The sequence below is a fragment of the Macaca fascicularis genome, chromosome 16, assembly GCF_037993035.2.
Source record: "Macaca fascicularis isolate 582-1 chromosome 16, T2T-MFA8v1.1".
Taxonomy (NCBI): domain Eukaryota; kingdom Metazoa; phylum Chordata; class Mammalia; order Primates; family Cercopithecidae; genus Macaca; species Macaca fascicularis.
In genome coordinates this window covers 60,506,581-60,638,348 of record NC_088390.1, presented here as the reverse complement: position 1 = coordinate 60,638,348, position 131,768 = coordinate 60,506,581, and the positions used below count along the sequence as shown (strand labels likewise).

The 131,768-nt window shown below is 45.9% G+C and overlaps 1 protein-coding gene and 2 non-coding genes across 9 annotated transcripts; 2 read left to right on the top strand and 1 right to left on the bottom strand.

Moving 5' to 3' along the window:
- The first annotated feature begins 36,976 nt into the window (after window positions 1-36,976).
- LOC123569694 (U6 spliceosomal RNA) lies at window positions 36,977-37,086 on the top strand. Its single transcript, XR_006693494.1, has one exon. It is a non-coding gene; the product is annotated as a U6 spliceosomal RNA (small nuclear RNA).
- Window positions 37,087-37,324: 238 nt separating this feature from the next.
- Window positions 37,325-126,992, bottom strand: CDK12 (cyclin dependent kinase 12). Of its 7 annotated transcripts, XR_012425781.1 has the most exons (16): window positions 125,361-126,992; window positions 115,401-116,285; window positions 95,308-95,484; window positions 92,974-93,113; window positions 90,880-91,050; window positions 84,746-84,935; window positions 75,956-76,012; window positions 73,510-73,611; window positions 68,066-68,143; window positions 66,313-66,429; window positions 63,471-63,602; window positions 58,015-58,226; window positions 56,598-57,050; window positions 51,870-52,287; window positions 38,577-38,688; window positions 37,325-37,448 (listed from the first exon to the last, which is right to left on the bottom strand). XR_012425781.1 is itself a non-coding variant. In XM_005584019.5 (14 exons), exons 1-14 carry the CDS (start codon window positions 126,404-126,406, stop codon window positions 51,575-51,577), a joined length of 4,473 nt encoding a protein of 1,490 aa, XP_005584076.1. In that variant the 5' UTR covers window positions 126,407-126,992; the 3' UTR covers window positions 48,359-51,574. The 7 variants fall into 7 exon arrangements, 5 of the variants coding, with proteins under 5 accessions (XP_005584076.1, XP_065387565.1, XP_045231936.1 ...); XR_012425782.1 differs by lacking the exon at window positions 51,870-52,287 and having other exon boundaries at window positions 37,332-37,448; XM_005584019.5 differs by lacking the exons at window positions 37,325-37,448; window positions 38,577-38,688 and having other exon boundaries at window positions 48,359-52,287.
- Window positions 104,125-104,229, top strand: LOC123569573 (U6 spliceosomal RNA). The gene has a single exon (XR_006693395.1). It is a non-coding gene; the product is annotated as a U6 spliceosomal RNA (small nuclear RNA).
- Window positions 126,993-131,768: the final 4,776 nt, after the last annotated feature.

The following is a 131,768-nucleotide window of genomic DNA, read 5'->3' as shown; positions in this document are numbered from 1 at the left end:
TGCCTATTATTATGACAACGTGATTTAAATCATAGTTCTTGAGCACAGCATGCAAAGCTGTCTGTAGGAGTCAGACAATAGGAAGAACTTCCCAACTTGCTGAGAAGGATTGTCAGAATGAAGCATCAGGCCTGCCTATCCAACCTTGTTTCCTGCCATCCTCCGCACAAACCCCACGTTTTGGTGAAGAAGCACGTTACTCACTGCCTCCCATGCTGAGTCTCCTTTCGGTGCTTTTGCACATGCTGTTCTTGCCGCCTAGAATGCTCTTTCTCTCCTTGCCCACCTGGCAAACTCCAACTCATCAGTCAAGACCTAGTTCAGGGCCGGGCGCCGTGGCTCACGCCTGTAATCCCAGCATTTTGGGAGGCCGAAGCAGGTGGATCACCTGAGGTCAGGAGTTTGAGACCAGCCCGGGCAACACAGCAAAACCTGGTCTCTACTAAAAATACAAAAATGAACTGGGAGTGGCAGCTTGCACCTGTAATCCCAGCTACTCAGGAGGCTGAGGCAGGAGAATTGCTTGAACCCAGGAGGCGGAAGTTGCAGTGAGCCGAAATCACACCACTGCACTCCAGCCTGAGCAACAGAGCAAGACTCTGTCTTAAACAAACAAACAAACAAACAAACTAGTTCAAGCCTTCTATCGTCTGAGAAGCATTCCTAGACCCCAAGCAGGGTCTATCACGTCCTCATGCTTCACCATCCATTGGAGTTAAGAGCCACTGGCCTTAGAATCAGGCTACCTGAATTGGAATCCTAGCTCTGTCACTTGGTAGCTGGGTGACCTTGGGCAAGTTACTTCACTTCTCTGGGCCTCAGTTCCCTGATCTGGAAAATGGGGGTGATGATAATAATATCTATCTGATAAGGTGGTTGTGAGGAGTAAACAGGTTACTATATACAAAGGATTTGCTCCCACATTTGGCATAGTATAAATGCCTGGTAAGGGTAAGCCGCCATAATTCTTTTTCCAGCCTCTTTTGTCTTCCAGGGCAGGGGTCAGTCTGCGTGTCTGTCTCCCTCACCAGGCTGTGAATTTGAAGGGCTGAGGCTAGAGCTGATTCAGCCCATGTTCCAGGTCTCAATTCCAGCACAAGGCTGGCGTAGGGCGGACACGAGGCACCTCTGCCTGGGTGGGCAGTCATGGAAGCTCTCCTAATGTGCTAGGCTCTGTGCTAAAGCAGTGATGTGTACCATCTCATTTGCTCCTTAGGATAATCCTATGGGTACTACTGTTCTTCCCATTTCTTTTTTTTTTTTTTTTTTTTTTTGAGACGGAGTCTCGCTCTGTCGCCCAGATTGGAGTGCAGTGGCCGGATCTCAGCTCACTGCAAGCTCCGCCTCCCAGGTTTACGCCATTCTCCTGCCTCAGCCTCCCGAGTAGCTGGGACTACAGGCGCCCGCCACCTCCCCTGGCTAGTTTTTTGTATTTTTTTTTTTTTTTTTTGAGACGGAGTCTCGCTCTGTCGCCCAGGCTGGAGTGCAGTGGCGCGATCTCCGCTCACTGCAAGCTCCGCCTCCCGGGTTCCCGCCATTCTCCTGCCTCAGCCTCCCGAGTAGCTGGGACTACAGGCGCCCACAACCGCGCCCGGCTAATTTTTTTGTATTTTTAGTAGAGACGGGGTTTCACCGTGGTCTCGATCTCCTGACCTTGTGATCCGCCCGCCTCGGCCTCCCAAAGTGCTGGGATTACAGGCGTGAGCCACCGCGCCCGGCCGTTTTTTGTATTTTTTAGTAGAGACGGGGTTTCACGGTGTTAGCCAGGATGGTCTCGATCTCCTGACCTCGTGATCCGCCCGTCTCGGCCTCCCAAAGTGCTGGGATTACAGGTTTGAGCCACCGCACCCGGCCTGTTCTTCCCATTTCACAGATGAGGAAATTGAGGCCCAGACGTAAGTGCCTTCGGGCCCTAGTAAGAAAGCAAACAGCAGAGCCAAGGTTCAACCCTCTGAGCCTCAGTTTCCTCATGTATGCAATGGCATGACAGCTATTCTTCCTATCCCTCAGGTTAACTGTGTGAATTAATATATGTAAATATGGCCGGGCGCGGTGGCTCAAGCCTGTAATCCCAGCACTTTGGGAGGCCGAGGCGGGCGGATCACAAGGTCAGGAGATCGAGACCACAGTGAAACCCCGTCTCTACTAAAAATACAAAAAATTAGCCGGGCGCGGTGGCGGGCGCCTGTAGTCCCAGCTACTCAGGAGGCTGAGGCAGGAGAATGGCGGGAACCCGGGAGGCGGAGCTTGCAGTGAGCCGAGATCGCGCCACTGCACTCCAGCCTGGGCAACAGCGTGAGACTCCATCTCAAAAAAAAAAAAAAAAAAAAAAAAAATATATATATATATATATATATATATATAAGAGACAACAAGAATCGGGCTCATGTTCTCCCTATGAACTGGGTAATGCTTTGTCTAGGACAAAAACAACTTTTCTGGAGGTGAAACTGAGGAGTAGCCGAGACTCTAACTGCCCAAGGCCCCAATTTACCCCTCTCCCTAGGGTTTGTCTGCAGCCTAGGGCCAATTCAGCAACCTCTCCCCTCTCCTGGGCCCACTGCCAGCCCCTCCATCCATTTCCCCCACCCACTGCCACTGAAAGACAATGGTGGGCAGGCCCAGCCTTTGTGAGAGGGGTCAGGCCAGTTAATCTTGGGCTGGCTTGGGGAGGGTCATGTAGGGGGACCAGAGGAAGGGAGTGGGGGCTGCATGTTGGTAGGGGGGAAGAGACAACAGTGGGTTGGTAAGAGGACGTTAGAGGCAGGGGGCCTGAGAAGTAAAAGCTTGAAACAGGCTTTGGGGAGCATTTCCTCCGAATGTAGATTTGAGCTCCTATTAAACTTGCCAAAAATTTGTGTTAGCTAATGGATTCTTAATTCTGTCTAAAATGAGAGAGGGAAAATTATGCCATTCATCTTGTATTGGTTTGAAATTACATCTGACACCTAATCGATCATACTGTGGAACATTAACTCTTTGGAAGAGACCCAACTTTTTCTCTCTCCCTCGATTTCCAGGGCTCTGGAGCCACCCCCCCACCCCTGATTCCTTCTTTTGTATTTCATTAACTAAGCAAAGCTCTGGCTGTCTCTTGGGGTGAGGGGGTGGGAGTTGGGGAAAGGGTTCATTTGAACCAAGGAAGATAACCAGGCCCCCGAATCCTCTACCTACAGTCAGAGTCCACATTTCCAACCTTCAATTGACCTCCTCTCTCCTTCTGTTTTTCCCAAGCATTCGGAGATGTGGAAATGCAGAATGGAGGCATTGGGGTGTGGGGTGACCTCAGAGCCACCTTGGGGGCACCAGGGAGAGGCGGGAGCCAGGCAAAGCGGAGCTGGCACCTGGGGCTGGGGCAGGGGCCATGGTGGGGGGCTCACCTGCGACTTGCCTGGCAGATGGGTGAGGAGGAGGAAGGCAGATGACAAAAGCTTTGCCTCTGGGGATCCTGATGAGCTCTGACTGAAAACCCGAACCCCAGACCTGCTTTTCCAGGAGGAGGACTTTTTGGCAGCAGGGAGAACCCACTGGAGGCCGACAGACCTGGGCTGGGATTCTGGCTTCACTCCTGACAAGCTGTGTGACCTTGGGCAAGTTATATAAGGCCTGAGTCTCAGTTTCCTTCTCTGTCAGAGCAGAATAATAATGCCACAGCACAGCACTGGGCTGAGGGCTAAATGACATAATCTATCTAAAACCAGGACACAGCCTGGCACACAGTAGATGCCCAGTAAAGGTGACAAGTCAGAATCCATATCTCCACGACATCTCCCTGCTTCTGAGCCTTCCCCATTCCCCCTCATTCCCCTTCCTCTCTCTGGCTTTTCACTGCCTGACCCTTCCTTGAACGTAGATCAAGGGCTGAGAAGCCACAAGGTCAGGCCAGGCCATGGGGGCCAGCCAGTGCTTCCTGCTAAGATGGGAAGGAAGGAGGCCTGGGCCCCTGGGTCTCTGCAGGGACCATGGCCTCTTCCTCTCTAGAGCTATTCTATCTCCTCCAAGTTGTGGAGGTTGTCTCCTGCATGAAGGGCCCTCTCAGCCATCCCCAACCTGCCTAGAAGGTGGAGTCTCTTGAGGGAGGGAAGATCTAGGAGGTGAGACCAGGAGGGGGGCCCCAGCTGGGAGAGAGACACTTGCTTTTACTAGGGCACCTCTGGCCTCTGCCTGTGGTTCCAAAGGGCTCCTGTCTCTAATTTGGACACCCCATAACCTTAAAGGAGGGAGATGGATTGGGCTGGGAGTGGGGCTTGACTATCAACAGCAAGGGAGAGCAAAGGGAAATAGGTGGGAGGGGGAGGGGGCAGGGACATCACCCCCACCTCTATTTCCCAGGAGACACTATGGCTTCTCCCTTAGGTTGGCTTTGGACACTAGGGGAAGAGAAGGTTCCTAGTCCCTCCAGCTCCTCATGATGGGGGTCATGATGGAAGGAATGTGGCATGCAGCTGACCTCTGGTACCGGACAGCAAGAGGAAGCTGAGATGCCTCTTTCATAAAAATTTGGGCAGCTGCTCAGTGCAGGGGCTCATGCCTATAATACCAACACTTCCTGGGAGGCCAAGGTGGGTGAACTGCTGAGCTCAGGAGTTCGAGACCAACCTTGGCAACATGGTGAAACCCCCTCTCTACTAAAATACAAAAATTTAGCCGGGTGCGGTGGCTCATGCCTGTAATCCCAACTCTTTGGGAGACCAAGGCGGGGGGATCACCTGAGGTCAGGAGTTCGAGACCAGCCTGGCCAGTATGATGAAACCCCGTCTCTACTAAAAATACAAAAATTAGCTGGGCATGGTGGCGTGCACCTGTAATCCCAGCTACCCAGGAGGCTGAGGCAGCAGAATCACTGGAACCTGGGAGGCAGAGGCTGCAGTGAGCTGAGATTGTGCCACTGCACTCCATCCTGGGCAATAGAGCAAGACTCCGTCTCTAAATAAATAAGTAAGTAAGTAAGTAAATAAATAAATAAATAAATAAATAAATAAATAAAGCCAGGCGCAGTAGCTCATGCCTGTAATCCCAGCACTTTGGGAGGCCGAGGCAGGCAGATCACAAGGTCAAGGTAGAGACCATCCTGCCCAACATGGTGAAACCCTGTCTCTACTAAAAATACAAAAATTAGCTGGGCATGGTGGTGGGTGCCTGCAGTTTCTTTGAGACTCCATGTCAAAGAAACAAATAAAAATAAAATAAAATACAAAAAGTTAGCTGGGTCTGGCAGCTTGTGCCTGTAGTCTCAGCTATTTGGGAGGCTAAGGCAGAAGAATTGCTAGAACCCGGGAGGCAGAGGTTGCAGTGAGCCAAGATCACGCCACTACACTCCAGCCTGAGCAACAGAGCGAGACTCCATCTCTACAAAAAAAAAAAAAAAAAAAAAAATGGGGCAGCCTTAGATCCTCTCAGCACAGACTTCACTCTCAAAAGGCACCTACAAATGCCTGAATGAATGCATAGACAGGTGAAGGGCCCCAGCTCGTTCAAGGTCAATGTAGAATTCCTAGAGTCAAGGTCACTCTAGGAATCATGAGCTTCTGTTGGATATCTGTCCTGGTATAGGAAAGAATGGCCTAGAATGCCCCAACTGTATTCCTGGACTTTGTGGAGGAGGCCCAATGTAGAGACTAGGAATGATGAGAAAATTTCATTTTACAGAGGAGGAACTTAGGACTCAGAAAGGGAGGTATAACATGCCAGAGCCACGGGGTAAGGCAGGAAGCTCAGAACTGGGGCCTCTGACTCTCAGCCCAGTGCTCTTCTTCACCTGCATCATGAATCTGAAGGGACATTTTCAGTCACTTGTCCAGTCCCAGAAGAGCCTATAAGAGGCTGGAGTTTTGGGAGGCAGTGGGAGAGTTGCTCCAAGAGGCTTTTCCTGAGGAGAAAGGAACAGAGGGGCTGGGGAGGCTTCTTACCTCCCTCTCCTGCCCCAACATACACATTGACACACAACGGCAGAAATTTTACTTCCAAATATCACTTCTCTGGGGAGCTCGCTGTTTCCCAGGAGACGCCGGGTAGAGATGCCCCTTCCTGCCAGCCTCCCTGGCAGCCACTAGGCGGCTGTGGCTTCATCTTTTGCCTGGAGACGCCACAGTGAGGGTCCCACGTGGTTTGTATTAATAGGAAGTGGAGCTGAGGGCTATAGGCGCTGAGGATAGGGCAGGCCAGCCAGGGGTGGGTGGGCAGCCAGGCCAGTGGGTAGACTGAGGCAGCCATACACAGGGCCACACTGAACAAAGGTCCTGGGCAGCTTTGCAAGCCTAGATACACGAGCTAACCTGATTCTAGCTACCAAAGGGGAAAAAAATGCTCCTTGGCACCTTTTTTTCCCAAACTGGAAGTATTTTTATTGTGTTTTCCCTTTTAATATAAAGGTAATGAATGACTGGTGTAAAAATAGGGAATTCCAACAAAAGAGAATGAACAAAAGCCCCAGACTCAAATTTTAGGATGTCTTTCCCCAGAGGAAATTAGCCTATGGACACTGTGGAATGCTCTAGAATCTGGGAGATGTCCCTGCACTGGCCCCTAGTATTGGAGAGCCTGTTGTGTGCATTGGTCTGTTGTCCCCAGATCAGTAGTTTCACAGTGGGTTTTTTTTTTTTTTTGAAATGGAGTCTCGCTCTGTAACCCAGGTTGCAGTGTGCAGTGGCACGATCTCAGCTCACTGCAACCTCTGCCTCCCGGGTTCAAGTGATTCTTGTGCCTCAGCCTCCTGAGTAGCTGGGATTTACAGGTGAGCACCACCATACCTGGCTACTTTTTGTATTTTTAGTAGAGACGAGGTTTCACCATGTTGGCCAGGCTGGTCTTCAACTCCTGACCTCAGGTGATCCGCCCACCTCAGCCTCCCAAAGTCCTGGGATTACAGGCGTGAGCCACTGCGCCTAGCTTCAGTGTTCTTTCCATCCTGTGTTTTTTCCATACTCGCAACCTGCTGGGTGCACCATGCTGCCCCGCTGTGGTCACCCAGTAAATGTGGGTTGCAACAATAATGAATTTACAGAAGAGGAAACAGGCCTTGAGATAGACACTGAAGTTGCCAGAGAGGCCCAGATCACATTCACAAGCATGACAGGTATACATTAAACAGCCTCAAATTCTCCACCAGTTTCCTCTTTCCCAGGGCTGAGAGGGACCAAAGGTTTGAGTCTATGGAAGAAATTTCCCAGGTCTGGCCCTTGGACAGGCCAGGGGCGAGGCACTAGAGGGAGACTCTCAGGGATTGTGCGAAGAGAGGCCCCAAGGCAAGAAGGACAGTAGTGGAGAGCCTGGTGTAAACCTAGATATTGAATCCATGCAATGCCAATGAGGTAGAGAGCAGTTTTGCCCCTCTACTGTGACAAGGGGGCAGCTTTGACTGGAAGGTTTGAGGTAAGTTAAGCAGGTTAAGCAGGGAATTTTTTTTTTTTTTTTTTGAGATGGAGTCTCGCTCTGTCCGCCAGGCTGGAGTGCAGTGGCACGATCTGGGCTTACTGCAAGCTCCGCCTCCTGGGTTCACACCATTCTCCTGCCTCAGCCTCCCGAGCGGCTGGGACTACAGGTGCCCGCCAGCACACCCGGCTAATTTTTTGCATTTTTAGTAGAGACAGGGTTTCACTGTGTTAGCCAGGATGGTCTCGATCTCCTGACCTCATGATCCACCCAGATCGGCCTCCCGAAGTGCTGGGATTACAGGCGTGAGCCACCGCGCCCGACCTAAGCAGGGATTTAAGCATATGGAGAAGACTCACCTCCCTCAAGGGATCCACCCAAAACAGCAGCAGGGATAGAGTTCAGCCCCTTATCTCCCTTTCTTCTTATTGCCAGAGGACTTAAGGTCCTGCCATCTACACATTACATATTATCCCATTTAGTCATTGGCAACTGGCTTATCCCTATTGTACAGATGGATAAGCCATGGCTAAGAAAGGTAAAGGGACTTGCCCAGGCCACAAACCAAGTGGCAGAACTAAGAAGATGCTCCAAACTCAGCAAACTCAGTTCTGGCCCCCAGGTGCTCTTTTTTTTTTTTTTTTTTTTTTTTTTTTTTTTTTTTGAGACGGAGTTTTGCTCTTGTTGCCCAGGCTGGAGTGCAATGGTGCAATCTTGGCTCATAGCAACCTCTGCCTCCCGGGTTCAAACGACTCTCCTGCCTCAGCCTCCAAAGTAGCTGGGATTACAGGCGCCCACCACCACGCCCAGCGAATTTTTTTTGTATTTTTAGTAGAGGCGGGGGGTGTTTCACTATGTTGGCCAGGATGGTCTCGAACTCCTGACCTCGTGATCCGCCCGCCTCGGCCACCCAAAGTGTTGGGATTACAGGCATGAGCCACTGCGCCCGGCCCAGATGCTCTTTCTACTAAGGTGTCAGTACTTGGTTTGGGTGTGGGGTGGCCACACCCTGCCGGATTCTGGAGAACAGGTCCTCTCCCTCACACAGACTCCTGGCCCTCCTTTGAGCTCAGATTCTTGCGGGGTGTCCTGTGTTGGTTGGGTCCAGACCCTGCCCCTGCCTCTACTGAGAACTGTAGGGGGAAGATGCCCAGGGAGGCACACAAGACACGCGTCACCAGGCCTTGACACACGTGACCAACACTCCTCAGAGATGTCACCTTTTCCGTTTTGCCAGGGCTTGTTCTCCTGAAGTTCTCAGTCCTCCACTGTGTTCTTTCCCCACCCCAACCTTTCCATATCCTCCCGGAGAAGGCGCAAAATCTTTGCTGAGGGCGGGCCGAGGCAGGGTGTACGCGGCCCGGAGCGGGCACCTTGGGAAAAGCACCGACCGGACACTGCTCCCCTCCCCCTTGGGGCCCTCCCCTCCCCGCCCACCAAGAGAGCAGAGGCCAGGCCGGTCCTCCATCCCCGCCCTGCCTGGCCAGCCACAGCAGGGTGGCCTGAGGAGCGGCTGGGGGCGAGGGCCAGGGGAGGGGCCTGCAGATGCCGCCTCCGCCCCCCTTCCTTGTCCGGGGCCCCCATGGTGTCGGGGAGCAGGAGGAATCAATCAGGATAATGAAGCCGCAGCCTGCCACGCACTGCGGGGGCACTGAGGAGCGGGGGCCGGTGCCAAGTCCGCCAGACGGTTCGGAGGAGCCGAGCCCGGCGCGGCCCAGCGGCGGCGGCGGCGATGGCGGAAACCCGAAGCCTGCGCGCGAAAGCCGGACGCAGCTCCGCGCAGGCCGCTGGCAACCGCGCCTTGGCAACCGGGACGCCCGAGAGAAATCTTAAAGCCGCAGCGCCTCTTTCCCCGCCATTGCGGTCGCCGCCAGGAACCCAGGGGAAAGGGTCGTGCGGGGAAAACTTGCTGGGGGGAGTCAAGCTTTGAGCCTCTCGGGACTTGGGGGGCCGATTCATACCCTTGCTCACTTATTTATTGTATTTTATTTTATTTTGAGACGGAGTCTCACTCTGTTGCGCAAGCTGGAATGCAGTGGCGCGACCTCGGCTGGCTGCCACCTCCGCCGCCCGGGTTCAAGCGATTCTCCTGCCTCAGCCTCCCGAGTAGCTCGTATTACAGGCGCCCGCCACCACGCCCGGCTAATTTTTTTTCTATTTTTACTAGAGACGGGGTTTCACTACTTTGGCCAGGCTGGTTTTGAACTCCTGACCTCAAGTGATCTGCCTGCCTCGGCCTCCCAAAATGCTAGTATTACAGGCGTGAGCCACCGCGGCCGACCTCATTTATTAAATGTGTGTTGAACTTATGTACCCGAGCACAGGCTAGACACTAGGGAGGGGAACGGGCGGTGATTAGAAATGAACAAGATCCTGCCAAGAGGAATTCACAGTCTAGCGCGCGAGGCAGACCAGAATGGCTGAGGTGAGCAGAGCCCTGTGTTACCCAGGATAAAGGGGCTTGGTTGGAGGGCTGGCGGGGTGGGGAGGGGGGGTGTGTTATAAAATAATCCTGCAGCACCTGCCTTGCTCCGGGCTGTGGGTTGGACGCTTCTTTCCTGGGCTGTGTTATTATCCCAAAGGCCCTGTGATGTGGGTATTGTTACTACCCCTATTATCGATCCCATTTTAAAGATGAAGAATTAGAGGCCCAGAGAGGTGAAGAGACTTAGCCAAAAATCTCATTTTCTTTTTTGGAGAATCTAGGACTGGGTCAGTCCTATGACCACAGGACTCCCGATTCTGGCCAGTTCTCATTATGCATGATGTCTGCAAACCTGAGTGAGGACTTCCAATATAAATTGTATAAGAAGTGAGAAAGGAGAAAGGGCAGCTGAAGGAAGAGATGGGCACTTCATCCTGCTGCTGCCCACTACCCCGACCCTGTCTGCCCCTGTCCTCATGACAGGGCTGGGTGTGAACAGAGGACTAGATGAGGTGACCTCCAGACACCCTCTGGTTCTGTGATTTGATAGATCCTGCCTGAAGTCCAGGCACTGTGCCACCCTTCTGGGCAGCAGTAGTTGGCAGGGGGCTGCAAGCTGGGGGGGATTCCAGGCTTCTGAAACAAGGGGTCAGGGTTGGTGGGGGAGAATAAGAGGGGTGGTAAGGGGGCTTTGGCAAAAGAAAGCTAGAGTCAATATCACTAAAAATGCTGGGCCTCATCATTCGTTCTCTTGTCCACCTATCTTTCTTTTTCTGCACATCCATTCAGGCAAGAAACCTGTGCCAGGGCCCGGGGTAGGCTCAGAGGCTGTTGGTAAGGCAAAAAGCATGTTGGCTTTGGAGCCAAGCTCAATCTGGTTTCAAATCCCAGTTCTGTCATTTACCAGCTACGTGACTTTGGGAGCATGACTCAATCTCCCTGAGCCTCAGTTTCCTCATCCATAGAATAGAGGCATTAATACCTACATTTCAGGGTTATTGTAAAACTTAATTGAGGTGAGAAAAATGTATGTAGGTGTCTGGCACATGGTACTTAATAAATGGTACATTTTAAAATGTCTTTGCTTATTTTGGTGGTCTGACAGCTTCTAAAGATATGTCCATGTCCTAATCCCCAGAACCTGTGAATGTTACCTTAACTGGAAAATGGGTTCATCTTTGAGGATGTGATTAAGAATCTTGAGATGGGGGCCGGGCGCGGTGGCTCAAGCCTGTAATCCCAGCACTTTGGGAGGCTGAGACGGGTGGATCACAAGGTCAGGAGATCGAGACCATCCTGGCTAACCCGGTGAAACCCCGTCTCTACTAAAAAATACAAAAAACTAGCCGGGCGAAGTGGCGGGCGCCTGTAATCCCAGCTACTGGGAGGCTGAGGCAGGAGAATGGCATAAACCCGGGAGGCGGAGCTTGCAGTGAGCTGAGATCCGGCCCACTGCACTCCAGCCTGGGCGACAGAGTGAGAGAGAGAGATTATACATACATCAAAGAGTAGAAGGCGATATGAAGACAGAGGTGGAAATTGCAGTGATGGGGCCACAAGCAAAGGAATGCTAGTAGCCACTAGAAGCTGAAAGAGACAAGGAACAGATTCTCCTCTAGAGCCTCCAGAAAGAGCATAGCCCTGCCAACACTTTGATTTTGGTATAGTAAAACGGATGTTGAACCTTTGGTCTCCAGAAGCGTGAGAGAATAAACTTCAGTTGTTTTAAGACACCAGAGTTGTGGTTAATTTGTTACAGCAGCCTTGGGAAACTAATACACTTATACTGGAGATTTAGTCTTGAACAAAAACCAGGAGTTCATGGTCTAGTGGGACAAGAGATAACTAAACAGACAGTGCATAGAGGCACCCAGAAGGGAGGCACCTTGTCAGAACTGGGGAGTGGAGGAGTAAGGTAGGCAAGAATGTTGGAGGACTTAGTCAAGTGAGGGGCTGAAACAGGAAGGGCATACCAGGCAGAGAAAACAGTGTCGGTAAAGGCATGGATGGGAGAAAACACTGCCTTCAGGAAACTGGCCATCCGTGAGGTGCTGTGGGGGCAGCATGACAGAACTAACTGCTGAGGTGGGCAGCAGGGGCAAGAGAGCCAAGTATCTTGGCTTCCACCCCAGAATGGAATCAAATCCTCCACTCTGCTCTGGCACTGGGCCCAGGTCATACAATCCCAGACTGTTGGTACTGGAAAAAAGCCTTAGAGACCATCCAGTAGTCTTGCCATTTCATACACAGGGAAACTGAGGCTCACAGAAAGTGAGCCAATTCAGGGAATAAGCAAGAACCAGATGGCTGCACTCTGGCCTCTCTCTTGAGCCTGGGTGTCCCATATCTGAGGATCTCAGAGACACTGTCTGGAGGGCTCTCTGCAATCCACTTCCAAAAAGCACTGGCCTTGTGGTCTCTAGACAAAGAGGGTGTTATTTGCATATTATTTACATGCTGCTAATTAGATGAGAAAGGCAGATTCATTCAGGCCCTCCCCTTCATGTCCCCCTGTCCTATTTCACTCACATCAAGTTGTTCTTCCTCATACCTCTCTTGACCTCAACAACTTCTCCCAGGATTCCAGCCCAAGCCTCACTCCTCAAGTTTCCGTACCTAGGCCCAGCTCAACCCCTACTATATTAAACATTTGGTCCTACCTGGCAATATTGCTTGGTGGGTCGTTAGTGTTAGTCTGGGTGGAGGATCTTGGAACAAGTTACAATGGAAAGGGAGGCTGTCCAGCTTGAAGTTTTTTCTGGGAGTGGGGAGAAGTGAGCACTGTCTCCTTGTAGCCCAGGGGCCATCTGAATGAGGCTGTGGGAGTGGGGGAGGAGGGTGTTCCTTGGAGATCTGGTGGGCAGGTGTCAGCTGCATGCCCCAGGCCTTCCCCAAGCCTCTTGGCTGGCGGCCACACCAGCCCCTGAAGGAGCTGGCTCCTTCTTTGAGGGAGGAGGAATTCTAGGGAAGGTCTTGGAGCATCCCTTGGCCTGGTAGCCTAACATGAGTAAGGTTGATGTCACCATGTGAGTTACTGTGGACCCTCCAATGGGGACAGCACATCCAGATTCTGAGGGCTGCTGTCAATCCTGAAAATTGTGAGGCATTGTGCTAAAGTAAAGCATGGTGTCTCCCTAAGGGCAGGCACTCAAAAAATGTTTTCTGATAGAGGGGCCACCTATCTCCTGGAGATAGGTAAGGAGAGGGAATCACAAGGAGGCACAGATTCTGCCTCTCTCACCTCCCATTAGCCCCTTCTTTCCTTTGAAACCAAGGCTGTGTCCAAAACCTCTCCCAGATGAGATGTCTGAGCCTGTCATTTGGTGATCACCAGAGAAGGCACCACACTGTGGCCAAGACAGTGCACAGGATGGCCTCAGGTTCCCCCTGCCCCTGTCCTGGCAGAAGAGCTGCAGAGATCCATCACCATGGCTGACTCAAGCAGCTGCCAGGAGCTGGGAAATTAGGATCCATGGAAAAACCTGGGGCACAGTTCAGGCTAGCAACTTGCAGAAGCCAGTTTGCTCTGGGGTTACAATAGTGTCCTGGGTAGGGAAAGAAAGACCGCCCTCTATGTGCAGATAATTCCTCTCCATGCAGGGGTGATGTGTGAGCTATGTATATATGTGCTGCAGGGACCTCATCAAGCATCCCATCCTGCATGCACAGCTGTGTGCACACATCCCATTGGCAACAAGAGTATGTTGTGTGTGAGTGTCTTCTTGGAATTCCACCTTCCCTCTTCTCTGCAGAGCAGGCCTTCTCTTCTTGTTTCCTGGTAAAATGGGAAGTGAGGGAGTAACTTCAGTTTCATTACCTCTAACCCTTCTCCCTTGTGGAACACCCTGCATGTGGCCATTTGCCTGTGACAGCAAGGAGTAGATCCATTCTTGGTCCAGAGTGATCCTAGCTCCTCACTGATCCAGATCACCCCATCTTGAACAAATTCCTCTGCCCTGGTACCTCTCTTTTCCCCTATGGTGTCCCATGCCAATACCTCCTCTAATGTCTAAATCAAAGGGAGGGGTGGGAGGAACGTGGGGTGATGCTGTGGGTGTGGGAGGAGGAAGGGTGGATCGGATACTGTTCGATTTTGCCCAGGTCCCCTCGGAGCACTGCTGCTCATTTAAAATTCCGATTTAAAGCCGGGCGGCTCTTTAAATTTCCACATTAGCATGCCGCCCTGATGCCAGGCCAAGATGTTGGGATGGATTTGGCAGGAACGCCTCCAACAGCAGCAAGCAGCAGCATTTGCCAGCAATAAAACAACGCATGAATAAAAGAAAGCCGCTTGGCAGCAGCAGCAGCCCAGGTAGCTGGGTGAGCCTAGGAGGGGCTTTCATATGTGGGGGCTCAGAGGCATGAAGGCCCATGCAGGGGCATGTGTGTGTGAGGGCCTCTGTGGCTGTCTTGGCTTTCACCCCCAATCTATGCCTGCAGTGGAATCTGGGGTGAGGGCCCAGGCAAGATCACGATTTCTCCCTTGTGCCTGTCTCACCCTCTTCCCCCCAGGGGTTATCCTCTTGGAGGGGACAGATGTTGCCTTTGATAAGGACACAAGGACTTGGCCTGAAGCCTGAGTTGTCCTGCTTCATTAGGGCCCACAGAACAGGTGGGGTCAGAGAGAGCAACACTGCCCAGAGTGGCTTCCCAGATCCAGGACCCTAGATATCTGGGTGCTGAGGGGCACTGTTAGGATAAGGTGGCTGAGAGGCTGCTGTGAGCACTGGGTATTGGCACTGAGGTGGAAGAAGAGATGCTCTGGGCTGGGAGATGGGCAAATGTCTGTTAAGGTTAAGGTTAAGAATGGGGAATAGCAACAGACAGCAAGGAGCTACCATGCTTGGCCTCACTTTAACTCTTAACAGATTTGGGAACATTGTTTGAGGTCGGATGGCAAGGGCAGCAGAGGAGTCAGATAAAGCCCTGGGCTGGAGGCTGGACACCTCACAGAGGTCATTTCATCTACCCTCTGCTTCCCAGGGTCTAGGGAGTACAGCCCTAATCCTCTGCTCCAATCACCTGGCCGAGGCTCATCACCTAGCTCCCCAGACATTTTTAGGAGCAAGCAGCCTGTCCTGTATCTGGTAAACTGCCTATCTCTCCTACTTTTTAACCATCTCTTTCCCTGAAGTCCAGGGTAAGAGGACAGAAGCAAACAGAGGGGTGGCAACAGATGGTCTCTGCAGTCTCGGCAAGGCAAAAAAGAGGGATTTTCTTCAGAGCACCTTCCTCTGATGGAACTCCCCTCCCTTTCCAGCTCACATGAATGATGTGGGGAAAAACTGTTGAGACTTTGAATTCTCTCAGTCCCTGGAAAAGATGAAGAGCAGACAGGCAGGACCAGGCTCTGGCACAGCAATGGCCCCACACCCTGAAACCAGGACTGGTCCTGTCCTGATGAGGGAGCACAAGGTGGCCTGACCTCCCAGGTACCTTGTTCCCTGGTCCACATATTGGGGTGGGTGAGCTCAGAGTGAGGGAGTGGCTAAGAAGGGAGTTTAGGCCAGAGAGATGTTCTTTTGTCATTTATTCATTCATTGAACAAGTATTTACCAAACAGCTGCTTTATGCTAGGCATTGTTTCTGGGCACCGGGAATACATTGGTGAATACAGATAGAAATGGTCACTGACCTTGTGGAACTTTCCATCCAATGAAACCAGGATCATTATTCAAATGACTGGACAAATACATAGGAAATAACTGTGTTAACTGCTCTGAAGGAACAATATATAGTACCATCGAAGTGTATAACTGGGGGACTTGACTGAATCTAAGGAGTTGAGAATGAGTTTGCGAAGGACACAGAGAAAGACCTGTCAGAGCAGTAGGAGAACTGGCAGTGACATCACAAAATCAATGGAGAAGGTAGTCGGCTGCTGAGATATGGGGAGCTCATGAGACACCTATTTGCTCTGACTCCTCACCCGCTAGTTGTGAGTACAGGTGTGGAAAGGCTCTGCCATTGTACCTGGCTCACAGTTGGTGCTCTGCAATGTTAGTTCCCTTCCCCCTCCCCAAGCTGAGCCTCTCTCCAGGGACCTTAGATTTCTGGAACAAAGTAGCTGCCAGGGCTTAGCCTCCTCTGTCAACTCAGGCTCCCAAACTCCAGCCATCCAGTCCTCAGGGAAAGGCCCCAGGCCTCTCCACATTAGTCCCATCACATGGAGCCTTACCATTCCCTAACCTACTTCCTCCTTTGCTCTGGTCTTCCATGAAGAAAGGCTGGAGTCTGGGTCTCAGAGAAGGATGCCATTCTGGGTCTGCTTCTGGAGCTGAGCCTGAGAAGAGAAGAGAGTTGGAATTCTCAGCCCCTTCTAGTGCTGCCTGGGGTGAATCTGAGTGTCTTAGGTGGGGAGAGGGAGTAATGGGGAGTTGGGGAGGGGGGCTGCCCACCCAAGACGGCATAGAGCCCAGAGCCTTTTCTATCCCAGACACCCCATCTGTCTGCCACAGAAGGCTCGGGTTGGAAGAGGTGCAGAGAAGGGGGGTATAGCGGGTGAAACTGTACAGTCTGTGAGCTAGCACGATGGCAGCAAAGGTGCTGACCGCTGAAAAGGGCAGAGGGTCAGGGTCGGGTGTCGGTAGGGCTGCTTTCTCGGCAGCTGAAAACTAGAGGCCAGAGGTTGGGTCTGAGGTAAGATGATAGGGACAACACTGCACGACTCTCCCTAGACTGCTTCGTGTTTGATTTTGATTTTTATAGCTCCTTGCCCCAAAGACCAGAGGGCAGAGTCATACCCCTCTTGCCAACAAACTAATGGAAGACCAGAGGCTGTGAGAGTTGTGGGAAGGAACACTCCTAAGTCCAGGGCTGGGCTGGATTCATGATGCCTCCCTCTCCCTAGCAATCAGACCTTTTTCAGACCTTAAAATAATATTTTAGTTAAATGTGATAGTTTGCGGCATATTTTCTTTCACATATTACTTTAACTGATCCTGCTAAAGTCCAGTAAGGTAAACATTATTATTATTCCTGGCTTACAGATGAGGCAACAAGGGCTTTAAAAGATCAAGTGGCTAATAATCTGGGATCACAGGAGAGTAAGGAGAAGTGACTAAATCTAAGTCTCCTGACTCTGCATACAGGCCTAGGCTACTGTAGACCTTCCTTGCTCATTTTTTGGTTATTGTACACCCCCACTGCCAGGTCAGGTGTGGGATTTTCCAGTGGAGAACTCAGAAGAACTCATTCCTAGTGACTGAAAAACTGGGAGGTACCCAGACCTTGGGGGACAAACATCAGCAGAGCCCCCTCTCCTGGATACCAACATCCAGACGCTAGGAAACTGGAGATCCAACAGGCCACTTACAGATAGAAATATGAGAGGGAAGCTGGGCGCGGTGGCTCACGCCTGTAATCCCAGCACTTTGGGAGGCTGAGGTGGGCGGATCACCTGAGGTCAGGAGTTCGAGACCAGCCTGACCAACATGATGAAACCTCGTCTCTACTAAAAATACAAAAATTAGCTGGATGTGGTGGCCATGTGCCTGTAATCCTAGCTACTTGGGAGGCGGAGGCAGGAGAATCGCTTAAACCTGGGAGGCACAGCTTGCAGTGAGCTGGGATCGTGCCACTGTACTCCAGCCTAGGCAAGAAGAGCGAAACTCCATTTTTTTTTTTAAACAAACAAACAAACAAACAGACCAGGCGCAGTGGCTCACACCTGTAATCCCAGCAGTTTGGGAGGCCGAGGCAGGCAGATCACGAGGTCAGGAGATTGAGACCATCCTGGCTAACATGGTGAAACCCTGTCTCTATTAAAAATACTAAAAAATTAGCCAGGCATGGTGGCAGGCGCCTGTAGTCCCAGCTACTAGGGAGGCTGAGGCAGGAAAATGGCGTGAACCCGGGAGGCAGAGCTTGCAGTGCTCTGAGATCGCACCACTGCACTCCAGCCTGGGCGACAGAGCAAGAGTCCATCTCAAAACAAACAAACAAACAAACAAACAAACAAAAGAAATACGAGAGGGACATAGACTGGAAGTGGCCAGGAAGCAGGGGCAGGGAAGGGTGTGGGAAGTGGAAAATGCCAGCCTGGAAGCAGCTGTTAGGGTCCACTCAAGGACCTGGAGCTGTCCCTTAAGAATTTCTGTGGATATCCCCTTCTCACATTCCAAGTTCTAAATATTTTGTTTCCCCTCTCTACCTGTACTTAAGAAAATATGTTTCCACAGCTTCCCTTGATGCTCTACCTACTCCAGTCTTTTCTTCCACTCTTCCCTGTTCAGAAGTTCTTCCTCAGTTGTAACCTTCTTTCTTCAGGCTGCGGATAATCCCTCTAAGAGCTCTCTAAGGCAGGTGCTAAGGGAACCCAAGACAGGGCTTCAGTTATTAAATATAAATAGACAGGGGAGGGGAACTGAATATAGACACAGATATTTTATCTCTCCATCCCTGTGAGTTATTAAGAAGAAAGCACAAGTGGTTGCTAAGCAACAGGTCTCCATAGAGGACAAGGCACCAGAGGAAAAAGCCTCCTTTGACTGAATATAGGGGTGGGAGGGTAGGAAAGGTGGGGGTCAAAGACCTCTGAATGGCAGGCCAGCTGTAGGGAATGGTTGGTTTGTCCTCCAAGACCAGCCCTTTCCCCAGGCCTTAGCAAACTCCGCCTTTACAACCCTCAGGATTGGTGGTAGCAGGAAGGCCTGAGGCACTCCTCCATTCCTGCCGGAAGGAGGGAACCTGGTTTCCATAGCAACCCAGAAACAATCCTGGCCTTGTTTTGCTTATGGCTTTTTCTGTAACCCCCTCTTGGGACACACACTATCATAGACTCCCTTCTCTGACCCTCAACTTCTGATTTGAGGCAGAGAGCCCATAGAAAGTTTGGGGGGTAGTGCCACAAAAGCTGGTCTCACTTCGTGCTAAAGTGACCTATTAAGACTATAAAGGAGGGGTGACTTAGGGTTAAGGGCTCCAAGTATCCTCTGACCTCTGCATCTCATAAGGGGCTGCGAAACACCAAATGGTGGCATCAGATGTAAACTGGCTTGCTTTTTAAAGGGCGAGTGCAGACTGGGGTTCAAGGTCAGGAGAGAATGAGAGGACAGGGCTTTTTTGTGCCCCTTGGCCACCCAGGCCTCCATCCTCCTCGACCTCAAGTCCACCGTCATCAAGAACCGGAAAATGGAGATATAGAACATTAACGTATGTCAAGTATAAGTGAGTGGCACCGAGGGGCATAATCTGTTTTTCTAATATGACCACAAGCAGAGTGTTAGAAGAATTAGGCCGACAGCTGCTGGTTTTTTCCCCCTTTCTCTCCCCCCTTCCTCACTCTCCCTCTCCCTTCCTCCTCGGCGTTTGCACACACCAATGGCAGCCGAGCCCTGCTCTCGATTTCTCTTAATCTTCCTCCGCCATCCTGCGCTCTTTCCGCAGGCGGTGCTGCGAAGCCGGCAGAGCTCCGCGTCACACCTTACTGCTCTCTGAGATTGCTCCACAGAGAGCTCAAGGAGATGGCAATTCGGCGCTGATGCCGGCTGGCAGCAGTTGGGAAAGTGGAAGGAGAAGAGAGAGGGAGGAGGGGAGGGGGAAAAAAAGTTGGCACGGATACCAAGTTTTTCCCTAGAGAGATATGGGGGGGGGGCGGTGGGCGGCAGGAAGCAAGAGAAGAAAATGACACAGAGAAATGGAAACAAGGAAAAAGAGGCAGAGAGAGAGAGAGAGAATATTGAGTTCCCTCAGACATTTACATGTGGGTATCCCTAGCCCACCTGACTCATGGCCATCTAAAGATCACACCACCCAGTCAGGGTTCCCACTCACCCACTCCCTACCCTGCCTCGCTTACACACACACTCTCCCAGACAACCTGGAAGTCAAGAGCGGCCCAGGCATGTTGTGTGTATTCGTGTGTGTGAGTGTGTGTGTGTGTGTGTGTATACGCCTGTATGTTGTCTCTGTTTTGGATCGCAGTAGAATGCAGTATGTAAATGAGATGGTTATTACCGCAATGTTCATCAAGCTGAGCCGAGAAGACATTAATAGCCTGATGAATATGCATGTGAATTTGTTAATTAAGTTAATTATTCTGCTGAAAATGCATTCGTCTTCCAAGGACATTTTCCCAATGATTTTTACATGCTCTAGCCATTAGTCATGCTATATTTTATCAGGGAAATGAGTTTGCTTAAGTTGTAAAAAAAAAAAAAAAAGAAAAAGAAAAAGAAAGAAAAAAAAAAGAGAGAGGAGAGAGACAGAGAAAGAAAGGAGAAAAAAAATGAGAGAGGAAATTGCGTTGAAGTTGAGAGTGGAAAAGCAGCTGAGGCAGGCCTGAAGTTTGAGGCCCAGCTGGGCTTTTGAAGCCTACCCTCAATTTTTATGGGTACCTCACTCTACAATTTTTTGCCCTTTTTTTGATGACAAACTTTTTTTTCCAGTGCCAAATTTCCAACACATTAATTAATTGTTGTAGCCAATTAACTGTAGTTGTGCAAATGAGTTTAGCACTAATTACCATGCAGTGCCTGTAATCACATAAAAAACTTGCTGAGAGAGAGAGAGAGAGAAGAGAAAGAAGGAATGGGAATGGAGTGGTACCAGGAGAGGAGGGGACCTGAATAGAGGAGCAGCCAAGGAAAGGGAACAAGGCAGGGAGAGGTCTTGAGATTTCCTCACCATCTTGACTCTTAAGAGAAGGTAGCTGTCTTCCCAGCCACAGTCAGGACCTCCCAGAGCCAGAAACTCTCAGTGTGGGTGGAAGTGAAAGAGCTACTAAAGAGTGGTCTCCCTTTGTCTAAGAACCTCCAACCAGAGGACAGAGGTTCAGAATGGATATCTCTAGTTGTTTCGATGATACAGTGTGGTGCCTATATAATCCTTACAGTCCCCATTCCAGGTCTAGCCTCAGTGTTTATATCCCACATGGCTGGGACTACTGGGCAGGGACAGTGGGTACCACTGGGAGATATGCTGTTCCTGATGGGCCCAAGAAGATGGAGGAGTGGTATGTAATCTTAGCCTGATTCTGCAGCTGTAAGTGAATGGGGAAAACTGTTAGGAGTCTACAGCTGCTGGAATAGGCCAAGAGAGCAATGGTAACATCAACTATAAAAGAGCCAGCTCCAGCAGGAGGTGGGAGGTGGGAGCCTTTGGCCACACAGAACTCCCAGGAGAGGAGCCAAACCTACTCTCCTACAAATTGGCATCTCTACATTCATCGTGTCTGGGCCAACTCTAAGTTTCTACCTGTCAGCTTCAACCAGTGCCCCAGAGGCTGAGGGACAGACAAAACAATTTCTCTAGCTTCTCCTGAGCTGTCCATGAGTTCAGTTGCCATGAAGAACAGTGGTAAAGTCAGCACTAAGCACCGAACTGGCATGTTTGCTTCCACTGTGCTCATTCCCTCTCTACCACGTCCTAGACACTGAGCCTGCCCAAGGGGTGTGTGTGGATGTGTGGGCTTATAAATGAACTATAGTTCCCCTGTTCAAAAACAATAAAAAGTGATATATCTCCCTCAGAATAGAGAGCTCACTTATCATCGGTCTCAATTTCCTCAGGCCTCATAGACACATTCGGCTGCACATTTCCAAAGAGGACCTTAATATCTCATCCTCTGATACGCATCCAAAGGCTGGGTCCTCCCTTCCCCATTCCAGGTCTCAGGTGTTTGGATAGATTGTTCAAGGGCACCATTCACTTCAGCCTTGTTCTCTGGCAAAGGGGAAACAATTTCAAGGGCACAGGTCCCCTGCTCCATGACACTATGACACTGCTGCTTTTTTTTTTTTGAGGCAGAGTCTTGCTCTGTTGCCCAGGCTGGAGTGCAGCAGCATGATCTCGGCTCACTGCAGCCTCCACCTTCTGGTGGAGGCGATTCTCCTGCCTCAGCTTCCCGAGTAGCTGAGATTATAGGTGTTTGCCACCACGCCCGGCTAATTTTTGCATTTTTAGTAGAGACGGGGTTTCACCCTGTTGGCCAGGCTTGTCTCAAATTCCTGGACCTCAAGTCATCTACCTGCCTCAGCCTCTCAAAGTGCTGGGATTACAGGCGTGAGCCACCCGACCTGGCCTGTGCCACTCTTTTGATCTATGGACTGAAGTTGGCTGTGAGGACCTGAGTTGACCCAGGCTGCTCCAGGCTCTCCCTGCCCCCAACATCTCTCTGCTAGTAGCACCCACACCCTCTTTTCAGCAACCTTAGTGAAGTGTAGAAAGGCCTCCACCTGAAAAGTCAGCTGTGGTGGAAAAAGCCTTATTATCTTGGATTCCAGGCTCTTCTTTGTCACTTAACATCATGTGATCTTGGGAAAATGACTTAACATGAGCCTCAATCTTCCACATCTATAAAATGGAGATAATATTAGTGCCATGCCCAATTAAGAAGTTTAATAATTATGAATATAAAACATTCAGCAAACAAGTGAAATGAGCTATTTCATTCATTGCTAATGAGTACAAAGTGAGAGAACCTTGTTGATGGGCAACCTGGTAATATAAAAAAATGTTTATGTTCACACAAAAATCTGTACGTGAATGATCATAGCAGCTTTATTTGTAATAGCCAAAAACTGGAATTAGTCCAGATATCCTTCTACAGGTAACTGGCCAAACAAACCGTGGTATATTCATACCATGGAATAAATAAAAGGAATGAACTACTGATCCACATAAAAACTCAGATCTCCGGGGAATTATGCTGCATGAAAAAAGACAACCTAGGCACAGTGGCTCATGCCTGTAATCTCAGCAACGTGAGAGGCTAAGGCAGGAACACTGCTCACAGCTAGGAGTTTAAGATCACCCTGGGCAAACATAGCAAGGCTCCATTTTACATTCCTACAAAAATTTAAAAATTAGTCTGGCATGGTGGCAGGCACCTGTAGTCTTGGCCACTTAGGAGACTGAGGCTGGAGGATCCCTTGAGCCCAGGATTTTTTCTTTTCTTTTTTTTTTTTTTTTTTTTTTTTTTTTAACATTTTTTCTTTTTTATGAGATGAGGTCTTGCTCTGTCACCAGGCTGGCGTGCAGTGGTGTGATCTTGGCTTACCACAATCTCTGCCTCTCAGGCTCAAGAGATCCTCCCACCTCAGTCTTCCAAGTAGCTGGGACTACGGGGAGCATGCCATCATGCCCAGCTAATAAGCCCAGGCTTTCAAGGCTGCAGTGAGTTATGATTGAGCCACTGTACTCCATCCTGGGTGACAGAGCAAGATCCTGTTTCTAAAACATTAAAAAAAGACAATCTAAAAAGTTATGTACTCTAGTATTACTTTTTGAAACTATGAAATTTTAGAAGAAGACAGATTAGTGGTGGCAGGGGTTAGGGAGGGGATGAGGTGGGTGGGAGGGAAGGAGGTATGATTATAAAAGGGCAACATGAAGAATTCTTGTTGTGTTAAAACTGTTCAGCTTCTTGATTGTAGTGGTAGATACACAAAATTACACAGGTAATAAAATTGCATAGTACTTAATATATACACATATGAGAACAAGTACAACTAGAGAAATCTGGATATGACTGGTAGATTATATCAAGGTCAATATTCTGGTTGTGACATTATATTGCAGTTTTATAAAATGTTACCATTTGGTGAAAGTGGGCAAAATGTACAAGAGACCTCTCTGTATTATTTCTTACAGCTGCATGTGGATCTACAATGATCTCAGTTTTAAAAGCTTTGATAGATTATTAATGTCTCTGTTGGGTATAGGAGGGAAAAGGGGCCGCCTTGTGTTTCCAATGTAGAATTCCAACAAGGAAGACTAATAATTATTATTCTCATTAGGGTACATCAATAAAATGAACACAACCATGGGAGGTGGGTATCCATTGACCAATAATTCCACTTCTCAGAATTAACTATTTAAAATGCATGAAGGTTGGGTGCAGTGGCTCACGCCTGTAATGCCAACACTTTGGGAGGCCAAGGAGGGTGGATCACCTGAGGTCAGGAATTCAAGACTAGCCTGGCCAACATGGTGAAACCCCATCTCTACTAAAAATACGAAAATTAGCCAGGCATGGTGGCACACGCCTATAATCCCAGCTACTTGGGAGGCTGAGGCAGGAGAATCCATCACTTGAATCCAGGAGGCAGAGGTTGCAGTGAGCCGAGACTGCACCATTGCACTCCAGCCTGGGCAACAAGAGCAAAACTCTGTCTCAAAAAATAAAATAAAATAAAATAAAATAAAATAAAATAAAATAAAATAAAATGCATGAAGTTTTATTTGTTTGGATATTCACTGTGGTATTTTTTATAATAGTAAAAATATCTAAATGATTCAAAATAGGGGATGAGCCTCATAAATCACAGCATATCCAGTGGATGAAATACTCTATAGTCTTTAAACATACTTTAAAAAACACACTCAGTACAATGCCTGGCATACAGGCATCAATAAATGGAGTTCTCTTTACTGGGTTGTTCTGGGTATCAAAAGAGTTAATGTAGATAAATGTAATTAACAAACTGTAAAGTGCCTAGCAAATGCTAGTTGTTGCTATCCTTCTAATGACTATCTCTCCCACCTCCATCCTGGATGAAGCTGAACTTCCAGGCAGAACAGTGGCCAAGGTACTCTGGCTTGAGAGGCATAGGAATGGGGTAACTGATTTCTTGGGGAGTCTGAGTCAAGGATTGGGACTACTTTCTTTCCAGAGGATGGCCACCCCTACTCCACATCATGTAGAAAACTACATTCTCCCCCAGCATATGCACATACATTCAGCCTTTAATCTCAGGGAACTCACAAAGTCTTGGAAGCAATATCAGCCCTGCTAACTTCATAAAAGTAGTAGTACTCTTGCACCATCCACTGTTGAGTGAGCATCTACTGAGTATCAGGCACTGTTGTAGGTGCTTTACACACATTATTTTATGAAATTCTCACAACAGACTTAAGGAGTAGTTGTTTATCTGCATTTTACAAGAAAACTAGGACTCAAAGAGGTTAAGTGAATTACCAAGGTAGCACAGCTGGTAAGTGGTAGAGAAGGCACTGGAACCCAGAGCTGTCTGTCTCCAAAACTTGTGATCTAACCACCATACATACTACATTACATTTAGAAGAACCGAGAAGCAGTGCACTGTATGGAAACTGTGCTGAGGCTGTGTGGAAGGGGCCTGGAAAAGTAACCCTGGTTCATCCAATGCTTCTTAGGTAGACACAAAAACAAACTGGCAGGCAGAAGAAAAATCTCAGAAGAGAAGCAGGTCCAATCTGAAGTCTTTCATCTCATGAGTAAGTTTTTCCATATGTCTACCCTCTATCCTTTCTGCTAAAATCTGATGCCTTTTCCTCTCTTCTGTTTCCAGTGAGGATGCTGAGTGGAAGACATAGTGCCCCTCCATGAAAGGTCAAGAGAGGACGGAAGGAGTTTTCTTTCCCCAGCTTTGTTGAGGTCATGACTAGGATGCCTCCATCTTCTCAGTCTCTTGGATCTACCCCAAGGTATCAAACTAGAAGATGTGTAGGAGAAAATGACCCAGGAAGGAAAAGTAAAAAGCAGCAGCATAACCAGACCAAAAAGACCAGCTTAGAGAATGACCCGGGGGTCTCTTAGGATCCTTTTATTTTTGAGATGGAGTCTTGTTCTGTCACCCAGGCTAAGAGTGCAGTGGCGCGTAGGCCGGGAGCGGTGGCTCAAGCCTGCAATCCCAGCACTTTGGGAGGCCGAGACGGGCGGATCACGAGGTCAGGAGATCGAGACCATCCTGGCTAACACGGTGAAACCCCGTCTCTACTAAAAAAAAAAATATAAAAAACTAGCCGGGCGAGGTGGCGAGCGCCTGTAGTCCCAGCTACTCCGAGGCTGAGGCAGGAGAATGGCGTAAACCCAGGAGGCGGAGCTTGCAGTGAGCAGAGGTCCGGCCACCGCACTCCAGCCTGGGTGACAGAGCGAGACACCGTCTCAAAAAAAAAAAAAAAAAAAAAAAAAAAAAGAGTGCAGTGGCGCGATCTTGGCTCACTGCAAGCTCCGCCTCCCGGGGTTCACGCCATTCTCCTGCCTCAGCCTCCCAAGTAGCTGGGACTACAGGCGCCCACCACCACGCCTGGCTAATTTTTTGTATTTTCAGTAGAGATGGGGTTTCACTGTGTTAGCCAGGATGCTCTTGATTTCCTGACCTCGTGATCCGCCTGCCTCAGCCTCCCAAAGTGCTGGGGTTATAGGCATGAGCCACCGCGCCTGGCCAGTCTCTAAGGATCTTAGTGCTGGGCTCAGGGTGATGTTAAGGTGGGCAGTTTCTTCCACCAGACTCAGCAGCGGGCTTCATGTCTGACATCTACCCAGCTGTAGAAGTCCAGCCAGCATTTCTCAAGCCAGTGCCTCTTGTCTTGATATGACATCTCTACAGCTACCTCTCTCTCAGACATAAAGGAGGGATCTGAGGGTCCTCCCACTCTGTATTTACCCTTCTGTTTCAATACTACCTTGCTGTATTTGCTCAGGTGCAGGCAACCCAACTGGTGGCTTAGAGATGCCCAAGGAAGATCATAATTTTGTGAAGAGATGCTAGGATCCCAAGGCTAGATCCAAAGGAGCTCTTCCAGGATCTCAAGGCTAGGTCCAAATTTACTTCCTCTTTTCTCTCCACTGAGAGCCAGGAGGGCAGCAGGGGCCTAAGACTGAACACACAGAATGGAGGGGAGGGGTGTCAATTGCCCCCTCCCTCCTCCACACATTATTCTACCCTGCTGGTACCCAAGCATGCCTGCCGCTCACTTGGCTTCCCTCAGCCCATCTACCCTATGGACAGGAGAGGGTTAAAGGCATGGTATGGGCAAGCTATAAATTTCCCATCAGTGTGGGGAGAGCAGGATTGTTGGCAGGGAGGGGGTTGGGCTGGGGGGGAGGGGGAGCTGGGAAAAAGCCAGGAGGTTGTCTCTAGGTAACAATAAACACTGCAAGCAAGGAGCAGCTGTTACACTTACTCTCTCTGCATCACAATGCTGAAATAACACTAATAAACCAGTGTGCCCAATGCACTGGCATACACACATTTAGGGCTGGGACCCCACTGTACCCCTATGGCTGCCCTCTGCTCCAGGGCAGGGTCCTTCATGGCAGTGGACATACCTGTCCTGGCCTCAGTACACTTGTGGGTAAGGATGAAGACTGGCAAGTTCTCCCCATCCCAGTGGCATTCTCAGGGTCAGGATGGTGACGGAGGCTGGAGATCTTGGGTTCAGATCCTGGTGGCATTCACTGGAAAGAGTTGAAACAGGGAGAGCTCTCATTTGGGAGCTGGGAGAAGAGGAGGAGAGTGAGAGAAAAGCATAGAGAACAGACAACTACTTACCACGTCCTTTCAGACTGGAGGGGATGAGGTAGCCAGGAATGGAGGTGGCTAAAGGGAGGTGAAAGAAAAGGCAGGCAGAAAATAGGGTTTGAGAAAGTAGAAGATTAGGGAGCATGTGGTATCATGGCATGTTTTCTTTTTTTTCTTTCTTTTCTTTCTTTTTTTTTTTTTGAGGCAGGGTCTCACTCTGTTGTCCAGGCTGGAGTGCAGCGGCACAATCTTGGCTTACTGCAATCTCCACCTCCCAGGCTCAAGCAATCCTCCTACCTCAGCCTCCTAAGTAGCTGGGACTAGAGATGTATGCCACCACACCTGGATAATTGTGTGTGTGTGTGTGTGTGTGTGTGTAGAGATGAGGTTTCACTATGTTTCCCAGGCTGGTCTCGAACTCCTAAGCTCAAGCGATCTGCCCACCTCGGCCCCCCAAAGTGCTGGGATTATAGGCATAAGCCACTACGCCTGACCATGGCATGCTTCTTATATCTCTCCCAGGGCTGAACTCCCTACACCTGCTTACATCTGGCCTGGTGGACCCAAGATCCCCCTCACAGTACTACTTTTTTTGTTGTTGTTGTTGAGACGGAGTCTCGCTCTGTCACCCGGGCTGGAGTACAGTGGCCGGATCTCAGCTCACTGCAAGCTCCGCCTCCCGGGTTTACGCCATTCTCCTGCCTCAGCCTCCCGTGTAGCTGGGACTACAGGCGCCCGCCACCTCGCCCGGCTAATTTTTTGTATTTTTAGTAGAGACGGGGTTTCACCGTGTTAGCCAGGATGGTCTCGATCTCCTGACCTCGTGATCCGCCCATCTCGGCCTCCCAAAGTGCTAGGATTACAGGCTTGAGCCACCGCGCCCGGCCCACAGTACTACTTTTATACCCAGGGCCAGGTTGTTGGTTTAGTTCAGCACTGAGCTTTATTATATATGTCCCAGCAGGGAACCTGGGGCTTTTCATACTGCCCAGGAGAGCTTGGGGAATGGAGCTCTTCCTGTCTTCCTACACAAGGAGTGGCTAATCATCTGTCCTTTTTCTAACCAAAGCCATCTCTGGACCACCAGGAGCAAGTAGGCAGAGGGTCCCTCATCCTGGCAGGAGAGCAGAGCTGCCAGCAATGAAAGGAACAGAAATAGGCAAATGAGAACTCAGGCTCTGTCACAGAACCCTCCTCCTCTTAGTCCATCCTTCTCTGAAGATGGGATGTTTATTTTTTAATTACTTAATTAATTAATTTTTTGAGACAGAGTCTTGCTGTGTCACCCAGGCTGGATTACAGTGGTGCAGTGGTGTGATCTCGGCTCACTGCAACCTCTGCTTCCCGGGTTCAAGCGATTCTCCTGCCTCAGCCTCCTGAGTAGCTGGGGTTACAGGCACCTGCCACCATGCCCGGCTAATTTTTTGTATTTTTAATAGAGACGGGGTTTCACCATATTAGCCAGGATAGTCTCCATCTCCTGACCTTGTGATCCGCCTGCCTCGGCCTCTCAAAGTGCTGGGATTATAGGTGTAAGCCATTGCGCCAGTCGGATATTTACTATTATGTGTCTGGATATGCTGGCAAGTAAGATCGCTGTTACTTTTTTTTTTTTTTTTGAGACAGAGTTTCGCTCTGTTGCCCAGGCTGGAAGGCTGGAGTGCAGTGGCGCGATCTCAACTCAGAGATCGCTGCAACCTCTGCCTCCCGGGCTCAAGAGATTCTCCTGCCTCAGCCTCCTGAGTAGCTGGGACTACAGGCGCCCACCACCACACCCAGCTAATTTTTGTATTTTTAGTAGAGACAGGGTGGTTTCACCATGTTGGTCAGGATGGTCTCTATCTCCTGACCTCGTGATCCACCCACCTCGGACTCCCAAAGAGCTGGGAATACGGGTGTGAGCTGCCGTGCCTGGCTATCCTAGCTGTTACTCTTTACCAGATCCAGTATAGGCCCCTGGGACTGGAGTCCAAGGCATGAATGTTCTCCTGGTCCACTTTCTGGCCTCTTTTCCCTGGTGTGACCTCAAACACAGTACCTTATTATCCCCCCTTCAGAAAAATGGAGACGATGCATACTGCCCACCTGGCACACAAGGGAAGAGGAAATTGACACATCTGAAGAGCTATGGTTCTGCACCCACCTCCACAGCCTGCACCACTACCTTGGTTCAGCCAACGTAGGAGTCCCTAGCTACTTCTCTCTTGTCCCAGGTGTCTGTTTCCAGAAAGGAGAGTACTGAGACCCAGCAGTTATCCTTCCAGGTTCTGGTGTTATAACACAGCTTGTTTTACTTCTAAAAATTTAGTGTCAGCTGGGTACCTAGAGTTCTGGGCAGGCAAGAGAGGACAGGGAGGAGTAATTGTGTTTGCCTAGGAAGCCCCTCTTCTGCGAAGTACCCAGGGGCACTGAGCTACCCTAGCACAGGTGGATGCCCCATACCCCCTGTGCACCCAACAAATACAGTAGGGCAAGAATAACTGGCCTCTCCTATCCTTTCCTCACTGAGATACCTTTCACTGGGAATGCTCAGTTTCCCCTGCTGTCTTCTCTCCCATTTCCCTCTTTTTTCATGGTTGGGGCCTCCCCTGCTCCACAATCCAGATGAGGCACCTTCATTCACAGAGCTCAGAGTGGGGAGATATGGGGCAAAAGAGAGCTCTAACAGGCCTGGACCCCTTCCCCTCTGTTGTTTTTGTGAGCCACCTCCACTGCTGTGAGTCACCAGAACCTTGAGGTTGCTGAGCTACCAGCAGCATTCTTCCTCTTTCCTTCCTCCAGCCAGGCAAATATGTGCCCAATGGGCCCCAGAGCCTGCCATCTTCCTATCTTCAAGCCCACAGTCCCTTCCTTCATTTCTAGGAATCTGCAACATAGACACATGGAAATGAGTGAGCAAAGGAGTGTGAGAGACCTCAGCATGTGCTCTGTGCTGGGGCAGAGAGCTGGCTGCCTGCACAGCAGAGCAGGATCACTAGCCAGGCGAGCTGCCACACTTGGGCAAACAGCCCTGTCAGCATGTGAGTGGGGAAGCAGGAGAGGATGGGGTAAGAATGCTGTTTCAGGAGCAGGCATCTCCTCCTGGCTTCCTCTCTAGTCACCTTCTTCTCCTTGGCCTTTATCCTTGGGTGCTGATGGACACCATGGCACTGCCACCTCTATCTACCCCTGTCTTGGCCTTTCTTCCCTTTCTTCATGGCTTTGGAAGCTACAGAGAGGGGACCTGCTTAATAAACTCCAAGGTGTCAAGATGGGAGGTTTAGACATCCAGATCTCTCTTTAACCAGTGGGAAAAATTTAGGGGAGAAGGAGGAAAGAGGTCCTATTAGAGTAAGAGCTAAGCCCTAGGCTAACACTGAGCACCTCACCTAGTCCCTTTTCTCCAAAGTGCAGGAAATTCTGGGTACTACCATTTTTAACTTCCACTCACTTCAAGTCACCCCTCTTCCCCGCAAAGACCTGGCACCCTTGTATAAACCTTAGGAATGAGAGGCTGAGCCACACTCCTGTAATCCCAGTACTTTGGGAGGCTGAGGTAGGCGGATCACTTGAGGTCAGGAGTTTGAGACCAGCCTGGCCAATATGGTGAAACCCGTCTCTACTAAAATTACAAAAATTAGCTGGGCATGGTGGTGTATGCCTATAATCCCAGGTACTTGGGAGGCTGAAGCAGGAGAATCGCTTGATCCTAGGAGGCAGAGGTTGCAGTGAGCCGAGATCACGCCACTGCACTCTCCAGCCTGGGCAATACAGTGAGACTCCATCTCAAAAACAAACAAATAAACAAAAAAGCCTTAGGAGTGGGAGGCAGATCTTGTAACAGGAGTTACAAGAAAGGAGGCTCTGTTCCTTGGAGAAACACCCAGATTAGACTGAATGCTTTTAGGGCCTTTTAGCCCTAGCTCTAACACGACTGCAATATGTTGGAGTAGGGATAGACAACGGGTGAAAAACAGGGCTTACGGAAAGCCTACCACCCTCTCTCCTTCAATGCATGCTCCTTTCCACTGCTGTGTGTCCCAGAGTAGAAACAGCAGCTCTGTAAACAGCAGTCATTTAATAAATCCTACAAACAATACTTGCTCTAAATGTCCTGCCACATATTAGGCAGCCAGCCCCACAGGTGGGACTACAGGTCTCATTTCCCAAACTTCACCCTCTGCCTTGTCACCACGTTCAGGCTTTTATCTGCTCTCCCCTGACAAGAGAATCTTCCTTTCCAGCCCCTTGGCACAGCCTTCCTCCCGCTGACACCCCTGGGGCCCTTAGAAGTAGGCAAGGGGTCCTAGATAAATTCTTTCCAAACTGTTTTGGAGGGATCTGAGGAGAGCTCTTCTCATCCTGTCTGCAGTCGAGAAGGCAGGCAATGAGACAGCCAAGGAGATGACTCAGTCTGAAGGAAGGGCTGGGAGAGGCTGGGGGCACTCTGGCAGATCCTGCTCTTCTCAGGGGATTTGGGGATATAAAACGGGGAAGAGAAGGCAACTCTTGAGTCGGGGAAGGGTGTTGGGGGCCTGGGTAGTGTGATAAAGTTTTTACTGGCACTGCTTTCCAAGCTCTGTGCCTATCCTTGCCCCTACCCTAACTTAGTCTCATGAAGCATGGAACTAAAAATGTTGAATTTTCTGAGGAAGGAGGAGGATGGCAAGAAATGCCACCTTGGCAACCTAATGGGAGAGCCCCCTTTTTCCTTCATTCCTTCCCTCCTAACCCTAGCACGTGAACAGTGAAGGAAGCAAGGGGATAGGGATGGGTACAGCTAGAAACTTGCCCCTTTCTCCAGTGTACATCAACACTACAAGAGCCAGAGGGGTCTAAGAGCTCTAAGGCCATGGCACCACATGAATTCAGAAGCGTTTCTAATTCAGCCTTCAGGGCCTTGAATTTAAATTATGTCTCTGTTCTAGGCTTCACCATGGGACAAAAGGTATAAAACTACTCCTTAATACATTTTTTGGCATAAGTTTCTCCAGTGGCTTATTATATTGCAACAGGGAAATATGTGATAAGATTTCAAAAAAAAAGCTCAACATTTAGTCTTGATTGGGGGTTTTGCTTCTTGGTTAAGGAGGTGGGGTAAATAATGCATTTCCTTCCCTGTAGATCTTATAAGACACGGTAAAACTCCATAGGGGCCAGGGGCTGTAAGGGATTTGTGTACTTGGAAGCAAGAGAATGGATAAGATGACCTCTGGAACAGGCTGTATAGAGGAAATGTCCCCGCAACAGTGCTCCATAGAAGCTGAACCTATCCATGACTCCCCTAAGTTGCTTCTAAGACAGGGGATAGAAACTTGAGACTTCAAGCAGTGAAGAATAATATCCTGCATACCTTCTTCCCTTGACTTTTCTCCCCCAACACCTACCTACCTTTCCTTTTCCTGTGTTCCCAGAAATTCTCCAAATCTAGGAACACAAAGCAATTCCAGGACAAGATTCAAATGATTTCCCCTCTCTGGGTCCTGTTTTTCATATCTGCAAAATGAAGTGGTGGGGCAAGATTAGCTCCAAGTTCCCTTTTTTTTTTTTGAGATGGAATCTTGCTCTGTTGCCCAGGCTGATTCTCCTACCCCAGCCTCCCCAGTAGCTAGGATTACAGGCACGCATCACCATGCCCGGCTAATTTTTTTGTGTTTTTTGGTAGAGATGGAGTTTCACCATGTTGGCCAGGCTGGTCTCGAACTCCTGGCCTCAAGTGATCCACCCGCTTTGGCCTCCCAAAGTGCTAGGATTACAGGCGTGAGCCACCGCGCCCGGCCAAGTTCCCTTTCTTGCAACAGAAAGGTTCTATGATTCATACCCCAAAAGGCATCAGGCCTCATTTGCATGCCATTTTGCAATGTAATCTCCATGGCATTTATTTTATGTCAAAACGGACAGAAATATCTCTGAACCCTGCCCTTCTCCTCTGTCTCTCCATAGTCTCTGGTTCTATGGTCCATAGCTTGTCTTCTCTCTACAAGGACCTCAAAGCTCTGTCCCCACCTTCCTTTCACAATTTTATAGCACTCCCTGGGACAAGCCCAACCAGACAAAACCCCAGGAGCAAGAAAACAGCCTCACCTCATATTCTGGCTGTGATTTTGGGCTCCAGACCTGAGTCAACCAGTATAGTTCCAATCCGTTTGGAGGTCCTGGCAGTTGGGGGGAAATCCTGGCACCTCTCCCCAGTGCCTCCCCTCCTCCACCTCGCTATTCTCCATGCCAGAACGCAAAGTGGCCAGTGATTGATGGGCCTGGGTTCTCGGTAACCGCACCCAGTGGCCCAATCCTCCTCCCTTACCCAATCCCTCCCCTGTCCCTATTCAGATATCAGATTGTCTCATGTTGGTCCCTGAGGTCCCATTAATTAAAAATACATCCAATTAAATGGCAGGTGAAAACGTGCTATTGGAGCTGTATACCCCCCTGCCCCAGCTTGGTCTCTCCACCCCCTCAACCCCCCCTTTTAAGGCTCAGCTGTGCTTTCAGCTGAGAGAGAGAGAGAGAGAGAGAGAGAGAGAAAGCATGAGGGAGAGAGTAGAGGAAGACATGGGGCAGGGTATGATGGGGGGGTTATTTGATCCTCTGCCAGGGTAGCATGTGCCAGCCTGGGAGGGTGGCACCATGCCCTGGTGTCTAATTTCTGGAGGTGTGAGTAGGTTGTCAGCTGGGTACCCATTTCCATTTCCCTTAAAGGGGCAGAGGGCAGTCAGAGGGCATGGCTAGCTATAATGCTTTCCTTTTGGGCTTGGTGGATGAAGGGCAGAAGTGTAGATGGCAGAGGGGCCTCGGGGGCGACATGTAAAAATCAGGGATTGGGAGAGTCTGAGGCCTCCATTCCTGGCATATCACTGCTCTTCCCCAAACTGGGAAGAATATAACAAGGAGCAGGCTGGGACCCAGGTGGCAGGGCATGGTGATGCTCCCAAGCCTGGCTGTGCCTACCACTGCCCACAAGAAAGATGAGAGAAGAATGGAGAGAGGGAGGAAGGAGCCATAACTTGGGTGGGAGCAGATGGGTCAGATAGGATAAAATAAGCAGAGAGAGATGTTCATGTGGGCATCATGTCCCCTAGCACTTTATAGGTAAAGGACTTAAAAGGACCTGTCCTGTTTATCTTTTCTCCAAGCAAAAAGGAGGAGCAGAGCTGTAGTGTGAAGTCACCTTGGCCTGGCTGCCTGGCAGGCAGTGAGTAGGGTATCTCCCTTGATGAGCACGGACCCACTCTCATTCTCCTCCATACTTATGGTATCCCTAGCATTTTAGGTAAGGCATTTGCCCCCCTCCACCCCTCTGCAAAGCCCTCTGGCCCCAAGCGATACAAAGCTAATGGGCACTGAAAGCTGTTGGGAGAGGAGCTGGGAAAGTAGGGGTGACTAAGGGTGACTCTCAGAATCCAGGCCAGAGTGGGGGTTTTGCCGACCCAGGGCCCCTGCCTGGCCTCCTTGGCAGCCTCAGCACCTCCTCACTTCACTTTAACGCTAATTGGAGATTTTAATCTGCACTGCTGCTCTGCTCGGGGTGCTGGGGGGAGCGCCAGCTGTGCAGTAATTCCAGCAGCACCGACTGTTTAATCAAGCTGTCCTCCTGGGGAGGGGCCCTCAGGCATGGGGGCAGGAAGGAGGAGGAGAACCTCTGTCATCTCCCTTAGCCTGTTCAGCCTGGAAGGGCTTCATGGAGACGGAGGGTCAATTGTGGAGTCCTCAGTCCCATAGAGGCCCCATGGCCATTTGGCACCCCTAGCAGAAACACTGTCTCATATAGGGTGGGTATGAGGCTCATGGCCCAAAGCAGCCCACCCTCCTATCCAGCTTTCTGACACCATTTTTGGCTCAGAGCCCTGGAATGTCCTGGGGTGTATTCCAGCCACTGAGGCTGTAAACATTCACTAGACCATCTTGAATTCTATAGGTTTGTGCTGCAGTAGGTGACAGGGAGACTAACTCTCCCAGGCTTCAGTCACCCCTAACACTTTCTCACTCACTAAATACTTTTCTTAGAACAATTATAAGAGATTTTTTTCCCCTAAAAACCACAGGCACCTCCACCATCTGGGTCGGAAAGTGACTGCCATTAAGGCAGGGGGACAACGGGGCACACAGCTGGAACCCGCTACACCTTGAGGGAAAGAAGCACCTTTGCAAGGTGTTCAGTGCCTGGAAAGAGGGGGGCTTCCCAAGTTCAGCTGGAAGCACATTGAGATGTCAGGCCACTAGGGCAAAGTGTTTAGAGGTCTCAGGCCACTTTAAAGGAAGAACAAGTGGTACCAATTATTTGTCTCACTTTTTGGGCACCTGCTCTCTGGGAGTGTTTCTGAACCCTGTTTTGGAGAAAGGGTGCCCTCATTCCCAAACTTTCTGCTAAGGGGCATGAGTTTTAATTGGCCAGCAGTGCCCTCGTGTGGCAGAAACCATGACCGCAGCTGCCCAACTAGCAGGGCTGTTCTGTGCAATCAGATAACCTGGTAGACAGACATGTAGATAAGTTAAAAATGCTGGTGCTCAAGGTACCCCACGAATACTTACTGCTTGACTACATCCAGGGACGTTTCTTGCTAACACCTGCCCTATCCTTCTGTCTACCTCAGCCCACCTGCTTCACCTCTAACTCAACCCATAAGCGTACCAGGAGAGGGAGCACCTTACCCAGAGGTGGCACTTATTTGAGCTCCTGCATGTGCTGCTGTCTGGATTGCAGGGATGAGAGAGGCACTGCAGAGAGAGGAGGCCTAGGGTCAAGAAGATAACCTGATGTCACCTCCTATGCCCAGGAGGCAGGGAGATGCTCTGCCCACACCTGACCCCCCAACTCTCAACAGGCCCCAGAGGAGAGCTGACACCTGAGCTCAAGACAGTAACACTTAGTAGTTGATTCTGCTTTATGGCCATCTATTTTCCACTCCCTGGGGGCATCTGGGAATGAGTATGGGCAGATTCTCAGAGCCTAAGATCCTGGTCCTGGGAAATAGACACTAGATAAAGCATCTTTCCTTTTGGACCAGTCCGGATATTATTAAAAACAAACACACACACAAAACCATTCCCTCAAAACATACAGGTAGGTCGGGTGCAGTGGCTCACACCTATAATCCCAGCACTTTGGGAGGCTGAGGTGGGTGTATCACCTGAAGTCCGGAGTTCGAGAGCAGCCTGACCATCATGGAGAAACTCCGTCTCTACTAAAAATACAAAAATTAGCCGGGCATAGTGGCACATGCCTGTAATCCCAGCTACTCAGGAGGCTGAGGCAGGAGAATAGCTTGAACCCGGGAGGCAGAGGTTGCAGTGAGCCAAAATCGTGCCATTGCACTCCAGCCTGGGCAACAAGAGCGAAACTCCGTCTCAAAAAAAAAAAAAAAAAAAATCCAGGTACTCTCCCAGGATAGCAAGCAACTAGGAAGAATGCACATCTGTGGCTTCAGATTTCTAGCCCCCAGAAGAAAGGCTACCTGTCATTAGACTCTCCCTCTCCAGTACCAAATAAGATCTGTTTACTGGTCCCTTCCCACACCCACTAAATGGGAAAAATGGTCATGAACTATAGAAAAAGGATGGACATTTGATACCAGGAGGTTAGCAGCTCTCTAAAGATTCAGGCTGGAAGTTACAAAGACATACAGGTAAGTCACCAAGACCTTTCCCTTGCTGGAGACATTTAGTAACAGAGAAAAATACTCTGAGAGAGAAACATAACCCTGTTTGGGGTTGATGGGTAGGGGAAGCAGCACACCTACCAGCAAGCAAGAAACGTGGGGGTAGACACAGGACGCTGGTGACCTGTCCCATCTGAGCATCGGAGATGGCGGAAGCAGGCTTGCAGGCCTCTACTTCTGGTGTCTCACACAGTGTTTGGACAGGTGGGATTTCCCGTTGAACCTGGAAAGGAAGTGAAGAAGCTGATTAGAGGTAGTGAGAAGAGACAGAATGCCCTATCTTGACTGAGAAGAAAGGGATAGAAAATAGCTTTTTGGTGCTTGCTTTGGCAGCACATCTACTTTAAAAATTGGAATGATACAGAGAAGATTAGCATGGTCCCTGTGCAAGGATGACACGCAAATTTGTAAAGTGTTCCATAAAAAGGGAGGGAGGGAGGGAAGGGAGGGAGGGAGGGAGGAAGGAAGGAAGGAAGGAAGGAAGGAAGGAAGGAAGGAAGGAAGGAAGGAAGGAAGGAAAAAAAAATCCTGTAATCCCAGGACTTTGGGAGGCTGAGGTGAACAGAGAGACACCTGAGGTCAGGAGTTCAAGACCAGCCTGGTCAACATGGTGAAACCCCATCCCTACTAAAAATACCAAAAATTAGCCAGGCATAGTGGTGGGCACCTGTAATCCCAGCTGCTCAGGAAGCTGAGACAGAAGAATCGCTTGAACCTGGGAGGCAGAGGTTGTAGTGAGCGGAGATCGCGCCATTTCACTCCAGCCTGGGCAACAGACCAAGACTCCATCTCGAAAAAAAGAAAAGCTTTTTGGGACTGGGTGGCTCATTCTATAATCTCTGCACTTTAGTAGCTGAGGCAGACTGCTTGAGTCCAGGAGTTCAAGGACAGTCTGGGCTACATGGTGAAACCTCGTCTCTACTAAAAATACAAAAAATTACCCAGGCATGGTAGCACACGCCTCTAGTCCCAGCTACTCAGGAGGATGAGGTGGGAAAAATCACCTGAGGCTGCAGTGAGCTATGATAATGCCATTGCACTACAGCCTGGGCAACAGGAGTAAGACCCTGCAGGGCTGTGTATATAGATGGAGCTGTGGGCTAGAGGGGCAGCTGCCCTGGAGGAGAGGGCTGAGAGTAACCCAGTAACTGACATCAGCAACCCATTGTAGAGGAACATCCATTAGCACAACTGGACAAGAGGAAAGAACAGGAATGCCAAGAAAGGAGGTTATCTGCTCTACCTGGAAGGGAGAATCTATTAATCAGAAGGCAGAACATCAGAATAGGGTCAAATAAAAAGCTAAGGAAACTCCTCTGGAGATCTTTTGGAATAAGAAACTTCCCTAAGATCACCTGTTAGCCTGGCGTGCTGGCTCACGCCTGTAATCCCAGCACTTTGGGAGGCCAAGACAGGCGGATCACCTGAGGTCGGGAATTCGAGATCAGCCTGACCAATGTGGAGAAACCCCATCTCTACTAAAAATACAAAATGAGCCGGGTGTGGTGGCGCATGCCTGTAATCCCAGCTACTCGGGAGACTGAGGCAGGAGAATCGCTTGAACCCCGGGAGGCAGAGGTTGCGGTGAGCCGAGATCATGCCATTGCACTCCAGCCTGGGCAACAAGAGCAAAACTCCATCAAAAAAAAAAAAAAAAAAAGATTGCCTGTTATCCCAGCTACTCAAGAGGCTGAGGCACAAGAATCGCTTGAACCCAGGAGGCGCAGGTTGAAGTGAGCTGAGATTGCGCCACTGCACTCCAGCCTAGGCAGCAGAGTGAGACTCTGTCTCAAAAAATAAAAATTAAAAAACAAAAAAGAAAGAAACTTCTCTAAGACCAGGGGTGGGGTGGGGTGGGAGTGGGGTCATCCCATACAAAAGCAGGCCAGTGGCCTCTGATTGGCTTTAGGTCCCTACCTGGCTTGGCTTTAGGTTCTGTGAAAGAGACTGAATTTGCCAGGCTCTGGGTGAGAGGTGACTGATGGACATCATTGCATTCCTCAGAGGGCATTCCAGCTGTTGCTCCTACCTGTAAAGGAAAATGGCAGGTTACATCAGACATGAGACAAGGGACTAGACACCAAACAGCATCTTTTGTCTTGCACCCAGGGAACATGGCATTGGTAGGTAACAGTGATGGTGATGTTAGCACTCTTCTAACTCCTTCAAACCTGAATTTCCCAGAAGGATTCAGACTAACCTTAGTATACTCCCAGAGTCATAACTGTTCTAAAATTCTTGTCCCAAGGGACCTAGCTCCCAGGCTGATAAGAACAAAACCATGGTTCTTGAAGTTAGGAAATTCAACAGAAACAGAAGCTGTGAAACCCAGAATCATAAAGGTCAATGAAGGTTAATGGTTAATATAAGGCTAATAAAAGAAGGTGACTGGGAGGAGGCCACCTAGTTTTAGATCAGATCACCAGGTTGGACCTGTGGCTCTCTCGTCCGTAACAGCTTCTTCAAGAAGGGCTCTAAGGCAAAAAAGGATCCTGACTGTGAGAAAGGAGGTTTGCAGGACAGCAAACTTAATTTAATCTGGACAAGTAGGTCTATCATACATTCCCTAGAGACAACTTTACATGGGACCAGCTCCGCATTTCCTCTATGCTATCCATCAGAGTTGATGAACAAAATGTAAAGGATATGTACTGGGATCTATTTCTTCATCAGCAGCAGACAATATTCATTTTGCAGATCCCCAGTACCTCTCCCCTAGACCCATTAACTCTTTCTAATCTGTCCAATGATGCCCTCCTCCCTTCACGATTCTGCTTCCAGCCTAGGAATGTTCCAGCATTCCACTCTCTGCTCATCAGTGGCTCCCAGACTCATATGCTCAGAGAAAGCGAGCACTGGAAGGGACTGTAGATACATCCAGGAGAGGTCTAAGGAGGGAAAGGGCGTCTTGGTACCAGACTGAGATGACTTTTGGAGCCAGTAACGTGTGTCAGCCAACTGAACACACTATTTAGTGTTTTTAGGCCACTGTGGATCACCACATACCACCTTCCTTCTGACTCATCAAAGGAGAGTATCAAACAACTCAAAACTTTAAAAACTAAAATAAAGGAGAGGAGTAGAAGGTCCCCTTACCATTTTCCTGTAATCTCAGAACATACCTCTTTTGGCTGAGTTCTATCATCTCCTCTCTCATTCAGGGACCCCTCCCCCCACCATAGTTTTCTAGCAGATGTGTTTTCTTTCTCCATTCTCTTTTTCTTTTCAATATAGCAAAGGAGCTTCAGTAGAGATTTAGGGTGAATTCCTCACATTGCCTTTGAGGATCTTTTCCTGCTATCCAACTGCCAGAGATAGTTGCAATATGCTCTTTGAAGTTTGGGTTAACTCTGAGGGCATCGGGATCTTTGGCTATGGCTGCCATCTGCTTCCCAATGAACCAGAACTCTTGTCTTTAAATAAAAATTACACTTGTATAATCTGTATGTCATTGAAATATTATTCTTAGACTGGGCACAGTGGCTCACGCCTGTAATCCCAGCACTTTGGGAGGCCGAGGTGGGTGGATCACCTGAGGTTGGGAGTTCAAGACCAGACTGACCAACATGGTGAAACCCTGTCTCTACTAAAAATACAAAATTAGCCGGGCATGGTGGCACATGCCTGTAATCCCAGCTACTTGGGAGGCTGAGGCAGGAGAGTTGCTCGAACCTGGGAGGCCAGAGGTTGCGGTGAGCCGAGACTGTACCACTGCACTCCAGCCTGGGCAACAAGAATAAAACTCCGTCTCAAAAAAAAAAAAAAAAAAAAAAGAGGCTGGGAGCGGTGGCTCACACCTGTAATCCCAGCACTTTGGGAGGCTGAGGCGGGCGGATCATCCGAGGTCAGGAGTTTGAGACTAGCCTGGCCAACATGGTGAAACCCCATCTCTACTAAAAATACAAAAAAATTAGCCAGGCGTGGTAGTGGGTGTCTGTAATCCCAGCTACTCGGGAGGCTGAGGTAGGAGAATCGCTTGAACCCGGGAGGTAGAAGTTGCAGTGAGCTGAGGTCGTGCCATTGCACTCCAGCCTAGGTGACAAGAGTGAAACTCTGTCTCAAAAAAAAAAAAAAAAAAAAAAGATTATTCTTTAAGGTAAAAATATATAAAATTTCTCAGTCTTTCTACTAATGATTTTTAAATCTACCTTTCCCCCTCAATCTCTCTCTCCCTCCTCAAATCTCACAGTCCGTCCTTCCTTTCCTGAAGAAGCTCAGGGCTCTCAGGAATGGGTCACCTTAAAGTCAGGGGCATTCCACTTGCAGAAGTCAAGATTCTGGCCTCTTGGATCTAGTTCTGGCTGGCTGCCATTAACTCGCTGTGAGACTGTATGGGCAAGGCACTTTCCTTCCTTAAACCTCAGTTTCCTGCTCTGTAAAGGGAGAGGTTAGATTACCTGACCTCTTTTCTAGCCCTGGCAATCTATGATTCCCTAAGGGAGAAGACATGTGTCATTCCATCAGGAAGTAAGACATTCGTTCCTGCACTTTACAGCTTCTCTCTGGGCCACTGCAGAGAAACTCCCCTATAGATGCCTACCTTTCTCTTGCTGGCTTAACCAAAGGGACAAGTACGTTTCAGAAGGAGGCCTTCCTTTAAGAGCCAAACTTGGGGCCAGGTGCGGTGGCTCATGCCTGTAATCCCAGCACTTTGGGAGGCTGAGGCAGGCTGATCACAAGGTCAGGAGATCAAGACCAACCTGGCTAACATGGTGAGACCCCGTCTCTACTAAAAATACAAAACAATTAGCCAGGCATGGTGGTGGGCGCCTGCAGTCCCTGCTACTTGGGAGGCTGAGGCAGGAGAATGGCGTGAACCCTGGAGGCGGAGCTTGCAGTGAGCCGAGATCACGCCACTGCACTCCAGCCTGGGTGACAGAGTGAGACTCTGTCTCAAAAAAAAAAGAGCCAAACTCCTCCCACTAAGAGGAAAAGAAGTTGAGGCAGTCTAACTCTAACCCTGAATTTTGATAAAGCAGATGGGAGACTGAAAGCAGCTATGGGGCAGGAAGGAGCATGATAAGCATACCTCCCCACCTGCCAGACTTAGCACACACCTAGGGAGCCCCACATAAGTAGTAGCTGCTAATCCAACTCAACTGTGTGCGGATGGGAAGAAGAAAGCAAGGACATGTGTAAACACACCCACGGCATTGACATAAGCATTCAATCAATGTCCATAACTCTCTTTCTCTCCTACTTTAAGCCTGTAAGAAGCCATGGTGGGAGGCGACACCATATCCCAGTCTTCCCCTTCCCCAAAGTTGGAAAGGAAGAGACAGTGAGACAGGAGATACTTGGCTTCCTATAAATTGTTTTGTCCTTCCTCACAGCTGCAATCAGAAGCTAAGGGCTCCCGCAGGCCTTGTTCTGATCTGCTGCAGGCGATGGAGGGTTTTTGAAACAGAGAGGACTTGGCTGCCGCCCCGTTTCAGCTGCCGTTGGGGCTGGCTAATGGGCTTATTTGGGAAGACCCCTGCCTGCCGCACTAAAGAGTCCCCCGCCGACCCCCGCCCCAGTCCCAACCCAATTAATAAATGGGGGCTCCCACTTTATGGCTCTGGGAGCAGGAATCAGAGATACAAATGATCCCTAGGGAGGGACAGAAAAAGGCCTTCCAAGAATGAAGCCAGAGAATTGTGCATCCATAGGCACATGCTGCCACAGGGTAGTCATATCCCATTTTCAGAGCATTAAAGGGGAAGAAACTGGCAAAAATACTATTTTCTTTCCCAGATCCAGAGTAGGATAGCATTCTTGAAGTCTATGGGCACACCCTAGCAACAGACTCCCTCTTGCCTAGTTATTCAACCTGAAAAGGGCAGGGTGCATGCAGGTTATCATCTGGACACATAGTGCATGCTCCACTATTCTCCAGGGGCAGTGCCCCCTCCTAGACTCCACAATACTGAACACTGACACATCCTATCAATTGGTTAATAAGATAAAACACTTCCTACTTAAAAACAAAGCAGTTCCCTCTTACCAAGCTTTCATCACCACCAACAGCACAAATGTGTCCTGGGATCATCATCCTGAGGCTTTTATCCCTCTCTTCACATCCAAGCTGTGACCAAGCCTTGCTAATTCCTATGGACCCATTTCCTTTCCTCTGATTCTCCTTGTCTTACTCTAGCGTAAACTCTCAGTGATTCATGTCTTGGCAAGAACAATAATATTCTAGTGAACTTTTCTGCTTCCTTGACCAAGTACGGCTACAAAGGTCCTCAATGTGATTTTCATCTCATCATGCTCTGTTTCCTGCTACTGCTTAACAAATCAAATTCCTCATTGAACCCAATGAGATTGCTCCTCCAACTTCATTTCCTAATACTCCTTTCCTGTACCATTCTGGTCAGCCAATTCACCGCCTCTGCATAAAACATACATGAGCCCTCTTCTATGAGATTCCTCCCACTGCTCACCTTCCTCTTCTGTTCTATGTCCCTTATCTTCTTTATTTTCAAATAATTGTTTCTGAATAACTCCTTTTTCTGATTATTTCTTTGCTTTGGTTTCCTCTTATTATAACAGTTTTATATTATAACCTGCATTGATATGTTGACTTACAAATACAGATTCCCCACTCTCCACCAGCTGTAAGACTGACCTCTCTCACAAGACCCAGAAGTTTCCTGAAGGTGGGACCCTCCCCCAGTCTTCTTCCTCAGAGGCTGTCCTGTCTGTACTCAGGACATGCCTCTGCTAATGATATTAATGCTCCCCACAAAGCAGCCCTCATGGTATAACTATTGGGATATTATATCAAACAACCACGAGGAACACAATCTTATTCTGTCAATTTTCAAACTGCCACCTGCCTTGAACTTGGCACTGAATCTCCCCAAGATTACAAATTCAGTTTCATGACTTCAAAGTGTTACAAAAGAAAAAACAAGTACAGTCACCAAAGGAATTTATCTCTTTCATTCATGGTATATAAATACCATTCTCTATGAAGACATCTTAGGATGAGAAGCTCCATTTTATTTCCTATTTGTACGATTAATTCCTCATTCTCAGGTCATGACTTGATTTTCCAAAATGAAAATCAATTCCAGAGCCAAGAGTAATCTTGGTCCCTATCAGTCCTATCTCTTATCAACATGTTTTAGAAGGTCTCAAGGAATGGTAAGTTATTTGTGAGTCTCTTTCAACAGTTTGGTAAATACTTCCTTAGATTAACCTCACTCTCAAATGCTGACTCTTTACTTCCTCTAGTTTAGCCCTGTGCGGTTAGAGAGGAAAACGTGGTCTACCACTCCCTTTTACCGCCTACATATTGCTCAGGATAATAGCCTTTTTTATTTTTATTTTTATTTTTTTTGAGACGGAGTCTCGCTCTGTCGCCCAGGCTGGAGTGAAGTGGAGCAATCTTCGCTCACTGCAACCTCTGCCTCCTGGGTTCAAGCGAATTCTCCTGCCTCAACCTCTTGAGTAGCTGGGACTACAGGCTTGCACCACCACGGCCGACTAATTTTTTGTATTTTTAGTAGAGACGGGGTTTCACCATGTTAGCCAGGATGGTCTCGATCTCCTGACCTTGTGATCTGCCCACCTTGGCCTCCCAAAGTGCTGGGATTACAGGCATGAGTCACCGAACCCAGCTGGCTGAGGTTTGCCTTTTATTAATGCTATCCCTTAGCCTCAAGGTGCTCATTAATCAAGATAAAAACAAAGCACTTAGCGCAGTGCCTGATACATAGCAGGTACCCAACAATGTTAGTTCCCTTTCTCTGCCTTCTTTCTCGCAACACTATACAGGTTCCTCAGCCTTTCTGGGCCTTTTTTACTGGTTAAAGATGGCACTGAACTAAACAAACTAATGTTCTTTTGTAGCTCTAACATTCTATGACTAATTCACATACTCTCGTTTGTTCTTCTATGCATTGCCATCATTTGGATCTAAAATGAGTGGCAGAGGAATAATACTAGTCTCTAGGTTGACTTGGCGTACCTAAAACCACTTGCAGGAGTTTTGAAACTCAAACAATACCAGTAACTTTAATGTGATGCATCCATGTCATTCCTCCTTATTCCTGAATTACTCTCTTGAACTATGTAGATAACAGTGTTAAGTAAATGTCCTTATATATTGCTTAACATATTTGCCCATCTTTTCTGGTTTCCCTACAGAAAATGTCTTCATAGTATCCTAGGGGTTCTTGGCCCATCCTCCAACCTTAAAGGTAAGACTGCTTTAATCAAGGGGAATTCTTTACTCAGTAGTGGTGCTTTAATGGGGTCTTCCTGAAATGAATTGTGAATCTCTAAGAAAATTATCCTATAAATTTCACTAGCCCAACCATAATTTTTCCTCCATCCCATATCCCTATCTCTTCTTTATAAGCAATTATGCCCAAGCTGGGCACGGTGGCTCACACCTGTAATTCCAGCACTTTGGGAGGCTGAGGTGGGTGGATCACAAGGTCAGGAGTGCAAGACCAGCGTGGCCAGCATGGTGAAACCCTGTCTCTACTAAAAATACAAAAAATCAGCCAGGCATGGTGGCACACGCCTGTAATCCCAGCTACTCGAGAGGCTAAGGCAGGAGAATCGCTTGAACCCGGTAGGTGGAGGTTGCAGTGAGCTGAGATTGCACCACTGCACTTGTGCTCCAGCCTGGGCAAGAAGAGCAAGTCCATCTCAAAAATAAATCAATCAATAAAAATAAGCAATTATACCCCAAGTCTCTTTCCGCAGCCCAGCTACCAGACTCTTCTAGTTCTCCCTTCTTACCCTTATTTCCATTTCTTATATTGCTTCATTTTCTGAGACTTTTGGTCCCCTAACAGAAATTATAAATATTAACACTAGTGTAAGACCAAACTAAAAAATTCCAGACTTTAAAAAAGGGACCAAGCTACTAAGCTTTCTCTAGGTCTTTCAATTCAGCCTGTTTTCTCCAGGGCCAAATGCATTCAAAATTGCATTAGCCTTGGTGAGGAGGGTCGTCTACAAGCTGATCCTTACAAGGTGTAAGGTGTCCCTTACAAGGGTGTCCCTCATTAGGCACTGTTTTAGTTCTGAGACTCAGGAGGGAGAAGGATCCCCTCCCACAGAGAGTCCATCAGATAGGCCCCTTAGGTAGAGAAAAGACATCCTCCAAGACTCAGGCTTTGTTCTTTACTTAGCTCTGACTGCTATATCGTGGACTTCTTAAAGGTTTCTTCATGCTGCCTCCCTCAGGGTTGGTTTGGCCTGGATAAAATGCCCTTCATTCCTTTAGAGCTATCAATACTATCTGTAGTTTACAACCATGCCAGAGCAAGATATCAAAAAGTCCATCCATTTACAGGTCCTAGGGAACCTGGGTCTAAGTTAATTTACTTCATGGCTATACCTTCTTATTCCAGAGAAGTATGCTGTAGCTGAAGGATGCAAATTAAGAATGCTCCACTAACAAACTACCCACTTAGAGGGTATGAAAGACAAACTCGGAATCAGCCTCTTTCTCTCAGCCTTGGAGTACTACTTTTTGAGATAAGAGATATGAGAGAAATCCAGTGGTCAAAGTGTTTTGGCACCCCAGTGATTAATCATCAGGACATTAAAGCAACTCTTATCTGCTTTCTCTTAGATACCAGAGAGCCCTCTTCTCACCAAGCTTTACTTCCCACAGGCACCATCTGCAAGTGAGCTTAGAAATGTCATCAGCAAAAGCAACAATCTCAGGATATGGAAGAAGAGGATAAAAAGGTGAAGGCTGAAAGAGGGGAAGCAGGAAGACAGAAAGATGACTCCCTGCCTTTCCTGGCCAGGGTACAAAGGGTACAAAAGATTCGTACCTACATAACACGAATGAAAAGCTCCTTTCATAGCTCCTAGAAATAAGAAAGTATGGTTAGTTTGCTTTCTCCTTCACTTTCCACTGCAGTAGGTTAAGGATCCAGACAGACATTTGTCTTCTGAATTGACTCTTATTACCTTTCAAAACTATGAAATAGCAGTAACTTTAAATACCTGGTAGGGTTAAGCAATCAATACCGATGGTAGGCCTAAACTATTCCAGTTGAATGGTGAGTGGGAAGAAAGAGAAATAGGAAAAGTGGGTGAATAGGAGATGGAGAGACCGTTGCGTACAGTAAGGAGTACCACCAGTAATTCCTTCAGGTGTCGTACTCCCCCAAAGTCTTTCAACTCTGGCTTGGAGTAATCTCCTACTTGAGAGAATTCCTAAAGTTAGGAACACTGGAGGTGTTCCTACAGATGAGAACTGTCACACCTGGACAGTAAAATTAACCAAAGTGTCCAGGAATGCTCACCTTGCCTCTCAGGACAACCAGAAGACTCAGCAGTTCCACCTGTCCCTTGGAATGGTTGAGTGCTTCCTCCCTTGAGGAATTCCCCATTCCCATTACACTTAGCACTTCTGGATGATTAGGATATGAAAAGTCACTCAATAGTTAAAAAACAGTCAAGCTATGAGGCAATCTTTAATAACAACGGAAATCCCAAGATCAGCACCAAGAGCATTAACTGTTCACTTCTTTAAGGCATTAACCATACAGTTAAGGACGCCTATCTAGGAAAGGACAGTGCCTAAGAAATTGAGGTACTGAACAGCATGGTTTCTGGTTAGAAATGGCCTTGGGTATGACAGAAAAATCTAGGTTAGTAAAGTCCTCAACCTTTAGGCCTAGAATTGAAAAGACACTGCTTCAATGTTCACTGCTATGAAGTGAAAACAGTATTTTCTAGTAGGTTGAAGTTTACACCCCAATCATGAACTTGCAACCAGGAACACATAATTCCAGAAATTGGAACAATCTTGAGCTCTCCATTCTCCTTCTAAGATGTGACTTAGCCCACAGGCAAGGGAACACCACTTAAACTTTTGAGGATTCATAAACAGGTTAGCAACTCTCATCATCACCAGTTTTTGAATTCAACTTCCTTCTAACTTCCCTTGCTCTGGTGTATCCTTTAACCTTCTTGTATGACTTGTTCACCCCATTTACAACTTCAGATACCTATCGCCCCTCTTTCTTTCTTCTAGTGGACTTTATCTGCCCTCTGCCTATTTGTCATAACTAGCAGGATTGCAGCACATACCACAGGGGCAAATTTATCCTGTCTTCTAAGCCATTAAAGAGAAGGCGAAGCAATTCTGTCTTCAGGTGGAGATGGGAAAGATTTTGGAAACAATAGGGACTTTAACTTTTAAACAACTTTTTGATTCGCTTTCTGGATTGGCAACGCATTAGGAAATCTCAACAGAGGTAGGTACACTAATCCCTATGCTGACTCTGCATGTAACAACATGGGAATTGGGGTGGGGTGGGTGGTGAAGAGTCTGGTTTAAGACTATCCTCTGAGTCTAAACAGCCTCTTACCAACTTCCCTTGATGACAGCTGAGCTCAAACCCACTTACCTCTCCTGTCAGGAGGAGTCAGGGTATATGAAGCTCAACTCTTTTGATGGTTTGGTACCATTATTTGCATAACTTTTCTACTTTTTTTTAAAAAATCACATTTTATGGTTTTTCCCAACTCATTTTTTATTCTCTAGTTCCTACTTTAGCGTTTTCAAGCCCCTCTTCAAATCCTGATAACTTTCTGCTGGGAGGGGGAGTTTGAGTCTATAACGATTCTGAGACAGAGAACCCCTAAGATAAAGTGGAGGAAAAATGTCCTTTATACATGATTAGATATGCTCAGGGGGTACAGATTAAGAAGTAAATGCAATGGAGCAAAAGTGGTATAGTAACAGGAAATATTTAATTTTCCAATCTCCACTTTCCATTTTTATAAACTGAAAGAAAAAAATGTAATATATTACAAAATACCTGTACATAGACAAGATACACCCAATGGGGGTCAAAAACAAGAGAGAGAAAGGAATACAGTGTCAGGAACCTAAATCAGGGAGAATGAGGTGGCAACTGACACTTTTCTGATGCAGCATTCTCTCTCAAAACCTGCTGGTAACCATTTTAGCACGGTAACTATATATGCATATTATATATACACACACACATACAAGTGGTTGGGTGATGTCTATGGCATAAGCTAATAGAAGTTCTACTTGCAAATTTGTGCTAACTGCCCTGCTTTAAACGTATAGATTTGATGTTGCTTTCAAATATTTATCGTTCCTATGGACAGCTGAAGAAAAAACTAAGGAAACTGGGTCAAATATATTTGTTTTCAAAACCACAAAAATGATCACGGTCAAACCAGTTTTGCCTCCCACTCATGAACAGAATCAGATTTCTCATCTGTTCAAAATAATGTATTTAATAGACTTAATATCTCTCATTGTACAATAATTAAAACAAAACAAAACGAAAACCACTTTTGAATGGAATTACTTGGGTTTGTAATTTTCAAATAGTCAAGTTGAAATTCTGCCAAACCTTTACTTCCATCATGTTTATAGATAACATAACTGAAAAATTAACAAATACCTTTTCTTCCTCCATACAGATTCCAGGATATTTAAATAAGTTTTTTTTTCCTCTGCTTTTAGAAATAGTCAAAACTACCAAACTTTGTTTTCATTTTAAAAGACTCCCAAAATGGGGGTGGGGGTGAGATGGGATCATACATACACATACACTCACACATACACTCATCCCCTTCCCTAGTAGGGATGAGGGAATGGAGGCTTAAGTATATTATTTGGGATATTTGGCATAATTAAAAATAAGAGGTGGGAGAGGGGAGGGAAAAACATTATTGATGACTGCTGATAACCAAAATACAATGAAAATATATAGATAATTTTATTCATATTTGATGGGAAACCAACTTTTTTTCATTGAACAGATACTTCTGAAAGTATCCCAGGCTCAAGTTCTTTAATAAAAAACAGGGAGTGGGGCCCAATAACTCAAATTCAAATATTCTAAAATACAAAGGCCCATGTCTGAGGACTAAGAAGTCAACAGACAGAAGGTTCAGATGAACTTTAATGCAATTTACCAATAGCATGTCAGTAAGCCTAGTAAATCTAACTGGACACACTGGTATAAAAAAGCCATCAATGCCAAAATGGCTAGAAGGTTCTCTTTCCAAATCAGTGTTTGGCCTTGCAGGCAAGGCCAGATCAAAAACCAGAGAATAATAAAGAAATATACACACCGATATCTACCTATTTCTCATTAACAGGGGAAAACAGTCTTCAAGTAAGTATCTGAAGAGGGTTCTTCTTTCATTTCTTTAAAGTTTTTTTTTTTCTTTTTTAAAGTAATGCACCTTTCTCTTATAGATTTTATTTTTTAAAATAAGAACTTGGCATTGAAACATGAAACTTGAGTTTTGAAAACTACCCTCGAAGATAATGAAGCATGTTTGCTTTTTCTTTGTAAAAGGGGGCTAACCTATGTTTCCTAAAGGTCTAAGTCTGTGCAGATAAATTATATGACATGTATCTGTTTTTAAAACACTCTATATGCTGGTACTCACATAGAAATAGAAGCCAGAATGAGAAGCCTCCCAAATTATCCCACCCTGACAGCCTTTCCCTTTTTCATTTCCTGTTTATGATAAGGCAAAGTTCTTGCCTGGAAGCACAGTTCAACCCCTTTTACCAAAATCAAATCCAAATCTCTTTGGAGGAAAATCCCTATAAGAACTGGCAGGGTACACATGCTGGGATGTGGACATGTCAATACTGTTCTTCCTCGCAGTATGCTGTTTTAAAATTATTTTTTTAAAAAAGGTCAGGTATTGATGTATCTTCAGAAAAATACCCACCCTAAACTAGGTTACATTTCCATGTATCTTCAGGATTTGTTTTTCTCTTTGACAATATCACAATGCTCTGTTTGAAATTTTTTTTTTTTTGACATAAAAATATATGTGTAAACAATATGCTAAATGCTGTTATTAGCCCTCTAGGTATGGAGGCATCATCTCTAACCACAGCTCAGCAGCAACGTCCAAGCTGTCCACACTTACAAGTCAACTTCCCCATCAGAACATGGTTTAAAAAACAAAACATTTTAGAATTGAAGAGTTACAGAGAACAATGTAGGAGTCTGAATTTCCTTTCCTTTATTTCAAAAAAAGTAAAGAATTATCCCAGGTTCTTGGGCATCTCAACGATTTTTTCCAAACAAATGCCTCAAAGAGAGAGAAATAGCGAGAGCGAGAGTGAGCAAGCAAGCGAGAGAGTGAGCGTGAAAGAGAGAGAGACAGCATATGTGGGCAAAAAAGGAAAGAGGTTGGGTAAAGTCTACCTACTTGCCCAAGAATGCCACTTTCTACAACCTGCTTTATGTGCAGGGAGAAGGGCATATCTTTTGTCAAAGAGGAGTAAACTTTAAGGATGAGTAATTTATTTGGAAAAAAAGTATGTTCAAGATGCTCAATGGGGAAAAAGTGTTCACTTAAAAGCAAAATGTGAGATGGTGGAGAGGAAAGAAACATTTATTTAAATCATCCAGGCCACTCTGTTTCCCTTATAGCAAAAGCCTAAGCGCAGCTCAAATTTTGTGAACACTATTCTCTTTAAAGGAAAAAACCCAAAACACCTAAATTAAAATTCAAAAGAAAGAAACCACACACAACCCCCCACCCCAAAACTTTAAAAATCAAAGAGCCTCTCCTGAGCCATCTCAAAACTGAAACTGTTCTTTCTCTCTTCTGATCAGTAAGTGCAGGCAATGAACTAATAAAACATTTACTTTTCAATGTAATGATCCTCTCCATATTCTCTACTTGTATCTACTAAGGTAGAGTTGAAGTAAATGTTCTGGCTATAGCCCATCCAGGGGGAAATGGTGCCAACATCATTATTTCATAAGTCGCCTGCTAGTAGCAAGTGAGCAAGGAATACAACGGACAGCTTTGCAGTAGCCAAATGCAGATGATTACCTCGCTCTGGCAAATGATTTCATTAAAGATTCAGAGAACTGGATGGAAGGATGGATAGGGAAGGAATCTTTCAGGACACTGAAGTCTCTGGGTTAGTAAGGAACTCCTCTCCCTCTTCCCCCTCTTGGTGGGACTCTCGTAGGCCCCCGATAGAGTTTTCCATAAGCAGAAGACTGAGTTGGGCCCCCCCAGTGAAGGCCTGCTCCTGAGCTGCTGGCCCCAGTGGTTCCTGGCCCCAGCTCCCCATAGTTTTGCAATTTGGTCTCTGCATGTACCACAGAATTGCTGCTTCCCTCAGCCTTCAGGAATGGTTGCCCGACCACCGAGTGTAACGCTAAGGGGACCCTGGCAAAACGGAGGTCCTGGTCCCCTGGAAACTGCACTGACCCTGTGCCCTGGTAACTGCTGGACTCCCCAAGGTGGCTCACAGAGCCTGAGAAGGTCCTGTTCTTCACCAGGGTCTGGACCAAGGATTCTGTCAAGGCTGGACCAGAGTTTCGTTCATCAGTGTCAATGGAACTGAACCCTGTTTCAGGCCCATCAGTGTTTCCGTAAGTCCTGTTTGGATGGGGTCGGGTGGAGTATTCCATTGGTCTCAAGGCCTGGTGCTCATGTGGCAGGTGGCCAGGAGGCTCTGCTTCAGGCTGGGATAAAAGTTGCAGCAAGGCGGCTGTCACGGCTGGGTTCAACTCCTGGGGGGCGCTGGAAAGATCGCCTTCAACCAGAGGGGGTGGAGGTGGCGGCGGTGGAGGTCCGGGGGGTTCAGGGGGCCTCTTCTCTGGTGGAAGAATGTGAGGAGGACATGCTGTGGAAGGGTTACTTCTTTTAAACACCATCTTAAAAAGCACATGTGATTATAAACACAAACACACACACTGCGCAACATAAACAAATATCAATATAAGTAACCAGATATATAAAGAATAAAATCTTGGGTTCAGGAAATTGCAATTATACGTAAATCAAGTGATTAAAAGTAAAACAGTTGCATTCTGGATCTAACAGCTAGTGTAAAAATATCATATGTTTCAAATGATTATCCTGATTTTTATCTGAGATTTCCTCCATTTCCTTCCTTTAAAGAACTAATATGTAGGCTGCTGGTAGACTCCCTGCCCCTTTTTGCTGTTAGATGGAAACATTAAAACAAAGCAGAAGGAAGGAAGATAAGAGGGAACAATATACATGCTGTGGTCACATTTCTAGGACATAATCTTGCTGTACAACAGAGACCCTGTGTGGACTTGGCTAACACATTTTACAGAATGTTTGATGACATAGGTTAACCTGAAATAAAACTTAAAGAATATACAGGAGACATAAAATAAAGTAAAAAGTTTTCATTACTGTCATGTATAAAAATACACTTGCTTCTCCAAACTTTAGTCACCTCTCCCCAAAATCATAGTCTGAAAGGATTTTAACTACCATATTATCATTCAGCTTCCTATGTTACAGTAATTTTAAAGACTAAAGTAATTTCTATCATAATTTTCTATTTTGTTTTCCCACCTACTGCATTTTTTTTCCATGCTATGAAAAAAAAAATCACTATAGCAGTGTCATGCAGAATGAACTGTTGATAAACATCTGTTTATCTTGGAGACAGTGACAAGAACTGAGAATTTAGAAATGTATTAAATTCATACTATAATCTGTCTTTACAAAGATCTTTTGTCTTTCTTGAACTACTTCCCCAGACTTTCTTTTTTCCACTGCTGCATAAATGTGCTTAGGCATGATAAACATTGTCTGATAATGAACTCCTGCCAAGGCAGGAGAGGAGAGATGTAACATGGTATGAGTTTGAGGACATAGAAAACCACTGAGACAGAAGTATGGTCGGAACAATGCCTTTAGAAAATTGAGAGTCATCCTGCTGAAGAAAAGATTTAATGTTTTGGGATAGCTTCCAAATGACCGATTTTTCTTTTCCCTATGGAAGCATATTTTAATATATATATATATATATATATATATAGTCATTCTTCCATTATCTAAGCTGTGATGTAAAGTCATTACTCAAAGCAAGCCAAAAAGAGTTTTTAGTTATAATTAGATATTTCTGTAGCATATTTACCTTAATTATATTCTGCAAAGACAATCAGTAAATAAGTTTGTATTCCCTTAGTATGCAGATGAAAGCACTCTGAAAACACTACATAATTGTAAGGTCGTACAGTACAAAAGATGGTCAGGTGCTACATGTAACATCCAAGCAAGGTGACCAACAGTCCCAGTTTGTCTGGGACTGAGGGGGTTTTCCAGGTTGTCAGTGTTCAGCTTTAAAACTGGGATAGTTCAGGAATGAACTGGTGACCCTATGTATAGTACCCACACAAGTTACTTGTTGACTGATTGGCTGGTTGACAGGGTGGCAGGGGAAATGAATGTAAAGACAAAAAATTAGCCATGGAAAATTTTGAACATGGAGAATAGACATGCTGAAAAAGGAGGGCTAACTGTACTACAAGTAATGATAGATTTCAGAGCCTTTTGCTTTCAACACTCTCTATATAAGGACATCACTGTACCAGTTATTTTTAAAAGTATTTCTGGACTACACATAAAATGGAACATGAGGTTTTTTTAATACTGAGGTCAAATAACTTAAAAATGTATAACTGTAAAAGTGAGATAATCTAAACTTACATTCTTCCAGCTACGCTATTTTTTTGTATTCAAACTTTGCCTTTTATGTAAATAGCCTAAATATGTTTCAACAGAACTAACTCTTGAGGTCAAATTCTTTCATATGTATAAAATAAAAATTCGATACCAAGGTAGCAAAGGCTGGGCATGGTGGCTCATGCCTGTAATCCCAGCACTTTGCGAGAACAAGGAAGGCAGATCACTTGAGGTCAGGAGTTAGAGACCAGCCTGGCCAACAAGGTGAAACCCCGTCTCTACTAAAAATACAAAAAAATTAGCCAGGCCTGGTGTCACATGCCTGTAATCCCAGCTACTTGGGAGGCTGAGGCAGGAGAATCGCTTGAACCTGGGAGGTAGGGTTTTCAGTGAGCTGAGATCACACCACTACACTCCAGCCTGGGTGACAAAGCGAGACTCCATCTCAAAAAAAAAAAAAAAAAAAATTTATTAAAGTAAGCCTAATAAAACTTCTTAAAGGAATTAAAAATAAAATGTGAATTATAAATCATATTGTTATCTTTAAAATATCAATGTTGTCAATCCTTAAAAGTACAGACTTTTGGCCGGGCCGTGGTAGTTCACACCTGTAATTCTAGCACTTTAGCAGGCCAAGGCAGGTGGATCACCTGAGGTCAGCAGTTCAAGACCAGCCTGGTCAACACAGCGAAACCCCGTCTCTACTAAAAATACAAAAAAATTAGCTGGGCGTGGTGGTGGGTGCCTGTAATTCCAGCTACTTGGGAGGCTGAGGCAGGAGAATTGCTTGAACCTGGGAGGCAGAGGTTGAAGTGCACCATGATTGCGCCATTGCACTCCAGCCTGGGCGACAGAGAGAAACTCTGTCTCAAAACAGACAAACAGAAAAAAGTACAGACTTTTAGGATTGACAACAATAAGGATGTATTATTGAAATGTAAAAATAAATTTAAAACTTCAGGCCAGGGGTAGTGGCTCAAGCCTGTAATCCCAGCACTATGGGAGGCCGAGGCGGGCAGATCACCTGAGGTTGGGAGTTCGAGACCAGCCTAGTTAACATGGTAAAACCTCATTTCCACTAAATATACAAAATCAACTCAGTGTGGAGGTGGATGCCTGTAATCCCAACTACTCGGGAGGCTGAGGCAGGAGAATTGCTTGAACCCAGGAGGCGGAGATTGCAGTGAGCCAAGATCATGCCATTTTACTTCAGCCTGGGCAACAGAGTAAGACTCTGCCTCCAAAAACAAAAACAAAAACAAAAACTTCATTTTACTCATTTGATTTCAACTAATCACCCTTCCCAATAAGTACAGAATAGCAAAACAGCAGCCAAATTAATAGGCTGTCACTTTCTCTGGCTTATACAGTCTGCCCTCTGGTGGAAGTGCTAATTAACAGTGAAATGGCCAAATAGAGACAGCAGGGGAGAAATAATACCAAGTGAGCCAGTGTAGAGGCACCAACTGAATAATCCAGGGGTGACTGCAATAATTAGTTATGATATTTCTACACTTTCCTCTGAAAAGTAAATACAACAATGTCTGGCCATAGGCCAGGCCTTAAAATATATACTTTCTGTACCACACCTTATATGAAATGTGAATATAGGACCCTAAAGTTGAAGATTAGTATACCTCTTCAGCCCTCGAGCCTCTTCTTATTCCCCAATTCATGGGGTCTTCATGGGCAGTGAGAATTTCCAAGGAATTAAAAACACTTTCACATAAGTAAAGATTTTGCAAATACACTGTGAATCAGAATTTAAAAATTTAAAATGCTTTTTCCTCTAATAAATTGCACACTATGGTCATGTGAGATTAAAGTATAACTTATCCCCATTTTCCTTTTTTTCTTTATAATATACTCACTTCCTGATCTGGGGTCCATTCAATTGCTTCTATTAGAAACAGATTTAAAGGAATTGTTCTTATATACTATTATTTTAGGGAAAAGAAATGTATAGTGTTAATTATCTACTTAGAAATATTCCCAAATTATTCTTCAGGAAATTAACAATGATATTTTATTAGGGTTTTCTTGATTGTATCTTCCAGGAAAGACTGGCATTCAGCATCCACTCCACTGGAGGTAAAGAAGTATAGTCTGATAATGGTTTGTTTGGAAGTCAGATTTCCAAGTGCTAGGATTAGCTGGCCACCACACACAGTTCAAGATGTGTGGTTCAAGATGCATCACTAGCTATGGCTGTGGTTTCGTTGGTTAGAACACAGGGGCTTTACTTACCTATCTCCTAGGAAGTGGAAAAACAATCAATATAGGAAAGGTGCTTTGGGAAGCTCTGAGACTTAAATAAAAGAAGCCAAGCAAGAAATACATTACTTGGTGCTATGTTTTCCTGTAGACTAGGTTACAGAATAACTGAAACCAAGGCCATTGATGTGGGGGAAAAAAAAATGTTAAGATATTTTTAAGAGGGTATAAACAGCACCTGAGCTCAATGAGATTCATGACCGGTCTGTTTACCTGCTGCCTCCTCCTGTGGCATTGTGGGAGTTCTTCGGGGCCCCTGTGGCCCACTGTTCTTGTCACTGTTGTTTTCCTCCAGACTGCCTGCTGGCTCTTGGGTTTTCATCAACTGACTCAAGAGAACTGCCAAAATATTCTGCATGTCAGCTGGTGTGCTTGAAGCTTCAGGGGTCGTCTGTTCTGCTGAAGGCAGGATCACTGGGGCAGAGGGTGCTTCCTTCAAAGACTCCTCTGGGGCCATGGTCTCTGAGTCCTGCTGCTGGGAAGAAGCTTCCGTCAGGGCACTGATGGATTGATTCAGAGCTTCTAGCTGCTGCTGCATCTCTGGGTTGGAGTGGATGTTAAGCAGCTGTGCCATTTGAGGGATGCTCAGGTCGGTTTGGCTCTGCAGCAGGTTTAATAACACTGCCAATTCACTTTGATTCAGCTGTTGTGTGATGTCACCAAGGCCTGTGGAAAGACAGTGAAGCCAATATAAGAGGATGAGACAGGCCAACGACCCTTTGCCTTCTTCAACTGGCAACAACAACTTACAATATCCAAAAAATGAAGTTTTCATTTTAAATGTCTCATTTTTCATGCCTTAAAATGTCATGACACAGTTTGTTATTCTTTATGCTTTCCCTTAAAAAATACAGGCACTAATAACTAAAACATCTCTGGACTATGCATAAAAGTGACTCCATTTTACCTGTATTTTTCAAGGTCTGTGATTTTTCAACCCTTACTGTACATCAGAATTACCAGGAGAGATTTTAAAATCTCTCCTATTCAGATGCCTCAGGACCCATCCTTAGATGGGCATAATTGTTTTTAAAGCTTCCTGGATGATTCCAATGTATAGCCAGTATTGAGAACCACTGCTGTAAGTGAAGAGGGAAGGGAAAGTGAACCAGAAAAGAGTATCTTTTGTTCCGAAGAATTGGTCATAAAACAGGAGAACTACTTTGTTGTAATAGTTCAATATGACATAGCTTCAGATACATTTAGATCAAAATAAGTCTACAGAACAACATTCAGCTATTGTAATTTAACATGATTAGATTCTATGAAGGTCTTATCAAATCTAATATAAACAAGGCTCTAAATTATGTGTGTTAGAAAGTCATGGGTGAACTAACCTTAAATTAAATTTGGCTTACCTAATTCACTGATTTATGCCACACATTTAATTGAGATACAGTGTTCCATACATATTTCAGGAAAGGAAAATGATCCATTGTAGACTTTCTGGACCATATGTACAAAACTTGGTTAATCTCCTTCTCCCCATAATGAGGACATTAACCTCTTTCCTAATGGTTCACTGGACAAAAACTAAAACACAGACACACACACAGAATCCTTACACTTGACCTTCAAAACCTGCCAAATACGCTTAGTAAAAGCACAAAGTCCCCATTCTGGCACTGACCTATTGCATCCCCAGCCCCAGGCTCCACCTTGCCAGGAGCAGGCTGAGGTGGTGCTGGGCTGCTGTTCTTTACAGGCTCAGCATTTGTCCCTGAGGTAGTTTCTTTTCGAGAAGTTTTGGATGGAGGTGGCTCTTCCACTACCACACCGCTCTGTCGCTGACGTCGCCGTTTCTTACTCCACAACTCATGGCAATCTTGCCAGTGGGGGAGACTGGAAAAAGACAAAGCAAAGGGGAAATATGTATGGGAATGCGGCAGTGAATGAATGGAGGAGCAAAGGATTAAAATGGGAAGGCAAAGACTGTGGGAAATGTAAAGAATAAGGAAAACAAAAGTAGGTAACAGCAGTGTAAAAGAAGTCATGGCAGACGGTAGTCTGAGGAAATAAAAGTACAAAAGTACAAGAAAGTTATACAGTGAGAAAGGAGGATCTTGCTAATACTAGGTACAGACTAGCTATATAAATTCCCATATAAATATTGTCTTTCCTTGGCATAACAAGAATAAAGGAGAACTGTATTGATCAAGTTTCAGCAGGGAACAAAGAGGAGGACAGAAATGGCTTGTTAATGTATACAGAAGGTCGAGGAAAGGTGGTGACTTAAACCATGGAACCATGTATCATGATCAAAACATCTCTGTGCAAAATCAACTTATGTGTAATTTCGTTTGTGAGGACCACAGACTAGTTCTTTCCCCTTTCTGCCCACAGAATTTCCACGACTGGATATCAACTTGTTCATCTGTGGAGTTCAGCACTATGTATAACTTAGTACATTTTTCCAGACTTTCCCATACAACCAGACCAAGTAGATAAAATCTTACTACAAAAATCTCTCTATAATAGGAGTCCCCAAATTTTAGTAAAACCCTTATATATATCAAGTCATATTCAATGTATCAATATTCCAATGTAATAAATGAATTTGGCTGGGCACAGTGGCTCACGCCTGTAATCCCAGCACTTTGGGAGATAGAGGCAGGCGGATCATGAGGTCAGGAGTTCGAGACTAGCCTGGCAACATGGTAAAATCCTGTCTCTACTAAAAATATAAAAATCAGCTAGGTGTGGTGTTGTGTGCCTGTTAATTCCAGCTACTAGGGTGACTGAGGCAGGAGGATTGCTTGAACGCGAGAGGTGGAGGCAGCAGTGAGCCAAGACTACATCACTGCACTCCAGCCTGGGCAACAGAACAAGAGTGTGTCTCAAAAAAATACATGAATTTGGACATTTCTTTGGAGCAATCAGATTTAGTTACTACCTACTCATGAACTAACATCCTATCCATTTTTAAGACATGCAGTCTTTCTTAAGGTAAGAAAACGACCCCCAAAATTTGACATTAAAGCTATAATACTGTCAGTGACAAATTCAAAGCTAAAAGACTTTTTTTTTCCTTTTCTTTTGAGACAAAGTCTTGCTCTGTTGCCCAGGCTAGAGTGCAGTGGTGCAATCTCGGTTCACTGCAACCTCCTCCTCCCAGGTTCAAGTGATTCTCCTGCCTCAGTCTCCCTGAGTAGCTGGGACTACAAGTACACGCCACTACACCCGGTTAATTTTTGTATTTTTTAGTAGAGACGAGGTTTCACTATGTTGGCCAAACTGGTCTCGAACTCATGACCTCAGGTGATCTGCCTGCCTCAGCCTCCCAAAGTGCTAGGATTACAGGCGTTGAGCAACTGCGTCAGGCCAGATAAAAGACTTTTTATGTGCTATAATGTGGGATATGAACCTATGAAGCTCCAAAACAATACAGAGGCATTCATAAGATTTTAATGAAATAGAGACACATCAAAATATCATATTTCTTTTATGTTACTTTAATTTTTTCAGATGGAGTATCACTCTATGGCCCAGGCAGGCACTGGCACAATCTCGGCTCACTGCAACCTCCACCTCCTGAGTTCAGGCGATTCTCCTCCCTCAGCCACCCAAGTAGCCAGGACTACAAGTGCACACCACCACACCTGGTTAATTTTTTGTATTTTTAGGAAAGATGGAGTTTTACCATGTTGGCCAGGCTCTCTTGAACTGCTGACCTCAGGTGATTCATCCACCTTGGCCTCCCAAAGTGCTGGGATTACCAGTAAAAGCGACCACGCCCGGCCGAAAGATCTTATTTCTTACATCAAAATTCAGTAACCTGGCCAGGCACGGTGGCTCATGCCTATAATCACAGCACTTTGGGAGGCCGAGGCAGGCAAATAACCTGAGGTCGGGAATTGGAGACAAGCCTGACCAACATGGTGAAACCTTGTCTCTAATAAAAATATAAAAATTAGGCCGGGCGCGGTGGCTCACACCTGTAATCCCAGCACTTTGGGAGGCCGAGGCGGGCGGATCACAAGGTCAGGAGATCGAGACCACGGTGAAACCCCGTCTCTACTAAAAATACAAAAAATTAGCCGGGCGCGGTGGTGGGCGCCTGTAGTCCCAGCTACTCAGGAGGCTGAGGCAGGAGAATGGCGTGAACCTGGGAGGCGGAGCTTGCAGTGAGCCGAGATCGCGCCACTGCACTCCAGCCTGGGCGACAGAGCGAGACTCCATCTCAAAAAAAAAAAATAAAATAAAATAAAAAAAAATAAAATAAAAAAATAAAAATATAAATATAAAAATTAGCCAGCTGTGGTGGCAGGCTCCTGTAATCCAGCTACTCAGGAGGCTGAGACACGAGAATCGCTTGAACCCGGGAGGTGGAGGTTGCAGTGAGCTGAGATTACGCCACTGCACTCCAGCCTGGGTGACAGAGTGAGAGATCTTGTCTCAGAAAAAAACAAAAACAAAAAAAAAACTGGCAGTGATGGAAACCATTTAAAACTGGGACTATCGGCCGGGCTCAGTGGCTCACGCCTGTAATCCCAGCACTTTCGCAGGCTGAGGCAGGCAGATCACCTGAGGTCGGGAGTTCAAGACCAGTCTGACCAATATGGCGAAACTCTGTCTCTACTAAAAATACAAAATTAGCCAGGCATGGGGGCGCATGCCTGTAATCCCAGCTACTCGGGAGGCTGAGGCAGGAGAAATGCTTGTGGTCAGTCGAGATCACGCCACTGCACTACAGCCTGGGCAACAAGAGTGAAATTCTGTCTCAAAAATAATAACAAAAAAAACCCCCAAAAACTGGGACTGTCTCTGCAAGTGTGAGATATACGTGGTCACCAGAGATATGCATGATTGCAGCAGAAGGAATGGTTAAAAGCAAAAACCAGAAGGAGGCCAAGCGTGGTGTCTCCTGGCTGTAATCCCACGACTTTGGAAGGCTGAGGCAGGAAAATCACTTGAGCCCAGGAGTTTGAGACAGCCTGGGCAACATTGTGAGACGCCATTTCTACAATTAGGAAAAAAAAAAAATGGTGGTTCATGCCTGTAATCCCAACACTTTGGGAGGCTGAGGCAGGCAGATCACCTGAAGTCAGGAGTCTGAGACCAGCTTGGCCAACATGGTGAAACCCTGTCTACTAAAAATACAAAAAAAATTAGTCGGGTGTGGTAGCCTGCACCTGTAATCCCAGCTACTCAGGAGGCTGAGACAGGAGAATCACTTGAATCCAGGAGGTGGAGGTTGCAGTGAGCCGAGATCATGCCACTGCACTCCAGCCTGGGCGACAGGGCGACACTCTGACTTGGAAAAAAACAAAAAAGGCTGAGAGCAGTAGCTCACACCTATAATCCCAGCACTTTGGGAGGCCAAGGCAGGTGGACCACCTGAGGCCAGGAGTTCAAGATCAGCCTGGCCAACGTGGTGAAACCCCGTCTCTACTAAAAATACAAAAATTAGCCGGGCATAGTGGCAGGCACCTGTAACCCCAGCTACTTGGGAGGCGGAGGCAGGAGAATCACTTGAAACCAGGAGGCAGAGATTGCGGTAAGCCAGTATTGTGCCACTGCACTCCAGCCTAGATGCCAAGAGTAAAATTCCATCTCAAAACAAACAAACAAACAGGCCAGGCGTGGTGGCTCACACCTATAATCCCAGCACTTTGAGGGGCCAAGATGGGTAGGAGTTCAAGACCAGCCTGGCTAACATGGTGAAACCCTGTCTCTACTAAAAATACAAAAAAATGGCCGGGCGCGGTGGCTCATGCCTGTAATCCCAGCACTTTGGGAGGCTGAGGCAGGTGGATCACCTGAGGTCAGGAGGTCGAGACCAGCCTGACCAACATGGAGAAACCCTGTCTCTACTAAAAACACAAAATTACCTGGGCATGGTGGCGCATGCCTGCAATCCCAACTACTTGGGGAGGCTGAGGCAGGCAAATCGCTTGAACCTGGGAAGTGGAGGTTGTGATGAGCCGAGATTGCGCCACTGTACTCCAGCCTGGGCAACAAGAGCAAAACTCCGTCTCAAAAAACAAAACAAAACAAAACAAAACAAAAATACAAAAAAATTAGCCGGGCATCGTGGTGGGCACCTGTAATCCTAGCTACTCGCAAGGCTGAGGCAGGAGAATCGCTTGAACATGGGAGGCGGAGGAGGCAGAGCACAAGATTCCATCTCAAAACAACAACAACAACAACAACAAAAAAGAAAAAAACACGCAGGGCGCAGTGGCTTACGCCGGTAATCCCAACACTTTGGGAGGCTGAGGTAGGTGGATCACCTGAGGTCAGGAATTCGAGACCAGCCAGGCCAGCATGGTGTAACCCTGTCTCTACTAAAAATACAAAAATTAGCCAGGTGTGGTGGTGTGTGCCTGTAGTTCCACTTACTCGGGAGGCTGAGGCATGAGAATCGCTTGAACCCTGCAGAGGTTGCAGTGAGCTGAGTTGCGCCACTGCACTCCTGCCTGGGCGACAGAGAAAGACTCCATCTCAAAAATAAGTAAATAAACCAACCAACCAACCCACAAAAATCTAAAAGGAATACTTTCAAAGAGGCTCTACAGAACAATATTCTGGGCCGGGCGCGGTGGCTCAAGCCTGTAATCCCAGCACTTTGGGAGGCCGAGACGGGCGGATCACGAACTCAGGAGATCGAGACCATCCTGGCTAACCCGGTGAAACCCCGTCTCTACTAAAAATACAAAAAACTAGCCGGGCGAGGTGGTGGGCGCCTGTAGTCCCAACTACTTGGGAGGCTGAGGCAGGAGAATGGCGTGAACCCGGGAGGCGGAGCTTGCAGTGAGCTGAGATCCGGCCACTGCACTCCAGCCTGGGCGGCAGAGCGAGACTCCGTCTCAAAAAAAAAAAAAAAAAAAAAAAGAACAATATTCTGGGATGGAGATCCAGGGACAAAAGAAGACAGCTTGAGTCAAATTAGAACAAGCATCAAAGCTAAATCTATTACTTATATAAAGAGAAAAACAAAGATAAAACAAAAAAAACCTCAACCATAATACTCAAAGACACCTCTTCATTTGGGTCTTATTGGGCGTTTGTGGTTCTTTTATGAGTTTCTCATCTTCTAAGGCCCAGGGGAAGGTTTAGGGTCACAACGCGGCTACCAGCACTTACTCTGGAGGAGCCATTTTGCTGAGCTCAACATCTTTAAGGAAGTCGCTCTGTAGGGTCTGTTCAGCTGTGCACCGCTTACTAGGATCTAGTGTCAGCATGTGGTCCAATAAATCAAGTGCTGCAGAAGGAATGCTATGGAAAAGAACACAGAAAGGACAAGTTCACAATGACCCTACAGTTCTCAAATTTTGTGTGAAAGGGTCTCACACCTGTAATTCCAGGACTTTGGGAGGCCAAGGTAAGAGGACTGCTTGAGGCCAGAAGTTTGAGATCAACCTGGGCAACATACTGAGACCTCACCTCTACAAATATATATATTTTTAATTAGGTGGGTGCAGTAATGTGCACCCTGTCGTCTCAGCTACTTGGGAGGCTGACAATGGAGAATCACTTGAGCCTAGGAATTTGAGGCTGCAGTGAGCTCTTACTGCACAACTACATTCTAGCCTGGGCAACAGAGCAAGAGCCCATCTCTTTTTCAAAAAAAAAAAAAAGGGGCCGGGCACGGTGGCTCAAGCCTGTAATCCCAGCACTTTGGGAGGCCGAGACGGGCGGATCACGAGGTCAGAAGATCGAGACCATCCTGGCTAACACGGTGAAATCCCGTCTCTACTAAAAAATACAAAAAACTAGCCGGGCGAGGTGGCGGGCGCCTGTAGTCCCAGCTACTCGGGAGGCTGAGGCAGGAGAATGGCGTGAACCCGGGAGGCGGAGCTTGCAGTGAGCTGAGATCCGGCCACTGCACTCCAGCCTGGGCGACAGAGCGAGACTCCGTCTCAAAAAAAAAAAAAAAAAAAAAAAAAGGGATGGGCAATGGTGGCTCATGCCTATAGTCCCACCCAGCACTTTGGGAGGCTGAAGCGAGTGGATCATTTGAGGTCAGGAGTTCAGGACCAGCCTGGCCAACAAAGTGAAACCCCATCTCTACTAAAAATAGAAAAAATTAGCCAGGCATGGTGACGCATGCTTGTAATCCTAGCTCCTCGGAGGGCTGAGAATCGCTTGGACCCAGGAGGCGGAGGTTGCAGTGAGATCACACCTAGACAGAGTGAGACAGTCTCAAAAAAAAAAAAAAAAAAAAAAGTCTTTGATTTTCCATGTAAAACCAAAGAAAGGAAGTTGGAAGTTGGCCAACGCAAGCAAGCAGATTTGCTCCCACACAGGATTTAAGAAATGCTGGGCCGGGAACAGGCGTGGTGGCTCAAGCCTATAATCCCAGCACTTTGGGAGGCCGAGGCGGGTGGATCACAAGATCAGGAGATCAAGACCATCCTGGCTAACACGGTGAAACCCCGTCTCTAAAAGTACCAAAAATTAGCCAGGCATGGTGGCAGGCGCCTATAGTCCCAGCTACTCAGGAGGCTGAGGCAGGAGAATGGCGTGAACCCGGGAGGCGGAGCCTGCACTGAGCTGAGATCCTACCACTGGACTCCACCCTGGGTGACAGAGTGAGACTCCGTCTCAAAAAAATAAAAAAAAAGAGAAATGCTGGGCCAGGCACAGTCGCTCATGCCTGTAATCCTCGCACTTTGAGGGGCCAAGGCGGGTGGATAATCTGAGATCAGGAGTTTGAGACTAGGCTGGCTAACATGGTGAAACCTCGTTTCTATTAAAAATACAAAAAAATTAGCTGGGCATGGTGGCAAGTGCCTGTAATCCCTGCTACTCAGGAAGCTGAGGCAGGAGAAACACTTGAACCCAGGAGGCAGAGGTTGCAGTGAGCCGACATCATGCCATTGCACTCTGGCTTGGGCAACAAGAGCGAAACCTCGTCTCAAAAACAAACAAACAAACAAACAAGAACTGCTGTGCTATAACACAAGTAAAAATATGGCCAGCTCTGGCCAGGTGTGGTGGCTTGCACCTATAATCCCAGCTCTTCGGGAGGCCGAGGCGGGCAGATCACTTGGCGTGGTGGCACAACCAGAGATCTTCCTGCCTTAGCTTCCCATAGTTTAAGCCCAGCACTTTGGGAGGCTGAAGCAGGAAGATCACTTGAGCCCAGGAGCTCAAGACCAGCCTGGGCAACATTAGGAGACCCTAGCTCTACAGGGGGAAAAAAAAATGGCAGGTGTGGTGGCAGTTTCCTGTGGTCCCAGCTATTCAGAAGGTTAAGGTGGGGCCAGGCGCGGTGGCTCATGCCTATAATCTTAGCACTTTGGAAGGCGGAGGTGGATGGATCACAAAGTCAGGAGTTCAAGACCAGCCTGGCCAACATGGTGAAACCCCATCTCTACTAAAAATACAAAAATTAGCTGGGCGTGGTGGCAGGCGCCTGTAATCCCAACTACGTGGGAGGCTGAGGCAGGAGAATCACTTGAACTCGGAGGGTAGAGGTTGCAGTGAGCCGAGCTCACACCACTGCACTCCAGCCTGGGCAGCAAAGTGAGACTGTCTCAAAAAAAAAAAAAAAAAAAAGAAGGCTAAGGTGGGAGGATTGCTTGAGCCCAGCAGGTCAAGGCTGCAGTGAGCCCTAAGCATGCCACTGCACTCCAGCCTGGACAACAGAGCAAGACCCTGTCTCAATTTAAAAAACAAACAAACAAAAAACCATGAAGCAACAGTTCCATTCTCTTTTTCTCATGGGAAGATCAAGAAGGCTATGAGAAAATTTATATATTGTTCAAAATAAAATGGTTTTCTATTCTATTGTCTAAAGCCTTCAGAAGAGAAAATTACAAAAGGGCTATGATAAAACTCATATACTGTTCAAAACTAAAATGTTTTCCTACCACTGTGTTGCCATGATAAATTGGGACATTAATTCCCCAGACCAGGAAAAAGTCAAGTCTCAACACCAGCCAGACACAGAAACGAGATGTAACATTTTCCCCAAACTCACAAAGAGAATTCTTCTCGTAGACGCCTTCTATATTGCTTCTTCGGTTTCATGGTGTTGAAGTAGGGCAGTTTGATAACATCAGGCCACACAGCTGGACAAGGGCTACCACAGAGTCGGCTAAAAACAAAGCAAAAAGCAGGAACAACAGAGTGAGTGAGTCAGCATCATGAATTCTGGAGGTTTCAGAAGCAGTAATTACCTCCTGAGGTCTGGGGAATCTTTGCTTATTACATTAGAGGGCATGCAGAAAGGAAAATATGATATTACTGCTTTAAGGACAGAAAGGAATAGAACAGAAAGAACTGGTTATAATAGAGCAAAGAAAACATACTTGGATAATAATCCTAAATGATTCACATTATTTGGATTTGTGGAATGTTTTGATCCCCCTATACAGGTTTTTATTACCAGTTTTGTTCTGTTCGGTTAATACTAATTACAAAGGGCTAAGTTGGTCCTATAGTAACCCTATAGGGTAAACTGTGAGATGAGAAGAGAGTATAAGACTGAACATTTTGATAGATAATTGACAGTTTACCAAATAACAAAAAAAAAAATTGAGTTACATATCACCTTTAAAAAATGTCTACATTGGCCAGGGGCGGTGGCTCACGCCTGTAATCCCAGCACTTTGGGAGGCCAAGGCGGGCAGCTCACAAGATCAGGAGATGGAGACCATCCTGGCTAACATGGTGAAACCCTGTCTCTACTAAAAATACAAAAAAATTAGATGGGGGTGGCGGCAGGCGCCTGTAGTCCCAGCTACTCAGGAGGCTGAGGTAGGAGAATGGCGTGAACCCGGGAGGTGGAGCTTGCAGTGAGCCGACATCACGCCACTGCATTCCAGCCTGGGCGACAGAGCGAGACTCCGTCTCAAAAAAAAAAAAAACAAAGGTCTACATTAGGCTGGTGTGGTGGCTCATGTGTGTAATCCCAGCACTTTGGGAGGTCAAGGCGGGAGGACTGTTTGAGCCCAGGAGTTCAAGCCCAGGCAACAAACATAATGAGACCCTGTCTCTACAAAACAAATGAATGAAAAAATAGCTGGGACTACAGGTGTAGTCCAAGCTACTCAGGAGGGTAAGGAGGGAGGATCACTTGAGTGCAGGAGTTTGAGGCTGCAGTGAACTATGATTACGCCACTGCACTCCACTCTAGGTGACAAAGTGAGACACTCTCTATTTAAAAACAACAAAAAACAAAAAACACTACACTAACCTGCTATATTCTTCCCTTTAATTTTATTGAAAAAACAAAACAAAAACAAATCCGCCCAAATGCCAGCCCAATCCTGGGCCTTCCCCAAATTTTCTATTATAAGTTGTATTTCATAACTATTTACTTGCTATATACCTTACTAAATTCTAAATTCTTTGAAGGCAGGGACGTACTTTATCTCTGAATCCTAAAGTTTAATGTTAAAAGTAATCTGTTGTACAACAGGCTCAATAAATGTTTACTGAATAAATTTAATCTAATCTGAGCTATGAATGGAAGGGCCATCCCAAAAATGGTATGCTTTTATATGAAGAGCTAATAAAAAATATGCAAGGTAAGACCTAAAAATGAGATGAAATAAAACTTCTTTATATGCATAGCCCATGACAAAATATATGGTAAACCTGACTGAGTAAAGAGAAACTTACTTGGACATAAGAAACAAACTCATTCAGAATGACTAGAAAGTGTTAGAAACTGGAGGATGAGATTACCTATCACACCTGGGCACTCAAGAGCACATGTACAGCTGTACCTGATCAGTTCCAGCTGAGCCAGTTCCAGATTGGCTTGAAAAATAGGCTTCTTTGTGAACAGTTCCCCAAGAATACATCTAGAAAAGGTAAAATTGAGAGGTCAGAAGAGAAATTCTTAGAGCCTATTTAAAGTGTCTCAAAAATTTTTTATATTAATGTATCAAGTTGCAACGAAGATAACTAGCCCCAAATTTCAGTGTCTGAGTTTCCAAAGAGAAAATATTTCTTACAGTGAAACAGACAGTATAAAGGATTTAAATTTGCCAGCAGATCAAACTTCTGTCACCTATTAAGGACACTCTATGAACAGAGAAAGGGAGTCAAGAGTCCTTTTCTATCATGCCATTGTAAATTAAGGAAATAACTAAAGACAATTTTACAAGGATGCTCAAAATTAAAGAACAATACTAACAAAAAAATAAATAAATAAACAAGGATGCTCTCTGTAGTTAGTTTCTATAAAGTTTGTATTCGTTTTTGTCATTAATCTGCTCTGTAGAAGATGCATTATACTATAGCCCTCTTGGCACTGTATTGCAAAGAAAATAATTTACTGTCATCAGCTAGGATCACTTGGCCTTTTTTTTTTTTTTTTTTGAGACGGAGTCTCGCTCTGCCGCCCAGGCTGGAGTGCAGTGGCCGGATCTCAGCTCACTGCAAGCTCCGCCTCCCGGGTTCACGCCATTCTCCTGCCTCAGCCTCCCGAGTAGCTGGGATTACAGGCGCCCGCCACCTCGCCCGGCTAGTTTTTTTTGTATTTTTTAGTAGAGACGGGGTTTCACCGTGTCAGCCAGGATGGTCTCGATCTCCTGACCTCGTGATCCGCCCATCTCGGCCTCCCAAAGTGCTGGGATTACAGGCTTGAGCCACCGCGCCCGGCCCACTTGGACTTTTTTAGTTTTATTTTTTTGAGATAAGAGTCTCACTTTGTCACCCAGGCTGGAGTGCAGTGGCGCAATCTCTGCTCACTGTAACCTTTGCCTCCTGGGTTCAAGTGATTCTCTGCCTCAGCCTTCCAAGTAGCTGGGACTACAGGCATGCACCACCACACCCGGCTAATTTTTTTGTATTTTTAGTAGAATCTAGTGAATAAAACATGAATATATCTCAAATCATTTATGCTGATTAAAAGAGTGGGGGGAGTATATACTATATAATTTCATTTGTATAAAATTCTAGAAATAGAAATTAATCTATATAGTGACAGAAAGCAGAACAGTGGTTTGCTTGGTAATGGGAGGGTATGGGTAGAGGAAAGGGATTATAAAAGAGCATAAGGAAACTGGCGGGTAATCATTATCTTGGCTGTGTTGATGGTTTTACTGGTGGATATATTAGGTAAAAACATATAAAAATATATGCAGTTTATACTTCAATAAAAAAGGTTTAAATATTGAATGAATTTGATAAGGCTATACTAAAGTTTTCTGTACTATTCTTGTAACTTTTCCATAGATTGAAATTATTTCAAAATAAATTAAAATAAAGGCTGAGCATGGCAGCTCATGCCTGTAATCCCAGCACTTTGGGAGGCCTAGGCAGAAGGATCACTTGAAGCCAAGAGTTCAGGACCAGACTGGTAACATAGCAAGACCACATCTCTTTGAAATAATAATAATAATAAAAGATTACATGAATATTCTACAGTTTTTGTTATATACCTGAAATTTTTCATTTTTTTGAAGTGAGGAGAGAAAAAAAAAATGGTCAATCTGTCTGACCTATCCTTTGAAATGAAACAAATACAAAACCAAATTTATAGTTTTACTTTGAAATTCTTTAGTTTGACTTAATTTGAGAAAGCAAAACAAACCTAGCTTTTTAAGTAGTATTTTTCTATTAGAATTTGGACCTTTAAACAAATTATGTTAAAACAACTTTAAAGATAAATTCTTACTTCCTGCATTCTCTCAAACCCTATTCAGAGATGGAAAAGTAAAAGTAAAATTTAGGCCGGGCCCAGTGGCTGATGCCTGTAATCCTGGCACTTGGGGAGGCCAACGTGGAAGGATTGCTTGAGCCCAGGAGTGTGAGACCAGGCTGGGCAACACAGTGAGATCTCAACTCTATAAAAACTAAAGAAAAGTAAAACTTAGGCCGGGGGCGGTGGCTCAAGCCTGTAACCCCAGCACTTTGGGAGGCCGAGACGGGCGGATCACGAGGTCAGGAGATTGAGACCATCCTGGCTAACACGGTGAAACCCCGTCTCTACTAAAAAATACAAAAAACTAGCCGGGCGAGGTGGCGGGCGCCTGTAGTCCCAGCTACTTGGGAGGCTGAGGCAGGAGAATGGTGTGAACCCGGGAGGCGGAGCTTGCAGTGAGCTGAGATCTGGCCACTGCACTCCAGCCTGGGCGACAGAGCGAGACTCCGTCTCAAAAAAAAAAAAAAAAAGAAAAGTAAAATTTAATTCTGCTTTCAACATTAACTGCCACATCAAGTTCTAAGTGCAGTGTTGTCGTCACAGAGGGTAAACTCAGACATTTAAAAAAGAAAAAAAGAAAAAAAAAAAACCACTAGGTTTTCAGATTCCCAACATAATTTGCTGTACTAGTCTTTCTAGTTTCTCCTCTTGATTCTAATTTGCACACTGAACTGTCATACCAATTCTCTATAAAAAATCCCATAGAAATATCTTCAGAGAGACTACCATGGATCACCAAAGTAGTAAGTTCACATCAAAACTCAAACAAAATCTTAATTCAATGAGCCACTGGGCTTTGAAGAATGTCTAAATTTCTGTAGTTGTAATTTCCAATTGTGTTTTTCTGTTTTATTTTCTTTTGGTTTCCAGTCCTTTGGTGGGAAGACATCTTCATTATGTAATCAACACTTTGCTACTGCACTGAGGTGGCAGGCTGCACAGACTGAAATAATAGTACCAAACAGAGCTATGAACTTTCCCCATGCATCTTAATGGGGCGTTAACTTTAGAGCCTGGTTGTGATAATTTAAATGCTAATACTGTTAAAGCAAATAGTCCAGAACAAAAACACACCCAGCTTGAGTCAGTAAAATTTAACTAAAGCTTTATTTGATTTGGGTAGGCTACTACAGAAATTATGCTTTCTCCATCATTCTGTTGAATTTTAAAATAAAACCCCTGTAGTGCTCCTCTTAAAGACTGACATTAATAGAGGAAGGAAAAGAATGGAAAGAAGTGATTTGCTCCACTGGGAAGTATATATGTCAGAATTGTAAAGTATAGAGGTCAAGGACAGTGTGTGAGTGGGCATAAATCATACGACATAAGATACAATTAATGGCCGGGCGCGGTGGCTCAAGCCTGTAATCCCAGCACTTTGGGAGGCCGAGACGGGCGGATCACGAGGTCAGGAGATCGAGACCATCCTGGCTAACACGGTGAAACCCCGTCTCTACTAAAAAATACAAAAAAACTAGCCGGGCGAGGTGGCGGGCACCTGTAGTCCCAGCTACTTGGGAGGCTGAGGCAGGAGAATGGCGTAAACCCGGGAGGCGGAGCTTGCAGTGAGCCGAGATCGCGCCACTGCACTCCAGCGTGGGTGACAGAGCCAGACTCCGTCTCAAAAAAAAAAAAAAAAAAAAAAGATACAATTAACAAACATGGCCCATTTAAAACATCCATGCCCCAACACACAAACTGTAGTTTCTAAATATAATTTTCCACTAAAAGGAACTAAGACTCCTTAGAGAAATGGCTGATTCCAGTTCTGGGACAGGAAATGAACAGGACAAGCTTAGAACCAAAAACAAGATGTTTTCTACTATAACACTACTATGGTGTGTCAAAAAGACTCAAAATATAGCCTGAATAAGCTCCCACTGGCTAAAGCCTGCACAGTTTGAACAAGAATAAGGATAATAACCACAATGGATTAAAATACATCAAATAAGTTTAAATCTACGAGTTCATAATAAAACGAAAAAACAAAAACATTTTTCATTGGTCATCTTTGAAGGATACTAGGAAACTACTTCATTATTTTGAAAACTGTTAAATAAAATTAAAGAATTAACTTTTATCCTACCGTTTCTATATTATTTAGACCTGAGTTCAGCCAAACAGATGGGAGGATATAAAGCATTCCAATAAGAAATGATATAATTAGAATGTGACCATCATAAAATAACCACAAATGAATTAACAGATGTGGGCAATGGCCAAGTAACTGAAAACATCCCAAAAAAAGACTATCACTATTATGTAAAGTGGTGTGTGTGTACAAATCTGCTCATTTAGAACTGCCCTCACAAGGCCATAATAAAAAGCTGACTAGTTTATACTGGATTGTTTTGTTTTGTTGTTTCAAAATCTTCCACAGACAACATACTCATTTACTGCTTGTACTCTGGGCAGAGGCTCCCACTGCTCCCCACCTCCCAACTCTGATGTACCACTGATTATACAACTTTTGTTAGAAGTATTCAAAACCAACTGTAAAGTAGTTTCAGGGTCTACTACCTGACCCTGGGTGGGTGGTGAGTAATCAACCTTTAATCCATTTACAATTTGTGAAAAGTAAAAAAGATAAGCTGGGTACGGCAACATGCGCCTGTAGTTACAGCTATTCAGGAGGCTGAGGCAGGAGGACTGCTTGAGCCCAGGAGTTCAAGGATATAGCATGTTATGATCATGCTTATGAACAGCCACTGGACTCGAGAATGGGCAACATAGAAAGACTCTGTCTCAAACAATAAAAAGATAAAAAATCGGCCAGGCGCGGTGGCTCACGCCTGTAATCCCAGCACTTTGGGAGACTGAAGCAGGCGGATCATGAGGTCAGGAGATCGAGACCATCCTGGTGAATACGGTGAAACCCCGTCTCTACTAAAAATACAAAAAAATTAGCCAGGTGTGGTGGCGGGCGCCTGTAGTCCCAACTTCTAGGGAGGCTGAGGCAGGAGAATGGTGTGAACCCGGGAGGTGGTGGAGCTTGCAGTGAGCGGAGATCCCACCACTGCACTCCAGCCTGGGCAACAGAGCGAGACTCCTTCTCCAAAAAAAAAAAAAAAAAAAAAAAAAGATAAAAATCATGCTAAAATATATATGTATCATCACAAAGATACAATCTGCGAAATCCAGACTACAAAAGGCTGGATAGGACAAGTTAAATAGTTTCTTCTAAGGAAATTATAAGGAAACAAAATAAATCAAAATTAGGTAACACAGAAGGGGAATGTAAAATTAAAAGATTTGATGTAATCAATTGCAATCTATGAACCTTACTTGGATATCTTATTTCCAAATAAGGTATCAATTCAAAGTTTAAACAAAAAAAAGAAGAAATCTGTTTTTTAAAAAAAGTGTCTCTGACATTAAGAAATATTCAACAGATTCCCCAGAAATCTGGCCAAAAGTTTATCACCATAAGAGCTCTAAAAAGCCAGTGTACAGAGAAAACAAAGTACAAGTCAACAATACGTAAGTTACAGACAAGAGAAAAAGTTAACAGAACCTTACCCACAGCTCCAAACATCTATGGCTGGTGTGTAACGTTCTTCTCCTAGCAGTAGTTCTGGAGGTCGGTACCACAGAGTAATGACTTTGTTTGTGTAAGGGCGACTGAAATATAAAAAACAACCATGACATAAACTTACAATGGCTTCTGATGAAAAATATTCATATAACTAAATACAAATAGAAATAGGTGCCAAATGAAGATGAGACTGAAAAACAAATCCATAGCAACCTAACACTCCAAAATTAAACTGGTCAGAAGTGGGAGATGAAGAAGTAACTTCCAGGCTGGGTGTGGTGGCTCACACCAGTAATCCCAGCACTTGGGAGGCCGAGGTGGGTGGATCACAAGGTCAGGAGATCGAGACCACAGTGAAACCCCGTCTCTACTAAAAATACAAAAAAACTAGCCGGGTGCAGTGGCGGGCGCCTGTAGTCCCAGTTACTCGGGAGGCTGAGGCAGGAGAACAGCATGAACCCGGGAGGCGGAGCTTGCAGTGAGCCGAGATCACGCCACTGCACTCCAGCCTGGGTGACAGAGAAAGACTCCGTCTCAAAAAAAAAAAGAAAAAAAAAGAAGTAACTTCCAGGCCTGGCGTGGTGGCTTATGCCTGTAATCCCAGCACTTTGGGAGGCCTATAGGGGAGAATCATTTGAGGCCAGTTCAAGACCAGCCTGGTCAACACTGCAAGATCTCACCTCTATTATTTTTGGTTTTTGAGACGAAGTCTTGCTCTGTCCCCCAGGCTGGAATACAGTGGTACCATCTCGGCTTATTGCAGGCTCTGCCTCCCAGGTTCATGCCATTCTCTTGCCTCAGCCTCTCGAGTAGCTGGGACTACAGGCACCCGCCACCATACCTGGCTCATTTTTTGAATTTTTAGTAGAGACGGGATTTCACCCTGTTAGCCAGGATGGTCTTGATCTCCTGCCCTCAGGTGATCCACCCACCTGGGCCTCCCAAAGTGCTGGGATGACAGGCGTGAGCCACCGCGCCTGGCCTATTAAAAAAAAAAGAAAAAAGGCCAGGCGCGGTGGCTCACACCTGTCATCCCAGCACTTTGGGAGGCTGAGTGGGTGGATCACCTAAGGTTGGGAGTTTGAGAGCAGCGTGACCAACAAGGAGAAACCCCGTCTCCACTAAAAATACAAAATTAGCCAGGCGAGGCGGCGCATGCCTGTAATCTCAGTTAGTTGGGAGGCTGAGGCAGGGGAATTGCTTGAACCTGGGAAGCAGAGGTTTCAGTGAGCCAAGATCGTGCCATTACACTCCAGCCTGGGCAACAAGTGCAAATCTCTGGGAAAGAAAAAGAAAAAGAAAAAGGAAGAGAAGAGAAAAGAGAGAGAAATAAATAACTTCCATTCTAATTTATTTATTCCAGTCAAAGGACGATTCAAGAATTTAGATAAAATTTGCTGCCTAAAATCTAAGTGATAACGCTTTCAGATAATTAGGGAACTCTAACAGTTGCTGCAACTTGCAGAATACTAGAATATCCAGGAATAAAAAAGATTCTTAGCCGGGTGCGGTGGCTCATGCCTGTAATCCCAGCACTTTGAGAAGCCGAGGCAGATGAATCACGAGGTCAGGAGTTTGAGACCAGCCTGGCCAACATGGTGAAACCCCGTCTCTACTAAAAATACAAAAAATTAGCTGGGCATAGTGGCGGGCACCTGTAATCCCAGCTACTCGGGAGGCTGAGGCAGGAGAATTGCTTGAACCGGAGAGGTAGAGGTTGCAGTGAGCGGAGATCATGCTACTGCACTCCAGCCCAGGTGACAGAGTAAGACTCTGTCTCAAAAAAAAAGAAAAGAAAAGGCCGGGCACAGTGGCTCACGCCTGTAATCCCAGCACTTTGGGAGGCCAAGGCGGGTAGATCATGAGGTCAGGAGATCGAGACCATCCTGGCTAACATGGTGAAACCCTTTCTCTTCTAAAAACACAAAAAATTAGCCAGGCATGGTGGCGGGCGCCTGTAGTCCCAGCTACTCGGGAGGCTGAGGCAGAATGGCTTGAACCCGGGAGGCAGAGCTTGCAGTGAGCCGAGATTGCACCACTGCACTCCAGCCTGGGCGACTGAGCAAGACTCTGTCTCCAAAAAAAAAAAAAAAAAAGATTATTGGCTGGATGTGGTGGCTCACGTCTGTAATCCCAGCACTTTGGGAGGCTGAGGCAGGTAGATAGCTTGAGCCCAGGAGTTCAATACTACCCTGGGCAACATAGCAAAATCCTGTCTCTACTAAAAATACAAAAATTAGCCAGGTGTGATGATACCCACCTATGGTCCCAGCTACTTGTGAGATTAGGGTGGGAGAATCACCTGAGCCCACAGAGGTTGAGGCTGCAGTGAGCTGAGATCAAGCCATGCACTCCAGCCTGAGCAAGAGTAAGACTCTGCCTTAAAAAAACAAACCTGATTTCCCACATGTAATTTTATTAATGCCTTACCTCTCTTCAGAGTTATAGAGCCGAGCAAGTCCAAAATCTGCTAGTTTGATTTGCCCACTGTAAAACAAAAAACAATTATTTTCATAAGCAATAGCAGTGGCCTCCAAAATACACCTGAAAAGTCATGCGCCAAGTTAGGAGCTAAAGGAATTACAAAAATAAATTTTAACTTCTGCTTTCTTCGTTCTACTCTTTTCTCTTTCTTTTTTAAAAATTTCATACAATACCCAGGTTCATGGTTACTTCTACTCTTAACACTCAATCCCCCTAATTAAACCTTTTTTGACTACTTCAATTATAATGCCTTAGGCTTTTAAAAGAAACAAACTATTATTACATTTTCTGAATTTGACTCCTTAGCTAAGTTTATTTCATGGTAAACAACAGTACCTAGAACCTGCTAGATTAAATACTTATTGTTGGGAAAAAAATAAATGAGCTGTTCTAGATTGGGAAAGATTTAAGAGGGCAAACAGACTGGGCATGGTGGCTCACACCTATAATCCCAGAACTTTGGGAGGCCACTGCACTCCAGCCTGGGCAACAGAGCAAGACCCTATCTCTGAAAAAACAAGCAAAGAAACCCAGTTTCCTGGGCCCCATTCTTAAGAGATGCTGACTCAGTAGAATGTGGCTCATGAATCTGCATTTCTAGCAGGCCCATATGTGATGCTAATGCAGCTGGCCTGAGAATCAGGCTTTGAGAATCACTTCAAGGAGATCCCAACCATGTTTCACTCTGCTCAGTAATTTTTTTTTTTTTTTTTTTTTTTTTTTGAGACAGAGTCTCACTCTATCACCCAGGCTGGAGTGCAGTGGTGCAACTGTGGCTCACTGCAGCCTTGATGATCTCCCGGGTTCAAGTGATTCTCTAGCCTCAGCCTCCCGAGTAGCTGGGACTACAGGCATGCACCAATATGCTCAGCTAATTATTGTATTTTTTTGTAGAGACAGAGTTCCCCTGTGTTGCCCAGACTGGTCTTAAATTCCTGTGCTCAAGTGATCCTCCCTCCTCAGCCTCCCAAAGGGCTGGAAGTACAGGCATGGGCCACCATGACTGGCCTCTGCTCAGTATTCTATCCTTGACAGTGATATAAAGGAATTTTTTTTTTTTTAAAGTTCCAGGGTACATGTGCAGGTTTGTTACACAGGTAAATGTGTTCCATGGTGGTTTACTGCACCTCTTGACCCATCACCAAAGTATTAAGCCCAGCAAGCGTTAGCTATTTTTCCTGATGCTCTCTCTCCTCCTGCATGAAGGAATAATTTTGAAAACTGCAAGGCAAAATGTTGGGAATCTATTTAAAAACTATTTATTCATTGGAGGGGGTGGACAATGCAAAAAAACCCAACAACTATTTATTGACTACTTTGGATTAATGATAATTATCTAAATTCATGTAACCTCCTTAGTCATATTTACAGCCTTCCTACCTCTTAGGGCATGAAAAGCCAGCTCACTCTCTTACAGGAAGCTGGTGTAGGTGTCTAATAGCTCAGATCAGGCAAAAAAATGAGATACAGATTGCGCATCCAAATCCAAAAATCTGAAATCCAAAATTTTTCAGAACCCTTTCCCCCCATCTCTGTCTGAAGCAAAATCTGAAACTTTTTGAGTGCCAACATGATACTCAAAGGATATACTCACTGGAACATTTCAGATTTGGGATGTTCAGAACCAGTAAATATAATGTAAATATTCAAAAATCTAAAAAAATCTGAAATCCAAAAGAATTCTTGTCTCAAGCACAGGGGACTCAATATGTAGTACAGAAAAAAGGCCAAGAGGTACTCCCCAAGATATGAACATGGGACAATATTAAAACAAGGTAACTACCAGCAACAAACTTCTACATTAAATCAATGCTTATTCCTAGTCAAGTTAAAGGTACCTTATCCATTTGCTCCAAACACCATTACATTAAGTTCAATTTATAAGCAAATTCTGAGAAAAGCAGAAAGAAATAGTTAACTTATATTGAGACAAAGATGATTCCTCAAATTACTTGGCATCCTTACTCTGAAAGCCTGAGACGATTCAAGATTCAAGGCACATAGTATGACTGAAAGTTAAAATGGAAATGGATATATAGTTACAGAAATCAGGGTAGACCTGAATATCACCAGCATCTAACATATTTCCTGCCTGGCTCACACTAGGTACTAAATAAATGTTTATTAAATGAATTTAGTCTGCTATAGAACCTGTTGATAGCACTTTAAAAAAAAAAAAAAAAAAAAAGACTGAGTTTCACTCTTGTTGCCCAGGCTGGAGTGCAATGGCACTATCTCAGCTCACTTGCAACCTCTGCCTCCCAAATGGCTGGGATTATAGGCATGCACCACCACTCATGGTTAATTTTGTATTTTTAGTAGAGATGGTGTTTCTCCATGTTGGTCAGGCTGATCTTGAACTCCCTACCTCAGGTGATCCACCTGCCTTGGCCTCCCAAAGTGCTGGGATTACAGGCATAAGCCACCACGCCAGGCCACTGATAGCACTTTTACTGACTCCTGCTTTTCCTTACAACTAAACCATTAAGGTGACTCACTATGAAGTGTGGAAGTATTGGTAACTTTTTGCAATATAAAATAGAACAGGCTGGGTGCAGTGGCTCACGCCTGTAGTCCCAACACTTTGGGAGACCAAGGCAGGCGGATCATTTAAGTCAGGAGTTTGAGACCAGCCTGGTGAAACCAGGTGAAACCCCCGTCTCTACTAAAAATACAAAAATCAGATGGGCGTGGCAGCGGACACCTATAGTCCTAGCCACTTGGGAGGCTGAGGCGGGAGAATCGCTTGAACCCGGGAGGCCGAGGTTGCAGTGAGCCGAGATTGTGCCACTGCACTCCAGCCTGGGTGACACGGTGAGACTCCATCTCAAAAAATAAAATACAAAATAAATAAATAAATTAATTAAAATAAAATACAAAAGAAGTGCCATCATGTTGTTTGTCCTGTCTCAAAGGAATAAGATGAATACAGAAATATGTGGAGAATTCTTTCTGAGACCATGGTTTAACATTTTTGCCTTCTGACAAGACCTTCAAGTACACAGTGCCTCCACTCACTCCCAGTTCAGCCCTCTCTCACATAATACTTCCTTCCCTTGCCTGCCTGGACCCCTTGGTTAATTAACCAAACTACTGTCTTCCTGGTTCCCTTAGCTTGTGATATAGCTAATCCTTAAGTCCCTAATTCTGGATCATTAGAAAATCTGCCTTTTCTGCTCTACCTAGAGAGCTGAACACAAGGGCAAAGAATAAAAATCATATAACTGGCCGGGCGTGGTGGCTCACACCTGTAATCCTAGCACTTTAGGAGGCTGAGGTGGGTGGGTCACTTGAGGTCAGAGGTTTGAGACCCAGCCTGGCCGACATGGTGAAACCCCGTCTCTAAAAATACAAAAATTAGCCAGGTGTGGTAGCATGCGCCTGTAGTCCCAACTACTCGGGAGGCGGAGGCAGGAGAACTGCTTGAACCCGGGAGGCAGAGGTTGCAGTGAGCCGAGATAGCGCCACTGCACTCCAGCCTGGGTGACAGAGTGAGACTCCATCTCAAAAAAAATAAAAATAAAAAATCATATAATCATATTGTATGGTGCCACTGCAAAATGTGTGACTTCCTCTCTCTGTTAATTCCTGAATGCTACTGATTAGTCCTTTTACTTGCCTGTAATCAGCAACTTCCATTCAGCATGGCTGTCCTTACACACCTTTGGCATTCTCCTTAATGCTCTAATCCATCCCCTACCCTCTTACACTTACTTAATAAATGACCTTTTTCAGTGAAAAAATTAAAGTCATTAGGTGAGAGGTACTTAACATCCTACCTTTTTCCAGTAAACCTACTTCCATCTATAATCTTACTTTCCTCTTTCCTTTTAATTACAGTTATCCCTCAGTATATCTACGGGATTGGTTCCAAGACTCCCATATATACCAAAATTCAAGCAAACTCAAGTCCTGCAGTAGGTTTTACAGAAACAGCATATATGAAACACTGGTACTCCATATACACAAGTTTTATATACTGCAAACATTGTTTTTTATTCGTCTTTGGTTGGATAAAAATCTGTGTATAAGTGGACATGCCACAGTTGAAACCCGCGTTGTTCAAGGTTCAACGATACATAAAAAGTATGTCAATCTCTTTTCTTGACCAAGGGTAATCAATCCCTCCACCTGTGGCCTCAATCCCATCTATTCTAGAACCTTGCTCCTTTAAATTATTTTGGTTCTTTGCCAAATCTTTTTTATTTTTTATTTTTTTATTTTTTTTGAGACGGAATCTCGCTCTGTCACCAGGGTGGAGTGCGGTGGCGCGATCTCAGCTCACTGCAACCTCCGCCTCCCAGGTTCAAACAGTTCTCCTGCCTCAACCTCCTGAGTAGCTGGGACTACAGGTATGTGCCTCCATATCCAGTTAGTTTTTCTATTTTCAGTAGAGATGGGGTTTCACCATGTTGGCCAGGATGGTCTTGATCTCTTGACCTCGTGATCCGCCCACCTTGGCCTCCCAAAGTGCTGGGATTACGGGTGTGAGCCACCACACCCGGCCTTTTTTTTTTTCCGAGACGGAGTCTTGCTCTGTTGCCAGGCTGGAGTGCAGTGGCGCGATCTCAACTCACTGCAACTTCTGTCCCCCAGGTTCAAGTGATTCCCCTGCCTCAACCTCCCAAGTAGCTGGGATTACAGTCACGTGCCACCACACCCAGCTAATTTTTTGTATTTTAGTAGAGACAGGGCTTTACCATGTTGAGCAAGATGATCTCGATCTCCTGACCTCGTGATCCACCCACCTCGGCCTCCCAAAGTGCTGGGATTACAGGCGTGAGCCACTGTGCCCAGCCCCCAAATCTTTAACTGCTCCCTTTGTACAGATATTCTCTCTCCTTAGCATTTTTTTTTTTTTTTTTTTTTTTGAGACAGGGTCTTGCTCTGTCACCCAGGCTGGAGTGCAGTGGTGCAATCTCTGCATCCCAGGTTCAAGCAATTCTCATGCCTTGGCCTCCTGGGCCTGGGATGGGATTAGAGGCGTGCACCACCAAGCTCAGCTAATTTTAGTAGTTTTAGTAGAGACAGAGTTTTGCTATGTTGGCCAGGCTGGTCTCCAACTCCTAGCATCAAGTGACCTGCCCAGCTCAAAGCCTCCCATAGTGTTAGGATTTCACATGTGAGCCACCCCGTTGGCCTCCCCTTAGCATTTAAATATATTCAAATATCTGCCATCCTTAAAATTAAAAATTAAAGACACCCCCTACCACTACCTTCTCATTAATTGTGCTACTCATCCCCTTACTCCACACTAATATCACTACTGACTTTTTAATTTTCAGATTCTCTTATAATTTGCCTGCATCATCTGACATCAATGATCACTCCCTTCTTAAACTTGCCTATCCTGCATTCATATTTTCCTTATTTTCTTCCTATCTCTCTGACAATTTCTCTTGGGTGACATTTCTGACAAATTTCCTATGCTTGGTAACTACCAAATCTGTACTGGTAGTTTGGAATTCCCAAATGACCATATGCTATTAAATATCACTACCCTGAATATATAAAAGACACATCCAAAAGAGATTTGCCTGTTACCCCATCCATCCTACTCTTCCGTCTTCCTTGTATTGGCTAGTAGTGCCACCCATCTAGATAGTTTTTCAAGTCAGAAACCTGTGAGTGATCTTACTTTCTCTAATTCACTATCTACCATTCACTCATTCAACCAAAGTCTACAGATCTACTGAGTCCATCCCTACTAGTAGTGTCTGGGTTATTTTAAGCACTGACCACTTCTTACAAAGTTCTTAGAGGGTCTCTCTGCCTCCAGTTTATGAGCATAAAGTGATCATTTGGCGACCTTTCCAAAACAGAAGACTGACTGTGTCTCTCTTCTATATAAAATGATTTGGTCTCATTTATACTTTGTAATTAAAATATAATGAACATCAAGGAATCCAACTCTGGTCTTCTCTCTCTCTCTTGCCAACTGTTCTCTCTTTTCCTTGCCCAGCTGACAACCCTTCACCGTTTTCTCCAGGCCGTCTCACCCAGAGGTCTGAGTAGACACAGCTAAGTGGGTAAGGGAAGAGGCTGGATGGATCAGGCTAGACCATGGGATTCCTGTATCCTACTTAGCAACCTGAGGAGGAAATTCAATTTAGTCTGGGACCTCATCAGCTTTCTGACTCTGGAAAGTCAGGAAGAAAAAGGGGCCTTACCCACCAGAAAGGACACCAAACAGAGCTGCAATTATTCCCTGCTTTGAGACATCTCCTCATGGAGGAGTAAAGAGAACAGCAGAAAGTATATTATACTATAGGCCAGAAGTTCTTAATGCATTATTTATTATAGATGGAGAGTCACCAATCTCCAACTTTACTAGGAATTATGAGTCAGAGAAAGCAACATAAAGAAATACTCTTGGCCGGGCGCGGTGGCTCACACCTGTAATCCCAGCACTTTGGAAGGCCGAGATGGGCGGATCACGAGGTCAGGAGATCGAGACCATCCTGGCTAACACAGTGAAACCCCATCTCTACTAAAAATACAAAAAATAAGCCAGGCATGGTAGCGGGCACCTGTAGTCCCAGCTACTCGCGGAGGCTGAGGCAGGAGAATGGTGGGAGCCTGGGAGGCAGAGCTTGCAGTGAGCCGAGATCGCGCCACTGCACACCAGTCTGGGTGACAGAGCCAGACTCCTTCTCAAAAAAAAAAAAGAAATACTCTTTTGGCCGGATACAGTGGCTCACGCCTGTAATACCAGCACTTTGGGAGGCTAAGGCAGGCAGATCACTTGAGGTCAGGAGTTCAAGACCAGCCTGGCCAATATGGTGAAACCCCATCTCTACTAAAAAAAGAAAAATTAGCTGGGCATGGTGGCGGACACCTGTAATCCCAGCTACTCAGGAGGCTGAGGCAGGAGCATCGCCTGAACCCAGGAGTTGGAGGTTGCAGTGAGATCCTGCCATTGAACTCTAGCCTGGGCGACAGAGTGATTAGACTCAGTCTAAGATTATTTCTTTTTTTGAGATGGAGTCTCGCTCTGTCGCCCAGGCAGAATGATCTCGCCTCACTGCAACCTCCACCTCCTGGGTTCAAGTTATGCTGATCCTTGTCAAATACAGATAAAGTTTAAGTTCCTCAGTGGGGCATACAAGATCCATAAATGGGCTTCACGTAACTATCCAGCTTCATCTCTTGGCCATTACGTGCTTCCCTCTTCTTACTCTAGAAATACTGACCTGTTTACAGGTTTCCAGACATAACGTGTTATTTTCATGTTTATGTGCTTTTGTGGCATGCAGCTTCTTCTGCCTAGAAATTTGATCACCCACTATCAGTTTTTCAGATAAATTCTTATTCATTCCTCAAGGATACATCTTTCCAGATACTCTCAAATTCAAAGGGAAAAAAAATTGAGCTCAATAAAAGTTTACCGAACTGAGTAATTTATTTCTCCTGCAAAAGTTTTGAGTTCCAGTGTTCAACCATCGCATGAGAGCCTTTTAGAGCTAAAATCTGGAAAGTCCCAGGAAACCATCCACGATTGGTTATTTTACACCATAAAGAGAGGAAATGTGTCATAATCTTTCCTTTTTCCTATATAATGTCTGCCAGATAAAACTGAACCGAAATGTTTAAAACAATGAGTCAATCAGACAAAAATAGAGGTAACCAACCTAATTACCTAAAGAACTAAACACTTGCCCGATTTAAATGGTACCAGATTTGTTCTTTATTCCTCAGCAAGTAGGCTGTTAAAAAAACTAGTGTGCCAGGGCCAGACGCAGTGGCTCACACCTGTAATCCCAGCACTTTGGGAGGCCGAGGCGGGCGGATCACAAGGTCAGGAGATCGAGACCATCCTGGCTAACATGGTGAAACCCCATCTCTACTAAAAATACAAAAAATCAGCTGGGCGTGGCAACGGGCGCCTGTAATACCAGCTACTCGGGAGGCTGAGGCAGAAGAATGGCGTGAACCCAGGAGGCAGAGCTTGAGGTGAGCTGAGACCATGCCACTGCACTCCAGCCTGGGCGATAGAGCAAGACTCTGTCTCAAAAACAAACAAACAAAAAAACTAGTGTGCCAGGCGCGGTGGCTCACATCTGTAATCCCAGCACTTTAGGAGGCCAAGGCGGGTGGATCACGAGGTCAGGAGTTCGAGACCAGCCTGGCCAATATAGTGAAACCCCATCTCTACTAAAAATACAAAAATTAGCCGAGCATGGTGCTGGTTGCCTGTAATCCCAGCTACTCGGGAGGCTGAGGCAGGAGAATCACTTGAACTTGGGAAGTGGAGGTTGCAGTGAGCTGAGATCACGCCACTACACTCCAGCCTGGACAACAAGAGTGAAACTCCGTCTCAAAAAAAAAAAAAACCCTACTATGCATAATACTTCTGATATTACCAATGCAGTATAGGCAAATAAACAGAAAAGAAGAAAGCAGATAAAAAACTTCTGATGAATTAACACCTGTTCATCACCAGATTCCTGCTTGTTTACACTATTAAAACCTACGAGTAAGTACTGGGCAGAAAAGGCCAATCACCAACTGCACATCAATGTCTACTCAGAAAGCTGGTAACTGAGAAAGGCTCAAGAACAACTGAAGGAGCAGGCATGTTTCTCCCACACTGAACATAGGGAATATCACTAAAAACTCAATGTGTGTGCGAATACTGCACTATTAGGTCTAATTATAACACCAATTAACCATTTGAAACTAAAAAGGTCAGAGGAGAGGAGAAAAGAAATTAATCTTATTTGGTTACTATGTTACCTGTTATTCAGCAAAATGTTAGAACACTTAATATCCCGATGCAGGAAATTCTTTTTGTGACAGTAATCCAATCCTTCCATTAGCTGTTTCATGAACGACTTGATATGGTCTTCAGAAAAGTGCACCAAACCAGATTCTAGCAGTCCCATTAAGTCATGGTCCATATACTCAAATACAAGGTAAAAGGCACCTACATAAGACGAAAAAAAATTAAAAACAAGAAAAAAAAAGAATGCTGAAGTAACAATGCCTCAATCCTAATATAATTTTGGAGTTGACCATAGACTGTCTAGAAAAAACCCTTGAATTTTATAGATGAAGAAACTGAAACTAAGAGTAGTTGAATAATTAGCCCTTCCTAATAATAAATAACGGAGCTAACATTTGAATTAATCTTCTGTGGCTGGGCGCGGTGGCAGATGCCTGTAATCTCAGCACTTTGGGAGGCCGAGGAGGGCGGGTCACTTGAGGTCATGAGTTCAACACCAGCCTGCCCAACATGGTGAAACCCCATTTCGACTAAAAAAAAAATACAAAAATTAGTTGGGCATGGGTGGCACGTGCCTATAATCCCAGCTACTTGGGAGGCTGAGGTGGGAGAATCACTTGAACCCAGGAGCTGGAGGTTGCAGTGAGCTAAGATGGTGCCACTGCATTCCAGCCTGGGTAACAAAGACTCCTTCTCAAAAAAAAAAAAAAAAAAAAAAAAAAAAAAAAAGGCCAGGCGTGGTGGCTCACACCTGTAATCCCAGCACTTTGGGAGGCCGAGATGGGCGGATCACGAGGTCAGGAGATCAAGACCATCCTGGCTAACACAGTGAAACCCCATCTCTACTAAAAATACAAAAAATAAGCCAGACGTGGTGGCAGGCACCTTCAGTCCCAGCTACTTGCGGAGGCTGAGGCAGGAGAATGGTGGGAACCTGGGAGGCGGAGCTTGCAGTGAGCCGAGATCGCGCCACTGCACTCCAGCCTGGGCGACAGAGCCAGACTCCTTCTCAAAAAAAAAAAAAAAAAAGGAATTAATCTTCTGATTCCTAGTCTAGTACTGTATGGCCTACTCACCTCTTCGTGGGGGCAACTGTCCTGATCGGGTTGCATTACTAGGCTGTTTTTTTAAGACAGACTCTCACTCTGCCACCCATGCTGGAGTGCGGTGGCACTATCTCAGCTCACTGCAACCTCTGTCTCCTGGGTTCAAGCCATTCTCCTGCCTCAGCTTCCCGTGTAGCTGGGATTACAAGCATGCGCCACCAAGTCCCGGTTAATTTTTATATTTTGAGTAGAGACAAGATTTCACCATGTTGGTCAGGCTGGTCTCAAACTCCCGACCTCAGGTGATCCGCCCACCTGGGCTTCCCAAAGTGTTTGGATTACAGGCGTCAGCTACCACACTCAGCCTTTTTCTATCTTTTTTTGAGACAGAGTCTCATTCTGTTGCCCAGGATGGAGCGCAGTGGCATGATCATGGCTCACTACAGCCTCAAACTCCTGGGCTCAAGCAAATCTTCCACCTCAGCCTCTCATGTAGCTGGGAATACAGGCACACGCCGCCACACCCAGTTAATGTTTTTCACTTTTTGTAGAGACAGGGTCTTGCTATGGTACCCAGGTTGGTCTCTAACTCTTCGGCTCAGGCAATCCTTCCATCCCAACATCCCAAAGTGCTGAGGTTAGAGGCATAAACCACTGTGCTCAGCCTGTCTTATTAGACTTTAATGACCTAAGTCAGTTAGCAAATTACAGACCTTAGACCAGAGCCAGCCTGCTGCTTGTTGCTGTAAATGAAGTTGCATTTGTAACACAACCATGCCCATTAGTTACATATTATTGATGACTATTTTGTAAAGGTTTTTATACAAGTTAACAGGACTCAATATGCCAAGGACAGCATAATAAATGTGTTATAAATTATTAGTGAAATTCATAGTACTGGCCGGGCGTGGTGGCTCACGCCTATAATTCCAGCACTTTGGGAGGCCAAGGCAGGAGGACTGCCTGAGGTCAGGAGTTCGAGACCAACCTGGCCAACATGGTGAAACCCCATCTCTACTAAAAAAAAATACAAAAATTAGCCAGGCATGATGGCAGGCGCCTATAATTCCAGCTACACGGGAGGCTAAGGCAGGAGAATCGCTTGAACCCAGGAGGCAGAGGTTGCAGTGAGCCAAGACTGCACCATTGCACTTCAGCCCAGGCAACAAGAGCAAAACTCCATCTCAAGAAAAAAAAAAAAAAAAAAGAGGCTGGGTTCATGCCTGTAATCCCGGCACTATCGGAGGCCAAGGTGGGCAGATCACTTGAGGTCAGGAGTTCGAGACAAGCTTGGCCAACATGGTGAAACCCTAACTGCTAAAAATACAAAAATTACCTGGGCGTGGTGGCATGCACCTGTAATTCCAACTACTCAGGGAGGCTGAGGCATGAGAATTGCTTGAACCTGGGAGGCAGAGGTTGCAGTGAGCCAAGACAGTGGCACTGCACTCCAGCCTGGGCAAAAAGAGCAAGATTCCGTCTCAAAAAAAAGAAAGGAAAAAAATAAAATCATAGTATTTAAAAATTGAGAGAAAAATGAATCAACGAATTCAATCCCTTAAATTTGGGGCTGTGTTCAGTGACTTATGCCTGTAATCCCCACATTTTGAGGAGCTGAGGTGAGAGGATTGCCTGAGCTTTGGAAACCAGACTGGGCAAAATAGTGAGACACCATCTCCACAAAAAAATTTATAAATTAGCTAGGTGTGATGGTGCTTGCCTGTATTCCTGGACACTCGGGAGGCCGAAGCAAGAGAATCATATGAGCCCAGGAGTTCGAGGCTACAATAAGCTGTGATTGCACCAATGTACTCTAGCCTGGGTGAGAAAGCAAGATTCCGTCTACAAAAAACGAAAAAAAAAGAAGTATGGCCGGGCGCGGTGGCTCACGCCTGTAATCCCGCACTATGGGAGGCCAAGACGGGAAGATCACAAGGTCAGGAGATCAAGACCATCCTAGCTGACACAGTGAAACCCCGACTCTACTGAAAATACAAAAAAATGAGCCAGGCGTGGTGGTGGGCGCCTGTAGTCCCAGCTACTCGGGAGGCTGAGGCAGGAGAATGGCGTGAACCTGGGAGGCGGAGCTTGCAGTGAGCAGAGATCATGCCACTGCACTCCAGCCTGGGTGACAGAGCGAGACTCTGTCTCAAAAAAAAAAAAAAAAGACAGACCAGGATGGGCAACACAGCAAAATCCTGTTTCTACCAAAATTTTTAAAAATCAGCCAGGAGTGCTGTCTAGTCCTAGTTACTTGGGAGGGTGAGTCAGGAGGATCACTTGAACCCAGGAGTTCAGTTACCGTGAGCTGTGATCATGTCACTGCACTGCAGCCTGGGTGACAGAGCAAGATTCTGTCTCAAAAAACAAAAAAAGAGAGAAAGAGAGAGGGAGAGAAAGTAAAAGTAGTAACACAGAGAAAACCCAAAATATTAGGAATATAATCCAAAGTGACATTGGCTGGGTGCGGTGTCTGTAATCCCAGCACTTTAGGAGGCTAAGGTGAGCAGACCGCTTGAGCCCAGGAGTTAGAGACCTGCCTGGGCAACATAGAGAGATCCCGTTTCTACTAAAAATATAAAAAATCATCTGGATGTGGTGGTGCATGCCTGTTGTCTCAGCTAATCAGGAGGCTGAGGCATGGAGAATCACTTGAGCCTAGAGGTTGAGGATGTAATGAGCTATGATCACCACTGTACTCCAGCCTGGGTGACACACTGAGACTCTGTCTCAAAAAATAAAAATTAAATTAAAATAATATATAAAATAATAATATCATACTTAACCTATCCAGATGACAATTTTTTTTTTGGAGACAGGGTCTTGATCTGTTGCCCAGGCTCAAGTACAGCGACACTATCTCGGCTCACTGCAACCTCTACCTCCCGGGTTCAAGCAATTCTCCTGCCTCAACCTTCCCAGTAGCTGGGATTAAAAGTGCCCAGCACCATGCCCAGTGAATTTTTGCATTTTTAGTAGAGAGGGGTTTCACCACGTTGGCCAGGCTTGTCTCAAACTCCTGACTTCAGGTGATCCACCTGCATTGGCCTCCCAAAGTACTGGGATTATAGGCATGAGCAACCACACCTAACCCAGATGACAATTTTTAAAAAAGATATACTTGGCCAGGTACACTGGCTCACGCCTGTAATCCCAGCACTTTGGGAGGCCGAGGTGGGCGATCACCTGGGGTCAGGAGTTTGAGACCATCCCAGCCAAATGGCGAAACCTTGTCTCTAATAAAAATACAAAAATTAGCCGGTAGTGGTGGCGTGTGCCTGTAATCCCACCTACTCCAAAGGCTGAGGCAGGAGAATCACTTGAACCCAGGAGGCGGAGGTTGCAGTGAGCCAAGATTTTGTCGCTGTACCGCATCACTGCACTTCAGCCTGGGCGACAGAGTGAGACTCCTTCTCAAAATTAAAAAAAAAAAAGATATACTCAATGTTGGGGATGATACACTGAGATGGACACCCACTGGACATACTATTTTTCTTAAAAGGAATCTGACATTAAATATGAAAATCCATTTGACCAAATAACTCTTACATCAAAAATGCTATACAATGAAAATAAATCATAATGCAAAGATTTATGCAGAAAGATACTCAAGGCATTGCTATTATGTTTTTGGGGTTTTTTTTTTTGAGACAGAGTTTTGCTCTTGTCACCCAGGCTGGAGTGCAATGGCGTGATCTCGACTCACTGCAACCTCCACCTACCGGGTTCAAATGATTCTCCTGCCTCAGCCTCCCAAGCAGCTGAAGATTACAGGTGCTTGCCACCATGCCCAGCTAAATATTGTATTTTTAGTAGAGATGGGGTTTCAACATCTTGGCCAGGCTGGTCTCGAACTCCTGACCTCAGGTGATCAACCCGACTCGGCCTCCCAAAGTGTTGGGATTACAGGGGTGAGTCACTGCACCTGGCCTATTATTTTTTTTTTAATTGAAAATTGGCAACTAATTGCTCAACAGGGACTGGTAAATTTGGGTTCATGTTTATGCATAGCCATTAAAATGTGTTAATGATATGAGAAATTGCTTATGACAACACTAAATAACCTTTATAATAATTGGTTATTATACAACACTAAATAACCTTTGATCTTAGCTTTGTTAAAATAAATACAGTAGATATGGCATAAAGTACTAAAAAGCAGGGCTTTCAAAGTAGTAAAAGCAGGGCTGAGTGTGGTGGCTCACCCTTGTAATCCCGGCTCTTTGGCAGGCTGAGGCGGATGATTGCCTGAGGTCGGGAGTTCGAGACTAGCCTGGTCAACATGGTGAAACCTGGTCTCTACTAAAATTATAAAAATTAGCTGGGAGTGGTGGCACGTGCCTGTAATCCCAGCTACCCAGCTACCTGGGAGGCTGAGGCTGAGGGAAGAGAATCGCTTGAACCTGGGAAGTGGAGGTTGTAGTAAGCCAAGACAGAGCCAATGCACTCCAGCCTGGGTGAGAGAGTGAAACTCTGTCTCAAAAAAAAAAAAAAAAAAAAAAGAACTAAAAGCAAATATACCAAAATGTATTAATACTTCCGTGGTTTCCCATGGATGGTGGTAGCATATAGGGAGAAAATAGGAGATAAACTACTACCATCTTCTTTTTCTTCTATGTTTTCAGTTTTTCCACCAAAGGCATACATGCATCATATCCATTCATTATTATTTTATAATTTAAAACACACACACACACACACACACACACACACACACAAACGAGGCCAGGCATGGTAGCTCACTCCTGTAATCCCAGCACTTTGGGGGGCCAAGGTGGGCGGATCACCTGAGGTCAGGAGTTTGAGACCAGCTTGACCAACATAGCGAAACCCCCCCTTAACTAAATATACAAAAATAAGCCTGGCATGATGGCACATGCCTGTAATCCCTGCTACTTGGGGGCTGAGGCACAAGAATCACTTAAACCTGAGAGGCAGAGGTTGCAGTGAGCCAACACCGCACGACTGCAATCCAGCCTGGGCGACACTGTGAGACTCTGTCTGACAATAAATAAATAAATAAGAAAGAAAGAAAGAAAAAAGAAAGGCAAAGATTGAACCAGTCTACCCTGTAAAAATATGTGATTCTTTGCTGGTACCTTTATCCTTCTTGAAATCCAGTGCATCTTGTTTATCTGTGACAATTTCCTTCATGTTAACAACACTTCGGTGGATTAACTGACGAAGAATTTTGATTTCACGAATGGCTGTGATTGGGAAGCCCTCTTTCTCATTGTCTAGTCTCACCTTCTTCAGAGCCACTAGTTCTCCTGCCGAAACAAATGTAAACTGTTATTACCAATGAGCATTTTTGGCCACTATTGTGAACCAGCAATATATGCCCTTGCTCTGGAAGACAAACTTAGTGCTTACTTTAATGCTTACACACGAGATACTTATACACCTTTAAAAAATAAACTTGGCTGGGCGCGGTGGCTCAAGCCTGTAATCCCAGCACTTTGGGAGGCCGAGGCGGGTGGATCACGAGGTCAGGAAATCGAGACTATCCTGGCTAACATGGTGAAACCCTGTCTCTACTAAAAATACAAAAAACTAGCCGGGCGTGGTGGCGGGCGCCTGTAGTCTCAGCTACTTGGGAGGCTGAGGCGGGAGAATGGCGTGAACCCGGGAGGCGGAGCTTGCAGTGAGCCGAGATCACGCCACTGCACTCCAGCCTGGGAGACACAGCGAGACTCCGTCTCAAAAAAAAAAAAAAAAAAAGTAAACTCTAGGCTGGGCGCAGTGGCTCACACCTGTAATCCCAGCAGGTGGGCGGATCACCTGAGGTCAGGAATTCGAGACCAGCCTAGCCAATGTGGTGAAATCCCGTCTCTACTAAAATACAAAAATTAGCCGGGCATGGTGGTGGACGCCTGTAATCCCAGGTACTCGGGAGGCTGAGACAGGAGAATTGCTTGAACGCAGGAGGCAGAGGTTGCAGTGAGCAGAGGTTGCAGTGAGCCGAGATCGCCATCATTGCACTCTACCCTGGGTGACAGGATGACTCCTTCTCAATAAAAAAACAAAAAAGGAAATTCTATATTCCCTTTCTTGGTTTTAATTTTATCTTAAGATATGGATTTTTTCTTTTTTTGGAGACAGTCTTGCTCTGTCACCCAGGCTGCAGTGCAGTGGCGTGACCTCCGCTCACTGCAACCTCCGCCTCCTAGGTTCAAGTGATTCTCCTGCCTCCGCCTCCTGAGTAGCTGGGACTATAGGCGTGTGGCACCATGCCTGGCTAATTTTTTCTATTTTTAGTAGACACGGGGGTTTCACCACGTTAGCCAGGATGGTCTCAATCTCCTGACCTTGTGATCTGCCCACCTGGCCTCCCAAAGTGCTGAAATTATAGGCATGAGTCACCGCACCCAGCTGGAGAGTTTTAAAAGTTATAATTATAGTATTCTTTTGGAAACCTTTGATCTACTCAATTAACTTTTGGAGACAAAATTAGAACTAAAAATTTGGCCAAGCATGGTGGCTCACACCTGTAATCCCAGCACTTAGGGAGGCTGAGGTGGGTGGATCATTTCAGGTTAGGAGTTTGAGACCAGCCTGGAGTTCAAGCCTGGCCAACATGGTAAAACTCCATCTCTACTAAAAATACAGAAATTAGCTGGGCTTGGTGGCATGTGCCTATAATGTCAGCTACTCAGGAGGCTGACGCAGGGTATCACTTGAACCCAGGAGGCAGAGCCTCCAGTGAGCAGAGACTGACCCACTGCACTCTAGCCTGGATGACAGTGCAAGACTCCGTATCAAAAAATAAAAATAAAACAAGGCCCAGCGCTCACACCTATAATCCCAGCTCACACCTACAATCCCAGCACTTTGGGAGGCCGAGGCAGACAGACTGCTTGAGGTCAGGAGTTCAAGACCAGCCTGGATGACATAGTGAAACCTTGTCTCTACTAAAAACAACAAAAATTAGTCAGGTGTGGTTGCACATGGTCTGTAATCCCAGTTACTCAGGAGGCTGAGGCAGGAGAATGGCATGAACCCGGGAGGCGGAGCTTGCAGTGAGATCACACCACTGCACTACAGCCTGGGGGACAGAGCAAGAGTCCGCCTCAAAAAAAAAAAAAAAAAAAAAGAAAAACACGTCAGAATTTACTTTTGCTAAGTCCACTTAAGATATTAGGAATGCTAAATTGTTAACATTCTGACATCTAAAATTTTGTGGCAATATTTACCGGTGTCTTTGTCCTTGGCTTTATATACTTGGCCATAGGTTCCTTCTCCAATAATCCCAATAATGTCAAACTTGTCCACACAGCGTTTCCCCCAGTCGCTTTCTGTTTGTCTTCTTTCTCCATAACGAGGACAACAAATTCTAAAAAGGAAAAACAACAAAACAGTTATTTAAGAAAATGAAGTTGGCCTGGCGCGGAGGCTCACGCCTGTAATCCCAGCACTTTGGGAGACCGAGGCAGGCAGATCACGAGGTGAGGAGATCGAGACCACCCTGGCTAACACGGTGAAACCCCGTCTCTACTGAATATACAAAAAATTAGCCGGGCGTGGTGGCGGGTGCCTGTAGTCCCAGCTACTCAGGAGGCTGAGGCAGGAGAATTGCTTGAACCCAGGAGGCGGAGGTGACAATGAGCCAAGGTCATGCCACTGCACTCCAGCCTGGGTGACAGAGCGAGACTCCAACTCAAAAAAAAAGAAAATGAAATCTAGTCAAAGAAAAAGGATTCTTTTATGATGATTTCACTAACTCCTGTATCTTTTTTTTTTTTTTTTGAGATGGAGTCTTGCTCTGTCACGAGCTGAATTTAAAAGCTTTTATTCTTCCTTAGTACTCTACAGGCAGGCGCCACAACGCCCAGCTAATTTTTGTATTTTCAGTAGAGATGGGGTTTCACCATGTTGGCCAAGATGGTCTCGATCTCTTGACCCTATGATCCGCCCACCTCGGCCTCCCAAAGTGCTGGGATTACAAGCGTGAGCCACCGCACCCAGCCACTCCTGTGGAGTATCTTTTATATATTTTTTACTAAAAAGTCAGAAATTAAACGATATGAAATATATAAAGACGCAGTCGGCCATGGTGGTGGGCGCCTGTAGTCCCAGCTACCTGGTAGACAGAGGCAGAAGAATCGCTTGAACCTGGGAGGCGGAGGTTGCAGTGAGTGGAGTTTGCGCCACTGCACTCCTGGGCAACAGAGATTGCGCCACTGCACTCCTGGGCAATAGCCTGGGCAACAGAGTGAGACTCTGTCTCAAAAATAAATAAATAAATAATAAATAAAAACCTAACATGAAATACATAAACAAGCCGGGCTCAGTGGCTCCTGCCTGTAATCCCAGTACTTTAGCAGACTGAGGCAGGTGGATCACGAGGTCAGAAGTTCAAGACCAGTCTGACCAAGAAGGTGAAACCCATCTCCACTAAAAATACAAAAATTATCCAGGTGTGGTGGTGTACACCTGTACTCCAGCTACTCTGAGGCAGGAGAATTGCTTGAATCCAGGAGGCAGAGGATACAGTGAGCAAGATCGCACCACTGCACTCCAGCCTGGGTGACAGAGTGAGACTCGGTCTCAAAAAAAAAAAAAAAAAAAATACACAGTCTCTCACAGTGTCTAAGGCACAAGGCTATAGCTTTAGGAAGACATAAGCTGAAATAACAGATTGCTTACTTTCTCACCTCTCTCAGGTATGGCTTCAACTATAAAATGGGAAATTAATCGCTACATGCTAAGGCTACTATGAAAATATAAGGCCAGACACGGCGGCTCATGCCTATAATCCCAGCACTTTGGGAGGCCAAGGCGGTGGATCACCTGAGGTCAGGAGTTCGAGACCAGCCTGGCCAACATGGTGAAACCCCCAACTCTACTAAAAATACAAAAATTAGCCTGGTGTGGTGGCGTGTGCCCATAATCCCAGCTATTCGGGAGGCTGAGGCAGGAGAATCGCTTGAACCAGGGAGGCGGAGGTTGTGATGAGCAGAGACAGCACCACTGCATTCCAGCCTGGGCAACAAAGAACGCAACTCCGTCTCAAAAATATATATATATAAAACTATGACAATAATATGTGCTCAATAAATAACTATTTTTATTATTAAGAGAGAAATGCTAACAATCAGAAGATTAGACCCAGATTATACTCTATTTATGGCATGACAATTTATATGCTTTCAGAAAAAAAATCCCACATCTATTAATTTTTCATTAATGTGTACATGATTGACACATCCTGAATTTAAAAAGCTTTTATTCTTCCTCAGTACTCTAAATATTATGAATAAAAAAGACATAATGACATAAATGTTCATAGTATATCTGGATTTGGGAATTTTCTGTTGTTCTAAAAACAGAGTTGGGTATCTGAGGGCACAGATGAATGACCTGGGTCTCCAAGGAAGGCTTTTGTCCACTAAAATAAAATAAAAGGTATACTTTGGGACCAAACTTCTATGATCTTACTGGTATAGGCTATAGAAGAAACATGAGAGATTTAGTTCAAAAGGAAGGGAGAAAACTATCATGAAAGATAGATTCCTCCAAAAACTTACTTTGGTCTCTTTTTATATGGTTGCTGAGGTGGTGTGATTGCCTTTGGTTCTGGAGAGTCTGGGGGAGACAGATCTCCACCAGGGAGCTCTGGAGGGAGAGGGAGGTCTGTGAGTAGGTGACGCGTCCTCTGTTCCTTCTCTTTCTTCACAGGTTTTGAAGGAAGAGTTTCTTTTGGACTAAACAATAAAGGGGAAGAGATGACAAAATTACAATTAAAGATATGCAAATAAAAATTTTCAAAGATCATAATGCCTGGTTACTAAAAGATTACATCTCATTTTTAAGGAAAAAGACCTGTAACGTTAAAAAATATAATTTACCACAACTAAAGATACTTTTTTTTTTTTTTTTGAGACAGAGTATCACTGTCACCCAGGCTGGAATGCAGTGGTGTGATCTTGGCTCACTACAACCTCTGCCTCCCGGGTTCAAGCGATTCTCCTACCTCAGCTTCCCAAGTAGCTGGGATTACAGGCATGTGCCACCACGCCCAACTAATTTTTGTATTTTTAGTAGAGATGGGGTTTCACCATGTTTGCCAGGCTGCTCTTGAACTCCTGGTCCCAATTAATCCACCCGCCTCGGCCTCCCAAAATGCTGGGATTACAGGCGTGGGCCACCGTGCCCAGCTGAGATAAATTTTATAAAAAGAAATCTATAGTATATTAAAGAAACGATCATTTTATTTGTGATATTACTTGCAGTTCCCTTCATCAAACTCTTAATATATCGTTCCTAAGATTTTATTCAGATTTTTATCAAGATGAAATAAAATTCACCTTGGCATGGTGGCTCACCCCTGTGATCCCAGCACTTTGGGAGGCTGAGGCACGAGGACTGCTTGAGGCCAGGAGTTTGAGACCACCCTGGAAAACACAGTGAGACCCTATCACTACAAAGAATTAAAAAAAAAAAAAAAATTAGGCTGGGCACAGTGGCTTCCGCCTGTAATCCCAGCACTTTGGGAGGCTGAGGCAGGCAGATCATGAGGTAAAGAGTTCGAGACCAGACTGGCCAACATAGGGAAACCCCAACTCTACTAAAACTACAAAAAATTAGCCGGGTATGGTAGCAAGTGCCTGTAATCCCAGCTACTCAGGAGGCTGAGGCAGGAGAATTGCTTGAATCTGGGAGGCAGAGGTTCCAGTGAGCCAAGATCGTGCCATTGCACTCCAGCCCAGGCGACAGTGCGAAACTCGTCTCAAAAAAAAAAAATTAGAACAGGCACAGTGCTCACGCCTGTAATCCTAGCACTTTGAGAGGCTGAGGCGGGCAGATCACTTGAGGTCAAGAGTTGAAGATCCGCCTGCTCAGCCTGGTGAAACCGTCTCTACTAAAAACACAAAAATTGGCCAGGCACGGTGGCTCACGCCTATAATCCTAGCTAGCACTTTGGGAGGCCGAGGTGGGGAGACTGCCTGAACTCAGGAGTTAGAGACCAGCCTGGGCAACACAGTGAAACCCAGTCTCTAATAAAATACAAAATTTAGCCAGGCGTGGCGGTGTGCACCTGTACTCTCAGCTACTCAGGAGGCTGAGGCAGAACTGCTTGAACCCCAGGGGCAGAGGTTGCAGTGAGCTGAGATCACACCACTGCACTCCAGCCGAAGAGACAGAGTGAGACTCCATCTCAAAAAAAAAAAAAAAAAAATTAACCAGGTGTGGTGTTGTGTGCCTTGTAATCCCAGCTACTCGAGAGGCTGAGGCAGGAGAATTGCTTAAGCCTAGGAGGGGGAAGATGCAGTGAGCCAAGATTGTATGACTACACTCCGGTCTGGGTGACATCAAGACTCTGTCTCAAAAAGAATTAGCTGGGCATGGTGGTATATGTGTGTGGTTCCAGCTACTTGGGGGCAGATGGTGACAGGCAGTCCTGAGGTGGGAGCATCATTTGAGCCCAGGAAGTCAAAGCTACAGTAAGCCATCACCATGCCATTACACTCCACCCTGGGCAACAAAGGGAGGCTCTGTCTCAAAATATAAAAAATTTAAAAATAGAAATAAAATGCAGGAAGTAATCATCTTAAATTCACAAAGTATCACTGCAACTCATGGAGTTCATTGAATTTACTCTACATTTTAGCAAAGATTTAAATAACAAACAAGAAGAGCTCAACAATTTAATACTATTCTATTGTTAAAGAGGTACAAAAACCTTGGCAAAAAGAAATAGTATTTTAGAATGCTTTGCCTGTAAGAAATATAAATTGTTGAAGATATTTACAAAAAAAATAGAAATATAGCTAAGCTGTAAGTCAAAACTAATGAAAAATATACTGAATCATTCTGTTCACTTCAAAGCAGACAGCAAGCCTCTCTGACCAGCCAAAATAGATATCATCAAACTAAATATCTAAGGAGAAAGGGTCCAAGCAACTATTTCAGAATTATTAAGCCACACGGTGGCAGAAGCCTCTCATAATAATCAGCAAATTATAGTAGTCAGTGGGATTTTGTAAAAAGATAGCTTTCCAGGAATAGATCAGAAGAGTCAGTTTTCAATCCTGTTTTTTTTGAGACAGGGACTCACTTTGTTGCCCAGGCTGGAATGCAATGACACAATCATGGCTCACTGCAGCCTCAATTTCCCATGCTCAAGCAACAGTTCCAGCTTAGCCTCCTAAGAAACTGGGACCACGGCACATACCACCACACCCAGCTGATTTTTAAAATTTTTTGTAGAGACAAGGTCTCGCCATATTGCCCAGGCTAGTCACAAACTCCTGGACCTTCCCAAGTGGTCCTCTTGCCTCGCCTCCTACCACGTATGGCCCAGATACAATTTTTTGCCTATCTCAATTTATTAATAAGTGATAGACAAATTTTGTGCCAAGAGCTGGATGTGGTGGCTCACGCCCATAATCCCAACACTTCGGGCAGCCAAGGCAGGCCGATCAGTTGAGCCCAGGAGTTCAAGACCAATCTGGCCAACATGGTGAAACCTCGTCTCTATTAAAATACAAAAATTGGGCTGGGCTCGGTGGCTCATGCCTATAATTCCAGCACTTTGGGAGGCCGAGGTAGGCGGATCACGAGGTCAGGAGATTGAGACCACGGTGAAAGCCCGTCTCTACTAAAAATACAAAAAAATATTAGCTGGGCACGGTGGCAGGCGCCTGTAGTCCCAGCTACTAGGGAGGCTGAGGCAGGAGAACGGCGTGAACTCGGGAGGCGGAGCTTGTAGTGAGCCGAGATGGTGCCACTACACTCCAGCCTGGGCGACAGAGTGAGACTCCATCTCAAAAACAAACAAACAAACAAACAAATTAGCTGGGCATGGTGGTATGTGCCTGTAGTTCCAGCTATTGTGAGACATGAGAATCACTTGAACTGGGGAGGTCAAGGTTGCAGTAATCCAAGATCGTGCCATTGCATTCCAGCCTGGGTGACAGGGCAAGACTCTCTCTCAAAAAAAAAAAATTGTGCCATGCACATTCTCAGAAAAAATAAGACATCTATAGTATAACAGACTAACTCATGTCTACAAATAAAATCAGGCCACATAGGTCTTATCTATTCCTTCACAGTATCAGACGGTTGAAAAAGATCTGAGAACCTTAACCACAGGGAATCTTCTCTATTTTTATGACAAGTAGTTATAAAGGAAAACATTGGTGCTTTGCATGAATATTTCCTAGATCACAAAGATCTATCTCTTGTAATGTATCTTTTTAAAGAATACTGTTGCCCCTTGTGTGAAATTTTAAATACTTTCCATAAAAGAATGTCATTTAGTCAAAATACAAGAACATAAATCTCAACGGCTATTGACTCCTGCCAATTTTTATCGTTTTAATCCCTTTTAAATCAGACAGAATACAATACAATATAGGTTAGTTTGTACCACATCAACCAGAACTGGGGTAGTCAATGGAGTGTAAAATGATCATCTGAAACTTTCTGTTAATAAAGTTTCAGACAGATAAACATGCAACATTATTATAATGTGCACTCAGATTTTTCCATCCTAGGAACAAAGCTCATTACCAGAAAACTCTTTGAGTCACAATGTAATATAAATTTTTTTTTTTTTTTTTTTTTTTGAGACGGAGTCTCCCTCTATTGCCCAGGCTGGAGTACAGTGGTGCAATCTCGGCTCACTGCAACCTCTGCCTCCTGGGTCCAAGAGATTCTCCCGCCTCAGCCTCCCAAGTAGCTGGGACTACAGGTGTGTGCCAACACGCCCGGCTAGTTTTTTTGTATTTTTAGTAGAGACGGGAGGGGGGGGGTGTTTCACCATATTGGCCAGGTTGGACTCGAACTCCCGACCTCGTGATCCACCCACCTCAGCCTCTCAAAGTGCTGGGATTACAGACAAGAGCCACCGTGCCCGGCCAATACAGAGTTTTTAAATTATTCTAATTTTTAAGATGTTCAGGGAAAAAAAATTGTAATTTCTCAACCACTGTCAGAATATTCTTTACAAATCTCAATTTCTCATTATTCAAAATAGATTTCTTCTTGGTTTGGCTTCACTAGAAGAACAAGAGAAATCAGGCTGAGCAAGGTGACTCATGCCTGTAATCCCATTACTTTGGGAGCCAAGAAAGGAAGATTCCAAGAGCCCAGGAGTTCAAGAGCAGCCTGAGCAGCACAGTGAGACCTTATCTCTAAAAAAAATAAAGTTAGCTGGGCCTGGTGGCATGCACTTCTCGTCCCAGCTACTATGGAGGCTGAGGTGGGAGGATCACTTGAGCCAGGGAGGGAGGTCAAGGTTGCAGTGAGCCATGATCGTACCACTGCACTCCAGTCTAAGTGACAGAGCAAGACTCTGTTTTTCTCTCTCACACACACACACACACACACACACACACACACACACACACACACACAGAGGCAGGGTGCAGGGGCTCACATCTGTAGTCCCAGCACTCTGGAAGGTCAAGGCAGGCAGATCACCTGAAGTCAGGAGTTCAAGACCAGCCTGGCCAACATGGTGAAACCGCATCTCTACTAAAAATACACAAATTAGCTGGGCATGGTGCACGCCTGAAATCCCAGCTACTCGGGAGACTGAGGAAGGAGAATTGCTTCAACCCAGGAGGCAGAGGTTGCAGTGAGCCAAGATCACCCCACTGCACTCCAGCCTGGGCGACAGAGCGAGACTCTGTCTCAAAAAACAAAAAAAAGAAAAAGAAAAAAAGAAAAATTAAGGTATTTTAATTATCTCATCATCATTGCAAATAAATTCAGTCTATGGCTTTTTGTCTGTTTGGAGACAAGATCTTGCTCTGTCACCCAAACTGGACTGCAGTGGTGCAATCATGGCTCACTGCAGCCTCGAGGCTCAAGTGATTCACCCACCACAACATTTCAAGTAGCTGAGACTACAGGTGCACACAACCAAGCTGGCTAATTTTTTTTTTGTTTTTTTTTTTAAGAGACAGGGGCCAGGCACAGGGGCTCACGCCTATAGTCCCAGCACTTTGGGAGGCCAAGGCGGGGGGTCATGAGGTCAGAAGATCAAGACCATCCTGGCCAACATGGTGAAACCCTGTCTCTACTAAAATACAAAAAAAATTAGCCAGGTGTGGTGGCACCCGCCTGTAGTCCCAGCTACTCAGGAGGCTGAGTATTCTCCACTTCCCTGAATCTGGGAAGTGAGCCGAGATCGAGCCACTGCACTCCAGCCTGGCGACACGGTAAGACTGTCTCCCCACAAAAAAAAAAAAAAAAAAAAAAAAAAGATGGGACGCCCAGACTCTGGTCTCAAACTCCTACCTGAAGCAATCCTCCAGCCTTGGCCTCCTAAAGTGCTGGGATCACAGGCATCAGCCACCATGACCAGCCAGTCTGTGTTTCATATTTAGGTTTTGTTTTCTCCAATGTTTACTTTATGAGTTCAAATAAAGTGCTAATACAGGTTAGGTACTCCCTTATCCAAAATGCCTCAAACCAGAGTGTTTCAAATTTTAAAAAGTTTTAGATTTTGGATTATTTTCATTATACTGGATGAGCATACTCAATGCAAAAATCTAAATACTGAAAAGCTCCAATGAGCATTTCCTTTGAGTATCATGTCAGCACTCAGAATGTTTCCGATTTTGGAGGATTTCTAGATTTTTGGATTAGGGATATTGAATCTGTATGAAAAATGTACATTGCTTCTAAAATACTACATTTTTAGCATGTTTATTTCAAGACAGAATGAGTGTTTGATAGGTTATGTCCTACCAGTTCAGGATATACAATTTGAATAGAGGTCAAATCCTGTTTCAACAAATTCCAATGTTGGAATTTAAAACCTTGAAACTTGAAAATTTAATGACAGCCTCAAAACTACAATGCTTAACATTATTACCTTTAGCATAGGACACTCAGTATTATAAAGGGTTGAGGACATGCAGTACATGCGAAATGAGTCTATCACAGGGGAGCAGATACTATACATCAGTCATTAATTGAAAAGTCACTACCAGGAAGCGCTGATATACCCTATCCATATCAGTAGTTCCTAGTTCCCTATTTATACCTATACACAAATTCACATTTGGTAATTAGGTTTCATAATACATGTGTAATTTAAAAACCTACCAAGCTCTAGGACTGCCCAACTTTTAGAATATGAATAGTATTTTGGAATCTGTGATGACAGAACTGAATCTGTAGGTATAATGGAAACACTTCTAATAAAAATACTGTTAATAAAAAAAAGAATATAGACCAGGAATGGTGACTACCACCTGTAATCCCAGCTCTTTGGGATGCTGAGGTAGGCATATCACTTAAGGCCAAGAGTTCGAGACCAGCATGGCCAACATGGTGAAACCCTGTCTCTACTAAGAATACAAAAACTTAGCCAAGTGTGGTAGCTTGTTCCTGTAATCCCAGCCACTTGGGAAGCTGAGGCATGAGAATCACTTGAACCTGGAGGCAGCGGTTGCAGTGAGCCAAGATCGCACCACTGCACTCCGGCCTGGGCAACAGAGCAAGATCCTGTCTCAAAAAAAAAAAAAAAAAAGAAAAATATAAAATTTGTAAATATTGGCCGGGCGCGGTGGCTCAAGCCTGTAATCCCAGCACTTTGGGAGGCCAAGACGGGCGGATCATGAGGTCAGGAGATCGAGACCATCCTGGCTAACACGGTGAAACCCTGTCTCTACTAAAAAATACAAAAAAAAACTAGCCGGGCGAGGTGGCGGGCGCCTGTAGTCCCAGCTACTCGGGAGGCTGAGGCAGGAGAATGGCGTGAACCCAGGAGGTGGAGCTTGCAGTGAGCTGAGATCGCGCCACTGCACTCCAGCCTGGGCGGCAGAGCGAGACTCTGTCTCAAAAAAAAAAAAAAAAAAAAAAAAAAAAAAAAAATTTATAAATATTTAGGCCAGGGGTGGTGGCTCACGGTTGTACCCTCAGCACTTTGGGAGGCCAAGGCAGGCGGATCATGAGTGAGAATCTACCTCGAATATAAAAAATAAAAATAAAAAATAAATTATAACTATTTAAAACACATTGGGCCGGGCACGGTGGCTCACGCCTATAATCCCAGCACTTTGGGAGGCCGAGGTGGGCAGATCACGAGGTCAGGAGATTGAGACCATCCTGGCTAACACGTCTCTACTAAAAATACAAAACAATCAGCCAGGCGTGGTGGTGGGCACCTGTAGTCCCAGCTTCTAGGGAGGCTGAGGCAGGAGAATGGCGTGAACCCGGGAGGCGGCGGAGCTTGCAGTAAGCGGAGATCGCGCCACTGCACTCCAGCCTGGGCGACAGAGCGAAACTGCCTCTCAAAAAAAAAAAAAACACTGAATTTTTCAATAGATAATTTGCCAATTTTAACAGCGTAAACTACTTTAAACATGATCATTGATCTCCTTCCCCTTGAAGTTGGTTGTTTAAAACGTGATTTCAGACCAGGCATGGTGGCTCACGCCTGTAATCCTAACACTTTAGGAGGCCAAGGCAGGTGTATTGTTTGTGTCTAGGAGTTCAAGACTAGCCCGGACAACACAGTCAAACTCCATCTCTACAAAAAAGTACAAAAATTAGCCAGGCATGATGGTACACGCCTGTAGTCCAAGCTACTTGAGAGGCTGAGGTGGAAGGATCGCTCCAGCCTAGCAAGTAGAGGCTACAGTGAGCCATGCTCAGGCCACTGAACTCCAGCATGGGCGACAAAGGGAAAACTTGTCTCTGAAAAAGAAAAAAAAAAAGAAAAGAAACAGTGATTTCACTGCTATTTACAAACTTTTATCAAAAATTTAGTTGAGCCAGGGCAAGGTGGCTCACACCTGTAATGCCAGCACTTTGGGAGGCCAAGGCGGGTGGATCACTTGAGGGCAGGAGTTCAAGACCAGCCTGACCAACATGGTGAAACGCTGTCTCTACTAAAAATACAAAACTTAGACCATGCGTGGTGGCACAAGCCTGTAATCCCAGCTATTCGGGAGACTGAGGCAGCAGATTCGCTTAAATCCAGGAGGAGGAGGTTGCAGTGAGCCGAGATCGTGCCACTGCACTCCAGCCTGGGTGACAGAGTGAGACTGTCTCAAAAAAAAAAAAAAATTTAGTTGAGGCAGGCATAGTGGATCTCACCTGTAATCCCAGCACTTTGAAAGGCTGAGGCAGGTGGATTGTTTGAGGCCAAGAGTTAGATACCAGCCTGGCCAACATGGCATAACCCTTCTCCACTAAAAATATAAAAATCAGCAGGCATGGAGGCACATGTCTGTAATCCCGGCTACTTGGGAGGCTGAGGCACAAGAATCATTTGAACCTGGGAGGGGTAGGCTGCAGTGAGCTGAGCTCATACCACTGCACTCCAGCCTGGGTGACAGTGAGACACTCTGTCTCGGAAAAACAAAAAAAAATTTTGTTGAGTGTTCACTTCGGCAGCACATACACTAAAACCGGAACAATACAGAAAAGATTATCACGGCCCCTGCATAAAGATGACACAAATTCGTGAAGTGTTCCCTAAAAAAAAAAAGTTTAGTTACGTACATAAAAAATGGAAACCAAGCATCCCATTCTACTAGGAAAATCCTGGTTCATTTGGAGTGTACTGAACTTACAGAGATACAGCCTTTAAAAATAATGTAGACTCCCTTGAAGTTCAGTATACTCCAAATGAACAAGGCTATTAGAAAAACAGAGCAAGGCCAAGTGAGGTGACTCAAGCCTGTAATCCTAGCACTCTGGGAGGCAGAGGCAGGTGGATCACCTGAGATCAGGAGTTCCAGACCAGCTTGGCCAAAATGGTGAAACCCCATCTCTACTAAAAACACAAAATTAGTGGGGCATGGTGGCACGTGCCTGTAATCCAGCAACTCAGGAGGCTGAGGCAGAAGAATTGGTTGAACCTAGGAGGTAGAGGTTGCAGTGAGCAGAGATCACACCATTGCACTCTAGCCTGGGCAATAAAAAGCGAAACTCTGTATCGAAAAAAAAAAAAAAAAAAGCCAGGTACGGTGGCTCACACCTGTAATCCTAGCACTTTGGGTAGCCAAGGCAGGCAGATCATAAGGTCAGGAGTTAAGAGAACAGCCTGGCCAACCTGGTGAAACCCCATCTCCACCAAAAATACAAAAAATTAGCCAGGCGTGGTGGCATGCACCTGTAATCCCAGCTACTTGGGAGGCTGAGGCAGGAGACTCGCTTGAACCTGGGAGGTGGAGGTTGCAGTGAGCCGAGATAGCGCCACTGCAGTCCAGCCTGGGCAACAGGACGAGACTCTGTTTCAAAAAAAAAAAAAAAAGAAGAAAAAAGAAAAGCAGAGCAGAAGTGCTAGGCGCAGTGGCTCACACATGCAATCCCAGCACTTTGGAAGACCAAGGTGGGCAGACTGCTTGAGCTCAGGAGTTCGAGACCAGCCTGTGCAACATGGCAAAACTTGGTCTCTAATAAAAATTAAAAAAAAAAAAAGCCAGCCAGGCATTGTGCTTGTAGTCCCAGCTACTCAGGAGGCTGAGGCCAGGAGGTAAAGATTGCAGTGAGGCAAGATCACACCAGTGTACCCCAGCCTGGGTGACAGTGAGATTCTGTCACAAAAAAAAAAAAAAAAGAGAAAGAAGAAAAGATGATTTTAAAAATTCTATGTGTTTAACTGAAATTTCTTTTTTTTGAGAAGGAGTTTTGCTCTTGTTGCCCATGCTGGAGTGCAATGGCATGATCTCGGCTCACTGCAACCTCCACCCCCCGAGTTCAAGGGATTCTCCTGCCTCAGCCTCCCAAGTAGCTGGGATTACAGGCATGTGCCACCATACCCTGCTAATTTTGTATTTTTAGTAGATATAGGGTTTCTCCACGTTGGCCAGGCTGGTCTCGAACTCCCGACCTCAGGTGATCTGCTGGCCTCAGCCTCCCAAAGTGCTGGGATTACAGGAGTGAGCCACCACTCCCAGCCGGTTAACTGAAATTTCTAAGAAAAGTATACAGATGATCTACTTAAGGCAGGAATATATTCATTAATAGCTATGGTCATGTAGACTGTACTATGTTGGATGTGGGCTGCCCTGCTTCTTGAAAACAAGAATTGTAGACCACAAATGAGAAAGGCTTTTGAAATACCATTAGCTAAATTAACTACTGTATTTGATACCTGAACTAGTACACTCCTACTCAAAATATATGTTTGAAAGAAAAGTTTCGGCTGGGTGTGCTAGCTCACACACCTGTAATCCCAGCACTTTGGGAGGCAAAGGCAGGTGGATCACTAGAGATCAGGGGTTCGAGACCAGCCTGGCCAACATGGTGAAACCCTGTCTCTACTACACATACAAAAAATCAGTTGGAATCCCAACTACTTGGGAGGCTGAGGAAGGTGCATTGCTAGAACCCAGGAGGCAGAGGTTGCAGTGAGCTGAGATTGCACCATTGTACTTCAGCCTGGGCAACTAACAAAACTCCGTCTCGAAAAAAAAAAAATTTTAGCTGGGCATGGTGGTACATGCCTGCAATCCTAGCTACTCGGGAGGCTGAGGCAGGAGAATCACTTGGGATTCAGAGACGGAGGTTGCAGTGAGCCAAGATCACACCACTGCACTCCAGCCTGGACAACAAAGTAAGACTCTGTCTCAAAAAAAAAGTAAAGTTTCATTCTTTTCCCAAAATGACACTAAATCCTCTAGGCTGGACACGGTGGCTCATGCCTATAATCCCAGCACTTTGGGAGGCCCAGATGAGTGGATCACATGAGGTTAGGAGATCGCAACCAGCATGGGCAAGATGGTAAAACCCCGTCTCTACTAAAAATATAAAAATTAGCTGGGCGTGGTGGCGGGGGCCTATAACCCCAGCTACTCAGGCAGCTGAGGCACGAAAATCGCTTGAACCCAGGAGGTGGAGGTTGCAGTCAGCCGAGATCATGCCATTGCACTTCAGCCTCGGCAACAAGAGCAAAACTCCGTCTCAGGGGGAGAAAAAAAAAAGCCAGTGCGGTGACTCATGCCTGTAATCCCAGCACTTTGGGAGGCCAAGGGGGGTGGATCACCTGAGGTCAGGAATTTGAGACCAGCCTGGCCAACATGTGGAGATCCTGTCTCTACTAAAAATACAAAAATTAGTCAGGCATGGTGGTGACCATCTATAGTCTCAGCTACTTGGGAGGCTGAGGCAGGAGAATTGCTTGAACGTGAGAGGCGGAGACTACAGTGAACCGAGATCATGCCACTGCACTCCAGCCTGGGCAACAGAGCAAGACTCCGTCTCGGGGAAAAAAAAAAGCAGACAAACCCTCTAATGTAGGCTTTATGTTCTTTATGTGCACACTGACTTATTTTACATGTCCACTGTCATTTCACACAAGCCCTGATCCTGGCTCCATTAGAAGTTTTATTTACCCATCAATTAAAATAACCAACATTTACTAATTGCATTCTGTATTTCATCCATAAGGTACTGTAGGTAATAAAAAGATGTGTAAGTCACATTCTCAACATCCACGCTGCTGCAGTCTCAGGTGAGAAGATAAAAGAATATAAGTGAGTTCCTTATGAAACTTTTAGATTTCTTTTTTAAAAGTTTTCCTACGTAAAAATTACTTCTCATGTCAAAGATAGGAGCAGCTAGTACATGGATATGGAGCAACTGGTACATGGTTGTATCAGCACACACACACACACAAAATAGAAACAGAAACACATCATGAATTTAAAATAAAAAAATAAAATTGCTGGCCGGGCGCGGTGGCTCAAGCCTGTAATCCCAGCACTTTGGGAGGCCGAGACGGGCGGATCACAAGGTCAGGAGATCGAGACCATCCTGGCTAACACGGTGAAACCCCGTCTCTACTAAAAAATACAAAAAACTAGCCAGGCGAGGTGGCGGGCGCCTGTAGTCCCAGCTACTCGAGAGGCTGAGGCAGGAGAATGGCAGGAACCCGGGAGGCGGAGCTTGCAGTGAGCTGAGATCTGGCCACTGCACTCCAGCCTGGGTGACAGAGCGAGACTCCGTCTCAAAAAAAAAAAAAAATAAAGAAATAAATAAAATTGCTCATGGAAGACACTCTCATCTTCTTTTTTTTTTTTTTCTTTTTTTGATACATCTCACTGTTATCCAGGCTAGAGTGCAGTGGTGCGATCATGGCTCACTGTAGCTCCAACCTTCCAAGCTCCAGTAATCGTCCCACCTCAGTCTCCCAAGTAGCTCAGACCACAGATGCATGCTATCATGCCCTTTTTTTGTTTAATGGTAGCAACAGGGTCTGGCTATGTAGTCTAGACTGGTCTCAAGCACCTGGGCTCAAGTAATCCTCTTGTCTTGGCCTCCCAAAAGGCTGGGATTATAGGAATAAACCATAGCACCTGGCCTATTTCCATTTTTCTACCCTTAATAATTTATTTATATGTAGAAAACTGATAATAATCATGGCCAGGCTTGGGCACAGTGGCTCATGCTTCTAATCCCAGCACTATGGGAGGCCAAGGCAGGTGGATCACCTGAGGTCAGGAGTTCGGGACGGGACCAGCCTGGCTGACATTGTGAAACCCTGTCTCTGCTAAAAATACAAAAAAATTATCCGGGTGTGGTGGCATGTGCCTGCAGTCCCAGCTACTGGGGAGGCTGAGGCAGGAGAGTCGTGTGAACCCCAGAGGCAGAAGTTGCAGTGAGCTGAGATTGAGCCACTGCACTCTAGCTTGGGTGACAGTGGGAATCCATTTAAAAAAAAAAAAAAAATCATGGCCAAACTCAGCAGCTCACACATGTAATGCCAGCATTCAGGTATGCCAAGGTAGAAGGATAACATGAGTTGAGGAGTTTGGGACAAACCTGGGCAACAGAGTAAGACCCCGTCTCTTAAAAAAGAGCTGGAGGAGGAGGTGGCTAAAAAAAAAAAACATGTTTAAGAATAATTAGATCGGCCCGGTGCAGTGGCTCATACCTGTAATCCCAGTACTTTGGGAAGCCAAGGGACAGACCCTGAGGTCAGGAGTTCAAGATCAGCCTGGTCAAGGTAGTGAAACCCTGTCTCTACTAAAAATACAAAAATTAGCTGGGCGCAGTGGCTCATGTCTGTAATCCCAGCACTTTGGGAGGCCAAGGCAGGTGGATCACAAGGTCAAGAGTTCGAGACCAGCCTGACCACCATAGTGAAACTCCGTCTCTACTAAAAATACAAAAAACTTGGCCGGGCATGGTGGCATGCGCCTATAGTCCCAGCTACTTGGGAGGCTGAGGCAGGAAAATCACTTGAACCTGGGAGGCAGAGGTTGTGGTGAGCCAAGATCGCACCACTACAATCCAGCCTGGGAAACAGAGACTCCATCTCAAAAAAAAAAAAAAAACCACCACTACAAAAATTAGCCGGACATGGTGGCACACACCATGTACAGCTGTAGTCCCAGCTACTCAGGAGGCTGAGGCAGGAGAATCGCTTGAACCCTGGAGGTGGGGGTTGTGGTGAGCCAAGATTGCGCCACTGCACTCCAGCCTAGGCAACAGAGCAAGACTGTCTCAAAAATAATAATAACAATAATAATAATTAGATTACGGCCAGGCCTGTGGTTCACACCTGTAATTCCAGCACATTGGAAGCCCGAGGCAGGTGGATCATTTAAGGTCAGGAGTTCGTAACCAACATGGTGAAACCCCATCTCTAATAAAAATACATAAATTAGCCAGGCATGGTGGTGGGCGCCTGTAATCCCAGCTACTCAGGAGGCTAAGGCAGGAGAATCGCCTGAACTTGTGAGGTGGAGGTTGCAGTGAGCCAAGATCACCCCAATGCACTCCAGCCTGGGTGACAGAGCAGAACTGCCTCAAAAAAAAAAAAAAAAAAAGGCGAGGCACAGTGGCTTATGCCTGTAATCTCTGCACTTTGTTGGGGCCAAGGCAGGCAGATCACCTGAGGTCAGGAGTTCCTGACCAGCCTGGCCAACAAGGCGAAACCCAGGCTCTACTAAAAATACAAAATTAGTTGAGTGTGGTAGCAGGTACCTGCAATCCCAGCTACTTGGGAAGCTGAGGCAGGAGAATCGCTTGAACCCAGGAGGCGGATGCAGCTGAGATCGCACCACTGCACTCCAGCTTGGGTGACAAGAGCAAAAATTCCATCTCAAAAAATAAATAAACAAATAAAATAATATTAGGTGTGGCACGGAGGTTCACACCTGTAATCCCAGTACTTTGGGAGGCCGAGGCAGATGGATCACGAGATCAAGAGTTGAGATCATCCAGCCGAAATACAGTGAAACCTCACCTCTACTAAAAATACAAAAAAGAAGTTGGGCGTGCTGGCTCAAGCCTGTAATCCCAGCACTTTGGGAGGCCGAGACGGGCAGATCACGAGGTCAGGAGATTGAGACCATCCTGGCTAACCTGCTGAAACCCTGTCTCTACTAAAAAATACAAAAAACTAGCCGGGGGAGGTGGCGGGTGCCTGTAGTCCCAGCTACTTGGGAGGCTGAGGCAGGAGAATGGCGTAAACCCCGGAGGCGGAGCTTGCAGCGAGCTGAGATCCGGCCACTGCACGCCAGCCTGGGGGACAGAGCAAGACTCCATCTCAGAAAAAAAAAACAAACACAAAAATTAGCTGGGTGTGGTGGCACATGCCTGTGGTCTCAGCTACTTGGGAGGCTGAGGCAGGAGAATTGCTTGAACCCTGGGAAGTTGCAGTGAGCCAAGATCTTGCCACTGAACTCCAGCCTGGCTATGGAGAGAGAATCTGTCTCAAAAAAAAAAAGAAAAAAAAAAAAAATCAAGATTCTTTTTGTTTCCTAAACACTTTTCTGAAGTAAAAAAAAAAATTCAAGATTCTTACCCATATTAATGTTCTAGTCACTATGTAAACAAGTATTGAAATGAGGTTCCTATAGCTAAAGGGCTAGGGTCCCTTTGGATAATGCTCAACTATTTCCTTTTCCAACACATCTATAAGAATATGGCTTTTATCTTTTTATCTTTGGCTTTTATCTATCTATATTTTGGACCTCAAGTTAATTTTTTTCACATAAATTTGAGGTTCGGTTCTGGGTGCAGTGGCTCACACCTGTAATCACAGCACTTTGGGAGGACAAGCCGGGCGAATCACGAGGTCAGGAGTTCCAGACCAGCCTGGCCAACATGGTAAAACCCCGTCTCCACTAAAAATACAAAAAATTAGCTGGGCGTGGTGGCAGGCACCTGTAATCCCAGCCACTTGGATTCTATCACTTGAACCTGAGAGGCAGAGTTTGCAGTGAGCCAAGATTGCCACTGCACTCCAGCCTGGGCAATAATGAGAGACTCCGTCTCAAAAAAAAAAAAAAGAAAATTCAGGTTCTCGCCTTCTCTTCTGTAATTTTCATCACGTGGCAGAATTTGTTATTATTATTTTTTTAATTAAAATTTTCTTTTTAAAGACAAGGTCTCTTTCACAAGCTGGCGTACAGCAGCCCAATCACAGTTCACCACAGCCTTGAACTCCTGGGCTCAAGTGATCCTCCTGCCTCAGCCTCCCAAGTAGCTAGGGCTAAAGGTACCTGCCACCACATCCAACTAATTTTTAAATGTTTTGTAGAGATGGGGTCTCACTATGTTGTTGTCCAGGCTGGTTTTGAACTCCTGGCCTTAAACAATCCTCCCACCATGGCCTCCCAAAGTGCTGGGATTACATCCACAAAGCTCAGTCTATAAATACCTATTAATGTTAGAAAGAGTATGTGGAATTTTTATTTAAAATCACATTTTGGGTTGGATGTGGCGGCTCACGCCTGTAATCCCAGCACTTTGGAAGGCCGAGGTGGGAGGATCATTTAAGGTCAGGAGTTTGAGACCAGCCTGGCCAACATGGTGAAACCCTGTCCCTACTAAAAATTACAAAAATTAGCCAGCCATGGTGGCACATGCCTGTAATCCCAGCTACTCAGAGGAGCTGAGGCAGGAGAATCGCTTGAACCCAGGAGGTTGCAGTGAGCCGAGATCAGGCCATTGCACTCCAGCCTGGGCAACAGTAAGAGACTCCGTCTGAAAAAATAAATAAATAAAAAATCAGATTTTGGCAGTCTGGTCACGCCAAAAAAAAAAAAAAAAAAAAAAAGGAAACATTACACATCATATTTCTTTCTATAAATAGTGATGGGCCATTTCTTAAAATTTTTCTCCCCTTTCCATTTACTGTATTTGCATCTTCTTTAAAGGAACAGAGGGTCAATATGAAAAAACATACTTTCTCACCCAGAGGGCTGCAATGTATCATCATTCAAATCACCAATATTGGCCGGGAGTGGTGGTTCATGCCTGTAATCCCAACACTTTGGAAGGCAAGGCAATGGATCACTTGAGTCCAGGAGCTCAAGACCAACCTGGGCAACATGATGAAATCCCATCTCTACAAAAAATAAATTAGCCAGATGTGGTGGTGTGCACCTGTAATCTCAACTAGTCAGGAAGCTAAGGTGGGAGGATCACCTGAGTCTGGGAGGCAGAGGTTGCAAAGAGCCTAGATCGCATCACTGAACTCCAGCCTGGGGGACAAAGCCAGAGCCTGTCTCAAAATAAAATGAAATAAAACTACAATTATTACCTTGAAAGGAACAGAGGCCTGGGAATTAGGCTAGGATGCAAGATCAGTGGCACTTAATTTTGTGCTTACAATGAAAAGTTCGTTTCAATAAATGTAATTCACATCCCAAAGAGCATAGGATCGCAGTAGAATAAGCAAACCGTAACACAAAGACTGCCATCACGTCACTGCTAAAGCAAGTGTGTTTGGTGGTACATGCCTAGTTAGTCCTGTCAAGATATTAAAGAAATACATATATATTGTTTTGAAACAGAGTTTCGCTCTGTCGCCCAGGCTGCAGTGCAGTGGCATGACCTCGGCTCACCGCAGCCTCCGCCTCCTGCGTTCAAGTGATCCTCCCACCTCAGCCTCCTGAGCATCTGGGATTACAGGCGCCTGCCACCACGCCTGGCTAATTTTTCTTTTTTTTTTTTTGAGACGGAGTCTCACTCTGTCACCCACGCTGGAGTGCAATGGCCAGATCTCAGCTCACTGCAAGCTCCGCCTCCCCGGGTTCACGCCATTCTCCTGCCTCAGCCTCCCAAGTAGCTGGGACTACAGGCACCCGACACCTTGTCCGGCTAGTTTTTTGTATTATTTAGTAGAGACAGGGTTTCACCGGGTTAGCCAGGATGGTCTCGATCTCCTGACCTCGTGATCCGCCCGTCTCGGCCTCCCAAAGTGCTGAGATTACAGGTTTGAGCCACCACGCCTGGCCTCATTTTTATTTTTTTTTTTTGAGGCAGAGTCTCGCTCTGTTGCCAAGGCTGGAGTGCAGTGGCACAATCTCAGCTCACTGCAACCTCACAAGCAATTCTCTGCCTCAGCCTTCCCAGTAGCTAGGACTACAGGCACCCATCACCACGCCCAGCTAATTTTTGTATTTTTAGTAGAGACGGTTTCACCATTGTGGCCAGGCTGGTCTTGAACTCCTGACCTCGTGATCCACCCGCCTCAGCTTCCCAAAGTGCTGGGATTAAAGGCATGAGCCACCGTACCCGGCCACGCCTGGCTAATTTTTGTATGTTTTTAGTAGAGATGGGGTTCCACCATGTTGGCCAGGCTGATCTTGAACTCCTGGGTTCAAGTGATCTTATCTCCCTCAGTTTCCCAGAGTGCTGAAATTACAGGCGTGAGCCACCAAGTCCAGCCTTAAAGAAATATTTTTGTTAATGTCTTCTATAAAATTAGATTCATGCTTCGTAATCATTTCAATTCTCAATATTCAGAGAACTTACTAAAATTAAAGTTCTTCCCATCATCCCATTGTGAATTATATTCTAATTAGCAAATATTTTACATATTATTCTTTTACTTTTTATGGAATAATTTTTTTTTTTTACATGTTACCCTGTGTCTCAATTTCCTCATCTGAAAAATGCATTTTTTTAAGTAAAAAATTTTTAATTATGGCAAATTACACATAATCTAAAATTTACCATGGTAATTTTTTTTTTCTTTTTTATTATTATACTTTAAGTTCTAGGGTACATGTGCATAACGTGCAGGTTTGTTACATATGTATACTTGTGCCATGCTGGCATGCTACACCCATCAACTCGTCAGCACCCATCAACTCGTCATTTACATCAGATACAACTCCCAATGCAATCCCTCCCCCCTTCCCCCCTTTTTATGGAATAATTAAAAAACAAAAAAAAAAGCAGCCCTTTTCAAAATAAACCCAGTTTGGACCCTGGATCAGGAGAGAAAAAACAAACTCAGCTATAAATGACATTTTGTGAGTTATTCTGAATTCCAATTGAAAACAAAAACCAACAATGAAGACATTTTGGGGGCTACTGGGACTATTTGGTTAAATATTATTATTGATAGCATTTTTGTTTGGTTTGGTTTTTCTGAGATGGAGTCTCGTTCTGTCGCCCAGGCTGGAGTGCAGTGGTACGATCTCAACTCACTACAAGCTCCGCCTCCCAGGTTCGCGCCATTCTTACCTCAGCCTCCCGAGTAGCTGGGACTACAGGCGTCTGACACCACGCCCGGCTAATTTTTTATATTTTTAGTAGAGGCGGGGTTTCACCGTGTTCGCCAAGATAGTCTTGATATCCTGACCTCATGATCCACCCGCCTCAGCCTCCCAAAGTGCCGGGATTATAGGCATGAGCCACTGCGCATGGCAGATAGCATGTTATTTATATAACTATTGATGTTATTAAGTCAATCCTAAATTTTTCAGGGTGATGAAGATATCGTAATTACACAGAACGTCATTATTAGGAGAGACATGCTGAAGTACTTAGAAGTGTCATGATACCCACAGTTAAAGCAAAAGCAAATATGTCAATTAGCAATCCTGGCTCGCTGCAACCTCCATATCCTGGGCTCAAGTGATTCTCCTACCTCAGCCTCTCAAGTAGCTGGGATTACAGGGGCCCACCACCACGCCCAGCTAATTTTTATATTTTTAGCAGAGACGGAGTTTCACCATGTTGGCCAGGCTGGTCTTGAACTCCTGACCTCAGGTGATCCACCTGCCTGCCTCAGCCTCCCAAAGTGCTGGGATTACAGGTATAAGACACTGTACCCAGCCTATTACTTTTAATTATTCTATAGGTATTAATATTTTCAACAAAAATTTAAGGGAAAAAATCGTTTTCTTCAAATTTTAATCAAAATTAGCATTATCAATAAACTTAGGCTAGGCACGGTGGCTCACGCCTGTAATCTCAGCACTTTAGCAGGCCAAGGTGGGAAAATCACTTGAGGTCAGTTCGAGACCAGCACAGCCAACATGGCGAAACCCCGTCTCTATTAAAAATACAAAAATTAGCCAGGTATGGTGGTGCATGCCTGCAGTCCCAGCTGCTGAGGCGGCTGAGGCTGAGGCGGGAGAATCGCTTGAACCCGGGAGGCAGATGCTGCAGTAAGCCGAGATGACACCACTGCACTACAGCCTGGGCGACACAGCAAGACCATGTCTCAAAATAAAAAAAAATAAATAAAATAAACTTAATGATACAATGGGTTAACCAGGCCTCAAATTCTAATTCTCTCTTTCCGAGTAATAATGTCATAAATACAGACTTTCCCACTGAAAATATCAAAGGCATTTCCTGCTCATAAAACCATGACGGTAGTTTTGACAAAGATTAAAACAGAAAATGCTATATGTTTAGATCAAGTGGGTTTTTTCCAGTTCACTATAGGACTTACCTATCCATGTCATCATCTCCAGGTAATAAGGGTGGGAGGGGCAGAGGAGGCAATGTTGAAGTTTTCAGGTGTGGAATAGCAGCTGTTACAGATACTTGAGTCTTCACAGAAACCTGTACAGGGGGCTGAGAATTTGCCTGAGAGGACACAGAAGATGTCTTTGAGTGAGTAGAAGAGGGCAAAGTTGAAGTACTGGAAGCAGGAACCTGACTAAATGCTGGCTGAGAAGGAGGCAGAGGTGGTTGCTGCGGAAGAGCTGGTACTGGAGGCAAAGGTGGCAAAGGGGGTGTCTGAGGTGGAGGGGTAGTAGTTGGTAGAGGGGGTGGGGGAGAAGTAATTGTAGGAAGAGGTGGAGGGGTCTCCTTTTCTGATGTTTCTGTCTCCTTTGGAGTAACAATCTCCTCTTTCAGTGCTATGGGTTTAGAGTCTCTTGTTCCCTGTGCTTTCAAATCTTTAACAAGATGCTTCTCAGAGTTCTCATCCAACTTTACTTTCCCTGTATCTAAAGAATTTTTTACCTCTGTGTTTAGATGTGTTACATTCACCAGATCAGTATCTGGAGCAGATTTTTCCAATTTTACACTTCTGGGTAACTTTTTAGACTCCAAACCTGAATCCTTAGCCTCTACTGAACTGTTCTCTTTTCTAGGCAAAAATACAGGTGAACCCTTGGATTCCTTTCCATCCATTTTTGCTGCAGCAGCAGCAGCTGCTCTTTCCTTCTTTTTCCTACTGAGTTCAGCTCCCAGACTGGAATTCAGTGGAAGCCTGACAGGTGAGATACTGGAATGACGACTGCGTGAACTGGATCTCTTCTTTTTACTATGAGAAGATGAATGTCTTGAATATGCAGGACTTCTACTTCTGGACTTCATGGATTTCCTACTGGAAAAATAAAAAGGCAGTTTTAAATGAATAGACTACAGTAGTATATGGAGGAAAACAGATCAACAAAACAAACTATGAAGAACTGTAACTTATCAATCTTAAAATAGATTAAGTGCCATCAAAACCAAGGAAAGTCTGAGAAACCAGCCCAATCAAGAGGCATCCCAAGGAAACAGGACTAAATGTAAGATGGTATAATGAGTAAGATCCTGGAACAGAAAATGGACATTAGGCAGACTAAGTAAATCTAAATAAAGTATGGACTCCAGTTTACAATTATGTTATCAATATTGGTTCATTAACTGTAACAACTGTACCACATTAATGTAAGATGTTAACAATAAGGGAAACTGGATGCAGGGATATATGAGACTTCTTTGCACTATCTTCACAACTTTTCTGTGAGTCTTTTTTTTTTTTTTTTTTTTTTTTTTTTGAGACGGAGTCTCGCTGTGTCACCCAGGCTGGAGTACAGTGGCCGGATCTCAGCTCACCGCAAGCCCCACCTCCAGGGTTTACGCCATTCTCCTGCCTCAGCCTCCCGAGTAGCTGGGACTACAGGCGCCCGCCACGTTTTTTGTATTTTTTAGTAGAGACGGGGTTTCACCGTGTTAGCCAGGATGGTCTCGATCTCCTGACCTCGTGATCCGCCCGTCTCGGCCTCCCAAAGTGCTAGGATTACAGGCTTGAGCCACCGCGCCCAGACTTTTTTTTTTTTTTTTTTGAAACAGAGTCTGGCTCTGTCACCCAGGCTGGAGTGCAGTGGCCGGATCTTAGCTCACAGCAAGCTCCGCCTCCCGGGTTCACGCCATTCTCCTGCCTCAGCCTCCCGAGTAACTGGGACTACAGGCTCCTGCCACCTCGCCCGGCTAGTTTTTTGTAATTTTTTTTTTTAGTAGAGACGGGGTTTCACCATGTTAGCCAGGATGGTCTCGATCTCCTCACCTCGTGATCCACCCGTCTCGGCCTCCCATGAGCCACCGTGCCCGGCCTTCTGTAAGTCTTTTTTTTTTTTTTTTTTTTTTTTGAGACGGAGTCTCGCTCTGTCGCCCAGGCTGGAGTGCAGTGGCCGGATCTCAGCTCACTGCAAGCTCCGCCCCCCAGGTTCACGCCATTCTCCTGCCTCAGCCTCCCGAGTAGCTGGGACTATAGGCGCCCGCCACCTCGCCTGGCTAGTTTTTTGTATTTTTTAGTAGAGACGGGGTTTCACCGTGTTAGCCAGGATGGTCTCGATCTCCTGACCTCGTGATCCGCCCGTCTCGGCCTCCCAAAGTGCTGGGATTACAGGCGTGAGCCACCGCGCCCGGCCTGTAAGTCTTAAACTACCCTAAAAAAAATAAAGTTCATTTAAAAAATAGATTAAACTGGCCGAGCACGGTGGCTCACACTTGTAATCCCAACACTTTGGGAGGCCGAGGCGGTTGGATCACAAGGTCAGGAGATCAAGGCCATTCTGGCTAACACAGTGATACCCCATCTCTATTAAAAAATACAAAAAATTAGCTGGGCATGGTGGCAGGCACCTGTAGTCCCAGCTACTCAGAAGGCTGAGGCAGGAGAATGGCATGAACCTGGGAGGTGGAGCTTACAGTGAGCCTGGGTGACAGAGGGAGATTCCGCCTCAAAAAAAAAAAAAAAAAAAAAAAAAAGATTAAACTAAATAATCCTACATGAAAACATATCTGAATCATATAACAATAAAATTATCTACTACTTGTTCATCTGAAAAAAGATGGGTCACAAAGAACCATATTCACAATGATTACTTTCAGAATTCTGATTTTAATCCTTGATAAAGTGAAAACAGGATAAAGAAGTCATGCTCGGTTGGGCGCAGTGGCTCACACCTGTAATCCCAGCACTTTGGAAGGCCAAAATGGGCGGATCACCTGAGGTTGGGAGTTTGAGACCAGCCTGACCAACCATGAGAAACTCCGTCTCTACTAAAAATACAAAATTAGCCAGGTGTGGTGGTGGGCGCCTGTAATCCCAGCTACTCAGGAGGCTGAGGCAGGAGAATTGCTTGAACCCAGGAGGCAGAGTTTGTGGTGAGCCAAGATTGCGCCATTGCACTCCAGCCTGGGCAACAACAGCAAAATTCCGTCTCAAAAAAAGAAAAAAAGAAGTCATACTCCACAGTAAAATTGGGTTATATCCATCAGAAAGGTAAAAGCAACAAGCATGCTTCACCAAAACCTAAATTTGTTAACTAGAGTTATTTAATTGGCAGATCTCAGAAAAATATATTGTTCCTTGCATCCTCAGTTTATAATAAAGTTGTAAAGTTTAAAATAAAGTACTAAACAAATTCCCAACACATAAAACTTAGGATTTACAAAACAAAGTGGAGAAAATATTTTACCAAAATTTGTTAGAACGTTTCAAAAACATGAGGGCTCCTGATATCTTTATTATAAAATGATTTCTAATCAACTATGATTAGAAACTCCTAAAGGAAGGTATTATTGCATGTTTGATTAACCTTCTTAAGGAAGGCGTTGGAAATAAAATCTGGGAATCTATGGGGCAGATCATTTTAAGTCGAAACCCAAATCTTTTACTAAAGCCTAACCTGCTGAAGTCTCAATGTGAGATAAAACAAAAAACAGGCCGGGCGCGGTGGCTCAAGCCTGTAATCCCAACACTTTGGGAGGCCGAGACAGGCGGATCAGGAGGTCAGGAGATCGAGACCATCCTGGCTAACACGGTGAAACCCCGTCTCTACTAAAAAATACAAAAAACTAGCCGGGCGAGGTGGCAGGCACCTGTAGTCCCAGCTACTCGGGAGGCTGAGCCAGGAGAATGGCGTGAACCCGGGGGTGGAGCTTGCAGTGAGCTGAGATCTGGCCACTGCACTCCAGCCTGGGCAACAGAGCGAGACTCCGTCTCAAAAAAAAAAAAAAACAAACAAAAAAAAAACAAAAAACAAATCTGTAATCCCAGCACTTTAGGAGGCCAAGGCAGCAGATTACGAGGTCAGGAGATCAAGACCATCCTGGCTAACATGCTGAAACCCCGTATCTACTAAAAATACAAAAATTAGCTGGGTTTGGTGGTGCGTGCTTGTACTCCCAGCTACTTGGGAGGCTGAGGGAGGAGAATCGCTTGAACCCAGGAGGCAGAGGTTGCAGTGAGCCAAGGTTGCAGTGAGCAGAGATCTCGCCACTGTACTCCAGCCTGGCGACAGAGCGAAAATCTGTCTCAAAACATAAATTAATTAAATTAAATAAAAATATTAAAAGCGCCAGGCACTATGGCTCACGCCTGTAATCCCAACACTTTAGGAGGCCAAGGCAGGCAGATCACCTGAGTTTGGGAGTGAGACTAGCCTGACCAATACGGAGAAACACTGTCTCTACTAAAAATACAAAATTAGCCAGGCATGGTGGTCCATGCCTGTAATCCCAGCTACTTGGGAGGCTGAGGCAGGAGAATAGCTTGAACCTGGGAGGCAGAGGTTGTGGTGAGCTGAGATTGCGCCATTGCACTCCAGCCTGGGCAACAAGAGTGAAACTCTGTCTCAAAAAAATAAATAAAATAAAAACATTAAAAGCATAACTGGACAAAACAAAATTTTCCCAGTAGTCTAAAACAAATTGCTTCCATTATAGATCATCAATGTCTTCCTTTATCTTTGATCAGGGAGATATGGTAAGACTGACATATAGTAAGACTGACATGAACCAAAATGTTTCAAAACAACATATATGTGTAAGGGAAACAACTTGTATAACGGCATCGATGATTTTCTTTTACCTATACTGCTTTTTGCAAGTTTGTTTCCAACAGTTAGTTAAAATATAAAATTAATATTGGAAGCTGGGTGCCTTGGTTCATGCCTGTAATCCCAGCACTTTGGGAGGCCAACGCGGGTGGATCGCGTTAAATCAAGAGTTTGAGACCAGCCTGACCAATATGGTGAAACCCCATCTCTACTAATACAAAAAAATTAGCCAGGCATGGTGGTGTGTGCCTGTAATCCCAGCTGCTCGGGAGGCTGAGGCAGAAGAACTGCTTGAACCCAGGAGATGGAGGTTGCAGTGAGCCAAGATCATGCCACTGCACTCCAGCCCGAGGGACAGAGAGACACACTGTCTCAAAAAATAAAAATAAAAATAAAAATATTGTTGGAATCAACAGAACTAAAAAACAACACAAACATGAACATGAGAATATAAAATACTGAAAAGTACTGATATTTACCAAATATCCACTTACCCTTAAAACTAATATTCCTTCGGTACATATTTGGCTGAATCAAGAGGGTTTCTCTGCTTGAAATGTATCTAAGTAACATCTCTATCCCGGGAAAACGTGTAAAACCCAAAACACTAATGCTAGCTAGCTACCAAGTTCTATTGTTTTAGTCAGCATGACCAAATCTTCCTAAGGAAGTCTGTTACAAACCCTTCAATTTCTCACAGAAGCCTACTGTTAATAGATTTGGATGGCCATACACTTGCAGTATTTTTAGTGATACAAATGCTACATTTAAGTTCCAGGTTCACTCTTCTAGAAAAAAGCGGAGGAGTAGATACAAATAGGTAAACACAGCCAGCAATAAGCAATGTAGAATCAAGAAATGTCTTCAAAAACAAATGTATTTCCCCCCCACTCCCCGAATTAAGTTAGGTTCCACTCAACTATTCATCATTGCTAAACTGGCAAATGCAAAGACATTGCATTTCTGCCAAAGCATCTTCAGTCTTTCAAAATGAGGTTGTTTGGCCGGGTCCAGTGGCTCATGCCTGTAATCCCAGCACTTTGGGAGGCCGAGGCAGGCAGATCCCAAGGTCAAGAGATCAAGACCATCCTGGCCAACATGGTGAAACCCCGTCTCGACTAAAAATACAAAAATTAGCTAGGCATGGTGGCGCGCACCTGTAGTCCCAGCTACTTGGGAGGCTGAGGCAGGAGAATCGCTTGAACCTGGGAGGCGGAAGTTGCAAAGAGCTGAGATCGCGCCACTGCACTCCAGCCTAGCCACAGAGTAAGACTCTGTTTCAAAAAAATAAAATAAAATAAAATGTTGCTTATTTCATTTTGACTGTCTCCCAAGGAAGAAAACACAGAGAATATTGAAGAAGGGATCTATATGTTCCTCTATTTTGACTCTACAATATTTCTGTACTGTTTAGAATTTCAACCAATGAAGAAAAACATATAATGCACACATACAAACATACAATGCTCTCTATAAGCCAACTAAAAGCGTTCATGTGTCTCTGGGAATATTATATAATGATTATATTTGCATGCTACGCTACCATATTGTGTCTCCAATTTTCTCTAAACTTATTTTTACCATTACTGACTAGTTTAAATTATGTGAGTAGATTCCTCAGATTTTTATTTTTATTTTTATTTTAGATGGAGTTTCCCTCTTGTTGCCCAGGCTGGAGTGTAATTATTGCAATTGCAGCTCACCACAACCTCTGCCTCCTGGGTTCAAGCAATTCTCCCACCTCAGCCTCCCAAGTAGCTGGGATTACAGGCATGCACCACCATGCCTGGTTAATTTTGTATTTTTAGTAGAGACGGGGTTTCTCCATATTGGTCAGGCTGGTCTTGAACTCTCGACCTCAGGTGATCCGCCCGCCTGAGCCTCCCAATGTAGTGGGATTACAGGCGTGGCTTTTTTTTTTTCTTGAGATGCAGTCTTACTCTGTTGCCCAGGCTGGAGTACAGTGGCGTGACCTTGGCTCACTACAACCTCCGCCTCCTGTATTCAAGCAATTCTCCTGCCTCAGCCACCTGAGTAGCTGGGATTATAGGTGCATGCTACCACGCCCAGCTAATTTTTGTATTTTTAGTAGAGACAGGGTTTCACCATGTTGGCCAGGCTGGTCTCAAACTCCCGACCTCAGGTGATCTGCCCACCTTGGCCTCCCAAAGTGCTTGAGATTACAGGCATGAGCCACCACGCCCAGCCTCCTCTACTCTCTTAAGAGAACATGAGATACACTGTTTTCTCTAAGAATTCAAAAGGAATCACTAGAAAGATGCACTTCTTACTGAAACTCCTTTTAGTGTTTTAGTCTTAGCACACTCTTCTGTATTCCCATACCCTACAACAGTTAACAATTTTTACAACCTTAATGAACTACTCTATCAAGAAACAAATATTCTGAGAATACTTTTTAGACTTCCTTAAAAAACTAAACAGCGTGGCCGGGCGCAGTGGCTCACGTCTGTAATTCCAGTACTTTGGGAGGCTGAGGCGGGCGGATCACCTGAGGTCAGGAGATCGAGACCAACCTGGCCAACATGGTGAAACCCTGTCTCTACTAAAAAAATATAAAAATTATCCAGATGTGATGGTGGGCGCCTGTAATCCCAGCTACTCTCAGGAGGCTGAGGCAGGAGAACAGCTTGAACCCGAGAGGTGGAGGTTGCAGTGAACTGAGATTGCGCCACTGAACTCCAGCCTAGGCGACAGAACAAGACTGTCTCAAAAAAAAAAAAAAAAACAAAAAAACAAAAACAAACAAACAAAAAAAACTAAGCAGCTTTACAAATGCTACACTTAAGACTTAGGCATTTTACTGTATATAAATTTTACTCCTCACCCCTCCAAAAAAAATGGTAATCCAGCTAATGGTAAACATGTTGAAGTGTTTAGAATTAAGTATACTGATGTCTGCAACTTACTTTCAGATAAATGAAAACAAAAGACAGATTAATGGATAGGTAGACAGATTACAAAATATATAGCTTTTTTTTTTTTTTAGACGGAGTCTTACTGTCTCTGTTACCTAGACTGGAGTGCAATGGCACGATCTCAGCTCACTGCAACCTCTGCCTCCCGGGTTCAACCGATTCTCCTGCCTCAGCCTTCCGAGTAGCTGGGACTACAGGTGCACACCACCACACCCAACTAATTTTTTATATTTTTAGTGGAGACAGGGTTTCACCTGACCAGGGTCAGGCTGGTCTCAAACTCCCTACCTCATGATCCACCGGCCTCGGCCTCCCAAAGTGCTGGGATTACGGGTGTGAGCCACTCCTCCCAGCCCAATTTTTTTTTTGAGACAAGGTCTCACTCTGATGCTCAGTCTGAAGTGCAGTGGTGTGATCACAGCTCACTGCAGCCTTGATTTTCTAGGCTCAAGTGATCCTCCCACCTCAGCCTCCCAGGCAGTGGGGACCACAGATGTGCACCACCGCGACCAGCTAATTTTTTTTTTTTTTTTCTGTAGAGAAGGGGCCCTCACTATGTTGGCTAGGCTGGATATAACAAATATTTATCGTAGAAACTAGGTGTTAGATATATGGGTGTTCACTACAATTCTTTCAACCTTTCTGTGCTTAAAATTTTTTTATAATAAAATGGAGGAGGGGCCGGGCGCGGTGGCTCAAGCCTGTAATCCCAGCACTTTGGGAGGCCGAGACGGGCGGATCACGAGGTCAGGAGATCGAGACCATCCTGGCTAACACGGTGAAACCCCGTCTCTATTAAGAAATACAAAAAAAAAACTAGCCGGGCGAGGTGGCGGGCGCCTGTAGTCCCAGCTACTTGGGAGGCTGAGGCCGGAGAATGGCGTGAACCCGGGAGGCGGAGCTTGCAGTGAGCTGAGATCCGGCCACTGCACTCCAGCCTGGGTGACAGAGCGAGACTCCGTCTCAAAAAAAAAAAAGTTAAAAAAAAAATAAAAATAGGCCGGGCGTGGTGGCTCACGCCTGTAATCCCAGCACTTTGGGAGGCCGAGGTGGGCGGATCACAAGGTCAGGAGATCGAGACCATGGTGAAACCCCGTCTCTACTAAAAATAGAAAAAATTAGCCGGGCGCAGGGGCGGGCGCCTGTAGTCCCAGCTACTCGGGAGGCTGAGGCAGGAGAATGGCGTGAACCCGGGAGGCGGAGCTTGCAGTGAGCCGAGATTGTGCCACTGCACTCCAGCCTGGGAGACAGAGCGAGACTCCGTCTCAAAAAAAAAAAAATAAATAAAAATAAAAATAAAAAAAATAAAAATAAAAAAATAAAATGGAGGAGGAAACATTAAGAATTCCAGCCCTTGACAGCTAGGAACACTCTGCAGCTTGATGTACTCACATCATTTATGAATAATTGTAACTTTAAGTCAGCAAAAATTACACTGAAATACAAAAGCCATGTATGAGGCAGGCGTGGTGGCTCAAGCCTGTAATCCCAGCACTTTTGGAGGCAGGAGGATTGCTTGAGCTCAGGAGTTCAAGACCAGCCCCATTTTACACCTGAAGCAACTCAGGCACAGAGAAATTAACTAATTTGCTAAAGGTCAAAAAGCAACATTAGGATTCCACAAAGTTCTAACTAAAGCCCACCTTCTGTTTTCGTGAACAGAGGTGAGGCCACAAAGGAGTCAAAATATAAGGAAGGCATTATTACCATGTGTTTTAGAGAAAGATTTTGAAAATTGTCAGCGGTCACAAGGTAGGTCAGTGATGATGCTGTAAAGAAAACCAAATTGTCCTTGGAACCAATTTCTGCTAGGTTATACCATCAAAAGGGTAACAGATTAATCAGTTGAATTTCCACTAAAACATCAGTTAAAAGACAGGAATCTTTTGTAAATTATTAAAACAGTGCCAAGTAGGAAATGAATAAATGTACAGATTTGGGGACTCAGTGGACAACACAAATAGGATAACCTAGGCAAGTAACTTTAATACAAACGAAACTTTGTAATTTCTTAAGTCTTCAACCAGGTCCCATAGAGTCTAAAGCACTAATACCAATATGATTTTTAAAAATTTTAAACTAAGCAACAGAAACAGCTAAACATGCTCTGGGAACTAGTATCAACTCCATCCACTCACTAAGCAGAAGCCTTTGACATTTCTCACTTACAAGCTTACAACTGAAGACCCCACCACTGGAAGTACCTACCTTTAGGGGTTTGAGGCCTATGTACTCTTCACTTTTCGTTCTGGGTTAAGGGGAGACAGATTCACACACTGCAACGACTAGCCAACAGCAAAGTGTTCTAATCAATGATGAACACTGCAGGCTTCCACACAATGTTAACACGCTGAATGCCAATTCCTCGCAACCCACCCTAAATGAGGAAGGACTGTTAGACAAATAGCTCACCTGGGGAGTGGACTCCGACTCAGGGACCGCTTGCTCAGGAAAGGGCTGCTGGACCGCCTTCGACCATAGGGGCTGGGCGATCGCCCGCTGTAAGAGCCGCTCCTTTCGTAGCTGGACGACCGTCTCCTGCTATAGGGACTGACAGACCTCTGTCGCCTACTGTAGGGGCTCGGTGACCGGGTGCTTGACTGGTAGGCCGAAGGCTCTTTGTAAGGGGGGCTGATCGACTGCCTTCTCGAGGTACTTCCAGGACTTTTCTTGTAGGAGTCATAATTGCTCGAGGTATGAGATCTTGGGGGACTAAGGTCATAATCTTGGCCATAAGAAGCTCCCGAGGGGCTATCATCTTGTTTGGAGCTGTCAGACCACTTCCTGTGGGGGCTCCTGGATCTCCGTTTGGGGCTGTCCACTGTTTTGTAACTTTTGGGTGTTTCCCTTTTTCGATGACTTTTACTCCGGTCTTTGTGCCCAGACTTCAGCTCCCGTTCTTTCCTGGTCTTCTCCTTGTGGAGCTTGGATGACCTGGATTCCTTGCTGCTGCTTTTGGCTACCTGCGCCTTCCCATAGTCATCAGTCTCCTCATTCGAACGCTTTGAACTTCCCGATATCCGGTCCTTCATCGATCCCGACTTGCTGGAGACTTCCTGGCTTTTTTCTTTTTCGGTCTGTTTAGCTTTTAGTAAGTCCCGGGAACGCCTGTGCTGGTGGTGACGATGTTTGTGCAGGCGGTCGCTCCGATCTGATCCACGACGTTCGTCGTTCTCCCTTCTGTCTAGTTTGAAGGCCATGTCATCGGAGAAGGTGTCGGAATCAGAGCTGATATCATCATACTCCACCAAAGGTTTGATAACCGTGCCCAGGGATGCTGCTTCGGGGGTCACCAACCCCATGTCTTTGGAGTGTTTGGACTTATGCCGCTTGTGCTTCGACACCAAGCGGTGACGCTCTCTGCTGTTAGAGCTGCCGCCTCCCGATGACGGCTGCAAAGTTCCAGAAGCTCCTCCACTCCCGTCCTTCTTGCCCCCATGTCTCTCTGAATTGGGCATTCCCTTTCCCCTGACCTGAAGAAGGGAAAAAAGTTCCCCAGCACTCCAAAAAGCAACCCCCACCCTCCCCCCCAACCCCAACTCCACGCCCACCAAAGCGCCCCAGGAAGGGGGTGGGGAGGGCAGGGACCGTAGCCCAGACTCCTCCTCCCTCCCGACGCCTCAGCACCCTCCTACATGAGGTGGGGGGTGAAGGAGCGAGGGAAGAAATGAGAGTTCCTCGGCAGTGGAGTTGCGAGACAACGGGGAGCTGCTCAAGTCTGTTTCCTTTTCTCCCCGCGCCGAGCCAGTCCTCAGGCCCGGGCGCCAGGGAGGTCGAGGAAGTGAGAAGCCGACGGCCCGGGGCTGTGGGGCCGACTCCGGCTCTGGGGCCCTGCGAGGACTACGCGGGCCCTTCCCCTACCCGGTAGCCCGGCTCAGGGCGGCTTCCTGTCGCCGGGATCCCGCGGCCTAGGTGCCTCACGCCCCCTTTGTCCCTCGTTCCTGAGGGAGCCCCTTTTCTTGCCTCCGTTTCACCTCCACACCACACACACACTCTCCCTCACACAGACTCAGTCACACACTAGATTAAACCGAAACGGCACTTAGAGGAGGGGGGAGGGGCAATCCCAGAAATCGTCGCGAAAGTCCAGTAGCCTCTCGCGATGTTTCATGCTTTGCTTTCACCTCATCCCGCTGCTTCATCAAACAACGCGAGATCAGGTCCCAAACTAGAAACGCGTTTCACCTGACTCTCGCGATGAACTCTCTCTCCCCATTTGAACAAAGCTTTATTGAAACGGAACAAACCGAGTTTTTTTTTTAACCAAAACTTTATCGATAAGTGATTAAACAAACACTCCCAGGCTCCCTGACAAACTAATTTTAACTTCCTTTTTAACAAATCTTTTAACTACCAGGATGACTTTGTTTTTTGTTTTCTTTTGAGACGGAGTCTCGCTCTGTCGCCCAGCCTGGAGTGTTAGTGGCGCGATCTCGGCTCACTGCAACCTCTACCTCCCAGGTCCAAGCGATTCTCCTGCCTCAGCCTCCCGAGTAGCCGGCATTACAGGAGCCCGCCACCATGCCCGGCTAACTTTTGTGTTTTTAGTAGAGACAGGGTTTCACCATGTTGGCCAGGCTGGTCTCTACCTCCTGACCTCAAGTGATCTTCCCGCCTCGGCCTTCCAAAGTACTAGGATTACAGGCGTGAACCGCCGCGCCCGGGCGTTTTGTTTGTTTGTTTGAAACAAGGTCTCTCTCTGTTGCCCAGACTGGAGTGCAGTGGCGCGATCTTGGCTCACTGCAGCCTCCATCTCCGGGGCTCAAGCAATCCTCCCACCTCAGCCTGCCGAGTACTTGGAACTATAGAGTCGCGCCACCACGCCGTGCTAATTTGTTTCTATTTTTCGTAGTGCTGGGGTTTCGCCATGTTGCCCAGGCTAGTCTCGAACTCCTAGACTCAAGCGATCCTTGGTCTTGAACTCCTAGACTGAAACAATCTGCCCACCTGGTCCTCCCAAAGTGCTGGGATTACAGGCTTGAGCCGCTGCACCCGGCTGAGATTATTTTTTACAGAGCAAAAGACAAATGTGGGGACATTTCAACCCAAGTCCCTGAGTGTTTTAACAGTGCTTCCAACATATAGGGTGTGTGCTACGTGCCAAGCATTTTACATACATTATCTCTAATTTTCACAAGTATCCTGCAAAACACAAGACTTTCATCCCCATTTTATAGAAAAGGAATCCCAGCCTCAGGGAAGTTGAATCATTTAGTCCAACAAGTGCCACAGTTAACATTCAAATTCATGTCTTTTTGAGACTAAAGCACAAGCTCTTCCATCCTATGGCGCTATCTCCTCACCAATCTTTGCTTCAAATCTCAGAACCTAAAAGCTCATCCCATCTTGAGATCCTCCCATGGCTATTATTGGATAATTTAGCCTTTCATTCTCATATGAAAGATTATAATATGAACAAGAAAAGCATAGTATTAATTAACAAGAAAATAACATTATCTTACACTGGCCCCTCATTTATTACTTTTAAAAATTTTACGTACCTTAAGTCATTCCATCTTCACAACAGTCCTCTGAAATAGGTCGTGTAAGTGAGAAAACTAAGGCATGGAGAAGTGAAGGGGGTTGTCCAAAACTGAGAAGTTCAGTTGGTAAATTCAGGACCAGAAAACATTCTGAATTAAGGTAAACTACATTCTCAAAAATCACTCTCTTGGCCGGGCGAGGTGGCTCAAGCCTGTAATCCCAGCACTTTGGGAGGCCGAGATGGGCGGATCACGAGGTCAGGAGATCCAGACCATCCTGGCTAACACGGTGAAACCCCGTCTCTACTAAAAAAAAAAAAAAAAAAAAAAAAAAAAAAAACTGGCTGGGCGTGGTGGCGGCCGCCTGTAGTCCCAGCTACTCGGGAGGCTGAGGCAGGAGAATGGCGTAAATCCAGGAGGCGGAGCTTGCAGTGACCTGAGATCCGGCCACTGCACTCCAGCCTGGGCGACAGAGCGAGACTCCGTTTCAAAAAAAAAAAAAAAAAAAAAAAAAAATCACTCTCTTTAAATGTTCTTGTTCCTTTTGCTCCCAGGGCTATCCAAAACATTTTTTTAAAAAAACCTAAGTGTGTGTGTGTGTGTGTGTGTGTGTGTGTGTGTGTGTGTGAAGGGTCTCACTCTGTCACCCAGGCTGGAGTGCAGAGGCACAATCATAACTCACTGTAGCCTTCACCTCATGGGCTCAGGTGATCCTCCCACCTCAGCCTCCTGAGTAGCTGAGACTACAGATGCAGGCCACCAGCCCAGTTAATTTTAATTTTAATTTTTTTGTAGAGATGGAGGGCTCGCTATGTTGCCCAGTCTGACCTCAGACGCCTGGGCTCAAGCAATTCGTCCACTTTGGCCCCCAAAGTGTTAGGATTACAGGCGTGAGCCACCATGCCCTAAATTATTGAGTCCATAAATACTGGTTCTAAAATAAAAAGATCAGGCTGGGCACAGTGGCTCACTCCTGTAATCCCAGCACTTTGGGAGGCCAAGGCGGGCAGATCACAAGGTCAAGAGATGGAGACCATCCTGGCCAACATGGTGAAACCCCGTCTCTACTAAAAACACAAAAATTAACTTGGCTTGGTGGCGCACGCCTGTAGTCCCAGCTACTCCTGCGACTGAGGCAGGAGAATTGCTTGAACCCAGGAGGCAGAGGTTGCAGCAAGCCGAGCCATTGCACTCCAGCCTGGCAACAGAGCAAAACTCCAGCTCAAAATAAATAAATAAATAATAATAATAATTAAAAAAAATCGGCCGGGCGTGGTGGCTCAAGCCTGTAATCCCAGCACTTTGGGAGGCCGAGGCGGGCGGATCACAAGGTCAGGAGATCGAGACCACAGTGAAACCCCGTCTCTACTAAAAATACAAAAAATTAGCCGGGCGCGGTGGCGGGCGCCTGTAGTCCCAGCTACTCAGGAGGCTGAGGCAGGAGAATGGCGGGAACCCGGGAGGCGGAGCTTGCAGTGAGCCGAGATCGCGCCACTGCACTCCAGCCTGGGCAACAGCGTGAGACTCCGTCTCAAAAAAAAATAATAATAATAATAATAATAATTAAAAAAATAAAAAGACCAAGTTTTCCGTGACAACTTTTTGATCTTCTATGGAAGTAAAAATGCTATCAAGAAAAAAAAGTGGGCCGGGCGCGGTGGCTCAAGCCTGTAATCCCAGCACTTTGGGAGGCCGAGACGGGCGGATCACGAGGTCAGGAGATCGAGACCATCCTGGCTAACACGGTGAAACCCCGTCTCTACTAAAAAATACAAAAAACTAGCCGGGCGAGGTGGCGGGCGCCTGTAGTCCCAGCTACTCGGGAGGCTGAGGCAGGAGAATGGCGCAAACCCGGGAGGTGGAGCTGGCAGTGAGCTGAGATCCGGCCACTGCACTCCAGCCTGGGTGACAAAGCGAGACTCCGTCTCGGAGAAAAAAAAAAAAAAAAAAAAAAAAAGTGGCTGGGAGCGGTGGCTCATGCCTGTAATCCCAGCACTTTGGGAGGCCAAGAGGGGAGGATCATTTGAGGTCAGGAGTTTAAGGCCAGACTGGCCAATGCAGTGAAACCCTGTCTCTACTAAAAATATAAAAATGGGACGGGTGCGCTGGCTCACTCCTGTAATCCCAGCACTTTGGGAGGCGGAGGCGGGCAGATCACGAGGTCAGGAGATTGAGGCCATCCTGGCTAACACGGTAAAACCCCGTCTCTACTAAAATTACAAAAAAATGGCCGGGCGCGGTGGCTCAAGCCTGTAATCCCAGCACTTTGGGAGGCCGAGACGGGTGGATCACGCGGATCACGAGGTCACAAGATCAAGACCATCCTGGCTAACACGGTGAAACCCCGTCTCTACTTAAAAATACAAAAAAATTAGCCGGGTGAGGTGGCGGGCGCCTGTAGTCCCAGCTACCCGGGAGGCTGAGGCAGGAGAATGGCGTGAACCCGGAAGGCGGAGCTTGCAGTAAACTGAGATCCGGCCACTGCACTGCAGCCTGGGCGACAGAGCCAGACTCCGTCTCAAAAAAAAGGAAAAAAAACAAAAAAATTAGCCAGGCGTGGTATCGGGTGCCTGTAGTCCCAGTCACTCAGGAGGCTGAGGCAGGAGAATGGCGGGAACCCAGGAGGTGGAGCTTGCAGTGAGCGGAGATCGCGCCACTGCACTCCAGCCTGGGCAACAGAGCAAGACTCGTCTCGAAAAACAAAAACAAAAACAAAAACAAAAGCCAATTAGAGGCCAAGCACGGTAGCTAATGAATGTAATCCCAGCACTTTGGGAAGCCAAAGTGGGCAGATAACTTGAGGTCAGGTGTTCGAGACCAGCCTGGCCAAAATAGTGAAATCCTGTCTCTACTAAAAATACAAAAATTAGCCAGGCGTGGTGGTGCTTGCCTGTAATCACAGATAGTCAGGAGGCTGAGACAGGAGACTCGCTTGAACCCAGAATGCGTAAGTTGCCATGAACCAAGATCGTGCCACTGCGTTCCAGCCTGGGTGACAGAGTAACACTCTTTGTTTCCAAAAAAAAAAATATATATATATATATATATTTATATATATGTACAAAAAAAAAAAATTAGCCGGGCATGATGGCATGCACCTGTAATTCCAGCTACTCAGGAGGCTGAGGCATGAGAATCACTAGAACCTGGGAGGCAGAGGTTGCAGTGAACTAAGATTGCGCCATTGCATTCCAACCTGGGCGACAGAGTGAGAATCAGTCTTAAAAAAAAAAAAAAAAAGTGGCTAACAAAAAGAAAAATGGGCTGAGTGTGGTGGCTGACACCTATAAAACCAACAATTTGGGAGGCCAACATGGGAGGATTTCATGAGCCCAGA

Bases quoted from the DNA above. Each gene is read 5' to 3' on its own strand.
- CDK12 (XM_005584019.5), bottom strand. From the start codon at position 126,406: ATGCCCAATTCAGAGAGACATGGGGGCAAGAAGGACGGGAGTGGAGGA. The intron at 95,485-115,400 runs GTAAGTCCTATA...TTTATTGTTTAG, and splicing joins GGAGATGATGACATGGATAG to TCCAAAAGAAACTCTTCCTT. The intron at 63,603-66,312 runs GTGAGTTTGGGG...TCTTTTCCATAG, and splicing joins CTACGAGAAGAATTCTCTTT to CATTCCTTCTGCAGCACTTG.